This window comes from Pteronotus mesoamericanus, unplaced genomic scaffold (assembly GCF_021234165.1).
Source record: "Pteronotus mesoamericanus isolate MK-2021 breed Mesoamerican mustached bat unplaced genomic scaffold, CSHL_Meso_final contig_24, whole genome shotgun sequence".
NCBI classification, from domain to species: domain Eukaryota; kingdom Metazoa; phylum Chordata; class Mammalia; order Chiroptera; family Mormoopidae; genus Pteronotus; species Pteronotus mesoamericanus.
This window is the reverse complement of record NW_026555100.1, coordinates 23,788,808-23,910,703: the sequence shown is the minus strand read 5'-3', so window position 1 is coordinate 23,910,703 and position 121,896 is coordinate 23,788,808. Positions and strand designations below refer to the sequence as shown.

Here is a 121,896-nt window from a genome sequence, read left to right as displayed (position 1 = left end):
TTTAATCTTTTTGTTTTTGCATTTTTTATATATATATTATTGATTATGCTATTACAGTTGTCCCATTTTATTCTCCTCTTTATTTTCCTCCTCCCTGCACACCCCTCGCACCAGCATTCCCTCCCCCACCCCTTAGTTCATGTCCATGGGTCGTACATATAAGTTCCTTGGCTTCTCCATTTCCTATACTGTTCTTAACCTCCCTCTGTCTATTTTGTACCTACTAGTTATGCTTCTTATTCCCTGTACCTTTTCCCCCATTCTCCCCTCTCTCCCTCACCTCTGATCTCCATTTCTGTGATTCTGTTCCTGTTTTATTTGTTTGCTTAGTTTGTTTGTTTGTTTGTTTGTTTTTTTAGGTTCAGTTGTTGACAGTTGTGAGTTTGTTGTCATTTTACTGTTCATAGTTTTGATCTTCTTTTTCTTAGATAAGTCCCTGTAACATTTCATCTAATAAGGGATTGGTGATGATGAACTCCTTTAACTTGATCTTATCTGGGAAGCACTTTATCTGCTCTTCCGTTCTAAATGAGAGCTTTGCGGGATAGAGTGATCTTGGTTGTAGGTCCTTGCCTTTCATGACTTTGAATACTTCTTGCCAGCACCTTCTTGCCTGAAATGTTTCTTTTGAGAAAACAGCTGATGGTCTTAGGGGAACTCCTTTGTAGGTAACTGTTTCCTTTTCCCTTGCTGCTTTTAGGATTCTCTCCTTATCTTTAATCATGGGTAATGTAATTATGATGTGCCTTGGTGTGTGCTTCCTTGGGTCCAACTTCTTTGGGGCTCTCTGAGAGTCTTCCTGGATCTTCTGGGTGTCTATTTCCTTTGCCAGACTGGGGAAGTTTGCCTTCATGATTTTTTCTAATAAGTTTTCAACTTCTTGCTCTTCCTCTTCTCCTTCTGGCTACCCTATGATTCGGATGTTGGAACGTCTAAAGTTGTCTCAGAGGTTCCTAAGCCTCTCCTAATTTTTTTTTTTAATTCTTGTTTCTTCATTCTGTTCTGATTGAAGGTTTATTTCTTCCTTCTGCTCCAAATCGTTGATTTGAGTCCCAGTTTCCTTCCCTTTACTGTTGGTTCCCTGTCTATTTTTCTTTATTTCACTTTGCATAGCCTTCACTTTTCCCTCCATTTTGTGATCATACTCAACTATTTCTTCTAGCATCCAGATTACCAGTGTTTTGAACTGTGCATCTGATAGGTTGGCTATTTGTTCATCGTTCAGTTCTATTTTTGGAGCTTTGATCTGTTGTTTCATTTGGGTCATATTTCTTTGTCTCACGGGGCTGTTATGTTGAAAGGGGCGGAACCTTAGGTATTCACCAGGGCAGGGCTCAGGTTGCTACGTTGTGATGCTGTGTGTGGGGGAGGGTTACGAGAGGGAACAATGCTGCTTATTCAGGTCTCTGCTGGCTTTTAGTCACTTCCCTAACTACCCACAAGCAAATTGGGCCCTTTTAGTGCTAATTCTAGGTAGGTGGGCTCGTATATGTTCTAGGGCCCTTTGTGTCTCTCCAACGAACTCTCCTGTGAGGCTGGTAGTTTCTCCCACTGCTGCAACCCCCACAGATTTTTACAACCAGAGGTTTTGAGGCTTCCTTTTCCCTGCACTGGAACCCTGCATTGCACGTTCTGTCTGGCTCCTCAGTTGTTCCTCCCAGTTTATCTGCACATAAATGTGGGTCTGCCTGGTCTGCCAGTCGCCTCCTTGCCCACCTGGTCCTCTCTGCCCTGGCTGCATGTCTCCATCCCTCCTACCAGTCTGGATGAATGTTTCTTCTTTAACTCCTTGGTTGTTGGACTTCCATACACTTTGATTTTCTAGCAGTTCTGGTTATTTTTTGTTCTTAAATTTGTTGTCATTTTTTAGTTGTGTGAGGGGGCAAAGTGTATCTACCTACACCTCTTTCTTGGCCAGAAGTCTAAAAAAAGTGGGTGCTTAATCTCATCAATGTTTTATCACATGAATTTGGTCAGGGGGATGAGACTATGGTTGAACACTGGAACCTGTTTCCCAAGGCACTTAGCAGAGACACGTTTGACTAACTATCAAGTCCGCAACCTTTAACAGGAGATCAGTGAAACGAACCAAAGGTCATGGCTTATTCCAGCTTTTATCGGAAGAAGCAAGCCAAGAGAGCTCACTCTGAATACTAATAAGTTATAATGTAACCATGGGGGCGCGCGCGCACACACACACACACACACACACACACAGAGGAGTTTAAATTTTCATAGATGCCAGATGGAGGATGTAGGCTATTATTGCTCACAGTCTACATACTGCCTTTGGAAGGAACAGGTCAAGGAGGGTAATTAGCTCTCATATTTAGGTTCCCCTGGTTGTGTTCTCGTTAGAACAGCAGAAGGTTATTTTCTGGGATTGTGTTGGCAGATTTGCAGGCCTGTAGTACCTACCAAGATAAGAGTAAATCAGGTTTCCCTTAAAATATTTTACTGCCTAGGACACTTATTCTGAGATCCTGCACATTTTGGGGAGGACATAGTCCCTTCTAGGGGACCAAAAATGTGGAGAATGAGCTGTGCTTACCTCTTTAGTTGATATAAATTTTGAAAGTTCTTAAGGAAGCTTACTGGAAGTCTCTTTCAAGTCTATTTAAACTCTTTTAAAAAATTGTTCAGTTGGCATTCAACATTAGTTTCAGGTGTATACCATAGTGGTTATACATTTATATAACATATGAAGTGACTGCCCTGGTAAGTCTAGGACCCCGTGACACTATACTTAGTTGTTACAATATTATTGGCTTTTTCCTTGTGCTGTACTTTACATCCCGATGACTGTTTTGTAACTGCCAAGTTATACTTCTTAATCCCTTCACTTTTTTTTTCTTGTCCCCCGACCACCTACCCTCCTGGCAACCATTAAAATGTTCTCTGTATCTAGGAGTTTGTTTTTGCTTTGTTTGTTTATTTATTTTGTTTTCTTTTAGATTTAACATATAATTGAAATCATATGGTATTTGTCTTTGTCTGACTTATTTCACTTAGCATCATACCCTCTAGATCTACCCACATTGTTGCAAATGGTAAGATTTCATTTTTATAAAGTCTATTTTGAAGAACCCTGGTAACAACGATTAAATAATTGTAGCATAGCCTGTTAGACATGGAACAAATATTAAAGAGTATTAAGTCCAACTACTTGAAATCACAGAACCAGAAACGGGGCTTCAGACAGAGAGCTTGCTGATAGTTACATACTAACTTACCTGAGCCAATAGTCTGTTTTTTTGTTTTTCTTTTTGCCAATAGCTTCTCATCTCCAGGTCACCAGAATTCTTATCCCTTGATTTCTCTAATTACTCTGCTGCTTTTACTATTTTACACCTACTTTTTGTTTTTGTTTTTATATTGAGATCCTGTTCACATAAACTACATACATCCTAAAATTATACAATTTGGTAAGTTTTGACATATGTATACACTCACAAAAGCATCATTGCAGTCAAGGTGGTGAACATATCCATCATCCTCACGGTTTCCTACTGCTGCTGGGTAATCCATCCTGCCTGCTCCTCCCCTCTGGGCAACCACCCGTCTACTTTCTTTTACTCTACATGAGTTTGCATACTCTAGGTTTTTATATAAATGAAATCATACAGTATGTACTCTCTTTTGTCTGGCTTCTTTCATTTAACATACTTATTTTGAGATTCATCCATGCTGTAACATATATCAATAGTTCATTCTGTTTATTGGTAAACAACATTCCTTGTATAAACACACTAAGGTTTGTTTATCCATTCATTCATCTGTTGGTGGATGATTGGGCTTTTTCTAGTTATTGACTATTAAAAATAAAGCTGCTGTGAACGTTCATGTACAGGTCTTTGTATGGATGTATGCTTTTATTTATCTTGGGTCAGTACGTAGAAATAGAATGACTAGATCATGCAATAGGCATATGTTTAACTTTTTAAAAAACAGCTTGGTTGAACTTTATATATTTAAATTATACTATTTGATTACTGTTGACATATTTACTCAACTGTGAAAAAATAACCACATTCAAGAATGTGAATGTATCCATCACTCCCAGATATTTCCTGGTGTTCCTTTGTATTCCACCTGTTCCTCCCAATCCCAAACTCAAGCAAGCTCTGATCTGTTTTCTGTCTCTATAAGTTTTTGTTTTCTAGAATTTTAGAAAATGGAATAATAAAGCATAAGCTATTTTGTAGTATATTTTATGTTTGTCTTCTTTCACCTAGCATAAATATTTTAAAATTCAATTCAGGGGTGTCCAATCTTCAGCCTGAGTGCTACATGCAGCTCTGGATGGCTGTGAATGAGGCCCAACATAAAATCCTAAAGTTACTTAAAACATGATGAGATTTTTTTTGTGATTACATGTTTCAATGTATTTAATGTATGGCCCAGACAACTCTTCTTCTTCCAGTGTGGCCCAGAGATGCCAAAAAGTTGGACATCCCTGGTAGCATATTCATAGTTTATTCCTATTTCTTGATGGATATTTTATGGTATTCCATTTTATGGATAGATCTTTGTTTATTACAGATAAAGCTGATAGAAACATTTCTGTACAAGTTTTATATGTAAATATGCTTTCATTTATCTTGGATGAGTGTATAAAAAAGGAATGGCTGAATCATACATTGAGAGTACATTTACCTTTCTCAGACACTACCAAGTTGTTCTCCAGAGTGACACTATCATTTTACATTCCCAAAAGCAATATGAGTTTCAACGCCTCCACATCCTTTCCAACAGTTGGATTGGTCTTTCTATTTAGTATTAGTTATTCTAATACAGGTACAAAAGTAGCTCATTGTGCTCTTAATCTGCATTTCCATAATTATTAATGATATTGAGCATTTTTTTAATGTGCTCATTTGCCATTTGTGTATCAAGTTTGGTAAAATGTTCATTCAGACCTTTTTGCCTATTTTTTACTGAGTTGTTTTCTTAGTGTTAAGTGTTGAGCCTTCTTTTCATATTCTGGATATATATCTTCATGGGATATATACTTTGCAAAGATGTTCTTCAAGTTTGTGGCTTATTTTATTCTCTTTCAAAGCTGAAGAGTTTTTAATTTTGATGCAGTTGAGTTTACCAATTTGTTCTTTTATAGATTCTTCTTTTGGTGTTGTATCTAAGAAAATCTTTGCCTGTCCTAGGGTCACAAAATTTTTATTTTTGGCAGTTTAATTGTTTTAGATTTTAAATTTTATTCTATGATCCAGTTTGAGTTAGTTATTCTATAAGGTGTGAGATATGGATCAAAGTTTATTGTTTAACATATAAATATCCAAATTTGTTCCACCACCAATTGTTGAAAAAGACTATCCTTTTTCCACTGAATTGAATTTTAACTGCTGTCAAAACTCAGTTTTATATATATGTGTCAGTATATTTTTGCACTCTATTTTGTTGCATTGCTCTATTTTATTATCTTGACACCAATGCCACAATGTCATGGTTATATTAGCTTTATAATAAGTCTAAAAGTCAGGTAGAGTAAGACCTCAGACTTGGTTCTTTTGAAAATTGTGTTAGCATAGTCTATATACATTTCCGTTTAAATTTTAAAATCATTTTGTCAACATCTAAGTAGAACTTCTGGGATTTTGGTTGGGAATGCATTGAAATGATAGATTAATTCAGGGAGAATTGACAGTTTAATAACATTAAGTCTTCTGATCCAATAACATGGTACTTCTCTCCATTTACTTAGGTTTTATTTAATTTTCTTTAATTACTTTCTCTAATTACTCTCATAAATATTTTATAGTTTTTAATTTAATTTTTATTGTATTTTTTCCCATTACCATTTAGACCCCTTATACCCTTCCCCCAGCAATCACCACACTGTTGTCCATGTCCATGAGCCCTTTTTCCTTTTTGCTCAATCCCTTAAAGATGTGTAGGCCTATCACATCTTTTGTCAGATTTATCTTTAAGTATTTTATATTTTTTCATGGTATTGCAAATTAGATTGCTTTTTCAGTATCAACTTTGGATTATTTGTAGTTGCTATATAGAAATAGAATTTATTTTTGAATATTGATCTTATAGTCTGCAACCCTGCTAAACTCACTTACTAGTTCTTGCAGTCTTTTTTGTAGAGTCCTTTGAATAAAGGTGATGTTATTTCTTGTTAAATCTGGATTCTTTTTATGTCTTTTTCTTGTTTTGTTGCACTGGCAAGAATCTATATACATTTATATATATACTCACTACTCAAAAGATGTGGTAGACTTGGACATCTTGGTCTTGTTCCTGATCTCAGGAGGAAAGACTAGAGTTTTTCACCTTTAGCATAATATTAGCTGTAGGTTTTTTGTAGAAGCCTGTTATCTTTGTGAGAAATTCCCTTTAGTTCCTAGTGGGCTGAGAATTGTTATGGTCATTCTTTTTTTTTTTTTAAGATTTTTTGTCTGATTTTGACATTGGCGTAAATCTGGCCTCATATAATAGGCAGGAAAATATTGCTCCTTTTCAATGTTCTGTAAATGCTTATTTAGAATTTGTGTTACTTCTTTAAATGTTTGGTAGAATTCATGAGTGAAACCATCTATATATAGAGTTTTCTTTGCGAGGAAGATTTTATCTGCACCTTCAATTTCTTTAATAGCTATTGACTGTTCAAGTTATTCATTTCTTCTTAAGCTTTGGTGGTTTGTGTCTTTCAAGGAATTTACTCATTTAATCTAAACTGCTAAAATTATTTTAATAAATTTATAATATTCTCTTATATTTTTAATATCTATAGAATCTGTGTATAATAGTTTTTTGGCTTTTCTCCTTTTTTTTCTAGTCAGTTGTCTAGAGACTTCCTGATATTATTGATCTTATCAAAAAACTAACTTTTGTTTTCACTGATTTTCTTTATTGTTTCCCTGTTTTTCATTTTATTTTTATTCTCATCTTTTTTTCTGCATGTTTTAGTTTGCCTTTCTTCCATATTTAAAAAAAATAATTTGATACCTTGTTTTTAATATTTTTTTTAGCACTGTAAATTTCCTTCTAGGTATTTTTTTGTAGTATCCTATATATTTTATGTTGAGTTTTCCTTAAAAATATGTCCTAATTTTCTTTGACTCATTATTTTGGGAAGCATATTATTTCATATCAATCTTTCTGTTCTTGATTTTCAATTTGATACCACTTTTGTCAGAGAATATGCTCTGTATGACTTTATTTTTTAAAAATATTTATTGAGATTTGTTTAATGGGATAGAATGTGGTCCCTATTGGTAAATATCATATTTTCACTTGAAAAGAATATATATTCTGCTGTGGTTGGTTGGTGTAGTCTATAGATGTTTATTTAGTCATATTGACAGCATTTTTCAAATCTTTCATAATTTCATTGATTTTCTATCTATTTGTTCTATAAATTATTGAGTGATATTTCACTCTCCAACCATAATTATGTACTTCTCTAGTTTCCCTTTCCATATCATTAATTTGTACTTCATTCATGTATGTTGAAGTTCTGTGATTGGGCACATAAACATTTAGAATTGTTATGTCTTCTTAGAGTTAATTTCTTTATCATTATGAAATAGACTTTCATCTTACTGGCAATAATTCTGTCATGCTTCTTTGACTTTTTATGTAGCCTGGTATGATCCTGAAATTTATGTCCATTATTATACAGATTTAGGAATTTCCCCTCCCCAGTTCTCTTCTTTCTGGGATTTCTTTTACATTCTGGCTACAGGGGCTTATTTCTCTAGTTCCTCTGGCTAAAAAGGTTTTTGCTTCCTGTGTTCTCATGTAGTTCTATTCTAGTGGGTCACTTCCTCCTACTCTTTCATTTCCTCCAAAAATCTTATAAATTAAAAAAAATTTATTTATTGAGTTTTTTAGAGAGAGAAGGAGGAAGAAAGGGAGGGGGGAGGGAGAGAGAGAGGGAGAGAGAAACAGAAACATAGATTTGTTGTTCCACCTGTTTATGCATTCATTGGTTGATTCTTGTATATGCCCTGATTGGGGATGAAACCTGCAACCTTGGTGTATTGGGATGATGCTCTAACCAACTGTGTTACCTGGCCAGGGCCTCTATAAATTCTTTAAGTTACTAAAGCTTTTGGAAAACCACAGCCAGAAAGGCTTGCATTAAATCTCTTTTTGACGTTTCGCCAGATACATTTACTGAAGAATGATCGAGAGATGGACCTGCTGAAAAAGGGGGAAATACAGTGAGAATAGAAGCTGAGTTAATATCTTCCCTTCTGTTCCCTCCTTTTTTCCCTTTTCTACTCTGACTTTTCTCACTCTCTTCTTGCTTCTCTTCATCTTTCACTCCATCCCTTCATCTGTCCCTCTCTTCCTTTCTTCTTTCCATTCAATCAGCATTTTTGAGCAATTTCCATACGGATATTTAACTTCCTTAGTTTTTATCCTCCCTAGTATTGGACATGTGATCTTGAATACGGACAACAGCAAGTTATTTATAAACTCAAAAACTGGACTTGGTTTTTCTGATTTTGCATACAGCTTCAGTACCTTTGAGATGATAAGCACATTTGCATTCACTGTAACTTTATAACTTTTCACTGTTCTATTAGTTATCTATTGTTTCATGACAAATTATCCTGAAACACAGCAAATGAAAATAACACTTATTGTCTCATAGTCTCAGTGGGGCAGGAATCCAGGCACAACTTCGCTGGGTCTTCCGCTGTGGAATCTCCCGTAATCTGCGATCATGTGTTAGCCCAGGCTGCAGTCTGTTAAGGCTCTACTGAGGAGGATTCTGCCTCCAAGCCCAACCATGCATTGTTGGCAGGACTCAGGCCTTCACACGCTGTTGGCTGGCAGCTGCCTTCAGTTCCTTGCCATATGGCTCTTTCCATAGCACAGCTCACAGCCTGGCAGCTGGCTTCATCAGAGTGAGCAAGCGAGAAGACCCAACAGGATGGAAATAATAACCTCTTATAACTTAATCTCAGATGTGATATCCCATATTTTATTCATTAGAAGTGAGCCACGAGGTCCAGCCTGCACTCAAGGAGAGGGGATTTTACAATACAATGGTATGAATACCAGGAAGTGGGATGAGTGGAGCAGAGGCTACCACCCCAATACTTTCAATGGGTGACAGTACTTCCAGAAATTCTACGGTAGATCGACAGTTTCCTTTTAATTGGTAAAGGGGAAGCAAGATTCATAGGCATCTCCATGGGTCAAGCGCAGTGCCAGATGAGCTCACGTGCTTTGCTTCATTTAACCCTCACATCTTTCCAGCAATGCAGGCATTTGTGCCAGTTTGCTGGTTTTCCTCAACAGTCATCCTTCCCTTCTTTCGTAGTAAAATAATTTTTTAGGGTTGCCCACATAAAGACTACATTTCCCATTCTTTCTTGCATCTAGGTGTATATCTAAGCTCTGATCATTGGGATATAAAACCTAGTGTTGTAAGGCAGCTTCCAAGAAATCTCCTTTGTGGAAAGTTAGTTGGTTTTTTTGGTTTTCTTCTTTGTCCTTCCTCTATCCTTCACTTTGGAATGTAAATGCCATCATCTTACTTTATGATTGAGATCATGCTAGTAAAGTGACAAGGAGACAGCCCTGTACATTGACACTGTGAAGCACAGTATTGGCACTGTTCTGCCTTTTGGGACTTTTGGGTAAGGGACAATACAATGCTATCTTTTTTAATTTTTTATTGTTATTCAATTATAGTTGTCCCCATTCCCCTTCCCATTACTCTCCCTCTGCCCTACCCACCCTCACCTGCCACATTCAATCCTCCCCCCACCTGTTGTCTTTGTCCATGGGTCCTTTGTACATGTTCCTTGATGACCCTTCCCCTTCTCACCCCATTTTCCCTCTCCCCTCTCCCCTCTGGTTACTGTCAGTTTGTTCTTTATTTCATGTCTCTGGTTCTATTTTGCTTGCTTGTTTGCTTTGTTGATTAGGTTACACTTATAGGTGAGGTCACATGGTATTTGTCTTTTGCTGACTGGCTTATTTCACTTAGCATGATGCTCTCCAGTTCCGTTCATGCTGTCGAGAAGGGTAGGGTTTCCTTCTTTCTGCTGCATAGTATTTCATTGCGTAAATGCACCACAGTTTTTTGACCCACTCATTTCCTGACAATGGTATCTTATTTAAACCACTGCTATTTTGGGTACTGTCACTGGCAGCTAAATCTAATCCTAGCTAATTCAGAATCTGGCACTTAGCAGTGCGGTGCTTCCTGTAACAGAAGTCAAAATATGTGGTGTTGGCTTAGTGCAAGGTTGGGAAACTTTTGGTAAAGACTCAGATGGCAAATGTTTAGGCTTTTGGGACATCTATGGTCTTTGTCACAAATTCTTCCTTTTATTTTTTTTATAACTTTTAAAAATGTAAAATAATCTTAGCTCAGTCCTTCAAAAATATAACAGCCATCCTTCACTCAAGGGCCAACAGGACACGTGTGGCTGAATTTGGTGCTTAAGGGATAGTTTGCTAACCTCCATCAGGGGTCAACCGATGTCCCCTACCTGCCACCCCTCAGAGCACGTGTTCACTTCAGAGCCCACCTACCTTTCTGGAGTCATGTTTTCTCATTATTTTTGGTTTCTGAGTGTTTCTCTTGTTTTCTTTATTGATTACAAAAAAAGGGCAGTTAATTATCATTACATTTTCCTCTCAGATGGTACACCAGAGTGGACTTCTATAAAAGATGCAAATGTAAAGAAATCACCAAAAGGACATCACGATAATGGGTCATTAATATGTAGTGTTTATTCAAAAAAGAGTAAAATCATAGTTTTTCGGAAAGAAAAAATAAGTCAGTAACTCACGTTGTCAGTTTTTAAAACTTTATAATGGTACTTAAAAATTCAGTTAAAATCATTTTGCCATCCTGGAATTACACTGGTCATTACAATAGTGCATTATTTCCCATCTCATGTGATTTATGATTCCATGGTACCCATTATGTTTATATCTTCCAAACTAATTATTATTTTCCCAGTGAACGGATCTTGTAATTTTGTAGATAGCACGCAGAGCCCACCTACCTATAAAAAATTGTACTCAAAGTACAAAAATAAGTGCTTTATGCACATTCTTTAATACTGTTTTTGTCCCTTTCTTTTTGTAGCTCAGCTAACTTTACATAAATAAAGACAATAATAACAAAGAGGAAAACAAACAATAAATTAACATCTAGAAACTAGAAAGGCATTTTGCTGACCATTTGCTTTTCATTAAAAGTTAAGGGATAAGACTATCTGGCTATCTTGCAGTCAAAAAAGCAGAAAAGAATTCATAAAGGAACAACAATAAAAATACTAATAATTACAATAAATATTTAAACCAGTCATAATGATGGACTGATTTAAATAGACTTATCTGCAGCCTGTGAGCCCAAAGATCTCTTAAGAATTATAGTAGCAAATGTCAAGTTTCAATATAAAATTAACATTTGAAAAAAGTGTGTATACTTCACTGCAAATCATTTATTGCCAAACATATAGATATAGATAAAGCTTGTGAAGTGGATTTTTGAATTTTCTAAACACAAGTATATTTAGAAACCAGAAATAGTTAATGACCAAAATGTTTTCAAGTAAATAAAAAGCATGGGCACCTGCTCATCCACATAATATCAGTATGTGAAAATGACAAATCCAGGTTTCAAAGCTCCTCTGGATCTTTAAATTTTTTCTTCTTTTTGTTTTTGCATAATCTTTTATATTTCTTTCTCATGTGAAGGTTTTCACAGGCAAGGCTTTCTGGTTTGGGGTATAGGAGGCTTGGCTCAAGGAAGAAGGGCATCAGCAAGTGCTTTATGAACTTACTGATGCCCCATAGATCTTAAGAGGGCAAGGCCATTTCCCGGAGAGCTGTCTTTCTTCTTGTCTCCTGCCTAACCTGGCTTAGTGGCTGCTAGCTCTGTCACTGAAGGCAGAACTCAGGACCCTCAGCCCAGGGGCAGTGGGAGGGGAAGTTGTACCAGCAAAAGGCAGGATCAAGGTGCAGCTAGACGGGGGAGTGGATGAGGGTAACCATGGGGGCGAAGATGACGTTTCTTTCCGTTCATTATGCTCCTGCTCTGGCCTGAAAGAAGTAGCTGGGCCCTTTAGTTGAAGCTCTATCTGCTCTGGGGAGAATAAAGCCAATTCTGCTATAACAAATTAAAAAAAAAAAGAAGGGTCATAAAGAAGGGGTCACTGTATGATTTCTTGTCTAAATTGGGACATATTTGATAGTAAGGGGAGCTATTGTAATTATTTTTAAAATAGGACAACAGAAGTGAGCCAGCACTGTCCTGGCGCGCCAGCCAGCTGTATTGGCACACCAGAGCGATGTCGCTAAACCCTGGGGGTGGGGGTGTTGACATTCTTCAGCTTCGAAGAAGTTCCTGTGAGCACCTTACTTTCTTTTAAGTGCTACTTCTTGGTATCTCCCCTCCCCTTAAACAAAATAATATATGTGAAGTGCAAAAGAGAAAAGTTTGCCAGGAAGAGGTAGGTGCAGAGCATTCTATATTTTATTCCAGGCACTTTTGAATGAATGAGGGCTCTCGTTTCCAAATTACTTTTCACTTCTAGATTGATTAGAAATAGCTAAAGTATAAGGGTTTCTTCTATCTTTCCTGCAAAACTGAGTACTGGGAATGTATGAAGTTTCCCTCATAAATGAGTCTCTCATAAATGAGTCTATGCTGTCCTTATTTAACCTATGTATTCCATATAAATATTGTATGGAAAAGCTAGCTTTTAAAATGTGGGACATTTCTATGAGCAATGTCCAAGAATTTGCTGCCTATGTTTTCTTCTAGGATTTTTATGGTTTGGGGGCCTAAGACTTGTCTTTAATCCATTTTGAATTTATTCTCATGTGTGCTGTAAGAAGGTGGTTTATTTTCATATTTCTGCATATATCTGTCCAATTTTCCCAACACCATTTATTGAATAAACTATCTTTAGCCCATTGTATGTGCTTGCTTCCTCTGTCAAATATTAATTGACTGTAAAGGCAGCTAAGGTGGAGGGGGTAAGGTTAGGGGGTGGAGGGATTAAGCAAAAAGGAAAAAGGACTCATGGACATGAACAACAGGGTGGCGGTCACAGAGGAGGAGTATAAGGGACTAAATGGCAATGGAAAATATGCAATAAAAAAAGCGGGACATTTTGGGAGCAGTAGAATATTTTTTGAGTAATACATATAATAATATTTTTTATTGAATAATACATATAAAAATGTTTTACTCTATAAGTAAACAGATGGGCTATAGGTTCAGAAAAATATCCTATTCCTAATAGTTATATTCATTATAGTAGGACTTGCTGTTCTTTGTTCTAACATTGATAAATGCAAAGTTATAACCTGGTGGGTGCATTATATTTTCTATGGACATGTTCTCATAATACTCAGAGCATTTTCAAGATGTCACTAGCGTAAAGTAAAATTTCAATATGAAATTGGACCATCAGTATAATAAAGCCCAATAGTTAACTGTTGCATGTCAAATAGCAATGCTTGTGGTCTAAAATTTCTCTATGTCTTCTAATAAGTATGTTAAAATTCCTAAATTATGATCTTAATGTTTTCTTTTTTTATTGTTGTTCAGTTACAGTTGTCCCCCTGTTGTAATATTTTCTTTTAAAAGTATTTACCACAAAGTTCACTTATGGTATCATATTTGAAACTTAGGTTTGTCTTTAATAAATGTATCTACAAAATATAAAAATTACCAAGTCTCTGGGTTTCGTTGCAGGTACGTTTTCACCTATGGGGAACTTTTACAAGAGTCCAAGGAGGGGATACATGACCATGACCTTATGTGAATACTGGGATATATTTTCACTTTTAGTTGTAAGTTACTGCTGGAAAATCTTGGATGGGACTGGAGTTGCACAACAGTAATAAACTTTTCCCAGCTTTGTAGCTTTGAATGTAAATGCAGTTCAAAATACTAGCTTTCTTTATTGACCCTTATGCTGCAAAAGGCACCCTGAAGAATGTTCCTGTCCCCATGGATTTAAATTGTGACCCAGTGGTCCAAGACAGAAGAATAAAACAGTCATTTGAAAATAAAATTGAAATGTACATAAATTGAAAATTATATTGAAACAATATTTATAAAAAGCTAATCTACATAATTGAAAGAATATATTTTTTTTAAAAAAATTGAAGTCAAATTAACACTAATTTCCTGCACAGCAATGATCAATACATAACTATAATTAATCTCCATCCATTATTAGAAAATTAAGGAACCATGATTTGGAAGTAAGCCCTCTTTTGTTAAATATTTTTGAATTCCATGTTTTCTTATCATGAGGTAGCTTTCTAGCAGCATTGTCGTGCTGCTAGAAGTAGTTTGGTGCTGTCGCCCAAACAGTGTGGTTTGGCATGATGCCAGGTTTGGGGAGGGGTGGGAGGGCAAACCTAGTCATCCAGGAGAATTACATTTTGTTGCAGTTAAAGGTGGTCTTCAAGTTATACTAATGGGGTGGTGGGTAAGTACAACAATTCGGGAAGAGGCAGCATTTTTACAGGTAGGAAAATAGATATCTGCTCTCACTGCTGTTGTTCCATTTCCTCCTAAGTAGCATCGGCTGATTTTAATCCTCGGTAAGCTGTTAAGTACCAAAATTTAGAAATCCAATGCTAATTTACTAGCTGTTTTTAAGTTATTAGTTAAATATTTTGTTATTATTGCTTGGTTGGCTGACTCATTTTAACTTTTTTCTGTGATGAATTTTTTCTAGGAAGCAAGAATGTAAGAAATAACTAAACAAAATATATAGCACACATACATTTGGCATGATACACAAGCTATGATAGGTACTAAATAAGTACAAATTTCTGAAGTCCAAAAATATATAGTCATCATGCAAAGTAAAATATGGTTCTACAGTTGATTTTCAAAATCCCATTTTTTTAAAGTTTCAAACTCATAGGAGGACTTGTTCTACATTGGTTACCTAGGGCAGCGTAATGCAAACACATGACATGTGAGACACTTTGACACTTTCTATTAATATGCTCTAATAGAATTTGAAATATGCTCTAAATTTTACTAGAGTGAAGTAACATTTCAACAAAAAGTAAAACCACATCTACTCACTTGAATAAAATCAGTCCTCAGGATGCAAATGTAATAAATACTTGTGTTCCTCCTGAAGCAAGTAATGAGATGGTGTTCCAATGGCCATTTTCTTGATACTTTTGTATTATTGTATGCTTAAGTTTTTACTCTCAATATTTTCAAGAAGTGATTATGATTTAATCTGGAATAATGATTTTTAGAATGAAGAGATTCGTATATTTACTAATTGTTCATTTCAATTAAATTGAATCTTCACTGGGGTGTAACCTTCCATTTTGCACTTGTTAGACATACAGACTGCCTTTTCCATTTACTTTTAAAGATTTTAAAGAGCATTAAAACTTATGCTCTTGGAATTTGGAATTTTTTTTAGGGACTGAGTAGGAATTCATGGGCCCCCTAATATAATTATTCTTGCTGAGTAAAAGCTGGTCTGTGGGGAAGTATAAATTTGGACCTATGAATTGCTTAAGGAGGAATTTTTCACTTTCTTATTTTTAGAATTAGTTTGGCTCAAGAGTTAGTTTGTAGCCAATATGGTTTATATTCAACTTCACACCTTGATAAGATGAGTATGTGTAAGAATTTGATTTGGCTATTTGTTTTAACTTAGACAATTTTTTTTTCATTCTATTTTAAAGAAGTCAAATAGAAAGAAAAAAAATTAAGGGCCAGAGTGAAAATATGAAGAATATAGCATTTCCCAACCTTAGCTGCACATTGAAATCACCTAAGGGTCTTTAAAAAATATGCCCCCAATACTGACCCCAAGACACCCCAATGTAATTGGTATGAGGCGTGACCTTGGGAGTGCCAGCTCTCCAGGTGTTTCTAATGTGCGGGCAAGTTTGGGAAACACTGTCCTCAGGAATCTGGGAAGGAAAATGTGGAGCTAAACACACAAGGCCTGTCAGAGTTTCAACTCTAGCATTGAGGCCTTTCACATCTGATTGGAGCTCATAGAACTGAAAGGTGACAAGGACTTTTGTGATTGGAATTTGTCTGCTTTTGATTGGAATCTGGCTTGATTTTGGTTCATGGAATTACATTGAAGAGTTGACAGTTTTTTAATGCCTTTCTATTTAAGTTGTCCCTTGAGTCCAGTAGAATTTTACAAGGACCAAGGGGTTTTTTAAAATGGAAATTGTAGCACTGTTATGTCGTAAACCACTAATGAGACTTGAGAAGTAGTAATAGATATTTGGCTGTTGCAATTCGATTATTTCTGTTTTGAACAAAAAGCTGTCATGTACAAGTATGGTGAGCAGTGTCCTCTACTCCCCTCCACTCCAGTTTTTGTAGCACCCTTACCCCTATCGGATGTTCCTGGAGGAGAGGACCCCAGCTCCGGGGGCTTTGCTAAATGCCACCCTTGCTGAGTGTCTGAAGGATCAGCTTCTAATCAGCAGCAATGGTGGAAGGATTTCCTGTGATGTCTCTAAGACCAAAGCACTCAGGTATGGCAAAGCTGTCTGATCCTTATTGGAAGTAAAACAAAAAGAGGGTAGAGGGTTTCTTGGCAGATTTTATATAAGCAGGTTAAACAGTCCAAGTCTGAACCAAGTTAATATGACTTTCTCTGAATGCTGGATGGTGGTCTGGGCATGGCAAAAAGATCGAAGAAGTGAGAGTAAATCTTCACTTCTCTCTTTGTTTGAAATAGCATGTCAGCCAATTTGCCGAATAGCCAAAAGTATCATAGGTGATAGTCTATAGATGTCATTTACTTTTTTAAAGATATTAGAGAAGAGCAAAATGAGACTGAAATAAAAATAAATGTATATGGATATGTCAAATGCTTAAAATGGAAAACATCATTTCAAGTCGGAATGGTCGTGTTGTGGGGATCCTTGGGGAGGGCAGGACATCTGGGAAAAAAGAGGTGGGCTAGTGAGTTTAATAAACAATAGGCCTAGATTGCTTTAATCATGTCTGCAAGACACCACATCAATTTCCAGGAAGTCCCCTGGGACTGCAGGGAACAGGAAGATCCTGACCTATGACAAAATAGCTGGATGGAATTTTTAGACTACAGTAATGCTGACTTCATCAAACCTCAGACAATCTCTCCCAAGCTCTAGCCTGTGAACATGCCCCACGTAGTGGGTAATGGGGAACATGTTTTGAAAAGCACCCTTTCACCTTCCTCTGCCTTTTGTGCTTTGGGTATCACAAAGCAGGCTGCAAGCAGAGTTAACATTCTCGAGTTGACTCTCTTTGTTGTTACTGACTGCCCTTGAACTCCTGCAGGCTAAAAGGTCTTCCTCCGCTCTGTCAGGGCGTGCAAACATACTCCAGAGACACTCAGGAACCTTGGAAGAACAACTTTTGGGGGCAGTGGCTCTTTTCTGTTAGAGAAAAGGCTCCTTAACATTTGATTGCACTAGGAGTACTGTTCTCCTATCACGATTCTACAGTTAGTATAAGCCACACAGTCTCAGGAAAGGCATCACGTGAGGAAAAGTATAACGTGTGGTCATTAGGGGACTGAGTTAGAGGTTTATTTTTTCTACATAGAGTTTTGTGTCTTATTTTTAAAATTAAAAAAAAGAGATATCTTCAGAAGGCTCCATATCCATCCCCTCGGGCAGTCACTGCGAAAGTAGGGTAGACCTCGTAGGCTGTGTACGCCGCTAAGTCTTGTCCGAGGGTCACGGCTTGCTTGAGCTGGGCTGCGGACACAGGTGCGGCAGCGTTAGGGACAGCATATCCTGGAGGGGAGGCAGAGAAAACTTCATGAAAGGGATTCCAACTCGCTTCCTTTTGACTTCTTGTCTTCTTTTTGGAACAGGTACCTATTCTCATCTGTCCATTTTCAAGGGGGCTCTCAGGGTACTCATTCATTAGGGGGCCGAGCTCCTGCCTGGGAGGCTGAGCACCTCACTCTTAGAGAATTAGAAACACTGGGAAAAGATTCCAAGACATAGAAACTGAACAGGGTGCTGAGTTGATTCACGCATGGGGTTCAGAGCTTTTTCAGAGGTTCTCAGAACTCCTACAAGAGGCAGGGGCGGGGGATGGGGCGCGGGGCTCTGCGGGTCTGCTTTTGCTGCATCCCCGCCCCCGCCTGAATGAAATGTTAAAAGGCATTGCCTTTACCCAAGAAGTACGTGTAGGGACTGGGCAGACCAGTAGAAGAAATATTTAAAGTTTTAGCATGTTTTTACAGTAAAGCACCATGAAAGCAAACACCTAGGCTGACCACGTTTAGACCTAACCTTGAAGGGCAAATAACATCCATCATTGGTGTGTTTGGATGCTAGTCCTCAACCTCAGGGCACCAAGGGATGTGACTGATAAGGAATCATCATGTGCTCTTACCTTAGTATTATGTTTAGTTGATTAATATTCCCTTTTGAAGAAGAGAGCATATCAGACCTTATCTAAAAGCAATATTACCTGGTCATTTTAGACTGAAACCTGGGTACTGCTGAGGTGTTCCAAGCATTGTGAAAGATGACAACAAAAAGGGAAAAGTATACTTGAGCAATGAACAGGAATCTGATTAAAACACACACACACACACACACAAACCCATTTGGTTTACGTGCTGTGGAAGTCTGCCCAACCCCAGACACATTGATTTCTTTCTGGTGGCTTCTCAGGAGGTGGTGGCAGGAAGCTGGCTGGACTGTTTTTTAAAAAATTGAATCCACTCCTTGGCTCATGCACTTGGGGAAGTTAATGCTGAGTAATGCACTAGTGGAGTTTGGTACACTTCCCAAGGATATGAGAAATGTGTTAACAATTACTTTCACGATTTTGGAAACAGTATATCTAAAGTAAGTACATGAGTAAGTAATGTGTGCGTAGCATAGATCTTATCTTTAGGGATTTTGAATTTTCTTTTACAATTTGGCTAATTTCTTAGGTGCAAGAGCATTTGTGTTTCAAAAATATTCTTCCTTGAAGCTTATTATTCTTTGCTTGATTCCACAGTCAAATTATGAGAGGTTCTTAAATTCTTAGGCATTCCCAAGACAACTGTCATGCCCTATTTTTTTTTACTTTTTGTAGGAGCAAATAGAAGTGAGGGCAAGATACAACATTCTTGGGAAAAAGCAAATCCTTTCCAATGTGAAAGCAAACTTTAAAATTCTCCTGACAGTGGGTCATTTATTTTTATAGTGCATTCGTTAGGGGTCTTCGGGGTACAGCTTTCTGCAAGACAGGGGTCTAACTTTCGGCAAGAACTGAGAAGTCCTGAGACGTGTCCTCAGTGGACAGACAAGTCAACACCCTATTTTATGGGATGCAAATACAGGGCCCCAGGACAGCCCAGGGGAGCCCTTCTCCTCTGCCTGGCAGCTGTTGCCTTGGTAACCCCTCAGGGGCACTGCACACATCTTCTCTTTCTTCAGAACAAAGCTGGAATTGAGGTCACATTTACATGTGAAGCATTAGTTTCATCCTCACCTGCCAGAGTGGAGGATACATTCACAAATTTTGAGAAATAAAGAAAATGAGAGTGAACCATAGTTCTCACCTTAATATAATCATTATATGAATTAATCAATCAATTGGGATGTCACATTTCTAGGTCGAGTCAGAACTCTCTGATCTGAGCTTATGGGGATATATGAACGCAATGAGTCAGAATGACAAATTTCTTTAGAAGAAATAAACTTTTATTACTAAAAAAGGAATGGAGTTACTCAAATTAAATAGTGAGGAAAATTTCCAAGAGGTCCTCTCTAGAGAATTCATTTCTTTTTAGAATTATCGGCATTTGTTACAGGTACATAATAAGTAGGGAAAAGATTTTTAAATGTGACCCTGAAAACTTGTTGATTTAGAGCTAGACATTATTTTAAGCAATCAGCACATGCCCCACACCAAAATTATAGAACAGATAAAATGAAGCCTGATACTGCACATACTGAATCTCTCTTTCTCTCTCTCTCTCTCACACACACACACACACACACACACACACACACACACAGCTTTCGCCTTAAAATAATTTAAGAAAAGTGTGCTCTACACATCTCTTTAAAAAAAATCAAAGCAATAAAAGTAAACTTGAAGATTGGATTTGGGGAGGGAGTGCAAGGATTTCTTAAAAGCTGATTGGCCATGGCTAAATGACTTAATCTTTCCAGTACATGTCTTCTTCATCTGTACAATGGCCATTATGACAGAACCTATCCCTTGTGGCATCATGAGCATTACTGAGATAACATAAAGCATGCTGGGGATTTAGGTGAGTGCCTGGCACATAGTAAGAGCTCAAATATACATTGTCTATTAATAGGTAGTTTCAAACTCTCTTACTGAAAGTAAAAACCAAACCAAACCAAAACAAATCAATTGCAGGGACACTGACTCATTCAATATCACATAGGTGTTGAAGCTGAGCTGAGACCAGACCCCACTTCTGCTGCCCAGTTCTATTCTCTTGCCTCATACTTTAATGATTCACTCATCTGGCAAATTCTTTTTGGCCACAGATGGCATAGGTGGAGCTTACAAACAACTCCACGAGTCCATGGTACTGAGAAGGGTTTCCTGAACACTCTCTGCGGGGTGCCATTTCTGGCCCAACATTTTCTTTTCTTTTCTTTCTTTTTTTTTTTTTTAGGAATTTTGTATTTTTTTCATTTGAAGGTAAATCTTAATGGTATTAAAGTAACATATATGCTCATTTAAATACCCAATTCTATTTATCTAAAACACACAATGCAAACATATATCTATTCTCTTTACATGTCAGAATCCAAATCCATTCATTTCATGGTTTGGAAATGAGGAGAATAGATTCCCCTTAAACTGCAAGTCAGCAAGTGTTTCTTTACAGTTAACTTTAGAAAAATTCATACAAAATAGTGATTATTAACAATGATCTTCTTTACTTGTTAACTCACAAGGAAACACCAAAACTGCATTTTGTTAAAGTTTCTGCACTAAAATGTAGAAAAACAACTACACAAACATTGAAAAGTTAAAAATTCCTTAAATTTTCATTCCCGGTACCACTACCACAGTTTACAGGGCAATAGAGCTGATGTAATGAAAAGAAAAAGAAACTGAAAAAGCGACAACAGATAAAAGCCCTCAGGAATGTACATGTAATGGACACTGCATTGCATGAATCAAGAGCTGCCCTCTTTGCACACTGTGGCTATGGCAGCCTGAGCAGGAAGGGTTTCCTGTTGAAGCTGCAGGAGCCTTCCTGACTATGGATCATCGTTCCTTCTGTGGCAGATTTTTACAGTTCCTCTCATGCCCTTGGGACAACCTGTCTCAAAGTAACTCCTCGCTCTCTCTCCTGCTAAGACCTGTAGCCCTTTTCTGCAGAGTTTTTAGAAGCTTCTGCTACCATTTCTGCCGCTTCCACCACCAGGTCCGTTACCACCACCACAGGGGCTGCCCGAGCTTCTTCCACCGAAACTGCTCCCCTTCATGGGTCCATAATTTGATCGCTGTTGTCCACTATAATTTCCAAAATCATCATCGTCCCCTCCACCACCATAGTTACCACTGACATTTCTCCCTTCATTGTAACCATCCTATCTCTACCACCGCCACTATGCCCACCGCCGTGGTCTCCATATCCCGGTCCTCCACCGCCACCGTAGCCTCCTCCACTGCTATAACCAGGGCCACTGCCACAGTTGCCACCATCACTTCCAAATCCATCATACCCACCATCCCCTCCTCATAACTACCTCTGCTCTCACCACCGCCAGAGCCTCCCCTTCCACCGAAGCTTCCACCATGGCCAAAGTTACCTCCACCACCTCCAAAGTGTCCTCCATGACCCATTTAGTTGCCAGAGCCACTTCCATGACCTCTCTGCAACCCAGCAGATTTCATTTCTTTTTTAGCAGTGTCCTTTTTCACTTTACAGTTGTGCCCATTAATAGTGTGGTACTCCCGAACAACAATTTTGTCAACTCTATCATGATTATCAAAAGTTACAAAAGCAAATCCTCTTTTTTCCCCACTCTGTCTATCTTCCATGACTTCTATTGCTTCAACTGTGCCATACTTTTCAATGTAGTCTCTCAAATTATATTCTTCTGTATCTTCTTTCATACCATCAACAAAAGTTTCCTTCACTGTTAGATGGGCACCAGGCTTTACAGAATCCTCTCTAGAAACAGCTGTCTTTGGTTTCACTCCACGCCCGTCAACCCTGTGTGGTCAAGTGCACGCTGCTGCATCCATCTCTTCTACATATGGGTAAGTCACACAACCAAAGCCCTGGGAACATTTTGTTTGGGGGCCTCTCATCAGCACGCAATCCATGAGCATGCTCTCTTTCTCAGAATGTTCTCTTAAACTATCATTTGTAGTTTCAAAGCTCGAACCACCAATAAAGTTTTTCAACTGCTCTGGTTCCTTGGGATCATGGCCCCCTTCCCCCTGGGGGTGACAGCCAGAGGCAGGCTGGGGGGTGACCTGGTGGCGGTTTTGCCTCCATTTTGAGACCGGACTTGCTTCCTCCAACCTGGCCCGGTATTTTCATACCTGGAAAAGCAGTAGCAGAAGCAGCAGTAGCCACCGCAGTCGGAGCAACAGCTCCATCAGTAGGAATGCCCAGGGTCTGCAGGGTGTACTCGGCTGCGTATGTCTTTGCTTCATCCACATAGGCACTTAGCTTCGGAGGTGTGAAGGGGTGGCTGGAAAGCAGTCAGGGTAGGCATTTTGAACTTGTGCTACTAAGATGGGTAAAAATCTAAGGTGTTATTAGCTTTTGAAGATGATAGGATAATAGAATTTTGTGTGCCTATTTTTATTCTCTTTGCTATTCAAATCTTCTAAATACATATGCACGTAGAACTATCTGTGAATTGACCTAGAACATTGGTGCTGATGTCATTCCTGGAGGATACTTGCAACTCCTTATGTGGATTTTCTAAGGTACATGTGAAACACTATGGTTCCCAGATCAAAGTAGGAATTTAGACTCAAGGTAAAATTCAGAAGGTAATATGCATTAAGAGAGAGGTTGTATCTCTGGTCCAAAATTTAAATGATAGGGCATGATGTTATTTTGTATAAAATGGCTATTTTATATGGTTCAACAGAAATCCTAACAGATGAATGAACGGGCTATAATTTTCATTTCTATTAAATGTTAACCTGCAGTTTCCCATTGGCTGATTATACTATGAGGTCTTCATTGTGTATACAAAATTCAGGGGCTTTGAGATTCAGTCTCAGAGCTGGCACATCCATCCCCACTCTACGTCTCAATGTTTGCGTGTAATGAAAAATAAGTGGGTGGTAGACTTGAATATTTCTCTTATGTAGACAGTGATAAAATACACTTAATTTATAAGAGTCTCTTACTCTAAAATGTACATGATTAAGAATTTGGAGAAGTTACCCACATTGCAGGGTTCTGACTGGCCAGCGCAGGAATGGTTATTTTGTATAAGAATAGTTGTCTTTGATCTTGTCCAATGGCAGAGTGCAGTTGATATACTGGCTGTCCCCAGTTATTTTTCTGACAGATTTCTTCTAATATCTACAAGAGTAAAAGAAATGATTTCCCTTTCAAATGTCACATTTGCATTATTTGCCCAGCTTTCAGGTTTTTAAACTCTGTCCTTTAGAGTTTCAGCTAATATAAGAAGATATAAAATGCCAGATGGTTTAATGACCCTTAAAATTTAAGATGAGCTCCATTTGAACTCCATTTAAAATGTTAAGTTTATTAATTTATAAAAACCATCTTCATATCATTTATTTTAATATGCTTATAGTTTAGTCCATTAGCTGTAACTTTTACCAAGAGTTTAATTTTGTGATTTAAAAAAACTGATATTCCAGCACTGTGTGGCTGGATTTACTCATAATTATCCTCAATCCTTCTGTTTATAATGGTTTAGAGAAAATAACCCAAGAATACAGTATGTTCTTATTTCATGTTACCTATCATAGCTTTAACTTCACATTTTCATAAAAAATAGTTTTAAAGTTTAATGAGTTAAGTATTTATTTTTTTAAAGATTTTATTTATTTATTTTTAGAGAGAGGGGAAGAGAAGGAGGAAGAGGAGAGAAACATCAATGTGTGCTTGCCTCTTGCACGCTTCCCCTACTGGGGACCTGACAGAGTATTGAACCAGTGACTCTTTGGTTTGTAAGCTGGGGCTCAATATACTGAGCCACACCAGCCAAGGCAAGTTAGTCTTTATTGATGAGCATTAATAGATGTTGATAGTTGCAAATGCTTTTGGCAAAACTCTTCTGGTTATTTTTACAACAATCTGATTTATAGCATCTTTCTGCATGTTTTTTTCCCCTATCATTACTCCAAACTGAATCATGTCTAAAGGCACAAATTTTCTTTATGTGCCATAAAGCCATTTTTGGTGGCCCATAAGCTAATGCTCCCATTTGTCAGCAGATTCAGTAAAGTGTGCAAAATAGGGCATACATCTGACAAAGAGAAAAATCTCTTTGGGACAGAACAATGTCCCAGGATGACTCTAGGGAGCTTATCTCATTTAATCTAACACCAACACAGCTACAATAGCATAACATTTTCCAGTTGATTAAATTTATAGATTGCTTGTGTCATCTTTATTACATTTTTCTCTTAATATTTTCAGTTTTGTGGCAACTCTTGTCATCTACAAAATATTCTCTAAAGTTCCTGGGCAATAGTAAATTGCTTTAACTGGCAGATATTCTGCTTACGCCCTTTGGGTAAATAAATGCATGCTAACTGAAAGCATCTGTAACTACTGACACTGCAGGACAGTACCTGACCTTCTGCTTTTCTTGTTGGAATTTTGCAACTCCACTATGGAGCTGTTAAGGCTCCATCCATGTTGGTTGGTGGGGGTGATGTGATCTTCAGTTTCTAAGCCATAGTTGAAGAAATTCAAGGACAAATTAATTAAAGAGTTTTCATTGGTTGATAAGGATGATTATTCATATCTTAAAAAGTTTGACCAACTTTTAACCTGGGTTTTATATCAAAAGCAGAGGTCATTACTCATGCTATAACAGCTCTTAGAACTGTTATACAGAATGTATGATGATGATCATTTCTTATTTTCTTAGAAGATTTCTAGTTTTTCCAGTATTTTTGTTAGGTTCCTTATTTTTGGTTTTAAGCCAAGGGAGATTGGATGACTAGCTTTGTGCTTTCTGAGCCAAGCTCTGAGTCCAAACTCATGGCACTTGCTAGATTTTATTATAATTACCTATGTACTTGTCAGTATCCTCTCACCGAATTGCATATATTTTTTTCCCAGTTTTATTGAGATATAATTGACATACATACTGTAGGAGTTTCAGTTGTACAGCATAATGGTTTGGCTTATATGTATTATAAAAGGATTACCATAAGTTTAGTTAGAATCCATCATCTCATTAAGATACAGTAACAAGAAAAAGAAGAAAAAAGAAAAAATATATTTTCCTTGTGGTAACTCTTAGAATTTACTCTCTCAACAACTTGCATATATATCATACAGTGGTATTAATTATAGTCATCATTTTGTACATTACATATCCCTAGTACTTGTTTGTCATATAATGAAAAGTTTGTATCTTTTGACCACTTTCCTCCAATTCCTCCATCCCCACCATCCATCTACCTCTGGTAACCACAAATTTGCTCTTTTTTTTTTGGGTTTGGATATTTTATTTTTTATGATTCCATGTATAAATGAGATCATACAGTATTTTCTTCCTCTGTCTCACTTAGCATACTCAAGGTCTACCCATGTTGCAAATGGCAGGATTTCTTTATTTTTAAAGCCTGTTAACCATTTATATATGTCCTTTGGAAAAATGTCTGTTCAGGTCTTTTGCCATTTTTTAATTGGATTATTTTTTGTGCCATATAATTTTTAATCGCAATGATTGTATTATATTCAATTTTCTGTCCCCACAACCTAGTAAAATACTTGGCACATAAAGGATACCTAATAAATGGTTTTGAACAAACAAATGATTGTTGTTTACCATTTTGATAGGCATTTTTTTTTGAATTGTCTGGATAGAGTTAACAGAAACCTTAGATGTACTAATTGTGTGTGTAAGAAAGCTAGTAATTCTACACACAAAACATTCAAAATGAGCTTTTAGAAAATGAAGTTTTTATTTGATTGCCATCATGGGCTACTTCCATAAATTTTGGGTTTATGCCTTTGGGGTAAGAGTAGGAAAACTTCCTTTAGAACTTACAAACTGTAACTCTTTACAACTGGATTGGTTATTTAGCATAAGTGTCTCTGCAGATAGATCAGCAGGTACTGCACAGGAAAGAGTCTAAGGGTTAACACGGAACGAGTTTTGTGTTATTTTTAACCATGTTTGTTTTTCAGTTCTCATACTAAAACAACTTTTATCACTTTTAATTTTCCCACGAAGAAAAAACACAGCCTCATGCAGGAACCTGGAAAATTGGAACCGTGAAATGAAAGCAATAAAAACTCACCATAATGCTGCTGCGCAAATGTAATCACAGTAGAAAACTTAATTTGATATGACTGATGGAACCTTATAGTTAATATGAGTAATAATGTCATCATAGATAGCATGATATTTTCTCTTAAACACGTTTCCAAGAAAAGGTGTTCTAAATGGTCTATTCATTCACTGTCACAAGTATCCTTCACTTGCTAACTTACCTGGCTCACACACAACTGGCATTTATTTTGAACTAAGGTCTTTGCTTCATATTATCTTATTTAAGGTATTGGTTGATAATTCTCAATAGCTCTCAGGACCTTTGCATTTCAGTGTAAGATTATTTAAGGTACCATACTTTATAGTTAAAAAAAAAAAAAGACAGTCTATAATGGAACAATGGCCCTCAGCACTCAGCATTCTCTGACAGCACATTACGGTGATTGGTCACTTTATCTATGTAAAAGAAAAAACAAGACAAAACAAAACAACACCATAACCAAAGTAGGGATCAAGTCAAATCTTTTGATTAAAGGTGAACAGTGAACTTTGGCTCAACTTAAAGAAACTATCTCTGGAAAAACATCACCTACCTGGGGAGCAAGTTTAATTCCTTGGGGTTTTAAGGTAACAGGATTCATGGGGGTGAGTTCCATCCCAGGTAAAAGATCATAGAGTTTGTCTTCTTTCTTGTCTCCTTTGACCTGATATCCACGACCCAGGCCTGTGTATGCCAAATAGCCACGGCCGCCCAGTCCTCTCACTCCCGCAGCCCCTACAGGTACATTCATGTAAATTTCTAGGAATGTAAGAAGGCATTAAACTGAATCAAACCACCAGAAAATCACCCTGAATCTTACTGTAATGGAAAAGTTAGCCCAAGTCACATTGATTATTGCCCTGAAGATGGGTAGAAAACTCTAGGACTCTATGTAATGAAACTCAACATAGAGTTCAGAGATGTCTTTTTTTTTTTTTAAACTATCTGTGGAAGAAAGTAATACTATCAAAGTTATTGATAAGTACATGAGCAACTTAAAATCTTTGGAACAGAGAAAAATTTTGCAGTTTCTGTCTTCAGTTAACCTTTTGTTGACATTTTTCTGTAGAATAATACATGCTGGGAAGGTGTTTTTTAGAAACATCCCAACATGAAATGACCAAATGCATTGAAATCAGTCTTGCGTTTTATCATTGATCAGTAAATCAGAAATGAATTCTAGCTTTTGCAATAATTTCATTCCCAAGGATCTGTTGGAAAGCCAACACTTAGGAAGTATTTTAAATTCACCATTTTCTACCTTATGTTCTGTCAATGTGAGGCTTAAATTTCCATTGAGTTTCATTAATAGATTCCTTTTGATTTTTTTGTTTTTCACATTGCTACTTTGATTTCCTATTGGTGGCATAAAGATAAAAATGTTAAACGATTACCCTTCATCCATGAATATCATTCACTGATTTTTTTTCTTGTTATCAGACAGGTATTTTTTTCCCCCTTGGAGCAGAGTTTGTTTTTATCTTACATTACAACTGGTTGACAACTTATATTTAATATATAAATTGTTTAATGATGTGATTTTGATTATAAATGCATAATGTTTTAATGACATAATTTATCGTCATATAGACCAATTATCCTGAAGGAAATCCTAATGACTTCTCTTGCATTACAATTTTGGGGGAAGTGATTGTACTAGGAATAGGGAACTTTAAGGCTGTTGAAGACTAGAGCTCCTTGGATGGTCAATTCAGCTCTCCTGAAAAATAGTAAAACACAGTAAAATAAATGTTTCCACAGTAATCTGGACATGCCTGTTTGTTTCTAAGTTAAACCCAAGAATAGATTTAAATACATAGTTTGTTGTTGAATTGCCTAGTTGGGTGTCATATTTAGATGATAGGACTGGGATTCTGTTGACATTAGCCACATTCTAGCACAACTACACTGAAGGATCTCATTAGGCAGAGATCAACTAATTTCTTAGAAATAAAAAAGATTGCTTTCCATTATTTTCAATATTGCTGGAGCTGACTCAACTCAGAAAGCTGCTTGAACATTTGGAATTTTTATAAGATTCAAAAGGAAAAGTTTATGGTTTAGCAGTCAGATTGAGTTTTTGTTTTTTTCTCTTCTATTCATGCTTTACTCTATAGGTACCCACATTATAGAGAAATAAGTTGATTTCCTGAATAGTGTAACCATTTAGAAGGCATAACACACATTTCCTGCACACGTAGATGAGGGCATCTTACATATGTTAGAATATATTTAATGTAATTTGTGATTTCCATATGAAGATGATGCCACTGAGTAACTATCAAATAAACAAGTGCCTTGACATGTTTTTGCTATTAGAGGTAATTGGTTTCTACTGGGCCATACTGCTCTCACCTGGAAGTTTTGTAACAAGCTACACATGACTGCAATGTGGTGCCTCAATCATAAGAGAGACGTGAACAGTTGTGGGCCTGAGGTTTAGTTTGTGCAAATTTTGTGGGTCCATGCAAAGATCAAATGTGTGCAAAGACTCATTTGTACTACATGGTGACCAAGTCTTCTCAATAACCAGTTGTAATGTGAAAAAAAGATTCCTATGGAAGGAAAACTATTGATATAATATTTGATTTTTAACAAACAATTTTGAGACTTTTTCTCCCAGTGGACCCATCCAATTTGTCTAAGACTTTTGCAATACAAATCATTTGAAATCATGGAGTTATTCTAAGGCAAGAGATGATTAGTATTACCTCTTACAGAAGGGGCTCGGATAATGGCCCTGTTGCCAAGATGTCCTTTGGTGGCTGGGAAATGAAGGCTAGGAATTGTATAGGCCTGGGGAGCATAGAAGATAGGAGCTCCAAGGTAGGCTGTGGTAGGATCATAAACATGGCCCAAAGAGTAGGTGTACTCTCCTTGCAGCATGGTGCCCCTTCCACCTGTGCCTCGGGTGTACCTAACATAACTGTCCTTGTCCACTGGTTTGGCTAGGGTCACTTCAATGGGGGAACCATCCAGCACCTGCGGTAGAGAGCAAGAAAAAAGCAACACAAGAAGATATGAAGACAAACAGGTCTCGCTGAGCCCCTGTAATACGTCTCCTTCTGTGTTAGCCTATTGGCTTCTGAGTGTACTGACTGTTTCAGTTATATGTATCTTGTCTCTTTATAGGTTGGTGCTGGCATGTAAGTTAAATTTTCTTTAAATAGTTTTGTTGATAAGTTGCATACAAACTGCTCACAGGTTTTTACAGTGAAAAATTTACTGCTGTCCATTAACATATTGGTTATAATTATCTGAATACAATCACTGAGACAGAGAATTATGTAATACTTTTAATGTGATATATGTTTTGAATGACATATTTACATAATTATATAATTCTAAGACATTTTGGGTTATATGGGTGGAACATAATCTCCACTACCTAGAAGAGTACAATGAAGGTGAAAGGAAACCAATAAAGAGATCTTATCATTCATTAACATTTGGTATAAGCAGCCCAGTTAGGCCTTTGGGCTGCCAGCCAGTTAAATATCCCACCCCTGAGAATAGTTACTCAATAAAGTAAGTTTTCACTGGGAAGGAGGAGAAGCTTAAAAGTGGGTCCCGACTCAAGGCAGAAGAATCTACTGCGAGGCTATTACATTGACTCTCATTTTTACTTCACCAAACCATTTGATCTGCTGAACAGTTGGGAATTAACAAATGGAGATGGTGGGACAGTACTGAGGTTTCTCAAGTCAGGCCCTCCTTAACACTTGTCCTCAAGAATTGCAAACAGCTCCAGATAATAGCTAAAGATGAGAGTTAAAAAGAATAGCTGTGTGTAGATCTACATGGCTGACTCACGTCTATGAACCACTGACATACACAAGAGAAAAGGATGGCTCTCAGCAAATACTTGATAGATTAATGTATTTCTTATCAAAGAGACAAGGTGTTGTGAGAAAGCTCTTGTGGCTTTTTTCTAATAAGACTATGATGGGCTACTATTTTATATAAAGAAAAGAAATGATATATAAAGTGTTTCTGCAAAAATTCCCTCTTATAGTAGCTGAGTGTGCAACCTTATTATCTGATGTCATAAGCAATTCAGTGGTTCCTGGATCATTGAAGTCTGCTGGATAAAGCTTGTGTTCTGTAGTGATTCTGAGCATTTTGTTCAGCCTCTGGGGCAACTTAGCCTTGGTTCTATATATCTGCCCTACTTGTTAGTCACAGGAACCAACATCAAATATGTTACATGAAACACATTGAGAGAGAGAATCCAACTGATATTCAACTATGTTATATTACCATTGATGTAATTAGAAGAAATGGAGTATTGAAGGAATGAGGTAAATGTGGATATATGATTCTTTATATCATCAGTCCTTTCCTGAAGAAGATGAGAAACCAAAATAGGTCTCTGCCTTTAGGCACTTTCATATCAAGAGATGTTTGTAATAAAATAATTGCATACTGCAAAGTCAGATTTCTCACTGTAATAGATTTTATTTTGCATTCCTCTGCCACCCCAACAGTGTTTTAAACTCAGCATTGTATTTTAGTTAGTTTGTTTAGACATTTCAAGAGCTAAGCCGATATCTCATTAATCTGTATAGTCCACCCCCAGAAAAATTTCTCGCACATTCTAGACATCCACAAATATTTATAGAGTAAATGGAGAATTACATCCAAAGCTCAATTTGTCACTTTTCTCTCCACATAGGCTTTCTTTCCTGGTTTCCCTGAAAGTATTACCCTGGTTTCTCATATTGAAAACCTATAATGACTCATACTTCTTTCTCATCCCTATATCCAATTAGTTCCTGGGTCCTTTGAATTCGTCCCCCAACCCCACCCCACAGTCCTTTGTAGAACTTTCTTCCACATTCCATTCCCACACTAGTTCAAGCCCTATTTCTTCCCATTTGGGTGACCGTAGTAACTTTTTAACTAGTTCCAATTACATCCCTCTTACTACTTTGTAAAATTTCAACCCTCAGTCAGTTCATTTCCCTAAACTGTAAATATGATCATTATTCTACTGCACAAAAACTTCAGTCTCACATTGTTTAACAAATTAAATATAAATATCCATATGCATACTCAAAAGCCTTCACAGTTCTGAGGCAAATTTACTTTTGCTTTTCCCATAACACATTCATGTGAAAAATATTTATAATATTTAGTTTATAACTAATAATATTGAATATATATTTAACTGCATAATATATGTATCCATTGTTATAAAAATATCTAGCTATAAAAAAAGTATATAGCTTTAAAAATTGGGAAAATTTGAATAGTTTTTCACTGTAATTATTCCAATGTTTTCTGTTATTTATAATTAATCATAAATTAACAGTTAATTTAATAATCGTATAATAAATGATTGTGAATTAGCATTTAATTTAGATTATCCCTTTTCAGCAATCATTATGAATACCTAAAAATGTTTGCAAATTGAATAAGTCTAATCTGCATGTTGTTTTCAAAGTGATAACATTTTTCTGGTATTATTAAATGTAATAATGATGATAAAACAATATTTTGCTTCATAGACATGTATTAAATATGCATTAATTTTTGCTTTGCAGTTTTATTTTTGTATTCTGAAGTTAGCAATTTCCCCTCAGGACTCAAACATTTCTGTAGGTGCTGGAGAAGTGTTTACACCCAGGCCCCGCTGTAGCTGAAGGGCCTGTTCTGGGAGAACCTGTGCTTGCCCTCCAGATCTGCTCGCCCCTGGTCTCCAGCCTCTCTGCCCTGGGCTGGGTGCTCTATATGGAGTCCTCTTCAGGGCTCCTGCACCTTCTGGATTATGATTGGATTTGGCCCATGGGGAGTCCTGGCAGGAGAGAGAATGGTGAGTTTGGGCTATTTCTTCTTCTGGCTCCCACTCTGAGAGGTTATCTTAGCCTGGATGTGTTTCTTGACCAAAGATCACTAGTTCTCTCAAAGAGCCTGTTCTATACAATCCTCTCTCCTTTAGGTTTTCTGTTACTTCCCTAGTCCCTTGTCCCTTCGACTCTGAGGATGCCATGAGCCCCTGGGTTGGACAAACAAGCGACACGTCCATCGTTACTTCTCATCACTTTTTTTTTGTTCATCTTAAATGGACTGAGGCCCCCATGTCAGTGATGGAGAAAGCCAGAATGAGGTAGGCTTGCAGGATTGTTCTTTTGAACAAGATTCCCACACCAAACTTTGGTGGAACCTGTAAATATATTTTCATTGTCCTACATTACCTTCCCATTTAAAGCTTTCATAGCCTCAATTGCATCTTCTCGGTTACTGAAGTGCACAAAAGCATAGTCTCGGATTTTCTTTACCCTCTCCACAGCACCTGGAAATAGAGTGAGAGCACTATTATTAAAATGTGGTTAAAGTGTCTTGCTGCTTGCTCAATTTTAAAAATAAATTTTGCCTAGAGTGAAGTTAAGATGGAAACTTGCTTCACATGAATCTGTTAGCGGTTTAGCATGCCCATTATCCTCTGTAGGTTGACTCACTTGAGGTATCTTGACAGAGCAGGTTTTCTTTTCCTATGCTTAGTTGCTTGAGACAATATAGGATGGGACCCTTTGTGAAAGAGAATTGGAAGAAAAGATAGGTTCTCCTTTCTTCCTCCCCTGTCGAAGTTCAGTTATCCTCTTAAATCCAAGGCCGCAGAGCAATTAGAGTTTCTACTCTACCACATTGTTCAGTAGTTATAAACTGTCTTCCTTTGGCATAATGATAGTGCTGTGAGAGTGTAGTGTAAGGATAATTTTAAAACATTGCAGTCCTCTTCTATCCCCCCTTGGCATTCAACCCTTGACTTCTACGGCAATGTTTGTATGGAGCATAATGGTCTCACCAAGCTGAGAAAATAAATAATATCAGAGACCATGGGACATGTAATTAACTGAATTCCAATACGGTCTCTTTATTCCTTCAGTGTCAGGTGGGCTAATTCTTGTGACTCTACCCATGGCTTGTTTTGGTAATTGAGAAGTAAGAGGTGGGCCATGAGGACTTTTACCCTTCTTGTCTTTGCTGCCTTTATTCTTTGGTGCCATGTCTGTCTAGGCTCTCCTGGACTGTTAGCACCCTGAGAACGGGATCTGCTCCAGAGGCACCTTGGTCTAGTCTTCACCCGGTTCCTAACTAGTGCCCTGTGCACAGGGGCTGCTCAGTAAATGGGCATGGAATGGGCAAATATTATAAGTCAATTCACACCACAGCTTCTATCATCCACATTAGTTCGGTGGCATTTCAGATGATAATGATTTACATATTCTAAAATTCATTTTGAAGATGTTGAAATTACCTTGCATTTTTGACAATGTCCACCCACAACTGGTTTTGGAAATTTTGATAAATGAAAATTTTGCTTCATAAAACAGGCAAATGAGGCAAAAGGATTGAGGGAGGGATGGGGGAGGGGGCAAGAGAAAGTGGTGGGGGGAAGGCAGAAACAAATGTGTTTGAAAAAATAAATTAATTAAAAAAATTAAAAAAAAAACAAAACAGGCAAATGAGAAAGTGAGAGTTTGTATCATAAGAGCTGTTTTTCTCTATGATAGTATTTACCATGTGGCTTCATTTAATGTGTTCCTTCTTTAGTGTATAGAAATTTTTTGATTGATAATGATTAGGCAGAAAGGGAGGCAATAAAATATCCGTGGTAATCCATCAGCAATAGTGAAAAAGAATCTCTGAAATCATAACTTGAAAAATATTACATTGTTCATTATCAGCTTTCCAGCAGATATGTTACCTGAAGGGAAACACACCTGCAGTCCAAAGGCAAGATTATCAGAGGACCTTGGTTCTCGAAGGGTGGTTCTCAGACCAGCAGTTAAGAGCTTCAGCCTTGGACTTCATGGAAATGCAAATATTGGGCTTGCCCCCAGAGCTACCGAATCTACAACTTGGGGGGCGGGGCTAGCAGTCTGTTTTAACACGCCCTCCAGGTGATTCTGATGCTAAACTATTTTAGGAAAATCAGATTCCATAGAATAACTATATTTAGAATTTCAGCAGATACCCTTAGGCTACAATGGGGAAGAAAATACATTTTTTGGCCCTAGTTTCTGTTCCGATCGTCATTTATTTTTCTGAGTGGCATTGTACTATTTTCAGGTTAATCAGGGTTAAAATAATATAGGTCAAATATTTTCCAGGAATGCTCTGACTCCTCTGAGGGATTAAAACACATCTTTTCCACTGGAAGAGAAACTAGTTGGCTCTTTTTCTTTCCAATACAGCAGGTGTCTGCTATTTATCCACTCTCTTTAATTCAGTTATTATTTTCATATAATGAATAGGGCCTGGGCATGTGTTTTTCTTCAACGGGCAGATGGGAAAGCTGATAATCAGTAACTGAAAGGAAGCAGCCTTTTAGTAGTTTCTCACTCCAGCCCATTCCAAGAAAAAAAAATAATGTTATAAGTAGATAAAAGTAAGAAGTATTATTAACTCTGGGAAGGTAGAAAAGTCAACACAGAGTAGGGGAGAGGCGGTGAGAAAGCATTATTTATACACACATGTCAGTTTCTATGCCTATAGCTGCACCCACTCTCAGAAGTCTCCTAAACAAGAGTCTTCGCTGCACCCCAAAGGTAGACTGTCGTTTCTGTTATTCTTCTGGAACATCTTAAACTCCTTTCACATGCATGTCATACTTGTTAGCTCCTCCCACCATGCCTGGCATATAGGAGCTATTCAAGTAAAGACAAATGAATGAGGGAATGGAGGAAGGATGGGGTATGGGGGTCATAGGGTTGTTTAGAACAAACTTTTAACCAGACCTAGATTCAAATTTCATATTTACCCCTTGTTAGCTGTATGATCCTGGGCAAGTTAATTAATTGCTCTGGGTCCTAGTTTCCTAATCTAGAAAATAATTTAAGTAATAAAGTAACCTACGTCATGGCTTGTTGTGATGCATAAATGACACGGGCCGTGAAAGTGCCCCCTGCGATGCCTGGCACACGGCGAGGCGGTCAATCGTAGTCTCTGCCTTCGTTACGGATTTAGAGCTGGTGGCACGGAACCGCACCATATACTAACACAGCAGGGGAGGCAGAGTTCCTGAAGGCTAGAAAGAGGCAAATCTACAGAGATTCTTTAAAAAGGGAGAAATGACACTCTCACTAATTACATTTAGAACAAAGTAGCTTATTCCATGAGGCCTGATGCAGCACCAGCTTCGGAAACAGTCAACAGGATGATGTGAAGTGAACATTCTCAGGCCTTTAATTGGTCACATCTGCTAGCAGTTTATGGCAATAATGTTCCACGGAATTGGCTTTGGGAAGTGGTTGTTTAGACCTTGTACCTTGAAGTGCTTTACCTGCCTTAGTGTTGCAGTCCCTATATGAGAATAAAGAGATGGGGTGTCCATCTCGTGACTTCAGGTTGATACTGAAAAGTATGGATGCGATGAGCAGCAACTAATTATCCCCTTCCAACTTCCCTCTGCTCCTTTCCCTTCCTCTGCACCCAAATGAGTTTACTAGAATTAATTGTCACCTACTTACTTACATACCTAATGTCACAATCATATTCCATGAGACCAGTGGTTCCCAACTGGGGGCACTTTTGCCTTCTATGGTAAAGTTGGCAATGTCTGGAGACAGTTTTGGTTATTACATCTTGGGAGTTGCTACTGGTGTCTAGTAGGTAAAGGCCTAGGTGCTGTTAAATGTCCTATAATGCATAGGACAGATCTCCCCAAATGTCAGAAATACTGAGGTTTAGATCCCTTGCATTAGTCAGTAGATGTGGCCACATATCCCTTAAAACAGTAAATATTTACTGAGCGTCTACTATGTCCCAGGCACAGAGACAGGGACTGAAGACACAATCAGAACAAAAAGAATTCATGGAATTTATAGTTTAGTGAAGGAAATAGGTATTCATTAAGTAATCACACAGGTACACATAAAATTATAATAGATAAATGTTGTAAGATCACGTGTTCCTATTTTCTAAACAATAAGTAGAAATATAGTTTTTGCAGTTTGCATGCAATTATGAGAATAAATGAAAGCTATCCTATTTAAAGTTATGCAAGTCATCATAAGTATAAGTGTTTTTAAAGTACATTTTGAAAAAGTAATCTTCTATCGTGTATCTTACCTGGTTTGATATTGTTGAATTCTTTTTCAATCATTTCTTCGGAGGTAGACAGCATTAAGTTTCTTACATACAGGATTTTCACTGAAGACATTGTGTCTTCATCAACTTCTACTTCTGGTTCTGCCCAGTCTACTGCAATTGGGTGTCCCCATAATTGAATTCTTCCTGTTGAAAAGAACCACAAGTATGATTAATTAAATAGAAGTCAGGACAAGATTATCTCAGTTCTGACTGATGGCCTTTTAAATTAAACTGACCTTTGAGGTCTTGATCGAACAAGAAGAGCAATGTTAAAAGAGGTGACTGTTGACTTTAAGAGCGATCTCAAGTAAATGTAGGACCTGGCTAGAAGGGAGTTCTGTATGATAAGTGGCTAATTATAATGACTGAGTTATAAAGGGAGCTAGGATGTGGTTTGAAACCGAACAGAAATGAGGTGGCAATGGGCATGTTTGAGTCTTAGAACAGCTCCTACGGGGTTAGGGTAGTCATTGGAGGTGAGAGGGCAAAAGGGGAGAAAGGACAAGAATGGATTTAGGGCCCACGCATCAAATCTGACTTCACAAAACATTAGAAGGGTCACTAGGAAGTATTTCTGCTGCTGTTGGAATCTGTGTGGTCAGGTGCCCCCACTGAGCTGTCCAAAACATGGTGCATGGACACAGTGGGTGGGGTTCAGGCTCCCCTAGGTTGTTCTCTATTTCACTTGGTCAGGGCTCCGATCCACTGTCTTCCCTCCTAGTTCTCTCCTTCAGAACATGCATAACTTGGGAATCTGGAGAAAAACAATTTTTAAATCCAAATTAAGAAGCCAAAGTGCAATGGAAGAGTCTATAATGAGAAACTGAACTCTTCTCAAAAGATTAGTTGTCATCCATGACCACACATATTTTTGTATTCCTGTCCATTGCAGTTTACCGAGTGTCTTGCACTATACTATGTGTTTCCCATCCACTATCTCAGTCCTTTCCCATGGCCACTCTGTGGGGAGGGGAATGCCTTTCTCAATTTTATAGAAGAGGAAATGAGCTTTCAAGAACAGAGCTTGCCCAGACCTGTTTCACTTCCTCACCACTTCTGTTATTTATTACTCAGCCCCTGCCCCCACACACAGCAAGATCCACGTTGAAACGATGAGGGGGGCGTAAGGGTCAGCTCAATTTCAAATCTGATAAAAAATCTCGTTTGTTTTATATTAGTTGTTACGGAACAAGCTATATCCTGGAAATAATAAAAGGCTTCAGGGGACAAAATCAGAAATTCTCTGTATTGGTAAAAGTTTAGTTGTTTAAGTATTACATATGGGAGGCAGTTATTTTCAATCAAAATGCATCTTTTCATTCTTTGGAAAGTAGTCAGTGAAATCAGCTGTGGCATTGACTTCCTAAAACCCCCAAGATAGACTCATCCTAATAAATTAGCTGATCCTAGAGACCATGGCTCTTGTTACCCCAGCCCCAGCTGGCTAGGTACCTTGTTCTTCATTGTTTCCCATAGAATAGCTTTTTTTTTTTTTTTTAGACTTTCATCCTTCATTTCCCCCCTCTTCCCTTTCACTCCTTCCCTTCCTTTGCCTTCCATTCCATGTGCTTTTCTTCTCATCCTATTCCATGCTTTACATAGACTTTGCTGTTTATATTATCCCAGAATCTCTAGGGCTCCCAGGTGACTCTGGTTTCTGTAGCCCAGTGGTTCTCAGCCTTGGCCCCACACGGGAAGAGCTTTAAAAAAATCCTGAAACATGGATTCCACTCAGTGGTATGCTAGGTCCAGTTCCTATCTACTTGCAAGAATAGATGCTATATTTTCAGAATTGTGTGAGCCACTTGATATCACCTTGGTAGTTTGAAATCAGCCATAGTGCAAGTGTCAATACCATGGAAATTGGCAGATCAGGCCTTTTAATTTTCTCCTGGGAGTTGGTTGTTAAAGATTTACCAGCTCATCATTGACCCTTGGGCTCTCCTGCCCACATCTGATATAAGTGGTCTGGGCCTCAGGACTCTTATAAGCACCTCAGTTCATTCTGACATGCAGCCAAAGTTGAGAACCACTGCTTTGCACACTGGCTTTTGCCTTCCCAGACTGGGACCATGGTTAAGTTGCCCATGAGCCTGAAGATTTGCAAAAGGCCAAAATGGACAGATGGGAAAGTATGTATGAGAAGCAGTGACGTCCACAAACATCCCTGTGGAAGTCAGTCCTGCAGAGCAATTTGGGAACATAGGCTTTGAAATCAGACAAGTTCAAATCAGTGATCCTGGCTAGGAAACGTAACCTCTCTAAGTATCAGTTTCCTCATTTGTAAAACTGGAATAATGGAAGTGCTTCCTTATTAGGGTTATTGTGAAGACAACAAAAGAAGCTAATGCATATAAGGGACTTAATTTATCACTTTTAAATGATAATTCAATAATGCATATATATACACATTATATGTATGTGTGTATGTACATATATATTCATGTATGTATAGTTGCCTCAGAATATGTACTCTGAGTGCAATGGTTGGGTATTTTTTTAGAATCTCCCATGTTATTTAGAAGAGAGCAAGGTATGTTGTAGATGCTTAATAAATGTTCCCGTACTGGGTGGTCCCAAATTTGTCCTATTTACCTCCCATGCAGGTGAATGTCCAGTACTGAGAGATTTAGCAGTGGATCAACAAATCTGGCTGCATGACAGAATCATGTGGAAAACTTAAAATATCAGTGCCCCATTCTATAACCCAGAGAAGCAGATTCCATTGATTAGAGGTTGATTTGGGTACTGATCTTGTTTAAAAACCTCCTTGGTATTTCAAATTTGCCGCCCGTGATGGACAATCACTGCTTTAGACTTGTAGTCTCAGGAGCAGTATAATCCTAGGAACTTGCTATACACGCACATAAGCAGTCCCCACACCAGAGCTGCTGAGTCAGGAATGCTGGCGGTGGGCTCAGCCATCTGCCACAGCAGGCCCTCCACATGATTCTGGTGCAGGCTCACCCCGTGAGAACTTTTTCATGAGCATCCTTAGTATTCTTTGATAATCTGAGTAGAATGCAATGATTTTGCTCTGTACATATCTCAGCAAAGATGCATCTTGTCAAACGAGAGCTGCCACTGTTAGCAGGAGATAGGTGGTTGGGGAGCCAAGACATCAGTTTAGACTGCAATTTCCTATGTCTCCGTGGCTGGATCAATTCAGAACGAAAAGCGTCTTGTAGGCCTTGCTTATCATGTTTCTTAAGGACTTCTTTATTCTTTAAACCAGGCTGTCCAGAAATCCTTTGTTGTTGTTGAATGTACAGTGGGGTAATAGGTAGAGTGTCCGAATGGATAATAAGTGTTACTGTCAGGCCTCAGTAGAAAGGAAACCATTTGCTGAGGCCGGCTTACTCACCACTGGATCTCATCTTGTTAATCTGCTGATGAGGCGGCCTGACTAAGATCTAGCTGAATGGAACTCAACACATCTGAGGCCAATGTAAAGGGCCACGGCAAGGGGAGCTGCATGGGTCGCGGTGAATGGCTAGTGGATGGGGTGAGGCAGTGTCCATGCTCCTGGATTCTGGACAGAGACTGCAGAGGGAAAAGTCAGGACCTTGGGTGGAAGCAAAACAAAGTCCTTGAGAATCTCTGAAGCCCGGCTGCTCAGCCCTGCCCAGCCTTGTTCTCTCAATCCAGGTAAAGACAGAAGCTCTTTCTTGGGGGTCAATATGTTGTATTTTTTTTGAAGAGAGGGGAAGCTGAGAAGCTCTGATTCTCTAGGAACACTGGTTTTCTGCCCCCTGAAAACGTTCTCCCATTCTGGACTCTCTTTCACTCTCTTCCTCCTCAACCCCAGAATCATTGTACGTATCTCCCTTTAGAGGCACCAAAGGAAGAGAGCGATTAATGGGGTCTGGAACAGTGGCAGCTGGTTTCTCAAGGACGTGGTGGCTGAGCTGGGGCTTTGAGCATCATTCACCATTTGGGCATCATTAGAGGAGAAGGGGATACAACCTTTAGGAATAAAGGAGACAAAAAATAACATGGTGTTGTCTAGAGCATTGAGGGGTTTGCCGTGATAGAAAGGAGAGTTTTTACTGGGAAAGAGAAGGTAGAAAATGTGGTTGTAAAGGATTAGGGCAGTGAATGGAAGGCCTTGAATGGCAGACTCAGAGGTTTACTCCTTATTTCATATGCAGCAAGGAGTCAGTGAATACTTTTGAACTGATGAGAGAGTGATCTCAACAGATAGAGATCAAATTCCTACTATTTGTAAGAACTTGTTGAAAGGATGACCTGATATTTTGGGAACACTAGTCTCATAGTGATGTTGAGGATGGAGTAGGCAGAGGTTGGGGTGCATCGCAGGGAGAGCAAAACTGCGAGAATAATTAGGCGACTTTGAAAAAAATAATTTCAAGATGTGGTGGTGTATCTGTGTTAGATTATAATAATGTCCTTAGAGCAGGACGGATATGAGGGACTTTTCGATGGCAGAATTGCTAGTGTTGAAGAAGAGAGGAGTTGAAGAGGATAGTAAAATATTAAGCTCAGGTCGCTGAAAGGTGAGAGAGCCATGCAGAGGGTTATTCTATGTAACTGTGAGTCAGCTGACCTGATCGAACAGTAAATGGAAACTTCAACATAAAATTTATGCACCTCTCTAACAGATTTAGCAATTTGGGGGCTATTTATAGAAATATATATATATATATATATATTTTTTTTTTTTTTACTTTAAGCAGCCTTTATGAAAATACAGGGTCTGGCAAGAGTAACGCCTGCTTGAATGTAGTTGGTAGGGTAATAATACATGTGTAATAATTTATAGTTTTAATTTAAACATTTCACCTAAAATTGTCATATGGTGTGCTTGAGTGTGATATTGTTATGTTATAGAATCACATGCTTAAGATTTTGTAATAAAAGCTTTTGTAATAAAAAGGGGAGTTATTGTGCCAGATCCTGTATTATTAAAAAAATCTTTTCCAAGCTCAGAAGCTATTTTCCAATTTTGAAAATATCTAGTGGGCTAATCCTACTATTGGTTTGTTTTGTTGTTAAGAATGTATACAAGGGCAACATAAATATGGGTGTTTTTGTTGTTTTGTTTTCAATTCTGGTGGCTCTCCCATACTGTTTATGAGAAGAGTTGATTCCACTGTGTCCAGTGCATTTTTATGGAAGTCCTCTAACTTTGATATTAATTCATTTTAATACCTTACTTTGTGTAGTTTTAGGAAATATTTTAGAATAAGGACTTTCAACAATTCTTCCTAAGTTGATCTGACTGAGGCAATGTTGATGTGGAGTGTTTTAAATTTAGGAATTGATGATTATTGCCCAAATGGGAACTTCCTTGTGGTTGCAGCACCTAACAAAGGCGCCTTTCAGAGAGTTATTATTTCTGTTCCCTCCAGTTATGCAGAAATTTTTAGACACTGGGGAGTCATGATACAAATATCTCATTTAGTTGTCTTTGGGATAACATATCTTTGGAAGATTTATTATTTCTACAGTATAATAGATAACATACCTTCTTTCTAAGAAATCTGATAAAAAATCTCTATATAAAAATAACTTGATTTATATATGTTTAATTTTAAGGAAACTCTTGAAGTATCCATGATAGGATTGCTGGAGCTTGAAGTTCTAAACTTCTCCAGTGCATGCAAATTAGACTTAGTGCATAGAATGAATATTTTTCAGAGCCTTGTCTGTGAAAACTTTAGGAAACTTAATTTATTCTGAGAGAGATAAGAAGGATAAAGAGTTTAACACAAACATAAGCAAAGACACAATACAACAACAACAACAACAACAAAAACCCAAACAGGACAACAGCAAGCGCTTGTTCCCTTGGCGAATGAGCGTCGCAGCCCGAGGCGGGCAGGGTGGAGTGGGGGAGATTCGGTTTTGAGCCGGGGGTTGCTGACCTGGTAGAAGTTTCCTCCGGGCCATGGCAGCTGCCCGATGACTCTGGTATTCCACGAAGGCAAAGCCTCGGTTTTTGGTTTTATCTGCAGCACTTGGGTAGACAATGACGTCGACAACTCCTTCGGTTACCTTCTTCATCTCTGACAAGATCTCTTCTCTCTTTTTGGTTTTTGGAATTCCCCCAACAAACAATCGGCAGTTATCCACACTGGCACACACCCCTAGGAGACGCCCATTTCTGCAAAAAGAGCCGAGCTTTGATTGGTGAGAATCCACATGTGATGAAGATTTAAAACAGAAGCTGAAGCATAGCATGGCCCTGCACATGAAATGGCCTGTAGACGTGGGGTGTTTGGTCTTTATAGTGGTTAAACTATTTTTGGAAAGCAGTGGCTACTTTTGAGAAACTGGAAAATGTCAACATTTGCTCTATATTTTTAAAGGAAAAAAAAGGTATTTGAAGCTGAGTAGCATCTGCTGTCTTTAGAGTAGATGTAGATTCATCAGCTGTCAATTCTCACCCCTCCCTAAAATAGCCCCAGGGCTAATGCCGTTATACTGGCTATACCAGCCCACGTTACTAGGTATTTGAGTTTATGATCACTGGTGCTCCTTTTCTTTTCCGTCCACTTTGGGAAGCTATTCAGACATAATTGCTATTAAAAATAGTCTCTTATACTTGAACAGATTTTTATGTATTATCTTATTTGGCCACCATAGGGTGCCTGTAGATAGGAGGAGGTATTAATTTCTATTATACCCATGAAGAACTTGGGACTCCAAGAAATTAAATGTTTTGCTGGATTCTCAGTTCAGTTTCTGTTTCTTCCACTGAACAGTGAAATAGTGTTGCTTAATAGTGAGTCGAAGTACACCTTCCTTGGCAGAGTGTAGATTGATTAAACTTTTCTGGGAAACATTTGACAGAATATATCAGAAGTCCCAAGTGTGCATAACCTTTGACCAAATAATGCCCTTTAATGAAAGTGACCTTAAGAAAGAGGAGCACCAAGTATTATGTACAAGGATATTCACTGTTGTTATTTAAAATAGCCTGCCTCCAAATAGGAAGTAAGCAAAATATTCCAACATATGGGGCTAGTTTAATGCACCTCAGCTGAAATGTTACTGACTTGGGGCTGGATGTTTCCTCACTGTGTTTAGTATATTTGTCACCCTCGTTCTTGCCCACTAAATGCCCATAGCTACTCATTAGGTCATTGAAAAATAACTCCTCACTTTTCTAAATGTTCCCTATGGTGGGCACTATGCTGCTGGCTGAGAATCACTAGTTAACAAAAGACAGGCATTCATAGTATAGTATGTCTCACAGTCATTGAACGTAGTAACATAGAAGCATATTTACTGGTTTAAGAAAGAACAATTCGCTATATGCTGCTGTGTTAAAGAAAGAAAAAGAAAGGCCCCCAAATAAGTATGCGAGGAGGCCATTTTGATTAAAAGTATATAGAAAATCTAGAAAGAAAAACAATGACAGTTAACATAGTGACTATCTTTGGCCAATGGGGTTATGGAGGAATGGTTTAACTTTTATTACTTAATAGTTTTGGGTTTTGTGTATGTGTGTGTGTGAATTAGGCTGTGTGATTTTTATAATAACATGAAGTTATTAAAAATGGCTAAAGTCCCCTTAATGGAAACCACATGTTTGCCATGATTGAAAATGCTCATCCAGGTAAGTGGGAGACTGCTGAGTGGCTTTCAGATGTGTGGCAGGGATTCTGACCAGGGCTGGGCCACTGTCCTAGCTGCCTTCTATGCTTTCCGGGAGAACCAAGGACCATATCAGATCTGTGACAGGTCCATCTTCGTCACTCTAGGAATGTGGGGTTTTTTTGTTTTTTTTTTTGAGAGGGAAAGGAAAGGTTGATAAAGTACTCTTTTTTTTTTTTTAAACTTCACTTAATAAACACTCTATTCCTAGATATTATTTATTGAGACATTATTATTTTTGATAGTTAGGAGATGGCCAGGTATCAGTTACCAGTAGGGGGAGCCTAGAGGCTCTACACTGTTTTTATATTTGTGTGGTTTGTTAGGCACCTTTCCCAGAAGTGCTTGGAGAAGAAAGGCCATCTCTGAAAAGCTGAGGGCACGACTTTAATGTCTTCTGAAGCCAGGCATTTAGATGATGCTCAGTGAATATTTTATGATGAGGAGGATGCTCGGACAATTGTGGGTCTTTTCTGGATAAGAACCTTATCTATCCTCTGGTAAAAGCAAATCAAAAGTTATCTTCTCTACAAGAAAGGTTGTCTCTCCTGCAGCTTCCACTGACCTAAGGCAGAGTGGAAGTTGGTGAGGTTGGCACTGGGGTGTCTATTCTGCTATTTCACATTCCATTTATCCTATTCTGTCACCTTGCAACTGACATCCAACCTGAACTTTGACTGGAGCTTTTGCCATCAATTTCATCTAAATGCTATGTCATATTTCTCCTCTTCCTTCTCTCCCTCCTCCTTCATTACCATTACCATCGCTATCAGCAAACATTTATGGAGCATCTGATATCAGCTTTACATGTATTATCTAGTTCATTTTTTATAACACTCTATGACATAGGTATACTTTTAATTTCTGTTTTACAGATAAAGATGCTAAAATTCACAGAGAATACTGTTCCTTATCAGTGACCATAGTGGATTGATTATATAGTAGTCCTTCCTTATCTGTGGTTTTACTTTGCATAATTTCAGTTACCTGCAGTTAATGACAGTCTGAAAATATTAATGGAAAATTTCAGAAATCAACAATTAATGAATTTTAGGTTGCATACCATTCTGAATAGGGTGGTGAAATCTCACGATGATCGCCTGAATGCGGTCACCCCTTTGTCCAGCATACCCACACTGTATGTGCAACTTGCCCGTTGGTAAATTAATAGCAGTCTGAGTCAGAAAAACTGTCCTGTTAGCGATTTGTGTTCAAGTAACCCATGTTTTACTTAATGAACCCAAAGCCATTCACATAAATATTATTATAGTATATTGTTATAATTGTTTGACTTTATTATTATTGTTATTACTCTCTTATTGTGCTTAATTTGTAAATTTAGTTATGTATGTGTAGGAAAAAATAGTGTGTATAGGGTTTAGTACTATCCATGATTTCTGGCATCCATTAGGGCCTTGGACTGTATCCTCCACAAATAAGCATGGGGTTTATTGTGTTCATTACTTATACCTTGTCTATTGACAGACCCCAGTGGGTAACTGTGTGTTAAGTAGATACAGCTTAACTTGCTGATTCCCTACATAGCCAAGTCTATATCCACTCAGCTTAAAAACCATTTTGAGAATAACCCTTACTGTTAGGATGTCCAGGTTCCATGAAATGCCAACAAATGGAGTATCTTCCCAATCCCTGGAACCATATAACAGTAATATTTAATTTCTGTAACCCTTTGCAAAACACTTTACTATCCAGATGGTCCCGACTTATGATGCTTCAACTTACAATATTTTGACTTTACAATGGTGGACAAACCATATTCATTCAGTAGAAAGTGGCTGGGCTAAACTATGGTGTTCAGTAGATTAAATGCTTTTTCAACAAGGTATGATGGGTTTATTGGGACATAACCCCATCGTAAGTTGAAGAGCATCTATATATTTCACATGGATGCTCAGAAAACATAGGTACTAAAACATAGGTGCTAAAACTGATGCTAAAAGAAGTCCAAGGATTTGTCTATAGGAACCCACACTAGACTGCGGAGCTCTTGATTCCTACTCCAAACCATCCTCCATGTACCAGGCAGAGCTCTTTTGGATCCATGGAGACATGTGTTAGAGGAGAGCTTCCTTTATATTTTCTCCAAGACTCGGTTCCAGAATCCAACCTTGGGACTGAATGGCTAGGCTACTAGTGGTTGCCAAATTGAATCAATCTTTTGGTGGCCAAGGGGTTTAAGAAAAAATGACCTAGCAGCTGATTGGATAACAAAATTATAAGGATAATCGTGATGTATTTTGGGCCTCTGGAAGGTGAGACAAAAATAATGGTAGGAAACCCACTCTCTCTGATTCAGCAATTTTAAGATTCCATCAACATTAAGGTATCTCTCTATTTCAGAAAGGAAAATATATGTGGAAAGCTGTGTCTTAGAATTGATGATATATACTAATATATGAAAGTACTATTGATAATTTATTGACCTAGTAGCCCAGTGTTAGAAACACTTAAAAAATCTCTATGGTATCCCCACAATAAAATTTATGAAATAAGTATTAATATCTCCACTTTATAGGTGAGCAACCTGAGGCTCAGCGAGGGTAAGTTACTGGGCACTCCAGGGAAGCCTGTCTGAGGCCAAAGCTGTGGCCTTCCAGCTGCTGCCCTAAGCTTCCTTCCTGCTCGCCCAGGGCTTCCTTTGAGAAAGGATTTATGTCAGCGCCCTCTCCCAGTGAAGGTTTTTGAACTCAAAGAGTTCATGAGGTTAGCCCTGTGACGAGTTTATGGAAACCAGGTATTGATTGTACAGGGTCGATTATGGCCTGGCACCCTCCCCTAGTCCCATGGTTTGAAATGTTATCTGTATTTGGCTGACCTCCAAATTTATATTCCAGCCATGGCCTCTCTTCTGGCTCTGATATCACACAATCGCGTCTTCACCATCTCCACCAGGATGTGTAATGCGCATTGCAAATGTAAGTCATCCCAGAGAGAGCTCTTCCTGTTTCCTGCTTTTCTCCCCGTTTCTTGTCAATGACACTGTCACATCCACAGATACATGGACCAACATCCTAGGCTTCCTCCTTGAACTCTAAGTCACTCACACTCTCAACCCAGTGTTTAGTCAGTCTAATCTAGTCAATGTATCCCAGACCGGACCCTTTTCACCACCTCCATTACTGACCCGCTTGTGCAACCACCGCCATGTCTTGTTTAGATCAACACCACTGCAGTGGCCTTCTCACTGGCTTCCCAATTTGAGTCCTTACCCTGCTGTGCTCCATCCTTCATCAACAGCCAGAGTAATATTTTAAAAAGCATAAATCTCATTAAAAGCCTTCCATGATTTCCTCTTTTCATTAGAATAAAAATCAAATTCTTAAACATGGCGTAGAAGGCTCTCCAGCCGTATTGACTTCCGCCCTTCTCTCTTCACTCGGTTCTCCCATGCTGGCTTTCCTTCTGTCCTTCTATCGCTTCGCCCTTGTTCTCATTTTGGAATCTCTGTACTTGCTGTTCTTTCTCTAGACTAATCTGTCTTCAGGTATGATTGTCATGGATGATTCTTTTCATTGAAGTCTCAGGTGACATTTTACTTTCCCAGAGAATATTTTCTCATATACATCAGTGTGACTATCCCCCTCCTCCCACAACTTTATCCTATTTCCTGGTGTTATTTTTTCATACTCTTATAAATAGTCTCATACATTTGTTTTCTCACTATGAGTATAGGGAATTACACCTTGATATATTTCCAGTATTTTAAGCTATACCCAGCATATATTTGTGAAATGAATAAATTAATAAATGTTTCTTTAAACATTTCACAGAACTTAGTTTAGCACCTAACATAGTGTTGGTATTAAACAAATATTTCATTAAACTGGTTTTTCCCAAATATTTTATTAAACTGGTTCTTTTCCCAAGGGAAAGAACTAACCTTTTTTATTTCTGGTTTTGCTATCTTTGCATATACTATATTAGACAAACGATATAGAAACAGAGACAGGTGCATTGTCTGATTCACTTTTTATCTAGAAGAGGTGGATCTTACCTAATTTCATAATTATTAAGTTGCTTGATTGCATTCTTGGCTTCCTGTTTATTTGAGAATGTTACAAAGGCATATCCTCTATTGTTTCCATTAAAATCCATCATCATTCTCATTTCATAAATTTTACCAATCTGTAAGTAATAGAAAAAGAGAAATTCATATTTCTGCCTTTGTACTTCCAAATCAACACACACATGCACACATGCACATAGAATGTTTTCTGAAGTCTGTCACTGCCATATTTGGCATTTGCATCCCAGGTGGAATGGTTTGCATAGTTTCATGCTGGGTTCAGACCCATTGTCTGACTCTTGCGCAAAGTCAAGTTAAAAAAAATTTGTACAAATGACATTTCAGCCTGAGTTAACAGAACATGTTTTTGACAGAGTAAGGCTAATGACCTTTCACCACACAACTATCTGGGGATTTATATAATGTCTTAGGGACATGAAAACACATTTATCATCAGAAGTACAATTTCCTGATAGATTTGTCCTTTTCCTTTCCACGGGCCTCTGGAGTCTCCTTAGCTATATCTTTATTTGGTAATTCTCTACCACTGATATTTAAAAGAAAAACCAGGAACACTAATTTGGAACCTTGCTAAACCTTCTTAGCTGTCTTTTTTCCTACCATAATATCAAAAGGAATACAGAAGATGCGTCTCAGAGGAGGATCTGGGAGCCTGTTATTTTCACAATCTGTGGGCTGAAAGTAAATGCTGGTCTTAATAGGACTGACCCAGGGCCAGGACCTCTGCCACAGAAGGGTTCTACTCACTAACCTCTAGCTGTAGCTACTCTGCTTTACCCATATACTACTCCATCCTGATACTCCAAATGTTCTCCAGAAATACCGGCTCAGCCATTCTTCATTACTGGCTGCTCTAACAAGGATGACCCAAATAGATATGAGGGGCGTATGCAGTGAGAAGAGGCACCAGTAAGCCTATGCTATTACCACACTGGGTGGTTACCCTTCATCTCAGTCTCATCCCAACACACCCCACTCAAATGTACACTGTGAAGGACACCAATTTTTTCTAGCCTCATTAGGAGCGAGTTCAAGAATATTACACATCTGTGTTTCAGGTGTTTCTTGGTGCACATTTTCAGATTCACTCGAAGATTCTTACAGGATTAAGTCCTCATAATTTTCCCACATGCCAAGTGGGATTGTATGTATAAAATTAGGAGCAGTTCTGAATCTGAATTGAGTTACACACACACACACACACACACACACACACAAATGATTTTGGCATTTAGAAAAAGAAATATCTAAACTCTCATTTTTGCTAAATTTTTGAAGAATGTGGTTGTATAAACACCACTTGGTAGATTATTGAAAACAACTGTTGATTTCGTATTCTGCCTTTAATTTGGGGTTTAGTAACAAAATAGCATTTGGAATTAAAACTGAGGGAGTTTCTAACTTAGTGATTATATAATTACTTTGAGAATCTTCATAATTATATAATTACTTTTGTTGATACATTAGGGCAGAAAAGAAATTCAAACTTGTGGAAAAAAATTTCACTCTGAATGAATATATATAGACACATGTTTGAGCTATGACAAATCTACATATTCTTATTAGGTAACAATGTTGCACACACATTAGAATGCCGAGTTGGAGCCATATCTCTTTTTAGATAGGTGGTTGTTGTGTATATTGATAGACACATTCAGTTTGTGGTGAGATGGGATGCCAGTGGGGACCGGGATTGAGATACAGATTTGAAAGTCGTCAGCAATGATGTCAGCAACAGGCTGCAGAGCTGAGACCATCTCACTAACGGGAAGGAAGGTTTTCACTGCTGGAGGAATAGCAAGCGGAAGAGAAGCCATCAAGTGACAAGGAAAAATGAGCACGTAAGCAAAGCGAAGAGAATACTATTTTTACCTTGAAAGATAAGAAACTTTAAATTTGGACTCACTTTTTCACATAATGGTATAAGTTCATCCTCAAAAAGGTCTCGGGGAAGTTTTCCAATAAAAATTTCACAGCCCCTTTCTGGGGGTGCAGCATCCCAGCCAGGGGGAGGACCACCGTATTTTCTTTGCCCATTTTCCTGCAAATCCAGGGTAGGTTTTATGAGGGGGAAAAGAAAACAAGAGATCTTTAGCTCCAGTTTCTCAATTATTTTTCAGAATTATTTCACAGTCAGAAACATATTTGTCATTGGCAAATAACCGTTTTTTATTTGTTATACTTTTGTATGGTCTGAGGATAAAAAACATAAAAGTCTCTTTTGTATGGATTTTAATATCACGTTCTATGCTTCAGTGACTTGCTTGAGATGAGCATGTGAAAACTTATAAAATACTGAAAAAATATAAGGGGTGATTATTATTTTTCTGGTTGTCATTCACACTCACTGAAGCCTGATCATCGAAGGATCTGCCTATAATTTGGATGCACTCTGAAGGCTGTGTGGTGTGGTGGTTACTGTCCTGGAGCTGGACTCCTTGGCTCTGTGACTCTCTAGCTGTGGGACCTTGGACAAATGACTGCTCAGAACCTTAGTTTTCTCATATGCATAGTGAGGACAATATCAGCTTTTGATTAAAGGAGATCATGTATCAGATATGCATGGCACACAGTTCTTGACATGTGATATATATTTATTGGTGATTAATTCTCTTCTTGCCCTCCTGAATTTAGGTTGTTTCATATGTCAAGTAAGGCAACACAAGACTCAATAGAAACATTGTGAAGACTTCCATTGGAAGGAGTGGCTGGTTAATTTGAGGGGTAGCTAGTCAGGGACTTAAATCTATTTTCAAAGCTGACAAAAAGGTGAGAGGTGTTTACTAATGTTGGATGTCTTGGCACGTAAGAATGATGTTCTCTGTCTAAAGAAAATTAGCTTCTCTTTTTTCCCTTTGTCCTAACAAATTCTTGGTTAATTTAGTGTCCTCTTTTTTGAGGAGAACATTAGTGTTGGTGCTTGTCTGCAATGCCAAGTATATTTTCTAGATGTTAAAGAACTTGTGGTAACTCAGGGACCCCAAAGTGAAATGTAGGCCTAATCCACCACTGTTAATCTGCTGGGGAATTGTAAATTTACGTTCCACTAGGCATAACCAGGGCTCTTTGTCATTGTACCTTTGTGATTTTTGGAGAAAGGAAACTATAAGGGACCAAATATCAATATGCATTGCTAATTTCTACAATTAACACTTTAAAAAGTTTTATACTATAAAATGACACATGCTGAAAAAAACATAGTAATATATGAGGTAAAAAGAAAATTTCCCAAATTTACCGCACTAACCATCTGTAGAAGTAGATACTGTTAAAAATTTCACTGTCTTTTCAAATACATTTTTATGTTTTTATGTGTATTTTAAAAAGACATTTAGTTGTTTAAAACATTGTTTTGTACAATTGTTGTTGGTTAAAATAAAAGTAAATCAGCTTCTAGTTGCACTGATAAATCTTTATATATACCAACTTGAGTCTTTTTTAATTATTTTATATGTTAGTACAAAGGCTTTTTGGATTACAGTGTTCAAACAATGTCTGTGGTTGTGATCACTTTTTTAATCCTGATGATTGATATTATGTTGCTTTAAATTAAATAAAAAGTTAGATGAGTCTTTTGCCTTGCCTTGATTACTTTTTGCTTTAAGTGACTGCATGTTTTTCATTTTTACTAAATATTTATATATTTGCCTCAAGACTTTCTGAATTTTTTTCTTCCCCTATATTCTTGCAAGGATTATCTAGTAGCAAAAAATTGTTATTATGGAGAAATCTGAGAAATAAAATGTTTCATATTTTTACTTTAAAAAGTTAGGAACCCAGTGAGCTATATCTCAACTAAGAATTCCCTGAAAAGTATAAGTCACATACTTTCAGAGATGTATTAAAGACTTTACTTACTTACCTTCTAACAATTGCCTACATATCCCTTACTGCCACACATTACCTAATCCTCAGACATCAACCTGAGTTATAGACTGTTGCCATCCCCATTTTCCATAAGACAGAAGCCCAGAGAGACTGAAATATATAATTTGCTGAGTCACCTGGTTGGGACCTGGAGCCAGGCAGTCTGGTGTCAGCGTCCCTCAGCTACGTTTTGTTGCCTTGTTATATGGAAGCCTAATCCTTGTAACGGATCTACACACTAAATACTTATGAAAAAAGTTTATCATGCCATTTAATTGCCAACTCTCTGTTGCATTTAAAGTCCTGTTTTAATTTCCAGTCATTTTATTACACAATTTTTTGGGGGGAGGAGGAGAACATCTCATATCTGTTCCTTACAGAGAGCCATACATCTGTTGCCAAATTAAAGCCTGCCTCCTTGGGTCAACTCAAACCATTTGGTCGATTGTGATCCCTCTGAAGCCATTTGTGTATATTTTAAATGTCTAGGCACATACTATTCCGTAGATTATTGGAAAAAAAGCTTAGTATGAATATGGTAGTATTTTTACTCTTCAGATTGAAGAAAGCAAATTTATATCCCATAGTAGTAAAGTGGCTATTCTAGAATTTCTGATTCAACAAACTTCATCTGTTAGTTTGAAAATAAGTAGGCAATGAGCATATTGACTTTTGAAAATTTTTCCTTCAACTTTCTTTCTTGCGTAATTGCTAAAAATGTCACCAAACTATTTTGTGCAAACCATTCATATGTACAGGAGAATTCTCCTGCTTATGAGCCAAAATGATTGGTCAGGAAATCATATTCATGGTCTTTTCGTGGTTTCTAGAAACACTTAAAATAAATTCTCCAAGAATATCTTCTGGGATCACAAAGAGTCTGACTGGTTCAGAGATGCCACAGAGTTCATCCACCAGGCCGGGAATGCACCAGCGGTGGAGCCGTAAGGCAGGCACGGGGCATTACTCATGGGGTCAGAATAGCTGTCCATTACTGGGAAAGGACAGTTGGGAGCTAGATTGCTGGTATTTTAGGCACTATTTTTTATAGTTGAGTTTAAAATAAAGCCCAGTTATAACTGCCCTTTCCCCTCCTGGCTGATGTCCTTCCCATGGAATGCAATCCCCCCAGTAGCACAAATATAGTAATAGTTCAGAGAGAAAGAATATAGGACTTTTTTTTTCCATGAGAGAATGTTCATTCAACTCTGGGAATTTTTATTTTCCCCATGAAATCTTGGAAACCATTCACTCTCTCTTGTCACATAGGAAGAGGTGACAATTTTCAACTATATAAATTAAAAATTGAAGATCTAATTGTAACTATAAATCCAGTGGCTTTAACTTAAATTTTGGCTACCAAGCCTATTCAGTAACTCTGGTTATACGTAAAGAGCATTTGGAAGTTCCTTCTGTCATGGATATTTTAAACCTTTCATGATGAAAACATAGAGTCTTTAGGGGATTATGTATACCATCTTCTTGACCTTGAATAAAACCACACAACATTTAACAAATGATTCTAGGCAATAAATCTTAGCTTGAAAGTCATACAGACTGAGTTCATTTTAGCCACCTGGCATCTGAACTTTTTATACATCTGGGGAATCTGTGCAAAGCAGCCTTCTCCTACAGGATTTTAAAAGGTTAGATACTTGCTTTTCCAGCTTCCCTTGCAGCTGGGACAATCATAGTTATAATAAACAGCAATTGAGTTTGGGTGCAGAATTGTAACTGGGCAAACTTTAGATCTGAGCATTGGATAATGGTTGATGCATTTTCATATCGTTCCAGATTTGTGAAATGGCTTTGGAGTTCATTTCTAAAAGCTTACCCTTGAGTCTGGTCCTCCAAATCAAAAGTTTCTGTGACCCACTATTCTTGTAATAAACTTTTTTTCTTTTTAATCAACAAAAATTAGCTTCTACTACACACACATAATAGTAACAGCAGCTGCAAGAAAAAAAAATCCTGCTAAAACAAGAGCTAACCTTGACAAAGATGGGCACTGTGCTAAGTGCTTTACCTGTATTAACTCATTTAATCTTCTCAATAAAACTGTGTGAATGATACTACTTACTTTTGATTTATAGAGGACTCCAAGACACAGAAATGTGTCCAGATTTGTATAAGCAGTAAGTGACAAAAACAGTTTTTTTGCATCCTAACTCCATGTTTGCAGTCATGACATTATTCTTCTCTTGTTTTTAGTGGGTTGTCCAAAAACTTTGTTTAGTTTTTTCCATACCATAGCTCCAGTAGTGCTTAGCTGTCTTTAACTTCATTCGAAACAATTTTGTTAGATTGTATTGTGACAGCTGTCATATCAGTGTGCATTTAAAAAACACTTATCAAAATTAGTGAATTTTTGCACAGCCATTTTAATATTGAAGATGGAAGAATATGCAACATCTTTGGTGTATAGTTTTATTATTTCATGAAAGGTAACAATGCAACTGGAATGCAAAAAAAGATTTGTGCAGTGTATGGAGAAGGTGCCGTGACTGATGGAATGTGTCAAAAGTGGTTTGCGAAGTTTCTTGGTAATATTGATATTTTGGCCAAATAATTCTTTACTGTGGGGCTGTTGTATGCACTGGAAGATGTTACGCAGCACCCCTGGCCTCTACCCACTAGAAGCCAATACTGAGAGAGAGCTGACGTACTCCAAATATCTAAATCAATAAAGTTATTGGTGAAAATGAAAAATGTGTCTTTTATTTTTGGGAAAACAATGTAACGGACTTTTTGGCCAACCCAAATATTGACCCAATATGCTTATTGTACAGATGAAGAAATTGAGTCCTGAGAAATTAATGTGAGTTGTCTGAAGTCGCACTGGTTTAATTTATTGCAGACAACGCTAGAACAAAAGTGCTGTGATTCTTGATCTGGTAAACTGCATGCTCTACATACTGTTCAAAGGTCAGAGCGACTTTTCTTCTCACGCTTACCGGTCTTGCAATTCTGCCTGGTATGTGTTACACTCACTTTCTTGTTCTACTTCACCTCGTGTGGAGGCCACATGGTTTGTTGTTGTTTCCCATAACTGAGCCCATTCATAAACTGGAAGGATAGTCATCCTGGGTTTCTCTTTTTGTTTTTTGCCGTAATTAGTAATTTCAATTCCTTTATTGGTTCTTTGGAAATCTTGTATTCTAAATCTGTAATCATCTTTGTGGTTCTCTTTGGTTCTTTGTTTTTTTGTTTTTGTTTTCCCTTGCCAAGAGGGAAGAAACTGTGTATATTCCCTTCCTAAAGTGCTTTCGGGTGCTCTCCTATCCATTTTCCAGTGGCCATGTGCTTATTTCTGCTCCTGATCACTCAGGTGCTGGACAGTATACCCAGACTAGTGGCATTTCTAGTCTTCATGAGCAGGCCGGTCACAGGGCCCTACCCAGAAAGGTGGTTCTGCAGCAAAGCCCAGCGGGCTCTTGTCACAGTTGATACTGATGCATTGAGAATGTCTCTCTGGACTGTGTCTATTGCAGTTCGTGAATCGGCAGTGTGTTTTCCCAGTTGTGGATTTGTAAGAGTGAATAAAAATCTTTATTAGACACTATTTTTATGACTTTCCTCCTGCACACCACCTACATATCTCATGATGGAATTCAAGGCAAATCTAAAGGACCTTAAATAAGATGTCCTAAAAAGATTCTTGGATGTGATTTTTAGCTGGGCTCTGCTTATGATATTTTTGTTGTCTTGAGTACAATGGATAGGGCTCTGGGGAATATTCATTTTGTTAATTTTCTATAAAAGATAATTATCCATTCTGTGTATTTAGTATGTTCATCTTCTTATCCTTTTAAGATTACTGACTTCATCAATTTTAGACTGGGAATTTTTAGAAAGCAGAATTTATTTAATTTATATATTTTGGAAGTTGGCATTAGCCTTATTAACATTTTAAAAATAATATTTGCAAGGCATATGCAATATGGATGCTGGATACTATGTTCTAAAAATAAAAAGAGCAATAGTAATGGTGATAGAATAGAATGTTGCAAATTGTAGAAATGTGGAACCACAGATAGAAAAAAGGTTGGGCATAAACATGATCCACACTGAAACTTTGTCATCATACTGCTTAGCATTTCTCAAAATACGGTATGTGAGATGACATTAGGTTTTTTATAGGCCAATTTTTTATTTTAGTTGTTATGCATTTATTTTATTGTATGTCAGAAAATTATAATTATCACATAAAACCTGTGGCTTTTCCATTTACATAAGTGAGAAAAAGTTTACTTTTAAAATCAACTTGAATGGGAATAGTGAATTGATTTAATGAATTCTAAATAAATGACATTATTGGAGGTATTTATGGCAAAATGCTCAATGAAAACTGCAAATGGCTTTTGGTCCTCAGAAATTTGTCTATTTGTTTCATTTTTTCCAAAGCCCTTGCACTTGATCTTTGAAAATGTATGATGTGGTTCGTCCATGAAAACAATTAGCAAATTTTGAATCATGTTCTTCTATCATTTTGGAAGGCCGACAAAGGGCTATTACCTAGAAAAATAGTCCTAATTTGATTTCAAATTATTAGATGCCTTATGAAGGCAGAAATAATTTATCAAATGAAGCATTTAAAAATATCATCTTAAATATTTTCCCTTTACCTTTGAGGATTATGTGTGGCAAACCACACTTTAGAAATTCAATCTCTCAGTATTTCATAAGCAAACAGGCTTTTAAAAATAAGTTCTATTTTGTAAAGTTTTTTATAATGTAAGTTTTTGGACAGTTCATAGGAATATTAAATTCAAGAATAGCCTTATACAAAATTAAAAATCAGAAAACTTTGTGTGTGGTTGTTTCTACAGAAGAAAACAAGTAAAATGCCAATTCACTTCTAGGACCCTCTGTCCACATAGTGATGGACTGCAAAGCATGTGTTTATTTTTCTGAAACTAGGATTTGCTGTGTTCAGGCTCACTTCTGGCTCTGCGTCTGCATCTTGACACACTGCTCCAACCTACAGGGACCTTGAAATTCCACCCAAGAAATAACTAGGGAAAAGCTTTGGTGACTGCTTTATATGTTTTGGGCTTTTATCTTTTTGAAATACATAATTTATTCAATAGACCCATCCAAGTTTTTATTTGTTTGCTTAAATTACTTTCTGTTTGGCTTTTGAATTGACTAATATAGCAGTCGAATATCTGGTTAAATTATATAAAGCTGCCCGATGCAGATAGACATTTTGCCCCTGTGCAGATAAAGAATATGCAGTTTGGGTAACTGCGCTCCTGTCCTTTCCAGGTTCAGCATGTGCCAAGGAGAATTCCATCTAATGTACCCATTTTTCATGTGAGAAACATAAATAATATACAGTGAGAGATTTTATACAGTCGTTATTGTTTTTACCGCACTCCCATGAATTTAAATTTCTGAGAAACTGAGAGACTTGGCAAGACACTACATCGTCCCTGACTTTAATTCTTCATTTATAAAGAAATAGGGTGGACTAGGTGATTGTGAAGGTCTGGTGAGGGTGTTAGGATGCTTGTGAAAGGAAGGCAGACTTTGATACCATATTGAGTTGTGGGACAATACTCATGTGAATATTTTGTGAGTTAGTCTGTAGGACCTTTAATACTATACAGAGTTTAAACATCAGTGTTTCTTCAATTGCATGTCCAATTAACATCTATTTCATTACCTACTTAATGGCTATCTCTGTATTGATTTACTTAAAGAAACTTATGCAGAAAATATATATCATTCTTATAATAGAATATCAATATCATTTCTCACAAATGGAAGGTAATTATAAAGGCCATTACAAAGGAAGGAAATCATGATTAAATTCTATCAGGACACTGTTGTCTGCTCTAAGCTGAGCCCTGGTCCTGCTCTTTGCGTTTAAGAGCTTGGCAAACTCATGGACATGGACAAGCGTGGCAATTGCTGGGGAAGTGGAGGTATGAGGGCACTAAATGGTGATGGGAAAAAAATATAGTAAAGATTTTTTAAAAACTTAGCAGGGGCTGGAGAGGTGTTTAAAGTATACCTTCAACCACTAGCTTTTCTCATCTGAGTATATGAAAGAGAATTGAAAGTGGAATAATTTTCTCAGTATGGACTTTAAAGTTATTTAGTGCTGTATCAATGTACCATTTAACCGCCATCTCAGCTCTCTCCAGGCACTTCTGAAACTGTTAACAAAGGTCAGAGTTGAAGTCCTTGCAAATTCTGAATTGTATGGCTCCACAATCTCACTTTTTTTCTTTAGTCTGTGTTAGAAAACTATCTTTGCATTTCATAATGGTTACCTTTTAGGTTCTGAAGATGACGAGTCACTTTATTTTGGTTGTTGATCTATATTAAGCAAACAGGTAACAATTTAAAAAATCCTGCAAGCAAAGTGTAAAGTCCAAAAGAGCTGTCTGTGCCTCTGTGTTTTTGAGTCACGAAGTTCACACTGATTTTGAAGATGATAAAATGGAAAACCTCGTGGGCTTCTCGTTTTTAGAGATTTGCAAAGATTTTGAACTTTGCATTGAAGACCTCATATAAAACCAACTTTATTAAGCTATTTGAGGAGAAATTCATTGCGTTGGAAGGTGGCTTCTGGAATGTGTTTCTATTTCTTGGGATGCCTCAGTTCCCATGGCATGGCAGACACACACATTTTCCACAAAAGCAGTCACAGGGCTATTCCTTCATTTAGAGTCTCGCACCCTGTGCTGCGGCATTTCTGGCTAGTAGAAGCAAGGCCTCTTAAGAGTTTTAAAACAAAATTGGCCTGTGGGTGGCTGGGGTGATAAGCTAAAGGAAACACGTGCCTGCAATGATTTGCTGATCCCATCCTGTTCTCATGCTTAGTCTACCTATTTAAAGAATTCGTATTCATGCACTTGGTGAATGACCTAAGTCCTTGGATAGCGGGGACATGAGCAGGTGGTGAGAACAGGCAATAGAAGAAAACATAGGTCCCAGGAGCTATATTTTACCATGAAGTCAAATTCCTATTTCTGTCCCTAGGATTTTTGTGTGGTGGTTGGAAAAGAGCGTCAATGCCACAGTGTTTTCCCTCCTGCCTCTTGCTGAGCTAACCTAGGTGAAGCCGACTGTAAACACTTAAGGTCTTCAGTTACTTATTTTTATTGCATCATTTGTAGAAAAAGAATTGCAATTTGTGAAATGCCTACATAAAATTACTGAAGTACCAAACCAGAGAGATGGGGTATTTAACTTAATTTGGGGCCTTCTTAGAAGAGGAGAGTGTATCCATATCAGGTTTGTGTTGATCCACCACCATCCTTTGTACTCATGGCTTGTATGTAGTCATAGAGGAATTGAACACATTGGAATAGAATAATGTGGTTGCATTGAAACTCCATTTTAAGAGAATATGCATAGAAAGCAAAATTTGAGGGGTGGGAATTAAAGACATATTTTGTTCTTCGTTTAAGAGAATTGAGGCTGACGGCCAATTATAAGAGGAAGAGAAGGATCTAGCCCACTTATTTTTCTTATTTATCTGCTGTAATTTTACTGGATTTTTGAAATTAAGGCACAGTGTCTTTACTGCTCAAAGGTACTGTGCATCTTACAAATATTTTGGTTAAGCAGTAATAAGGAATTTTCTTTTAAAACTGTGGGTTAACTTCTAACATAGAGTAACAGATTAAAGATTAGAACTGGATCAGCAAATTTTTTCTGTAAAAGGCCAGATTATTGATATTTTAGGCTTAAAAAAACCCCTTTAACACTGTGAAAACCACTTATAGCCTGCAATCACTACAAAAAAAGGCCGCAGCCACGTTTGAGTCAGGGGTCATAGTTTGCAGACCTCTGATTATGTCTCTGTTGAATTGTATAACTCTGGGGCTTTTCTAATTCTGAAGTATTGAATAAAATAACTGGACTATATTCATATTAAATTAAAACACATAAAGAATTAGAAAAAAATAGCCTAACGAACACAGGTACCTATTATCCAACTATAATAATAAATTTTTCTCCATAAAAAATTCCCAATTTTTCTCCTAATTGAATGCTCCTTAGGTATTTTTTAACTTTATGAGATTTTTCCTTATAAAAAATAATCCACATTACTATAGGAAGTTTGGAAAATAAAGAGCATCCAACAAAAAAAAATTCCCCCAAACAGAGATTTATACTTTGTTATTTTCCAGTATTTTTTATTGTGTGAATAATTTATTAAAATATTATTTGGAAGCATATGTAACTTTTACATTCTGATTTTTAAGTAAACATTAAAATTTAGACATTTCTCCCTGTCTTTGTTTGAAATCAATGTTATACATGGTTGTATAATTTGGAAATATAAGGATGATCATATTTTATGTAACCAGTAATATTTTCTTGGACATTTAGAATATGTTTAGACTTTAAATATTATAAATTTCACTATTATGAACATCCTTATATCTAAATATTTATCCTTATGCCTTAGGTCAAAGGTAATGGTCAGTTTTAATCCTCTGACAGATAGCACGCACATCTGTTTCATGTAGCCTTATGTTGTCATTTTAAATTTTGAATAAAGTCATTCTCATTGCAACTACCTTGTATGCATTTTAGGTCAGGCTATACAAGGGGGACCCCAAAAAACCAGAATTATCTTTGGAAGGGTAGGCCTCTTTTAGTACAGGTTTTGCCTGCTAGATGAGTGTTCTAGGAACCCATCTGTATCAGTGAACCAGCTGGCACTGTTTTGAGCAGCTGTGTTTGGCTTCAGTGAGTTTTTTTTTTTTTTTTTGAAGACTTTCAATGCATTTGCCCATTTCATGATGGGTGGTTTACAAGCTCACCGGCCCACACTGGGCTGAATGTTCAGTTGTTTTTGACCAAAAATGCAAAGTCCTCAAAGTGAAACCTTTTCCTGATGTGGAAGAGGTGAAACTAAAAAAGGCAGAAGTACCATAAGGCATCAAAATGGATGAATTAAAAAACTGCCTTGAGCAGTGGAAAATACATCTCAATAGGTGTATTGCATGAAATGAAGAGTACCTTGAAGGTGACTGAAGTTTAAACATGTAAGAATAAATACAATTTTTATAATAAATTTAGGGTTTTGGGGTTCCCCCTTGTATATCTTTTACATCTATAATGTCAAGTCCTAACATCATCAGTGCATTGTGTTCAATAATAAGGCCTAAGGAAACAAAACAGAAAAACAAAAACAACCCTTTTAATTTACCAAGGACAACCATTGAATTAAGAAAGCAGTATTACTATCATACCTCACAAAAATTTATTGTGCTCTAATGATTTTTAGGAACTAGATTATCAATAGGGTAATTGGGCAAACAGTGCTAATATACAACTTACTTTAAATAATTTGAAATTATATATAAGTATCCTGCATCTACTTTTAAAAAGTATTTGAACTACTTCAGGGTGATCTTTATTAAATATATATTTATCTTCAGTTTTAGTAGATTTAAAGTTAATGTAAACTAATCCCACACTGGGTAGAAAGTTTTCTGAAAATACTAATCTGTAAAAAATCTATCTGCCTTTTTAAAAATTAAATTTGAGGTGACACTGGTTTGCAAATCCACATAGGTTTCAAGTGTACAACTCAATAAAACATCATCTGTACATTGTGTCACGTGCCCATTGGCCCAGGCAAAGTCTCTTTGCGTTCCAATTTTTCTCCTCTTTACCTACCTCCACTTAGCCCCCACCCCCTTGCCCTTTGCTTAGTTGTAAGGAGAAGATTTCAGATGGAAGGAGCATCACATGTCACAGAGTTTATGACCCATATCATTGATGAATTTTTGAGGAAAGAATCATCACAGTGTGATTTTTTTTCTTTGACTCAAAGAAATATATGCTAGTTTTAGAAAATCTGGGAAGTATAGTTAAGAGTATAAAAGTAGGGAAAGGGCGCACCACACAAAATTCCATTGTCCGGACACAAAAACTTTTTACAAGTTAACATGACAGCGTACTTCCAAAACACTTCTCTGTGGCATATGGCAGTTATGAAATTGAAAGTTTAACCCATCAACATCACGCAATTTTAATCAATAATGTTTATTAAGTGTCTGCTATTTGCAAGGAATTGCGTTCTTTTATTCTCTGAAGTAATTTGATAAAAAAAACTTTCAGCTATCAATATCCAAAAATATCCAATTATTTAAAAATGATATCACAAAGTATATTTTCAAACAAGCAAGTATTGTTGCATCAGTTGCCATATGATAGGCTGGCTCACGTTATTAAGTAACCTGCAAAATTCTATTTTTGACGGCTGTATTTGTCCTGAGAGTGATAAGAGAGCACAAATTAGTTACCCTCTGTTTTTTCAATTCTTGCTTTGCAGGTATTCATCATTCAATATCAGACTGCAAAGTTATAGCAGAGTAAGGCTTTCAAACTCATACTTCATAAATATAAAATTTGAAATGATCATTTTGTGGGTATGCTCCCTGAATTGTATTAAGATGTCTATTTTCACTTTTGTACAGATTTTTTAAAAAGTAAACTGATGCTGTCCTGTTTTTTTTTAAAATAATAATATTAACCTTTCCTCTAATCCAGGGTAGGAAGACAAGTATTAAAAAGGCGGAAGGATTTTCCCTAAGTTACAGAGTTGGAGGCTGCATTTCACTCTACGCTGGTCTTCTCTTCCAACTAATCACTGTGGTTTGCTGACCAATGATTAGACTCAGCAGATACTAGGATCACAAAATGATGACTGATAGACTAGGGGAATGTTCTAGTCAATCCTGTGGGAAATTAGGCCCTTGAGTGGATGACAGACGTGTTCAAAATTACATAACTTGTATGTGGTAGAGACCAGTCTCTACCAACTCTAGTATGAAGTCTTGAGTGATTTTCAATACTTTGCAGCCAGAATCAGTTGGGAGTTTCCAATTAATCCAAAACGATTGAACTGAGTCATGTATATATTTAAATCTTGGGTAGGGGTTTTGGATCTAGATAACTAGGTTGGAGAGTTTTAGCTTTCTACATTATTGGATAATTTCTGAACTAATAGTCATTCTGCTAACAAATATTATTTAAAGTGAATTATGCTACAAAGTTCAGGCTCAGGAAAGTATTTTTAGAATGCCCTAACAGGCTTACCTCTAAAATTGTGATCTTAAAGATAACATTATAGTAGCTCTTAGTTTTGTAAATCTTATCAGAAATTTTGGCCAATAGTGCTGGAATTATAGCCTTTTTATCTTGAGCAAGTGACCTAACCTCTTTATGTCTTGTTTTCCTTTTCTGGAAATTGAATAGTATCATAGTAGTTGCCTCATAGATTTAATGATTGAATGAATTGATATACATAAAGCAGTTAGAATATAAGTGCCCAATAAATGTTGACTATTATTTTGTTATTGTTATTAATGTGTGGTCTAAATCCTTATGACGTTTTTTTCAATGTAATTGAATATAGAAGATCAAAGTAACATACAGATTTGCCACGTATTTTTAGGGGTATTTTATTTGAAAGTACTTTGTTATGAAGTTACATAGCCCTATTGGTTTTTTCCTTTATAATGCAAATGTTCTTAAATCATAGATTAGGTTTGTAACATGATCTCCATCGTTGCTTGAACCTCTTTTCAAAAATATTGTTATTTCCAAGTTTTTTACATAGCTGTAATAATAATGTTACAATTTTCTGTCCTGCAGAATGTTTTAAATGATCGCTTAATGACTGAATGCATTTTCATTTGTAACAGTATTTTAAGATAGAATGGATCTCCTCTGGCGTCTGGTTTAAATAGGAAGCCAAGTCACTGGGTCACCAAGTAGGACACAGAGGTAGGGAAAACTGTTTTAACTGTTTTACATTCTTAAGTGAATAATATTCCCTCCTCTCTTCTACACTGCAGTTTAGAAATGAGATTGAAAAGTTTGAGAGGAGCTTTTGGAGTTTATTCAAAGATATGTGGAGACCACTGCCTGATGTGTTGTGAATCCTAGTTACCCCTTAATGGAAGGAATTGCAAGTTGCTTCTCAGTTTACCTAAAGCAGGGGAGAGGGGTAGTAGGACAACGCTCAGAGAGCTTCATAGGCGTCCTCTGCATTTGGGAACACTCTGGGCTGGTGAGTCTAATTCATTGCGGAGATGCCTACTGGAGAGCACTGGGTTGGCCTGCTGCTTTGAGTTTGGTGAGAAGGAGAGCTCGTTCCTTTGTGTCACCTGCACTTCTAGAGTTTGCTGGATCAGAGAGCATGTGAGTGTCTCCAGGGGACTAGAGTTTGACCATATGTTGGAATTTGGGGTTATATTTCATCTTTTCCAGGAGAGCTACTTAGAGTTTAAAAAGCTCTGCAGAAGGAGGCCCAGGCTCAGGACAGTGGCCAGGCAGAGGGGAGTATAGCCAGGGGCGAGATCCCCAACCATGGACTTAAGGATGGCTCTGATGATCCTACAAAGTATCCGATGATCTTTACATACCTGCCAGGCCAAAAGAGCCTAATACCAATATCAGTCAAGTAAGAGCTTCCCTGTCCCCTTTCCTTTGCTCTTATCCCTCTCCTGCTTCAGCTCTGAGTGAGGAATTACAGTTAGCGAACTGACATAGAAACTATGCTTCTGAAAGTGTAAAGGAGTAAACAGAAAAGAAATCGCACTCCACTTTGACATAGCTGGAAAAGGGAAATAGCTATAATTTCGAATGAAGTTGTTTTTAGTATGCTGGACTAGACCTAATTATTTAGTGGAGATTTTTTTATTACCTGAAAGTAATCAGAACAGTCATTAGCCTTTCCCTGAGTTTTATCTGGGGGTAAAGGAAGCACCAGAGCCCAGAATAAAGTTAAATGGACACTTTATATTGTTTTAGGATTATTTCTTATAAAATTATGCTTCTTGGGTGTATTGATCATATATTCATACCTTAATAATTTCCTTCCTTTTATATATTTAGGTTTGATATGTTGAAGTATTATAAATAATGTCAGACTAGACAGATTTATATGTATTTCTGTCATACTTTGGATCATCAGAGATTAGTTTACAGAAGGAATATTCTTATAAATAAATATTGACAAATTAATTTTAAAAAGGTTTTAAACACTTTCCACTACCACTGTCTTTGCATGAATGTTTCAAATACAAAGAATTTTTAAAAAATACTGACTTAATAACAATATTTGATTTTATAACATCTATGGAAGTACTGATTATAAAAGGAAAAATCCCTACTATCCTCAACTGTACCTGATCAGATCTCTATGAATTATAAAATACCACTTTATGTGGTAGAAGCCTGCACAACATTTTTCACTCAGTCATTAATTTTGAAGTACATTAAATTTGGAGATAAAAACATCTAGAATATTTTAACTTTTATTAAATATTAAAAAGAACTAATAATATATTGGTATTTCCCTTGCCCTTGACATAAATGAAACTTTGAAAACTCTACCAGAAATTCTGAAATCTTTAAAAAGTATAACTGAAAACTCCTCATTAGGGTGAAGAATTAGGAACAATGTTGAGCATTATACAGTATTATCTCTAACAAGGCATGCCATGACTTGTAAGATTAGTTGAAAACTAAATGTAGTACATTTTGCAACAGTCTGTCAGAAGACCTTGTAATAAGAGACACTGCTGCCTATTTTATTGTTATCCACGTATGACATTGGTATTCCTAACAACACAGAGATTTGGTTGAATTGGAAAATTGTGTGGGGGCAGGACAAACAAATTGCTGCAAAGTACAATACTTAGCCTTACTCTAAAAAGAATAACATTATTTTTTTCCAAATAAGATCCATTATATGTCTGATACTAATTTGCTTTTAAATATATGAAAAGCTTTTTAAAGGAAGTTATTATAAAGATAATAATATACAGATAATTCTTACAATCACATCTATGAATAGACAATTTAGGGTTATTTTAAAAAATGATGAACATTAAATAAAAAAATTATCATATTATCCAAAACTATTGAGCAGATGTTATGAGAAATAACTGGAATAGCTAGGCTGACCAAGTGGTCGGTCCTTGGATCCCATATCTAGCAGTCCTTCTGCATCTGCAACGATCTGTTTGGAGACCAAATCTGCTGCCTGGATAGTTTGTTCTCTGATGATTTGTGAAACACTGGCTTGGTTCTACTTCATTGACATCTTTGGGTCACAAATTCCAACTGTCTTTTCATATACTAATATTGCCTTTAAAAGCTGTGATAGTCTTTATAACTCTGGACACTGATTTCATTTTCAAATGAGAAATTAAGTTTGAGTTGACAGCCCAGAATAGGCAGAACATCACCTGCAGGGTCATGTGCAAAACTGAAATGATGCAACTTCCTCCCCCACTGGAAAGGCACATCCACCTGAAGAGTTGCATGACTGACCATTCCCATTGTGCACCTTAAGACCACTGATAGTCTCACTATGAATTCAGTGTCTCAGCACTGAATTCTGTGGGTCTCAGCACATGTCATAAGAAGTGCCTACCTGGACCAAGCTATATCCTGTGCGCTGGACCAGTGCGCGAAGGGCTGCTTCCTTCTGGGTGCCGCTCAATCCATCCCCGGATTTGTGATTTGATTCCATTGAGAGTGATTATCAGCAAAAAATCAGGTTAATTAGGGTTGCTCACTGAAATCAAATTTAAGATAAATTAAGTAAATTGCTGTTGCCAAGTCCAAACTTGTCCTTTTCATGAGGGACATCTTTAGGAACATTCTCTGCAAATGAGTCATCAAGGTTAGAGCAACTAACAGCCACACACAAACTAGGCCAGTTAAATATCCTTATTAAGGAAGAGTTTTTTTTTTTAAACATTTGATTTCAGTTGAAATTTAGAAGTAAAAAAATGAGTAATATCCCTTCTCCAGTTAGAATGCAGATCAGTAATTTTCAATCCAGTGATCTCAGGATGTCACCAAATGCTTAAACACAAATTAGCTCTCGTCAATTAAAAGAATACGCAGAATGGTCCTTGCGGATGTGGGAAGAGGGCACTGTTGCTAAATCAATCAACTGGTATAAGCTATCAAAATCTTGAGTTTTAGCTTCAATTACCTGTTCTGTGTTAACTAAGACATTTACCTACTTATTCTCCAAAGATAAATTTCTAGAACAGAATGTACTGGTGGCAGTTCTACGGAGGCCATTATGCAGACTACTTTATGTAATAACAATGGTATCTAGGCTTTAACAAAACAAGAGCAAGTGGGTCCTTTTGAGTGGTATTGGAAGGGCCTAGTAACATCTGGATCATATACCACACAGAACACTCAGTAAAGGACATGAAGCCCTTTGTAAAAATCTAAGATATTATGAGAGTTTACACATGTCCATGTTTGTTTATGTAGATATGAATATTCGATTTCAGCATTTTCTTGCCTATGCTTTCTATTTGGGTAAGAGATTTGAGGCCCATTCCAAATATGATGGTTATTCAAATGCACAGGTTCCCAGGGCAAGGCTATGGCCATGCTGAATGTCCCAGGCTATAGTGGTGCGAAGCTCTGAAGTCTCCCATGTTTCCCATGTGCATGTAGGAACATACCTGCTGGGTCAGAGTGTGAATGGGACAGTGAAGGTTCTGTGCTGGGTTTTCACTGTGCTCAATGTGCTCTGCCAGCCCAGGTAGAGGAGACGTGTTTTATGAATCAAAGGCAAATCTAATGTATTTTATGATAAGCCCTTTAAAAACTTTTCTGTCCTGTGTATTGAGATTTCCTGTACTGGTTTTTGTTGTCATTTAAAGATTCAGAATGAATTAATCGTTAATGATATAGGACACTGGACAAAAATTTGGGTGACCAAATTAAGGGAAGAAGCTGAGGCAATTATTTCAGTAAAATGTGGCTTTAAAGTATGATTAAAATAATAGAATTAAAAAGTACCCAAACTAATAGGCAAATATCATTTACAAAGTAATATTTGCAATATAATTTAAAGAACTAAAGGAAAGAAATAAAGAGATTCCAGACAGATAATACCTATTAGCTGTTACAGGGACAGAACAGTTTTATGCTCTTCAAGTAAACATGGTCATTCTTCCCCTGACCTTTCTAATAATTCTTGCTTGCTTCTGACCCAGGTCAATTCCGTTTTCACTCACTCATTCTCTCTAGGAGTATTTAGTGCTGTCTGTATGTCAGCTCCGCCCCCTGCCCAGCTGCAAGGCAGTAGCTTTATGGGCAGTAAACAAACCCAGTTAGTTAACATACTAGTTTCTGTGTCTGCACTTTGCAAAAGGCAGTGGTTTAAAAAGAAAAAGAAAAAAACAAACAAACCCTAACTTCACATTTTGGCTAAGACAAATTAGAAAATATCTTTATGATAGTGGTGATGTGGAATATGTGTCACAATCCAGGGTGGAACTTGTAGCTTTACTGACACATTTATAGTATAAATGCTCTTTCTCTCAACACTACAAGGTAGGGGGGAAAACAAGACCTGTTTTCACTTTATAACCCCAACCCGCTGGTGAATACAGTCATAGAAACATCTACAAAAAAAAACTCTCTTAAAAACATAAAACTACAAAAGGCATTTTGAAGCTTTACAAAGAAAGTTAGACTTTCAGACAAAACCTGACTCTTGCTCTGTTCCCAAATGTTACTAAAATTATCTTTTCATCAGGACATTCTTAAACTCTCCCACAGTGCTGAATTTAACCTGCATGAGCTAGGAGGCCATAAATGGACTTGGGGTCTGATGAGGTTAGCCATGGGTGTCTTACAGATGTTTGCAGGCAAAGTCTGTTGTCTTTGGCCAACCTGTAGATTTGCTCTTTGCTGAACTTCATCTTTTCTATCAAAAGATAACAGTTCATGGTGAAACAAGTTTTATTTACAAAACCTATCTTTAGTTTTGGTTAATAATTAATAAAGGGAATCAAAGATATTTTACAAGAGGAAGATCTTTTGATTACACACAGTTTCACTATGAAATTAAGAAAATCTGGATAACATCTAAATATATGTTGTCATTTGAAATCAGAATATGAAAATAAAATTCAGGATTTGCCATAAGAGAAACTTGATCTTCAATGTTTATTTCTCCAAAATAACTCTGTCTCCCAACATTGATAATTTAAGGCATGAACTTGAATCCCAGATAAATATTTTTTAAGCAAGTGAGACTTTTGTTTCAAAAATTGGTCAATTTGAAACAAAGGTTTTGCAATACGTTATCTAATTTAGCACCCTGTGAATTCTTCAGATTTTATGCAACTGCATTCTGAAAGTGTAGTTCCTGATGTAATCTATTGAGGTAATAGAATTCAAAACCTATACATCGCAGACATTAAGACTATTGGAGCTAAAGAAATGCACTCACGAGTGTTTATCAGTCTTCATTCAAACACTATAGTATTTACTGAGTACTTACTATCATCTGTGAATTTTTTGAAACAGGGATATAAAGAGAACAAAACAAGCCCTTCTCTTCCCAAAATCTCAGCTTTGTATTATTTTATGGAGTTGTATAGTGGATAAAACAATAAATAAAAATAGAGTGTTTATGGTAATTTCTAGGGAGAAAAAAATAAAGAATGGAAGAAGAATATGAAGCGAAGTAGGTTGTGTGGAGGGATGAAATTTTACATGGTGTGGTCTACATAGAGTGAATTTGGGCAGAAAGCTGGGTGAAATGAGGAATGTACTTGGGGGAGAGAATTCCAGGCAGAGGGCATGGCAGGGGCTGGGACCCTAAGGTGGGAGCTTGTTGAGGGGATAGTGAGGTGGCCCATGTGAAGCTGATGAAGCTGAGTGAAGGAGAGAGAAGTGGCAGTTGGAGTTAGGGAGATAATGGTCGACCAGGTCATGTAGGATCTTGTAGATCATGAAAAGAGCTTTGGCTGTTGCTCGGAGATGTGAAGCCAGAGGATTGCCAAGATTTTACTTAAGTTTTAACAGGATAGCTGTAAATGTTGAACACATTGAAGAGAGTTGAGTGGGATGGAATTGGGACTAAGGTGAGGAAAAGGAGGTGAGTAATGCAAAGACAGGGTCTAGTCCAGTTTTTATTTAAAATTTTGCTATTTTAAATTATGGATTTTTAAAAAAGATTACATTAAAATATTATTTGTCATGATTATTGAGTTTTGATGTTTCTTAAATTTTGTATTTAAGGTGATGCCTTATTCCCCTCAAGTTGGCAGGAGAGTCAAGGTGAGTCAAGGGGAGACCCATGAAAAACCATTGCAATATCTAGGCATATGATGATAGTGGCGTGGACTAGGGTGGTGATCATGAGGGGGTGATGAAAAGCTGCCAAATCTTGTATATATTTTACAGATGAATTGAATGCACTGTGAGAGAAGAAAATGAGGAGTCAAGAATGACATCCAGGGCTCTGGCCTGGGCAACTGGAAGAATCGACTTGTCATTAACTGAGGGAGTAGCAAGTTTGTGGCAGAAGAGCAGGAGCTCAGCCATAGGCATGTTGATTTTGAGATGCCACAGATAGTCAATAGTAGAGAGGTTGAGTGGGCAGGTAGATATATGAGTCTGAATTTTACGAGAGAGTTCCAGACAGGACATATTGATTTGTAAGCTATTTACATAGAGCTATTTAAGCTGTAAAATTGGATGAGGTCATCTAGGGACTGAGTGTAGAAAACAGGTCCAAAGATTGATCTCTGGGGCACTCCAACTTTTGGATGTCAGGGAAACAAGGAGAAACTAGCAAAGGAGAGTGGGATGGGACAGTCAAAAGTAGGACAAGAACCAGGTAAGATGGATTGGGAGCCAAGTGAAGAAAGGATTTTGAGAACAATTGAGTGATCAATTGTGCTAATCCTGCTAAGTCAAGTAAGATGAAGCCAGAATAGGAATGCAGGTCCCAGAGCTGGACATTCTGGGTTCAAATTCTCATTCTGACTCTTACTCTGCGTTTTGGGAAAGTTCCTTTGCTTCTTGGTGTCTAGTATCCTCAGCTGAGGAGGTAATAGTATTCCTCTCAGGGTCATTGTATTACATGAGTGAAACTGTTGGATGGGCTTTGGAGGATTTCCTGGTGTATAGGGAGAGGCAGTACAACCACCAAGCACCTCAATTTCTCAATTCAGAGTTTCTGCAGTAAAAAATATCACAGTTGCTGGAACAGTACAGTTATCTAAACGAGAGTGACTGAGAGAAGAAAAGGGCTAAGGAAAGAGAATTGGATTAATAAAAGTTACAGGCAGTATTACAGAAAAGAATCATGAGTACCATCCCCACCCCCACACAAGCACCCGCTTCCTTATTTGTGAATTGGGGTAACAAGCAGGCTGTGAACGATGCTGTTGTGAAGATCAAATGAGAAAGCACCCATGAAGTGTTTGGTGCAGGGCTAGCATACAGCAAGCATGTCAGTGTGACAACTACTGTTACGGCCAAAATTCATGTTGGAGGAGAAAAGCAGAGAGGGGGAACAGCAAAGTGACTCCAGAAAGGGCCTGCCAGAGATGACAGCACTTCCTTGTATAGACAGCTTCCTTCCCTCTCCTTCCTTATGTTCATTCTGAAAACAGGATGAGGGCAGGGCTAATGATATGGAAAACCAGGGGTCTCCTCTTGCTCTGCTAATTTTCGTTAATTTGTGATCGGTGCTTCCCCATCCTCTAAGAAAGTGGTTTTTTTCTTAGCAAGGAATGCTTTGTTGAAATGTGTGCTCACCACCAAGGATGCTACATAAAAACATTCCCCTTTTTTGTTCCTTTCCCTCCATGCCCAGGAAAACTCTCTGAGCTTCAGTTTCCTTAACATATAAATTGAGATGATAATGCCTACTTCATAGGGTTGTTTTAAGGCTTAAATATGAATATATCTAAAATTCCTAAATTGGTTCCTGGTATTAATCATTGCCCAATAAGTGCTGGCTATTATATTATTTTAATTATGCTGGATGGGTTCTAGACCCCATGACCCTGAGCTGGAATAGTGGTTTAGAAAAGAATTTTCTTACTTTGTATTTACCTTTCTTAAATGTATGTTATGTAAAACTTACATTTAGTTTTACAAGGGTTTGGGGTATTTATTTAGAAGTTTGTTGGTATTTTTGTGACCAGAAATATGCTGTAGGAACTTAACTCTTGTTTATAACAATTAACCCATGGTGAAATTGATTCCATTATATGTCATTTTGCCTAAAGTCAGTTTCCAAGAACCTATGCACAATGTTAAGTGAGGACTTACTATACTGATCTTTGCGCAAAAGGCTTAGTCTGACATATGTCAAGTGCTCAATAAGTATTTGTGGAAGAAATGAAAGACTTTGGATCAGCATTTTAGAAATTACAGTACAATGAATCTGCATCCAATCTCCTAATTCTTAATATTCTTGTTTCAGTCATTTCTTGAAAGTTCTATCCTGAAATGAACTTATTTTATGTGAGAAAGTGACTTGAGTTGTTTCTCTGTGCTTATGAATATGTTTATCACATTTGTGTGAGAGACAGAAGAGTAAAATTTTTCAAATGCAAAGAGATTGAAAAATAGAGTTGACATTTGCATTTATTTTTCTTCTTAATGTCTTTTTGGTTTTATAGTTGCAACTTTAGTGCTTATTTGGTCAAGAGAAAGAAAGACCTAGAAATTATTGGGAGTTAATGATTTCTGCCTTCCCGCAATCACAGGTGAAGTGGAATGAACAGCTCACCTCATGACTTGGTTGAGACTGCTCAATAGAAATTTCTAGTTCACTGTTGGGCAAGGTCAGAGCTGTGTTCCTGACCTTTGACCCTGATGGCCCTTAGGTATTAGTGAGTCCTGGATCAGGGCAGGTGTCAGGGAAACAGATAAGAAGAAAGCTGGAAGAGAGAAGCAGGTGGGAGGCTTTTTAAAATCTGACATTTCCAAATTTAGACCCGTCAGGGTGGATACTATGTGCTGCTCCTTAATTATAACCCTGGTCTCTAAAGAGGAAAAGCATTTATATTGTCCATAAAAATTGGTGCCACATAGAGAACCAAGTTGTGGGAGAGAACAAGGAGAGGATTTTAAGTGATTATTTCTTATTTAGATTTACCTGAAGGTATGACAATACTGGCAGATTTTTATGTCTTAGTGTGACCTAAGTTGGCAGCTAGGGAAACAGAAAAGTAAGTGGCAAAACAAGTTTGTTTTTTTAACATCTCAACATAATAATTAATTGGGCAACACTTGAGACAAAGGTAAAAGAAGTACATGATACAAAAGCACAGTTAAAGAGTGAAGAAAGAACAGGTTGGAAAAACTGAAGCAGAAATGGTAGGCGTGAATGATAGGCAGAAGAGAACACAAAGAATCTGAAAGATAAAGGCAGAGAATTAAAGTTAGGAGTTTTAGTGGTTAAAAATTAAATGAAGTAATTATTCTTAACTTTTACTAAAATTTCAACAAATATGAATTTATTATCCACTACCTACCAGGCACTACACTAGATAATTTGGAGTTAGGATCTGAAGTTTTGTTAATATTATAGTTTCTATCTTATTTATTTCATTTGATCTTTTATTTTTTTCCTGAAGAGGGTAGGTAGGGAAACTGAATGAGAAGAAAGACTGTTTCTGACTCTGTAAGCAGAAGACAGGTGTTCTATGTGATTGAGCAGGGAGGCTTTGGGACTTGTACTAGAAAAGTGTCATATATACACTGTGAATTGATGATTTTCCCCTGCCATTGGGACCTCTCCAAACCAAACTCAGTCTTTCCCAATGTGTTATTGTGCACTGACGTTGCATGATGTCGCATAACTGTTATGCAACATGCATAAAACCAACAAGTGGTTTTATTATCAATTTCAGCCTTCTAGAACCTCCTGGGAATTTTACATGAAAGGAGTTCCAGATTGTATTGAAATGGTTTATGAAGGATTTATAACTAAAGTTATGCATTTGCCTAATGGTGCTAAGTAAATATTACTTTGCATTCCTTAATAAAGAAATATGTTAGTTTGATTATTCTCCTTGGAAAAATGTTTATAATTGGTCTTAGGCTTTTTTGGGAAGTGAATTATTCTGATAGCTTTTTATTTGACCATGCATCATGAACCATAGCAAAATTAATAAAATACATGCATACATAAAATTCCAAAGAGTAGCCATAAAAAATCATACAAAGTTCCAATATGTGGATTCTTATTTTTCAAAGCAATATATAAGCAAAAAAAAATTAACCAGAATTCTTTTCATGTTACTAAAACATTAATAATGAATCAGGCAAGAATTTGGTTCTGGCCAATTTGGGCCTAATTAAGGCCCAAGATAAAGAAATTAAAATCGTTCACAATAGATATATTTATCTTACTTTAGAAGGTTACACAGTTTTAGGGAAGGACATGCTTACATTTAAATTTTAGTTCTGCCACTAGGATTTGAACTTTTGTGAGACCCTATTTCCTAGTCTAAGAAAAGAATAGCAACACTAATACCTAATTTGAATTTTTTAAACAAATGACTTAATAAGTAAGATAATGGATACTGGATATAAGAGCACCTAATGTATTGCTTGGCATACAGAAAGTGCTCAATAAATATTCCTTTTTTGTTGCTTATCTGTTTCTGTGGTTGACTCACATTAGCCATCACCTGGGTTCTCTGAATGACTATTCTCACTTCTAGCCAATTGTCTGAGATGAAGAGAAATGTAGTTTTGAATGCATTATCTTAACATCTTTCATATGGCTTTAATAATTGATCTAGTTATTTATGTTTTCGTTTTTCTACCAGAAAAATCCTTAAGATCCTCAGTCTGTGTGGTTTGTCTCTCATGGGGCATCTTAGTGTTATAACAAAAAGTAAACACTACATAAATATTCAATGCTGAAGAAATATCTGAATAAGAAGTGGTAGTGCAGCTAAAAAATGGATGTTATAGTAGAATATATAATGATTTAGATAGCTTGTGAAATAAAATCAAGTAGAAAAGAAGGCAACAGAACAGAATGTTTGGTCTGACTTTGTGTTAATCTTTATATTCATGAAGATATATATATATATATATAAAGATTATAATTATAAAAGGCTAACTAGTTATATCTGGGTGATGGATTAACAAGTTATATTTCTCATTCTTGCTTATTTGCCTACTTTCAGGTTTCCAGAATATACAACTCTTACTCTAATAGTTAAAAAAAAATTAAATTACATTAACAAATGAATAGCAATGAAAACAAGTCATACTAAAAATGATAAGAAATGGCCAAGATTCTTTTATGAGAAAACTGTATTATTAGAAAACCAAAAAATGCTGAAAATAATGTAATTAAGCATTAAATTAAAGAAGCTAAGGAAAGGAACAAAAGAAACTAAAGAAATTAGAATAAATCAAAGATAAAACTAATAAAATATAAAAATCTGTAGACTTCATAAATAAGTGTAAGATAATTGAAAAGATTGGCAACTTAATACACCTCTGGTAATCTCGACAAGGTGTAAAGGAGTAAACCTATTTTGAAAATGAGGGGAAAATGAATATAAGCACAGACCGAGAAACTTTGAAAGAAAGGGATGTTTTTATAAATAAATTGAAAAATATAGATGCAGTACACAATTATCTAAAAAAGTGTGAATTCTCAAAATTACTTTAAAGGTAAGTTAAAAATTTGAATAATAAACTATATTGAAAAAATTCAATATTCTTCTCTTGACTAACATAAGCTCCAGATGGTTTTTATTAGTCAAGCTGTATAAATCATGTAAGAAACAAATAATTCTTTTGTTATACAAAGCTTTTCCAAGTATAGAATAAATGGAAAACTTCTGAAATTATCTAAAGCTTATTTATCATATGTCTGATACAAAGTTAGATAAACATATCACAAACATAAATCTATTGGACATTATTACATAACTATAGATATGACCTACATATAGCAAAGCAACAAAATACTAATATACAATAAACATGTTACTATAAGAATACAAAGAGTATTCAACATTAGTGATTCTATTAGTTTAGTTTAATTTATTCATTGATATGGAAGAAAATATATATGATCATCTCAGTAAAAGTAAAAGGGGCACTTCACAAGATTCAACAACCACTATTGGTTAAAAAAACAAAACAAAACAAAAACCTTAGTAAGTTAGAAATAAGACAAAATATTCCAGTGTTGATAAAGAACATCTGTCAGAAAAAGAAGCAAATAACCCTGGCTGTTGTGGCTCAGTGGACTGAGTGCTGGCCTGAGAACCAAAAGGTCACTGGTTTGATTCCCAGTCAGGGCACATGCCTGGGTCATTGGCCAGGTCCACAGTTGGGGGCATGTGAGAGGCTACCGATTGATCTCTCTCTCACACATGGATGTTTCTCTTCCTGTCTTTCTCCCTCCCTTCAGCTCTTTCTAAACATAAATAAATAAAATCTTTAAAAAATAGCATCTTTAAAAAGAAGGAAATATGAAGTAAATATTATGCGTAATTGTCAAATATAGCAATCACACATTTTTATTAAAAACAAGTAAATCAACTATACAAAACTATTAGAATTAATAAAAGAATACTGCAAAAGAATACAAAAGAATAATTACAAAGTAAATGTTTCTTATTTAAATGGAAGCAACAGAAATGCAATAAGATCTGAACAGTATAAAAGAACTTATAAAATCAAATCTAATGTAAAATATCCCAAATGTATATGAAGAAAATGATAAAATTCAACTAAAGGATCTAAAAGCCTGGATAATGGAAGTCTAATTATAAATTTATTAGTTCTTCCCAAATTATTAATCTAAAACAATACTAATTTAAATTCTAATAAAATTATTTTGAAATTTGAAAAGTTGATCCTGAAGTTTATCTGGGAGGAAAAATGTATAATAGATGCCATAACATATTGAAAGTACAGATTTATTTGAAACCAGCCAAATCAAAAACTAAAATTAAAATGGTCACAGAAATGGACAAATAGGTGAATAGAATAGAAAAGTCTAGACCCATAGTTTTAATCATATTGGAATTTGCCAATAGGTGCTATTTCAAATCATAGAAATATCTTAGGCAATTTGACAAAAAGATAAAGTTGGCATATCATCTTACAACATACACCAAAATTCTAAGTGGATTAAAGAAATAAGCTTTAAAAACATTATATAACTACTAGAAGAAAATATGGGAGAATATTTTTATAATATTTTGATGCAGGAGGTCTTCCTAACCAAGCATACTAAGGGCCATAAATTTATTAAAAAAAAAAAAGACTACCAGTTTTTACTACATAAAAGTTACAAACATCTGTAGTGGCAAAATAAAGTTGAAAAGAAGCCACAGACTGGAAGAAAGTGATTGCTATTTATATAAATACAGAGAATTACTACCTGTAATGCACAAAGAGTACTTTCAAATCAATAACAAAGAGCCTCACAAATCATTGAACAATAGAGCAATGAACAGTAGCAGTCAATTCACAGAAAAAATAATATTGTTTGTAAATGTATCATTTAAATTATGTATGGTTATCATCTTTAGTGATCAGAAAAGGCAAATTAAAACAAAAAAACAAAGCATTTGATTTTTGTCTATTAAGTGGCAAAATTTGAAAAGGGTTCAAATAAGAATAAAATGTACTGAAATTTACTGAACACTTGGCATATACACTATGTTCTAGAAACTTTAAATATAATTTCAACTTTAAACATTTAATTGTTATTATAATTCAATAGGGTAGGTATTATCATTCCTGTGATAAGCCAAGTTGGGGCGGTTAATGTGCCTAAGGTTATTCAGACAGTAAGTGGCAGACCCATGATTTGAATCTAGGTAGTTTGGGGCTAATGTCTGTGCTCTAAGTTACTAAACTTGACCTCTCAGTTTTCTCTCCTTAACAAAAAAGACAAGTGGCAGCAGGGCAGGATGAGGAGGGAGATGATATCTACTTAGCTTCCCATAAAGTGCTCCTGTGAGGAACACATACCTCGGAATGAAACTCATGAGGGTGATGCTGTGAGTCTATGTTTTCTTCATAGGCAGTTGGTGTTGGTCATTTAAAACACTCTGGTAAGATAGCTTATTTGCTGGAACGTAAGGGGATTATTTTAACAGCTCTTTGGAGTGGTGCTGTGGTTAGACTGTCTGATGGTTCACTCAGACACATTTAGGGTCTGACCCCCTTTGGACATGGTCCAGGCTAGACACATGGTTCAAACTAGGCCCATGGCCATTGAAAGCCTCTGTTATGTACTTAGTCGTACCTCACTGAAACATTACTCCTTGGCAGAGTGTAGAGTCTTCATAGATGACTAAGCAATGTATCACTTGGCAGGATCTGCACTTGGATTTCATGTGAATTTTTATTATTGTATTTAAATTTAAATGGTTCCTTCTTTCCATTGATCTCTAGCTCTTCTGGATTGTAGAGAGCCAAAGAGGAGGAGTCCAACTATGGACCAAACATCTGAAGGAATAGTCCAGTGTTGGGTAACCAGGGCCACAAGTCCTTCTCCTGAGCACCAAACACAGCTGTTTTGAGAATAGGGTCTTCTCTACTTCTCTTTACCTCTACCTTCAAATATCTGTATAATTTCCTTTTTTCTTCTCCTGTTTCTTACTCTCTTCTATTCTTTAATCCTGTACTTTCTTCTCTCTCTGGCTCCTTTGGTGACACCCTGGCTAAAGAAGCTGCAGTTTCCATCTAGAAGGTATATTATAATTTTAAGACAAGTTATTACTGTTGTAGAGAAGCAATGTGCGTTAGGAATGCTGACAGACTTTCTAAAGAAATAGTTATTTTTGCAAAGATATGTAGGGCCAGCCAATAATTTGATTATTGCTTGTTGATCTTTAAGTCCATATACTATCCTATTTGGTTCACCCCAAGTCCTAAGTAAAGTAACTTAAAGCAGCAAAACCTAAGGTACTAAGGAAATTGCACCAAAGTAAAAATATCTTCAGAGAACAAGTACTATTAGAGCTACTTAGAATTTATTAGGGAAAAAGGATAAGCAGATATATAACAGACAAACGATTGTATTGCATTTTTTGTGTATGTGGTTGTAATATATATACATATGAGCATGCACCTGGATTAAATAAGAACGTTATAAATGTGCAGGGGAGCCATGTTTTCCCAACCTTTTTTTCTAATTTACTATCAGGAATCATATACAACTTCACTTTAAAAGGGAGATATACAAACTCTTGGGAAAGTCTGGCTCACAGTTCATTATTTTTGCAAAATAATCCTGACAGCTAGAAATCCTTTTTGTTTTGTTTGAGAAATAAGTAATTTTAAATAGAATAAGAAATATAAATTTATTATAATTTAAAAAGTCTTTAAAATTGCCGAATTTATGGTCTAGTAGAAATACTTCCAGATGTTTAGCATATTCTCATTAAGTGAATATTATAGAGGTACATTTTATCTGCCTCAAAAGACATTATACCATTTATTTGCTTAAACCACCCTTTAAATATCAACAAAGAGCCTTTAAATCCCTGGAATTTAGCTTGAAATGGTAAATCACACAAGAAAAGATAGCAGAGAAGCATTAACCTATGCACGTCTTGTCAAAATAGGACTGTGAGATTTAACTGCAAGTGTTCCTAAATTTTAGCAAGTAGTATTCACTCCATGAAATCTATCCTTCTCCTATTTTTATCATGCTCTATAAAAAAAGTTCACTGTAATCTTCTGCTCACAATGTTTCTACTTTGATTGAATTCCTTAACTGTGACTTGTAACATCTTGCTAAGCTTGCTACCCTTAAAATATTGGACCACTGTTGAAACGCTTCAAACTGGCACCAAAAGATTTAAAAACAGCCTTTGTCAAAGCCAGCTGATAGCAGATTTGAGATGCAGGAGCTGTGGAGAAAGAACAGGCTCCCTACCTGGCCTCACATTATAATCATCTGTACTTGGGCATCTTTCCCCTCCCTCCCCCTGCCAGAGAGATTCTGGTTCAACTAGTCTGGAGTGGGGCCCAGGACATTGTATGTTATCACCTCCTCAGGTAATAGTATGCAGCTGAGTTTAGAACTGCTGAATTAAGCTCATCTGTACATGTTAAATATCAAACAAAATGAAACAATGGAAAGTAATGAAAGTTACTGTATCTGCCGAAAGGACAGGATGGATACACAAAAAACTTTTAGTAAAAAGAAGAAAAAGTCTATGAAAGAAAGGTAGAGACCAAGATTACAGGAGAAAAGGGGGAATAATAAAATGATTATGTAATAATTGTCTTATCTAGATTTTCAACATTTCTAATGTATAACTGTTTTCCTAATTGCTAGTATTTAGAAATACTGACCTTGAAATGTATTTTTTTTAAAGTTATACTTCCTTCCTAGATTCTGGCTGAAGTAATTTGTTTTCAATTCAGTTTCCATGAGGACCAACCAATAAGATATTCACATTACTACTGTATACATAAAACTATGATTCATTGTTGTTTTGCATATAAAGAGGAAGCAAAAGCTGTGATGTAGAGAAAGGATAGAGAGAAAGGATAGAGTAGAGAGGAACAGATGTAGGAAGGATGTAGTTGAGCCAAGACAACAAAGAAGTGCGTTAGCAAATCTATGAATCCCTGCTGCTGAAGGCCTTACAGCGTCTGTTTCCAAAACAAACTCCAATGTAGGCTCCTCATGAAGTCTGGATCTTGACTTTTTTCCTGCTTTCTGCACATGTGTACTCTTACTTGCTCCATCAGGTTGTGTGGTTTTGTGGACATGTGTGCATGAACTCACAGGCATACATAGAGTGAATGAACTCCTGGTAGCCAGTGTTGTGAGCGTGTCACACAAGAGACCTCTCGACACTCCCTTCTGTAACTAGCTCTGACACCACTGCTCCTTCATAAATCCTCCTGCCTCTGCTCTCGACTTGGATAAGAATATCAGAAACTCTGAAACAGGGATTCTCATAAGTGACCTGTTCTTTGGTGACATTGAATATTGAGAGATGGATACTGGTAGTTTTTTAATCCAAAGATATTTTGGAAAATTTTAGTAGCAGATGGAGACGCATAGGAGGAGGGACAGGGTGATGGGGAGGAGATGGAAAGGCTTACAATTAGACAATCTGAGGAGCTTTCTACTCCCTTAGGGTTATACTGTGATGGGTAATTTTAGATGTCAGCTTGACTGGGGCCCAGAGGGCCCAGAGATTTGGCCAAACCTTATTCTGAACGCATCTGTGAGGGTGTTTTGGAATGAGATTAATATTTCAGTTAATAGACTGAATGAAGCAGACTGCCTTCCACAATGTGGATAGGCCTCATTCAATCAATTAAAGATCCAAATAGAACAAAAATGTTGAATAAGAGGGAACTCCACCTCTTTTATGGCTTTCAGACCTGAACTGAAGTATGGGCTTGTCTTGGGTCTCAAGCCTACTGGCTTTCAGTCAGGAACTGCACATTGGCTCTCCTGAGTCTCCAGCTTGTTGACTGAAGACTTTGGTGCTTCTCAGTCTCTAGAATCACATAAGCCAACTTCTTATTATAAATCCCGTTTGATATCTAAATAGATAGATGTCGATATGTATCCTAGAGATACTAGTAAATAGCACTAGTATCTTAAGGGTGTTAGAATAATGACAACACTAAAAAAAAATTTATCCACATTATGCCACGTATAATGTGCACCCACATTTTTGGCCCAAAGTTTCAGGGAACAAAATCTTTAATTTTTTTAATTCAATTATTTATTTATTTATATTTTGATACTTGTTTTTTATATTATAAAGGGTATTATTTTGTATAAGGAAATCATTGCTTTCTAGAGTTATACTTTTAATGCATAAGCATAAATAAAAGAAATATAAAAACATTTATATTGATATAGAATTAGTACTACCCATGTATAATGTGCCTCCTTATTTTTCCCTCAGAAACTTGAGCAAAAAAAATGCCTCTTATACATGGCAAAGTACAGTCTGTATATGCATTAGCCAATTGGAATTCTTAGTTCTGTCTGTCTGGAGCACCCTGGCTAATGCAGACACATAAATGGTTTTGGTGTTGTCACTGTTCTAGCACCTGTATGAGCAGGCTACAGGTGACTGTTGTGTTATCTTCAATCAGCTCTGATACCCAGCTCTTCCCACTATGCCTGCCTGCCTTAAAGATACCTGGGAAAGAGAACTGGCAGAGTTTAGATATTCTAGAATTGCATAGTCTCACAGGAGGAAAATTTCTTTGCATAATATGTTTAACTTCTAGGGTGACTTACAAATTGGTAAAGTGGTAATGGCAACATGCAACTTAGCTATCCTTCAGCTCAAATGCAGATGTTTATGCAATAGTTCCAGGATCAATTATTTGTGTGACAGGTTACAGAAACTTGATGAGCTGTATTTCAGTCATTCTTGGTCTCGTGTTATTATGTCTTTTTTTTTTCTGTTGAGATTTTCCTTTTGGACTTGGTTGCTGGATCTGTTTTCTACAGACCAAGTTGGAAAAATTAAGTTGAAAATTCCACTCTTACCAAGACTGCCAATCACTAATTAATGGAATATATTTGATCATTGAGTAACGTTTACTAAATCCAACTATCTAAAGTTCTGTATGACAGTGGCTCTGAGGCAATCTGACACTTGTAATAAAAGCCTGATGTTTCCTTTAAAAACATCAGCTTATATACATCCTGATTTTATGCTAATTTACATGCATTGGCATAAACTGTCCTTACTAAATTCTTGCTTCTTATATCTAGTCAGCCGCTGAGTCCTGACACATTGTCTTTCTTTGAATTTCCACTGCTAGTAATTATGGTCTATGCAACCATCATTTAATACTAGATTTTATCTTAATTCAACCTTTAGTCTTTTTCTATATACCATGTGTATAATACTGGTTATTTTTCTTTAATCCTCACCAGAGAATGTTTTTTATTGTTTTTAGAGAAATAAAAGGGGCAGGGAAAGAAAGAAAAATATTGATATGTGAGAGAAACATTGATTAGTTGCTTCCCATATGTGCCTTAACCAGGGATCGAACCTGCAACCTAGGTATGTGCCTTGACAGGGGATCGAACTGCAATGTGTTGGTCTATCAGACAATACTCCAACCAACTGAGCCACCCAGCCATGGCTAACACTGGTTAATTTCTTTAAATATCCATTTCATATTATTTTTCTAGTAATAGAATTTCAGTGGCTCCATATTCTATGACTATTAATTAATGTCAACTTTCTATTTCATCACCTATCAATATTACCCAACTTTGTACTCCATATTAATTTTCAGTGTATCCTTTATCTCAGGTCAGTTTGAAAGATGGTGAGGAGTTAAGAAAAGAAGGGAGAAGGAAGGGACTCAGGAGGGAGGTAAAGTGAAAATAGCATGGATGGTTGACAAGTTGAGTATGGTTAGAATGTTGAATGAAAGTTGGGAAGGGACATCAGGAGGAAGTGGTAACAGATAAGGCATATTAGGTAGGCAAGAATTAAATCAGTATTGGCCTGATAGAATATTCTCATTTTATCATGAAGCCACTGGAATGAGCATGGAAAAATTCTAACAGAACCTGGTGTACTTTAGAAAGATGACTCTGTGAGTTTTACTGAGAGTAGATTAGAGGAAGAAATTGTAGTTTAGGGACAGGTCAGGGAGTAAAAAAGAGCAGAACTATGACTTTAGCAATGAAGATGAAGCGGGGGGGCCATAACCTACCCAAAGACATGTGCTTCTCTTTCAGCTCCAGCTGATCCTCGTGTGTGGTAGACGCTTCATACGGAATGGAAATTTCATACAGCCACTCTGAGTACTACAGATTTTTTTTTTTTTTGGTCCTAATTACCAGTTGCACCAAATGATATTAAAATACACAATATTTTGCTCTGTGTTTTTCATTAGTGATGCGCAAGTGGGAGGAAAACCATGGGATCATGGATTCAAACTGACATAGGTTTGAATGTCCGGGTTCTACCCTCTATGGACTTTGCAAACTTGGGTCATTATTTAATCATGTCCAGTTTCTTCATTTTGAGATTGGGACAATAATGCCTACCCCATTAGTGTTGGTATAGTCATCCAAAAAGAGAGAATAACTGCACAGCTCAGAGTTTGGTACATGGTACTTAATAATGTTTTCTTTTACCTTTCTCCTTCTTTCTCCAGTTAGGTAGTTCTTTTATTTAACAAATAGTATTGTGCATCTGTTATATGCGTGACACTGTTAGGTCTGGGAATTGAAAAATAAACAGAATAATTTTCTTGCCCTTCAGGAACTCTTAATTTAGTATTGTAAATAATATTCATTTTCTAGCAAAGTAAGAGTCCTTGGAGAAGAGAGTGGTCAGTTATTCTGGGTCTGTGTGGACAACTCTGGGGAATCTCATGAGTTTCTTGATTTTAGAGACAAATGTACAATATATCTTTGTATCCAGCACAGCAACTAGAACAATGCTGAACTTAAACAAGGAATAAATAAATCAATTTTTAATGAGTATGTTAATAATTCTAAGGGATCTTCTGGGTGCCCTTTCATCTAGTCACTTCCCTTAAAAATGAACCCAACACTGGTCCCCTCCAAGGCAGTGCTGCTACCTTGTTAGCCTCCTCGCCACATTCTCCCTGAAGGGGCCTGTTGCGATGCCTGTGTATGGGACTGCGCAGGGGCAGGGCAAGTAATAGTGAGCATTACTTCCTGCTCGCTATTATTCAACAGTCTACATCTTTTTAAGTGGCTTTGTGTACTTTGATGGGTTTTTCTTAAAACAATGAAAATAACAGAGCCTGAGAGGTTTGCACTTTGGTATGAGGATTCCAATGTCTATTCTGTCTCTCTTGCAAATTGCCCAGGTTCCTTTAAATCATTCCAGACCAACTTAATTAGGAGGCCCTGCCTGTGATAGAGAGCATCTCTGCCTTGGAAAGGCAGCTGCACAGTCAAGAAGTTGCTCCACATTTTCACCACAGCCAAGTGGTAGAAATAGTGAATATCTAAGCCACCTGACGTCCAGTCTAAAAAACACTGTCTACGTGTAGACCTCAGAACTTGCCTTTCTTCTATTGACAGTAAGCATTGTATAATCGACACAGAAATAACATGAGAATTATAGATGCAGTAGCTAAGGTTTATGCACACTTACTTACTTGGTGTTGTAAGCGCTTAATGTGTGGTTTGTGATCTGATTCTCACAGTAACTTTGATTTTACAGAAGAGGAAACAGACACAGAGAAGTTAAATTGTTTGATAAAGGTCACATAGCTGGTCAGCGGTGGAGCCAGGGTTTTCAGCCAGCTATTCTGGGCCTGGAGCCTCCTGCTTGGACATTCTAATCACCTCCCTCTTTGCCATGCCAAAACCATGAATCAGCTTTGGTTCATTGGGCTTTAGGAAATCCTTTGAAATATTGAGATACAGAATTAGTATTATAAGCCCTAAAGCCAAATATTTCTCATTTGAAAGGCCACTTGAAATAAAGGTTTCTAGACATTATAGGATTTTCCTCTTACCTTAAAATATCCTAAGGAGCCGCACAATGGCATTCCCTGGATGATTCCAACTTAAGTCAATGCACCTATACTGAGTAATTTATATGATGTGTCAGAGATGTGGAGGAATTAATATCTGCTAAGTGTGGTGTTCAAATGACTTTAATAATAAATCAAAATTATTTACTAAGCTAAATAAATTCTTTCTCAAGGATCAGAAAAGTACCTGCCATTCAAATACCTTATTTTATCTGCTGGTTACCCATGACACTTGCACACAAGGCCGCATCTTTTCTACATCTTCCCTTCACCACCATGAAAATTTTCTTGTCCTAAGTACCATTCCCACAAGGCTTTACCAGGCTATTCTGCTAAGTGATTTTAGGCTGAAGTGTTCCTGAGTGCCCCTATCACTCAAAATCTGCATCCTAACTAATTTGTATTTTAACAAGGAACTTCTGAAAAATACTCTTCTTATCTCAAATGAATAACTCTACTGAGGCTGGCAGAACTTCTATTTAGGAGCATTCGGGTCTCAATTTAAAGCTATGAATTAGGTCAGTTTAAATATGGGACGCCCTCAGCATTCGGAGACCTAGCAGCCCCATTATTCTTTCCCTGGGGAGGAGGGTGTGTCCTCTTCAGACACTAGCAGGACTTTGGTGTAAGGCAACGATGTCATTCAGGACAATCACTTTGTATTTTCAGAGATGCCTCTACTATGTTCACAGCACCTGTGCCTACACATATTTCCTCTGTGATCTGGGCCTAGGAGGTTCTCAGAGTAACCAAACGGTGGGCCTCCTTTAACTGAGTCTCTGGCTTGGTCTGTCTGTGAGCCTGGGCATAGCAAAAAGGGTGGGACTCAGAGTGAAGGGACTCTTACCCATGGAGGCCCTGTTAATCTGCCTCCCCGAATTGTGTAATTCAGGCTGAGTTAGAAATGCTGTGCCGTGGGAGGTGACATCATGCAAAGGGCCTGCCCGAGGGTTGCCGTCCTGCACTCAAACTCTTACCCCTGACAAAGTGTCTTTCATCCTTGGAAAAGTCATTTAGCTTTTCTCTGTCAAATAAAAAAAAAACTTAACATTTCTCTCTAGTTCTAAAATTCAGTGCTTCTCAGTGATCCATTTATACTCTGTTTACAGAGTGGTATGTGCCAGGCTGCTGGAGTTCACTCCTGTTTCTTCCACTTCTTAGCTGTGCCCCTAAGACTTAACCTCTTTATTGGAAAAATAGCATAGCACTAGTTCTGTCCTATTTCATAGGATTAAACAAGTTAATCTATGTGCCTGGCACATGGCAGGAGCTATATAAGGATACAAGAGCTGTTATTAATATTATTGATAACATCATCATAGGATGTCAGTTCTAATTGGTTGGTAATAAATGGCTGAATTGTTAGTCACTGGAATCCTGAGGTAAGCATTTATATGTGCCAACACAATTTCCCCTCCATGGTCTCAGATTCTGATTTCTGACTTCCGCTGCAAGAAATCATAGGCATTAAGGTTTAAGAATATCTAACAAGCCAATTTACTTCAGGCAGAAGGCTCCAGAAGCCTCCAGCTAAAAAGATATGTATTAAACATAATTCTAATAGAAGAGCTGGGTGGAATACTAAAGGCAAATTAATAGAAATGAACAATTGCATATGTACTTAATATTCTGCCAGTCTTTTAGGAGGTACTATAGAATCTTTACTTCTTTCTCTGTTCGTTATAGCATCTGCACTGATTTAAACCTTTTTAGGTTATTTTCTTCTGGGACCTGCATGGGACTGGTTTTCTGCTTACCTTCCACATGGATCCTTAAGACCTCCCTTCATAGTTTCATCTAACCTCTTAATTTATCAACAACTTGATTAATGTCTAGAACAGTAGTCGAAGGCTCCCTATGTAATCAGCACTTTGCTACATAAAGAAAGCTAGGCCGATACACGTTAGGTGAGAGCATCTTTCAATTAACTAGCTTGGTACAATTGGATTGATGAATAGTGACTCAATTCCCTTGAAGAAATTAGGCATACTAAATTGACCATGAAGAAATTTGGCATTAAAAAATCAAACAAATTCTTCTGCATAAATGCTTTGTAAACTAGAATATTCTATAGAAATAAGGTATTATGGTAGTTAATTCTGCTATATAAATCTGGTGTTTTTAAGCCAATTTGGCATCCCAAAACAATGATCATTTTTGAACTTTCAGAGGAAGAGAAGAGAAGACATTAATACATCATTGAAGGTGCTACTTTATAGAATTGCAAACCAATTTGTTCATTTAGTCTTTTCATCTGACCAAATTATACTAATTCTTTCTAACTATATTATTGTCCAGTGCAGAATACTGTTTATAACCTTGAAAACTAGAGGGAGTTATTTTAATTTTTGTTATTATTTCCCTCTTAATATTATCAGGGACCAAACCCTACTGAAATAAGCAAAACCTGAAAAATGTTTTCCATATGATTGGTAACACCTATATATAAAAAAATTACACATACATATCTGTATGAAGAAACAAAACAGTTTATATATCTTTAAAACATCAAATTAGAGAACTTAAGACACTAGCATATTTTAGTCAAGACAACCATTTTTATAAAATAAAATATTTTAATTTTTGGTTTGGGTCAATCAAAAATATTCAAACATGTGGTATTTGTCTCTCACTAACTGGTTTATTTCATTTAGCATAATATTCTCCGGGCTCATCCATCCTGTCACAAAAGGTAACAGTTTCTTCTTTTTCACTGCTGTGTAGTATTCCATTGTTTAAATGTACCACAGCTTCATTATTCATTCATCTACTAATGGACACTTAGGCTATTTCCAGATCTTGGCTTTTATACATAAGGCTACTATGAACACAGGGGTGGATATATTTTTTGTGGTGTTCTGGGGTTCTTAGCTTATACTCCCAGGAGTGGACTTGCTGGATCAAAAGGGAGTTACATTTTTAATTTTTTGAGGATACTCCATATTGTTTTCCACAGTGGCTGCACCGGACTACATTCTTAACAACAGTGAACTAGGGTTCCCTTTTCTCTACATCTTTACCAACACTTGTTGGTTGGTTTATTGATGGTAGTCATTCTGAAAGGTATAAGGTGACATCTCATTGTGGTTTTAATCTGTATTTCTCTGATGATCAGTGATATTGAGCATTTAAAAAATTTGTCTACAGGCTATTGTATGTCCTCTTTGTGTAAGTGTCTATTCAGGTCGGTTGCTCCTTTCTTAATTGGGCTGTTTGTCTTCCTAGTGTTGCATTGTATTAGTTCTTTGTATATTTTGGAGATTAAACCTTTATCAGATATATGCTTGGCAAAAATGTTCTTCCATTTTGCCCCTATTTGTCTTGCTGATGGTTCAGTCAGTGAATGACAAATACCACATGATCTTGCTTATATGTGGAATCTAATGAACATAATAAACCAACAAACAGAATAGAAACAGAAGCACAAATACATAGAACAGACTGACAGTATCCAGAGGGGAAGTAGGGGGAGACCAGATGAAAGATGACAAAGAGATTAACCAAAGAACATTTATGCACAGCCTATGGATAGAGACATGATATGGGGATTGACTGAGAGAGGGGAGAGGGTGGGGCTGGATGGAGGTGGGGAAGGAGAGGAAAAAGCAGGAATAACTGTAATTGCATAAACAATAAAAAAGATTAACAAAAAATATTAAACACAAAATTTTCATTACAAATTCTAAATAGGTTTTAAATGCTGATAACCTAGTTGGACTAGGTTTGATGGACTAAAATGATAAACCAGCTTTCCTGGTCCAATCAGCAGTAAACATTTGTTAATGATGGACTGGACCATACAGCACGCACTGGGCTCAGGAGCAGATGGAACTGAGATTTCTAATATAGAATGTCGTGCAGTAGTGTTGGTCCTTGTCCAGATGCTTTTCCTGGGGTGGGGGAGGGGGTTGGGCTTCTAGAGCTGCACTTTAGAGGAGCCTGGTTACTGTTTCTATGAGTAAGATAAAATGGTGTTTATCCTCTGTTGATCAATATCATCTTGTTTGAACTTATTGAGTCATTTAGAGACACATACGGTAATGAGAGCATTGTGTAATAGTACCCAACGTACTACTCAGCTTTCTGAGAGATGACAATATTTTAAATGTTATTGAAACATTTTTAATATCAACTGTGTGACAAAATGAACACACATTATGGCAGGTATCCTGTGTGTTTCAGTGGAAAGAGAGTTGGGCTTTTAACTAAGAGTTTTCTCGAGCAACATTCTATAAAATATACTGTTTTTTGTTGTTGTTGTTGTTGTTGTTGTTTAGAATAAAAGTGGTAAAGGTTGTCTCTTTCTCTGAATAAATGGAATAAGGTTATTATTTGTGGCTAATGAAAATTTCATTATTTATGTATAATTTTTAACTTAAACTCTATTGATAATGTTTTAACAAAGAGGTGCTAATGGATAGGTCCAGAAAGCTTTGGAAATTTTTCTGGAGGTTGTTACACATAAGAGAATGAAAAGGGAAGATGATTTTGCTTAATTCCTTGTGTGCTCATAACTATGTTTAACTTTTGCTACATCATCTCATTCAATCTCACTAAATTCTATGGGGCAGATTTTGCCCCTGTTTTGTATTGGAGGAATCTGAGATTCAGAGAAGTTAAATATTATGCCCAAGGTCATAAGGAGTTTTGGTGCAGGTATTCCAAATCAGCTCTGTCAGGAAGAAAGTCCAATGTTCAATCTATAATTAATCTGGAGCACACAGGATTGTGTGATTGTGTGATTGGGGGATGGCTAGATTGTAAGATCCCTTTTTAATTGTGATGATTTCAATAGTGGTGATTTCAATCAATTGTTACGAATGTTGGATATGGGCTATAAAAATGATTTGTTCTTTCTTAATCTGTGTTTTGAGGAATACCGTTTCTGAGATGTTTATAGGTATTCCTGGAAGATGTTATGTTGTAAATTAAGCTTAGAAAACAAAGCATTGCCTACTGTCCTAGTCATTTACAATGAATGAACACATTTACACACAGAGTAAATCTTCAGTTACTGTGAGTACAGTATAATAGTGACATGCTTGGGCTCTGGAATCAGACCACCTGGCTGAGAAACCTGGTTCTGCCACTTTCCAGGTGGGTGATGTTAAGTCTGTTAAGTAGGTTACTTATTCGAGCCTCAGTGTTCTCACTTGTAAAATGTTATAATAGTATCTACTTTATATATCTGTTCTAAGAATAACATGAAATAAATGCATGGCAGTGCTGAGAAATGCACCTGACAATATATTGCTTGTATTTCCAATACATGCCTGTTACTATTATTATTACTCAAAACATTCATGTAGTAACAAGACCTGTATAGCCACCATTTCCTCAATTTAGATGACAATGGAGTCACTTTTTTGGAACCACATTTATTAATCTCCACTGAATACAATATAAGAAACGTACCTGAAATGACACAAAACCAATGTGGTATTAGCCCAGTTGGAAATAACTGAATATTCCATGTTTTTATGTCTATTGTGTCATTTTATATTTGTGTATAACAACTAATATTTTTCTTGCCAATTATCTTCCCCCTGCACTTACACTTGATAAATAATAAATTGGAATAGTAACATTGAGAATTGTCTCAAATGGGCAGAATCAACATGATTCCAGATAATATGGCTCTTACAAATGAACCTATACATCATTTGTCTATTACTCTGTATTTAGCAGGGGAGAGCCTCAGTGCTTTGGCAAACAAGTGATTTCACTTTTATTTTCAGACCTACTGTATGCATCTCAGCACATAGTATGAAGAATGTTTCAGACCAGACCAGCACATCTTTGCTCCTAAATTACAATATAATTAGAGTTGAATTTGCCAATGTATACTTTGCAAAACACTAATCCTGCATAATATGTTTTTCATCTTCTTGGAGTATACATAATACACATCTGAGAAGTTCTATGATAAATAAACTTATTTCGCTGAAACCCATTCTCTTTGGAACTTTGATAATCATGGAGCAAAAGTCTTTCAGGGATTTCTGGTAGTAATGGGATATTACTGACATGTGCCCTGATTGATTTATTTCTTTAAATAAAATACCATCATATTCTGGTTGCAAATCATCTTTTTGGAGTGAACAAAAAGATTACGTGAAAATGTATCCACTGCAGCACAATTGCCTAACCATCCTGAAAGGAAAAGATCTAATAATTAGCAGTCACAATTAACACACTCAGAGCCAACCATTTTCTATGACTGGTTTTGTTTTCCTTTTTGCTAGAATGAAAAGTGAATAGCTTAGGGCATTCCTTTGGTTAGTACAATAATGGCAGAGGAAATAGCAAGAATTCACCAAGGTGGTATTTTTGTTATGTATTTTGGGGGTTATTTTTGGTGGTGGTACAGGCTGAAGAAGAGAAAAAGAGATCATTGAATATATGAACTTTAAATATGATAGGAATTATGACCCATACAGAGAACTCAGGCTGCCAGTGATGGTAATACTATTTCCTTTGTTAATACATTTTTTTTGTTTCCCAGTGTCCCAGGACCAAGAGAGGTAGTGAACCAGAACTCTCCCTGCTGTCTGGTTATTGCTAAATAAACATTTCAGAAGCATTAGCCCCACTCTTGAACCCAAAGTGGTAAATCTGCATTTTTTTAAACCTCAGAAAATGATTAAATCAAGGAACAAAAGATGGCTGCCTTCTCATTTTGAGATGATATGATTATCCTAATGTTTTCTTTGGTTTTCGGATTGCTTCACAGTATAAAAACAAACTAGAAAAATCCCTGAATTAGGCTCTATAATAGAAGAGGGTAGACGCGGTTTTCACTGCATTTCCACTGATCCACACTGCACAGTTTGACAGATATGAAATAGAAAAAGCAAAACACATGGACCATACCTGAGTGATTTCAGAGATTCCCACCCGGAAAAGGTTTCCTTGATTATGGCGAATTCAACGTGTCACTCTGGTTATGCGCTAATCATCATATCAAACTCCAAAGGTCCAGTGGCTTTAGGTTTGGTTTACAATTCCTGGGAGTTAAACTTTAACTCACCCTGTCTCTTGCATCCATGCAGCCCTTTGACCAGATAATTGGGTCACTACAGCCCAAACAGAATCTACAAAACTACTGTTGTCATTTGTTTACAAAATGAAAATGAAGTTTTGCATTAAAAACATTGATGTGAATATTATTTTGAAACTGTTGCGCTGCATACATTTCAAAGTAGAACTCATGGGCATTTGGGTAAACTAAGCTTTTTTTTTTTTTTTTTTACATTAGCTCCCTGTTTTGTACTTATGCCAAAATGATATTAAGCCTAAGGTAACTTAGGAGAATATTTGTTTACTCTTTTTATATCACTGTATTACAAGGAGTAAAGTGTAGAGTTTTAGGTCAAGTATGTAGCTAAATGCTAGCTTACAAAATTAAAATACACAAAGCATTTATATAAGAAAGTAAATAGGGTCAGATCTCGTTGGGGTGAGCATGCGTTTTATACAAGCTGCTCATTCAGATTTTAAGAGAAGACCATCACTGTGAAAGCATAATAATCAACTATGTAGCAGGCTATATGAGAGGCAAGGCTGTTGCTGATTGCTTGAAATCCCAGTGGTAACTGTGTTTCTTAAAGAATCGAGAAACAGTATTTTTAATATTATAAACCCTACATTCTAAATTCAGTGGGAAGAGCTCTAGTCTATAGAGGAAATTCCTAAGGGTAATAAAGCCCACTTAAACAAATAAACAAACAGACAAACTAAAACCCTTCTAATTTTGAGTAAATTTTAAGGGTTTATAAAACCACAAGCCCCAAAACTAGAATTAGAGGACACTCTCAGTTGGCCTCAGCGCTGGTTAGGGGAGTCTAATTTTCTAGGACCGAACTCTTCACAGGAGTACACTGTCTACAGAAAAGCACAGAATGAGCAGCCATAATATAGGCATATAGGAAGATAAGTCAATAAAACACACCTCAGAATATAACACAGGCAAAACAAAAACAACCAACTAGACAAACAAACATAAAAACACAACACCATTGGATTTCTAGTCCTGCCTACAGTTTTAAGTTCTCAAATACGGGAAGCCGTGATTTACCTCAACTTCCCCCAAAGCACTGCTCAGCAAGGTTTAACAAAGCACCCCAGGAACCATTGTTTTGCCCTGGAATTGTACCCCTGGAGTGAGATCTAAGGGAAACCTTTATGTCGCACTCAGCCAAACAGCTGTAGGAAGGACAAGGGCTTCTACAACCTCTGTGGGAATAGACCTCCCATCAAGCAGGGCTATCAGATTCTTTCATGAAAGCTCAGTCTGGGTTTACCGTTCCGACATAAGTGAGGAATTCTTACCTTGAGTCTGCCTGGTCCTACAAAGGATTGTTGATGTAAGATAGTCTGAAAAGTGTTTCCTTTATTATTTTGTGTGGTAGGTGCCTGGATGGGAAGAAGTGGAGATGAGGAAAGGAAAGCCAGTGTTTTTTAGGTATCTTGGAACAACAACAATAAAAAAATAACAGGCCTAAGAATGAATTATATTTATTAGTTTATTTAAAAAAATAATTTTTTTATGGGGCCCAGCATTCAACAAAGCAGGGCAACAATTATGTTAAACCAAAGTGTCTGGAAATCAATTAAAGCAGTCCTGAAATTGAAGTCTGGCAATTCAAGCAGGAAAATTCATATATTACTCATAAAAGCCAATGGTAGAGGTGGCATTATTAGGATATTGCTGAAAAGCTTTGTTCCTTTTTATTTTCTCAGCCATATTTTGTTGGAACAATAGGGATATGTTGATCAACAATAAAAAAGAAAAAATACCAGATCAGCCTCTTGCTTTCTGAGGGTTAATTAGGAAACAGCCTGTGACCCTAGAACAAAGAGAAACCAACTGATAATGAGATCTAATTCATGACCTTGATCTCATCATTCTAATCAAGGGAAATAGCTGTGCCTAGAATGGCAAGGCTTGCTTTTATTTTGTAAAAACACACCCGGTTTAGCTCTCTTGGGGCCTCGTTCCCCTGGAAGGGACAAAGCAATAAACAAATAAACCTGGTTTAAACAGTGACTGGTAAATATTTGTTCATTTGTTTATTCCACAAACAATTACTGAGGACTTACTCTCTGCTAAGCATTGTATTAGTTGGGTGATGATTTAAAATGAAAGTAGATTCTATTAGCAGGCTGTAAAAATCAATAAACTGGGTTGAATACAACAGAATAGAAAATATCCAGTGAACTGCATTTATGAAGGGTATGAAATGTTCATGAAACTTCTGTTTCAGTTAACCTGTTTATGTGTACTGGTTATGGTGTAATTTTTATTTATTTGTTATTGGGGAGCACAATTTAAAAAGAATGCAAAAATCCTGTGTTAGTCTTTAGGGATTTAGTGGTTAACAAACCAGACACAGGGTATATGCATTAACCAACTACTCCCTCCAATGATTGTCTTAGTTGTAACAAATACTACAAAGAAGTACAAGATGCTAAACAACATGGACCTAATCTAGTGTATGACTGGGGCGAGTTGAGGAAAGTCTTCTAGAACATCAGATATTTAAACTGAAGACTGAGGGATGCATAGGGTAGTAAGGTGGGCATAGTAGGTGGAAATAGCACATGTGGATGTCCTGAGTTTGAATGAGTTAGGCACATTCAAATAACTGGTAGTGAAGTCTAGTTGAGGGACAAAAGGGAGATGAGGGGAAAGTGGTGGAGGTCTGCTCATACAGGTTTTCAGTGTTATCCTGGGGCAATGGGAAGGCACTGCAGGGTCTTAAGAAGGTGAGCAACATGATTTACATACATATATATGTATATATGTGTGTGTGTGTGTGTGTGTGTATATATATATATATATATATATATATATATATATATTCTGGGTGTAGAGTTGAGATTAAATTGTCATAGAAGACATTGTCCCTCTCCTTTTTTATTGAATTATAATTTACATGTAACATTATATTAGTTACTTTTTTTAAATCAAAATATGCTTGTGTTAGAATTATTTCATTCGTGTATGTATTCAAGTCAGAGTTAGTGATTTGTATTTCAGGGAAGCTTTGCCTCCCTGAAATATAGAGGGAGCAGTTAGAAAGGAGGTGGTAGGTGCTGGTGGTTAGGATTAGGGTGTTGGCATTAGAGCCAGAAAAAAATGGACAAAAGAAGAGGTTTGCAAAGTGGACTGTACTCAGGTTCACAGTAGGTGTTCATTAAATTGTAGTTATGATAAATCATTCGCATGTGAATTACTTGGCTGGTGGATTTTAATCTTGTTTTTAATATCAGACTGATGTTGCCACCCAGCAGAGCTGGCATATTTAGGTAAAAACCATTGGTTATTGCTGGCTTAGGTAAACATAAAACTTAAACTAAAATATAATTCAAAGCTAGAAATTACCAAGTGTAAGAAGCTTCCCTCCCAGCCATCATCCTCCCTCTTCTACCTCAAGGAAACATTTATTTACTATTTTCAATGTCCTAGGAACTTAAAATTCATTTTAGATGTTGGGTGGTTGAGTAGAGGCATTTAATTAACTTGAAGGGAATACTCTAAAGAATGAAAGGACCATGTCAGACGCACGATATAGGACAAGAGCCTAGTTCTCTATTTTTGCCGATTGTGTAGAAAGAGCTTTGACTCTGAGTCTGGCACCTCAGGAATCTAGCCTTAACGGCTTCACTTATGAGCTACGTAAGCTTGAGCAAGCTTTGGTCTCTTGTCTGAGTCTCGGTGTCTTTGCCTTTAATGAGAAAAACATCTTCCTCCCTTATCTACCTCATTGACTATTGAGAGGGTCAAATGAATTGGCATATGTGAAAGTAATTTGAAAGTAATCGAGTACCATAAGAGTACCGAGTGGGATAATTACAGAGCAAATTAAATCTACGTGCTTCAGCCTATGGCAGTGCTGCTTCTTGTTATAATCTGTGAGACAAAGACTTCTAGGATTTATGCCTGCTCTTTTAGAGATTCACAGCATTTCAAACCTAAAAGCCGGATGCTATTCTTAATGCCTACAAGACTCTGAAAGACAGCAGAATTTGATTCAGTGGGTTAGAATCCATCTGTTCTCGAACTGTCATATCCCAGGATTTTAGACTTTTAAAAAGTATTGGTTTTGTAACTAGGGCCATCTAGTGTTGAACTGATCAACACACACACACACAGACACACACACACACACCTTTGCTTAATGCTCTCGGAAATTGTGTTTGGGTCTCCTGAATGACATTTTCAATATCACACAATTGCAGGATTAAATGCATACTTGAGAATTTATCTAAAGTCTAGACTAAAAACCTGGGCAGTAAGTGGATGCCGCTCTGGGCCTGCCCTTTAAAGGTGAGTCGAGTGTCTCCCAGTTCTCCTTCCCGTTTCTTTTTCAGCCATGCCTGTGTTTCATGAAGCTTTCTGAAATCAGAGTTATTAAATGTTTCCTTGTACTTTAAAAGCAATATTATTTAGCTCAACCAACATAAAAGCAAATATTGATTTTTGAAAAAGAACAATTTTAGAAAAATCTACTTATCTAATCTAGTTTTTTCCTTTATAAATATTAGAAAATACATACCATTAGATCTTTAATCTCTACTGTGCTCTATTTTGTGAAGAATTCCCACAGAAAAATTTCCATTAACTTTCAGATAACTTCTTGAGATTGTTATTATGTAATCTCTCTTTTCATGATCATGTCATTACCATTTCCTTGAGGTAATTTTACTAAGTTTTGACAAAAGTAGATATATTCTTTTCAGAAGATAGCAGGCATTTGGAATCAACGTTAAAACACATATGCCCATATGCACATGTGTGTACCACACCACACACGCCTGCACAACAGACAAGGCTATGGTATTACCATAATCTTTTTTCCTCTTTCACACACTTGTACCATTCCTCATGTTCAACCCATGTTTTAAATTCTTCAGGTTAATGAAGAATCTGAGAAGTTAGCAATTTCTAGCACTTTAGGCAGCATCTTAACTTTTTCCAATAAAACTGGATCTGACCATTACTGTAACCTGAAATCAAATCAGTTCTAATTTAGCAAATCTAGACTTTCTACATCCAACTAAGAAACCATTTATCAATGAACTAAAAAGGGCACTTTTAAACATTTTCTTAATAAGTGCTAAAATAACTTGGGGGTTAAGAATAACAGAAATAGAATAATAAATTGCTAATTGTATGCATAAATACATTTTAAAAGGAAAACAAGAAAGCTGAAACTAATGGCAAGGTTGTTTTGAAGAGAACGTTAACTCTTGGTACAAAACGGAGGCTCCTGCTTGATGGGCCTAATTCCTAATCTGTGTTCATTGTGACTTAGACAAAAGGGAAACTTACCTTTCAAATGTGCTTTGCAGTTCTGAAAACACTTTTGTTGGGTCTTCACAATAACCATATTGGCATCAGTAGTTGGTAGAGTATAATGTTAAAAGCATGGGTTTTGCAGTTCAGTTGCTTGGATTGAAATCTCTACTAACCACTCACTAGCTATCTAACCTCAGACAAGTCTTTTAACCTCTCTAACCACATCTGGAAATGAAGACAATGAAAACACCTACCCCACACTGTTCCAGGGAGACTCAAAGGAGAGAAGGCATAGAAAGAGGTTAGCCCGATTCTTAGTAAATATTTGCCTATATTAGTTTAACATTAATCAGGTTTAAATGGAGTCCTGAGGGTTAATTCTCCTTCTTCCAATATCTCAGCAAACAGAAAACTCATTCCATGTGGTCTAAAATATACTGCTCTGAAAATTAGTGTGTCCTGTCAGGAGGTTCGACCAAGATCATCCACATGGTTTTCTTAACAACACGGTGCATTTACATTGGCGGGGGCAGGGTGGGGGGGTGTGGGCAGGTAAACAAGGTGAATGTGCCTTGAGGATTATAGATCACTGCAGAATTAACAAACTGAAGAGAAGATGAGATAATACAAGATAAAATGTTCGTGCAAGTGGTTTTATAATTTCTAAAGTATTATACTTTGTTAGGATTAAATGAACTATGTGTTTTTACTGTGCTTATCACACCATGAACTTCTGTCTCTTCTCTAGGTCTCTTTCTATTACACTCACGATCCATCCAGAGTAAACAGACCAGGGTTCTTATCCTGGTTCTTCCACTAACAAATCTGCCTTTTAATTTAGACTTAATAAGCCTTCTGCTTCTGGAATCTAAGGACATGAGTCTTTCATCAGTTCTATAAAATGTTTTGTCATCATTTCTTCAAATGTTGCCCCTGACCCATTCTCTTTAATCTCTTTACCTTTCTGCTTACATCTGATTGCATTGTGGTAATTTCTTCAGATACACCTTCCAGTTCACTAATTTCCTTCTCAATAGTATGTAAGCTGCTGGTTAATCCATTTAACCCATCTATTAAGCTTTTAAATTTCACCAAATATATATCTTTATATGCATTTGCATACACATATGTATGTGTGCGTGTATATATTAGAAGTTCTATTTTTTTAACAGACCTGTACATTCTTGTTTATTTTTTTTGTTTTCAGTTCCATCTTTTATTTCATGAATCATAATAAACATTTTTATAGTATGTGTAATCACTGTATATAAAATAATTAATGGTCAAATTCTTCTTTTTGTTTTTTTGTCAACTCTCTTTTAAGATGTTTTATGTCCTTGCAGCTTTGTCATTTTAGGCTGCGAGGTTATATTTAATAATGTTTTTGTATATGGGAATCCTGGATCGCCTGAGTTTGCGAACTGGGTTGAAGGAGTATACCTCCAGAGAGGTTTTAAATTTGCTTTCTCTGGACACTTTTCTATACAATTTTGTTTGTTGGGATTTATAAGACTATGCAGGATATATATATGCGTGTGTGTGTGTGTGTGTGTGTGTGTGTGTACACACGTGTAGTCCAAAAGGTATCCAGCCATGTCATGTATATGAAAAATAGAGACACTTATTGAAGAAGGTACAGGATACAAGAAACATTGTACATAGGACAGTGATGCTCAGTCCCCTTCAAAGTATGCAACTTGGGACCCCACCCAATTCCCCCATTTGCCATCAGCTGCCCCGTCATATTTTCCAGAAGCTCACTGATGATCTGAAACTCTTCCCTTTCAAAGGTGATTTTAGTCTCTAGAAAATCTGGGAGTCACAGGGTGCCAAATTTGGGCTATACGGGGCTTGTGTCACCTGGGTGATTTAACGTTTTGCCAAAAGACTCTGCACAAGATGTGATGCGTGAGCAGGCAGGCACATTGTAATGATGAAGCTTCCAGTCACCAGTTGCCCATAGCTGTGGCCTTCTGAATCATCCAAATAGTTTCCACAGATGAATGCTCAAGCTTAACATAAAATCTGATGCAAATTTGTTGCTCTACTTGCTCAGTCATTTTGAATGTGATGGCAACACAATACACATGCTCACTCAACATTGTCTATTGCTCCTTCTGACTAGTACAGTGAAGTCATCATTGTTCTTGCATGTGAATTCCAGTCCACTTTCCTTGGCTGTCAGTTTACATGGATGTCACACAAACTGTTCTCATTGTGTTAAAAATGACCGAACTATTTTTGGACAGACTTCACACACACACACACACACACACACACATCCATATATACACACATATCATATAAGCTCTGTCAGTGGTCATAAATATCAGGAGAAATTTTGTCTCATCTATGTCTAAGATTATGACAATTTTCACTGTCATTTCTGTTTTCCAGCAGGCAAATATTTTCTAGTCTATGTTTCATTTCAGGTGGTGCAGTTCCATTTAAGAGACCCGACTCTATGAAGGGGCTCAATACCAATGCTGATATCAATACCAATACCATGTTTCTTTCAGGTGCAAGGTCCCCATATGGTTTCTAAGGTCCATTTTACTTGATTACTAATATCAGCTTCCTTATTATTTTTACCCTCTTTGGATTTCCATTCTTTTTTTGTGAAATCAGCTATGCCTTTATATGAATATGCTATGTGCTGTGCACAATTCTAGGTCTTTTTGTGGACATTATATATGTTTGAATTAGTTTTGCATTCATACAATATGAAACCCAAAATAGTAGTGATTTAAACAAGACAAAAGTTTATTCTTTGTTATATAAAATAAGTCCAAAAGAAGCAGTAAGAATTGGCTGGCAAGCTATAGGATTTTATTTAGTTGGCCCAAAAGTCTGTTACAATTTTTTCTTTAAAATAAAAGACACATTTTTCATTTTCATCAATAACTTTATTGATTTGGATATTTTGAGTATGTCAGCTATCTCCTGCTATTGGCTTCTAGTAGGTAAAGGCCAGAGGTGCTGCTTAACATCTTCCAGTGCATAAGACAGCCCCATAGCAAAGAATTATTTGGCCAAAATGTCAATATTACCAAGAAACTTTGCCAACCACTTTTGACACATTTGATTAGTCACAGTACCTTGTCCATATACTGTACAAATCTTTTTTTTACATTTTAGTTGCTTTTTTACCTTTCTTGAAATAATAAAGCATAATATGCTAAAAATGTTGCATATCTCTTCCCTCTTCAATATTAAAATGGCTGCACAACAATTCACTGATTTTGATAAATTTTTAAAAATGTGCAGCTGATATGACAGCTGTCACAATAAAATGTAACAAAATTGTTTCAAATGAAGTTAAAGACAATTAAGCACCACTAGCACCATCATATGGAAAAAACTGTATGAACATTTTGGCCAACCTATTATCTGAGGCCTCAGCTCCTTCCTGCTCTCAGCTAAGATGTTAGCCTCCTCTTTGTATACCTGGAACCTGGTTGAACTCAACATCATACATGAAATCCAGGCTGCATGATACAGAAGTGGGTTTAAAATTGTGCCCCTGTTTTTATTGAAACTCTCTCCCAAATCTGACTCAACACCTCTACTTACAATTCATTGGCCAAAATTCGGCCATATGGCCTTGCCTAGCTCTCTATAATGGAATATTTTAAAAGTGCTTACTTAGCCCGCTGTCTGGCACACACTATGTATTCAATAAATGTTAGCTATAGACTTCTGAAGTATTCATGAGGTCCAATGATATGATAAGTTCTATATCCAGAAGATTTACTAATAAATGGGGAGAAAAGGATTTCTTTATATTGCCATTTGACAGAAATATAAAGGAGAGAGTGTAAGCTCTTACAGTATATTCAGTTTGTGTCATAACACAAATTGAAACACGTACTTGGCACTCAGGGTTTGAACTATTATGCCTGAATCCAGGGGTGAGAGAATTGGAGAGGAAAGCTGCTTGATATAAAATGCATCCCAGGTTGTGTTTGCTTTGGCCAACTAAAATATTTCTGGATTTTGTTGCTGGAAATAGCCTGGCCTGTCCACACAAATTACTTTTAACTCAATACCTTCACACAACAGAACACCACTGAAATTTTTTTTTTTTTTTAAAAACCCCAGACTTTACAACCTCACCCAATTCTGTTCACTCAGTTGGAAAATGAGCTCCATGTTAATGGCAGTTATTGCGGATTTGTTTATTGCAAAAGGGACATTCAACCAAAACACCAATTAAAGATGCATTTAATTCAACAAGACCTACTTTGCTAAGTTCCTTTGAGTTCAAACATCTGACTACTGACTTTATGCCAGAGGAGTGGTTTTTCTTTTGAAAAAATGTTTAGCAGGAAAGTAGACTGACATTTTTACCATTCTGTGAACTTTATACCTATTCATATAACTGTGGCTAGGACAGACCTTCTGAATGACTTCATCTCATCACAGCTATCATACAAGGTAAGCAATTATTCCAGGGGAGATGGAAAAAGCGGGGAGTCAGAAACCTCTCAGTCTAAATCTGAGCTCTGGTAGGTCTGCCACATTAACTTCTGAACCTTAGTTTCATCATCTGCAAAATGCGAGGTTCATAACTTTTCTTCAGAAATGCTATGAAGAATGAGATGGATTCTCTGTTTAAAGGGCTTGTACTGTGCTGACCACACAAGCATTTAATACTTGTTAATGTCCTTCTTAGACTGAAGGGCTAGTGGCCCTTGGCCAGCCTAACTCAGATTAGTTAATACAGTAGTATAGGCTTCTGGCTAAGGATCGTGATTCTTTCGGTTTTCCCTTTCCTAAAACAAGCACAGTTTATCAGAATAGAAACATTAGCTACTATTTAATGAGTCTAAACTTAGTGCCTCTAGCCCTTCCTCAAGAAAACCATTTACATACATAGGAAGTTCAAGTCAAATCTAGCGATTGCCTGTTCTACTCATTCCATATACCGCTCTTTAGAATCATTTTTTAAAAAGCTTTTGAAAGACTATTTATCAGAGTTCACAACAAATTTATTCTACATTTTTAATAAATGTTCCTTTAAAATAAACTTAATTTTAAAACAGTTTTAAACTTACAGAAAAATTGTGAAGACAAGTACATAGAGTTCCCACATAAACAGCGCCAGGTTTTCCTTGTTATTAATATCTCATATCAGTATGGTACATTAGTTGCAATTAATGAACCAAAATCTCTATGTTACTTCTAACTTACGTATTTCATTCAGATTTCCTTAAGTTTTACCTAGTATTCGCTATCTCAGGGTCTTACCTAGGATACCATATCATATTACTCATTATGTCTCCATAGTTACTCTTGGCTGTGAGAGTTTCTCAGAGTTTGTTTGTTTTGATGACCTTAATAGTCTTGAGGAGTACTGATCAAATATTTTGTAGAATGTCCCTTAATTGTGATTTATCTGATGTGTTTCTCATGATTTGATTGGGGTTATGGGTTTTTAGGAAGATGACAGAGATAAAGTGCTATTTTGATCCTGTAATATCAAGGGCTCATACCATCAATCTGATTTATGACTGTTGATGTTGACCTTGACCGTCTGGCTGAGGGAATGTTTATAAGGTCTCTCCACTATACAAGTTACTCTTTATTTTCCTCTTACCATATTGTGTTTTTTGGAAGGAAGTTACTATGCACAACACGCACAATAGTTAATGTGGAATTCTTCACATGGGAGATTTGTCTTTTCTCCTCTAGTTAATTATTATTTAAACTTCTATTTGAATCACTATGGATTCATGGATATTTATTTTTATATTAGGTTACAATGTGATTAGGTTACAATGTGATCACATTAGGTACAATGTGATTTCTTTCCCTCAACTTGTTCTAGCTTGGGCTGCTGGGAATTCTGTCAGTTAGTTGCTCTGTCCAAGCACACTTTCAGTTGTAAGTTTACAGATATTTGTATGATTTTTTGATTTTATGTGGTTTCCTTCATAAGATTATAAACTTTGTGGGAGCAGGGTATGTGTCTTATATTGTTTGATTGTTTACTACTGTATCCTTTGCTTAGAAGTGTGACTGAAATACAAGGGGGGACAAAAACAATTTGAATTTATTTATAAAAAATTGTGTATTTATTCTTACAGGTTTAAACTTCATTTACCTTCAAAGTACTCTCCATATGATGCAATACACATATCGAGACTTTTTTTCACCACTTAAAACAGTTTTTGAAGTCATCAATTTTGAAGCCTTTTAGTGCTTCTGCCATTTTTGTTTCACCTCTTTCTCATACGCAAAACATTTCCAGTTGAGGACTTTTCTAATCCAGGGAAACAAACCAATAAAAAGTTGCTCAGGGAGAGATATGGTGAATAGGGACAGAGGAGCATGGGGGTCATGCTGTTTTGGGTCAAAAGCTGCTGAACACTCAGGATGGTGTGGGCAGGTGCACTTGCAAAGCACCCATCATGAAATGGGCAAACATGTAGAAAGTGTCTTCAAAAAAAAATTCACTGAAGTCAAGCACAGCCTCACAACAAATGCCAGCTAGTTTGCCGATACAGATGGGTTCCTATAACACTCACCTGGGGGGAAGCCTGTATTATAGGAGGCCTGCCCTCCAGAAAGTAATTCCTGTCCAGTTTTTGGAGTTCCCCCCTCATATAGTAGGTGCTCAATGAATATTGAATGAATAAAATATGTGAATAAATAACAGAATGGTTTAGATACTGTGTAAGGTGCAGCACACATACCATTTCCAAACTTCAAAACAATACCGAAGGGAAGGCATTATTATTATTCTACTTTACAGATGGAGGAGTTAAACTCAGAGAAGTTAAGTCATGTGACCAAGGTCACATAGTCAGTGAGAACTTGAACCCAAAATTGCCTGACTTTATGTACATAGGCAGCTCTGAATATTGCTATTGAGAGATATGTTAAAGTGCCTCAAAAGTCTAATTATAAAGTTATATCCATGTGTCTGTAATTACCAGCATTACTCTTCCTCTGTTTCTTTTTCTTTATTCTTGCTTATATACAATCAGATATTTTTGAAAATTAAATATAGTTTTGAAAATTAAACAAAAAAATCAGTATTAATTTGAACAATGTACTTAAAATTTTTCAATTCTTTACTCAATGTTTAAATTATATATCATCTAACCATTTCTCACATATCCCAGTTGGCAAGAATAATTCCAAAATTTGAGTAAGCCATACATTTAAATCAATGTAGGTTAATCCTACACACTGATGAAAATTGAATAAAAAACCATTCTGATCTGTGTGGAAATTCTCAGAAGAAACTCCTGGTTTTATTTTATCACCCTAGAAATTAGTGAGGGGGGAAAGTGAGGTATAATGGAAAGCAATAGGTTCAGAGGAGCAATCAAAAGACCAGGTTTGACTCATGGCTCTGGCATTTCACAGCTGGAGACCTCAGTCAAGTTTCCTAGCACATCCAAGACTCAGTTTTCTCCTATGAAAAATGATGATAATAAAAGTGTCCACTCCATAAGTGAAGATTAAGTAGGGCATTGTGTACTAAGTGCATAATATTGTGCCTGTCACATACAATGAACTCAACACATAATAGGTATTGTTTTACTTTCGTTATTGTTGTTACTGTTCTGTTTCGTTTCTGCAAATCAAAATATATTTGGGTTTTTTAAAAAGTGTTTCAGTTCAATGCAGGGCTGAAGTGGAATAGGTGAAGACTCAGGCTGGGAACGCATTAACCGCATGTGATTGATTTTGGAGAATGCAGTATATAGTGTCAACATGAAGGCTCTATTGTTCTTACAAAAATATTATTAACTTGAATATATCTACTCTTGCATTGTATTCTAATTTATAAAGATATCTCCCAGGCCCTGCTCAAGTGCTGTGCCTCTTACTCTCAGGAAAAAACATGTCCCCTCCCTTTCCAATGACCTGAGCGCAGACCATTACTTATTGAATTTGCTTAGAACATAGTCTTTTTCTAAACCAATGCTACTAAATTCCTCTTTGTAATATGATAAACAATGTCAAACCCCACTCAGGTGGGATGTGTTGGACAAGGAATTCTAATGGGGCTGTAATACTTACCGCCCGGCAGTCTCCATGCCCTTTAAGAATTGCTTTCTTAAGAAGAGCTGAGCTGAGGGAGGGAAGGTGGGAGGGGGCAAGGGAAAGGGGGGGGGGAAGGCAGAGACAAATGTATTTAAAAAGTAAATAAATTAATAAAAAAAAAAATTAAAAAAAAAAAAAAAAAAAGAATTGCTTTCTAATACTGTGCAGGATTTCACCAATGATTCATCATTCTTCCAATAAATCACTTGTTGCCTTACAGAATCTTTCGACTCAGACCCTCTTCTTGGCTGCATCTCTTCAGTTGTTTGACCTGATTCTAACGATGACTTAAACAGGTAGGATGGCCCTCAGGGGACATGCTCGCATGTCAACGATTAGGGGGCCCTGTAGCAGTAAGGACATTAGTTGGCACACATACTATATTTTAGCAATTCCAAGGTACACATTGTCCATGCTTTAATGACTCACTGTGTCTTACAATCACCGTTGGCCAGACAATGGGTGTGATGTTGTCATTGCCTCCACATGCATATCAATATTTGAAGAATGGGTGTCATCGGTTTGGAAGGAAGTCCTAAAGATAGTGATTGATCATTCTTTTTTAAAAAATGTATTGTTGGTGGTCTTAATTGCAAAGAGAAAGATAGTGTATGGAGACACCTAGACCTGCCTATTGAGTGTGATTCAGCGAGACTGAGCGTGAAGAAGTTTTGAGATGAACTTAAATTTGTTTTCCATGAATTCCTTATTATTATCTATAAAGAGGAGATATAATAAAAACTCCATGTGTAAGTGAATCTAAAAGTGCTATTTCAATTAAAAGTTTTTTGAAGAAAATCCAAGTGATAAGAATGCATTATGTCAGGGACTGTATTTTTTTTTCTGAGTGGTACCTAAAATAATGCCGTGTGTTACACTGGATGCCATATTAAATTTGATACAATATGGCAACTGGGTGTCTTCAGGTAATACTGGGTTTAGGTTTGAATCTAGAGCTTCTGGCTTTCTTATCCAGATAACACCCTTGGTTTAATATATCAGCCTCATGCTTAGGTTGGCTCAGGCTCCACATCCTCACACAGAAAAATTCAGAGATAGAAAAAAATCTTCACGAGCCCATTTTCCAATTAACCTCTGTCTGTAGGAAAAAACTTTATGTATTTCTTGGTTTTTCCTAAGCCATGTATTGGCAAAGGAGAGTAACATTCTCATGATTAAGATTAATCAGGGTCAAATATGAAAACCACATGGGCTGGCACATAATAGGAAAAGGTGGGAAGACCGTTGAAAGGCAACCACACAGTATCCACTACAGAGCTTTTTTTTTTTTTTGCTTAAACTAATGGTGTCAAGAAATTAACCCCCTACCCCCTGCCAAGGCACACTTCTATAGCTTGAAAAGAGATTTGTGTTGAAACATAGATCTCTTCCCATTACCTGATTCAATAAGCATCAAATTTTCTGGTACATATTTGCTCAAATTGTAATATATTTGCAGTTGTCATATTTAAATATGTTCAGAGGTATAAAATACTTTCTTAGAACAAACGTATATTATTTCAGAATAGTTGTCAGAATATTCTTATACTTGACTATTTCTACTGTATCATAAATGGTTTCAATATGTAAGAAAAAGTTGAATGAGGATATTTTAGCATAGTACACGTGAACATTAAACACTTCTCTTTGGAGGGTATTTGTCTAAAGCTGACTGGTATATCAGCCGAGTGTCCAAAACCTGGGGCCTGGGAGAAGGAATGATTGCCATTATCTGGATTTGAAAGAAGAGATGAGGTCTCTTTTGTACTGTAGATTTGTGTCTTAACTTACCTGCTTTACTTTGGGAAAAGAATCAAGAAGACGCTAAATACTGGCAATTTGTAGATATAGAGAAGCAGGCTATTTAAAAAGAGATAAGGTGATAGAATTCTTAAATTATGGGAAAAAATACCCAGCAGTGTCCAATTTCCTTAGCAAGGGAGGGGATGTTGGACCTCCTAGGCCTGGGGTAAAAGGTTGGATTGTTGTTCTCCACATTGTGGCATTAGAATTGAGAGGATGGATTGTCAGGATTAGAACTTGAAAAATGTGTCCAAATATATTAGAGCAACAGAGTCTGGAATTGGGTACAGAGGGGCTGGAAACCCTGGGAAAATAAGAGCACAGTTCTCATAGGTGACCAGGAAGGGGGTGTGGATAAATCCCATCTGATCTTTCAATGGTGGAATGTTAGCAGAATGGGCAAGACAGTAGGCTCTGCCCCTGGCTAGCTTCATGACGCTCACCTAAGTGGACAACCTACAACCTCGGTTTCCTCATCTGTAAAATAAGGATAATAGTACCTACCTCATTCTCCTCCCTCTGTGTTTATTTCTTTCTTAACTTATCTCAGGCATTACCTATTTTATTTCATTTGTTGGTTTATTTATTGTTTGTCCTCTAGATGATAACATCAACCCCAAAGTGTTCAGAACTTTGACTCATTCACTGCTATATGTCTTTGAATAGACAAGAAAGGATGGAGTCAAGGAGATAAACTGAATGTGTCTATGAACATCCTAGGGATCTTGTTAAAAGTGCAGATTTAAATTTAATAGGATTAGGCTGGGGCCTGAGATTCTGAATTTCTAGGAGCTCACAGAGATATTTTTGATTCAGACACTATGGAGATGTAACTAAAGAACTCTGCTTTTCATAAACTCTCCAGTGGTTATCATGCATATCAAAGTTGGAGGACTACTATGGTTAATGAAAGAAGAAAAACAGATTTTCGGAAGCATGGACGGACTAGCTAAGTTGGGATCAAGTGAATATTTAATCACAGTCCAAGAGGCTAAGATTAATGTATGCTAATGCTTAAATGGAGTTCTGGGATCCTCCATGGTAAGTTTTCGTTAGATGAAGAAAAAAAAAATGATGCCTTTAGCACTGATTCCAACATTGTCAAACTTCATATTGCTTAAAATGAGAAATTTCAGACCCCATCCAAATTAATGCCTACATATTCTCGGTCCACCTTATCTTGAATGCCTCAGAACTGTTTGTCAAGCACTGTGAAAAAATAGAAAACTTTTCCAGTACTTGGTGCTGTTTTGTGAAGGACCAATAATGTCTAACAAGTGTCATTTGCCTCTGTGGCAAAGTAATAGAACCCTTATTGAAAATAGTAAGAGAGCAGTATCCAATATGTGTTTCGACTTTAACAAGCTTTTGGTTTCTTTCATATTTGTGAGTTAAGTTTGTTTGCAAGGTTTTATTTAGTCTGTTACATCAGTAGCTTTATATTAATATTAAAAAGGGGGTGAGAATGTATTAAGTAATATGGTATAGGTCTGTAGCCTTAGGCTACCTCCCTATACTATTTTTTTTTTACCTGACTTTAATCATGGAAAGGGGAGCATAGTCATGAAATCTACAAAGTTGGCAGAGCTGATATCTCATGAATGGAATCTAAAATCAAATTGTATTTAAGGTGCTACAGAAGTGTTTTATTTTTCACTCAATAAGTATTTTATTGACTGACTGATTATATGTACATCACATCCAAAAGAGACTTCAAGTAGAATCAACACATTTTTGAGTGTCTGTTGTATGGTGGCCCTGTGCTAGGTGCTGGGCAGAACAGAGAAAGACGACTTTTAAGTTCTGACCTAGGTGCTTACACCTTTAGGAAGGAGATAAGACAATTATCTGAGTAACTAAAGCGAAGTACAAAGGGATATATCTCACCAGAAGTGCCAATGGGAGCTCATGGGAATAGTAAGGAGGTAGTAAGAATTACCAGCAGCGTGGATTACAGATTCGATTTGGGAATTCAGCCACGATATTCAAAATACAAAGTACATACACAATTTGTGCTGTCATAGAAAATATATGCTACTTCCAACTGATGCAGGTTCTGTGGCTCTTAAAGCATATGTAATTTTTTGGTTTCCTTTCTTTTTCCTTTTTTTTGTTCAAGTACATTTGTCTCCATTTTCCCACCACCACTGTCCGCTGCCCCACCTTCCCCCACCTCCCACCCTCAATCCTTCCCCACTTTGGCTTTGTCCTTGGGTCCTTTATACACATTCCTTGAGTTGACCCTTCCCCTTCTTTTCCCTGTTACCCTTCTCCTTCCCCTCTCGTTACTTTTGGTTTGTTTTTTTATTTCATTGTTGCTGGTTATATCTTTCTTGCTTGTTTGTTTTGTTGATTAGGTTCCACTTATAGGTGAGATCACATGGTACTTGTCTTTCACTGCCTGGCTTATTTCGCTTGCCATAATGCATTCCAGTTCCATCCATGCTGTTGCAAAGAGTAGTAGCTCTTTCTTTCTTTCTGCTGCGTAGTATTCCATTGTGTAAATGTACCACAGTTTTTTGATCCACTCATCTACTGATGGGCACTTAGGTTGTTTCCAGCACTTGGCTATTGTACATTGTGCTGCTATAAACATTGAGGTGCATAGATTATTTTGAATTGGTATTTTAGGATTCTGAAGGTATAATCCCAGCAGTGGAATCACTGAGTCAAAAGACAGTTCCATTTTCAGTTTTTTGAGGAAATTCCAAACTGTTTTCTGGCTGCACCAGTCTGCATTCCCACCAACAGTGGACTAGGGTTCCCTTTTCTCCACAACCTTGCCAGCACTTGTTTGTTGATTTGTTTATCATGGCCATTCGGACTGGTGTGCAGTGGTTTCTCATTGTGGTTTTAATTTGCATTTCTCTGATGGTTAGTGATTTCCTTTTTTTTTAATGGGAAAAAAATATACCAAAGGACCCATACAAATAAGGAACACTGAAATTTGAGCTTTATTAGGTTCATTGAAAATCTGTCTCTGACTAGAGCTAGAATATATAATCTAGCCTCATTTTAGTAGCAAAAGTCTTGAATAATCCAATTGTTTGTTAGTAGAGTACTTGTTAAATAAATTGATATAGTTTATAATGGAACATTATACAGCTGCTAAAAAGGATGAAACAGACCTATCTATATGTACTGATATAGAACGACTTTGGAGGTATTATTAGTTGATAAAAGCCATGTGCAGAATGCTATAGTATATTGCTATTTATTTTAAAAAGGGGGATACTTATACCCAGAGACATGCTTATAGATGCAGTGAATTCTGAGAGAGGCTATGAGATGGGAAGTCAGTGGTAAAAGAAAATATACTTTTCATCCTGTGCTTTTTTGTACTGTTTGAATATTTACCATGTGCACTTAATAACATTTTGAAAATAATGTCAAAAGCAGCAACAACCAATCAAAGAAGAACATTTGAGTCAGGCCTTGAAAGAAAACAGAGCGGAGATTTGTTTGGCTGTTGCAGGCAGTGAAGTTGGGTCCCAGTGGTGAAGAAGTTTTTTGGGCAGGTTTTGGGGAGCAACGGAGCAGAGGACTCACCTGATTGTGTGGTGTTTTGCAGAAATCACTGCTGGGTTGGATTGGAGTCACTTTGGACGACAAGGAGAGCTAGCACAAGGATCTGGGTGGTGTTAATGCAAGAAAGGGTAGAAGGAAAAAGATGGGAGTAGGAGAGACTGGAAAGATGAACACATAGGAGGCAGGGAACTCCTCAGGGTATGGAGGGAAGCAAGACAGGAAAAGGCCCCTGGAGGCTCTAAAGAAAGAGGATTAATCAATTAGGAAGAGTAGTGCCCAGTGGTGTGTTTCAAGTTGTTTTGCCTTTGGTATTTGGTGAGAAGTATAAACTGTCTTGCAAAACTGTATTCCTTTGGGGAAGCCCCTGTTGCCATCACCTCTTTTAAACTCTGGTTTCCCCTCTTGTTGCCTTAGGGTGGACTAGGCCTTCTTGAGGACTCTGGATTTGATGAGAAACCTGGGGCGTTATCAGAGGCTATTCTCAGACCTTGTCATCTGAAAATACAGAATAAAGGATAAAACTCATCTGACCACAGAAAACAAAGACTCTCTCATTGTGCATCTCATGGAAGAGACAGGATGTGTGGCTAGAATGGGCAGTCCAACGGATAAGTCTGTCCTGAGCTCTGGGTTTCCCCTTCCCTTGAGCTGAATGAATGGCCACCTTCAAGGCGGTCACTAGGAAAGGTCCCCTGGCACTTCCACAGATAATTCTGCCTCCCCGAAGATGCCTCACTTTCCTTCAATTAAAGACAAAGCTTTTTGTTTTTAGAGGTCAGGATAAAAAGCAAATTCATCTTGGTCATGGTAACTCAAGACTCCCACTTCACATGGGGAGGCAAGGGGTACACTTTCCAGAGGACAGGTTTCTGTAGAGGAGGGTGTGTGAGCAGCTGGAAGAGGAGGAGTGTGATTTGACTTGACTGCAGCTGAAAGGGTGCAGAAAAGAGAGACGAAGTAATGATCATTTTTCTGACTTGGCAATGCTGCCTTCTTCAGGGCAGGAATAGCACACTTGAGAAAGTGAGGGAGATCTTGGGTTGACTTGGGTAAAATGGGGTTTGGGATCATTTGAAATAGAATAATTTGGGAATTCTTGTAAAAAAAATCAGATTCCTGGGTTCCACGTAGGCCCCAGTTACTAATAAACTCAGGTTGGGATGGGTAAAGAAGAGTCGCCTGCGCATGTGCATTGTAACAAAAGCTCTGTGGTCATTCTTTTGGTCACTAAAGTTTGGGAATCAGTACGTTAATAGTTTAGGATTTCTATCCTTTTTTTCTCCTCCCCTCCTTTTCCCTCTCCTGTCCATGTTTTCCAAATATTCTTCCATCCCTGACCTTCTCCCCAGCTCTCACAACATGCCATTCTAGGTTGGCTGCCTATCTTCTTTGCTCCTACAACACAGGAGTTTAGCTCCATCATAGCGCTTATCACACTGTCTTGTAAATCTCTTTACTTGTCTTTCCTCCATGAGACTGTGCATTCTTTGGGGCCGAGTGCTCTGTATTTTATTTTTGTATATCCTGTTCTAGAATTCTAGGCATTGAACACCTCACTGAAGAGCTGCTCAATCACAGGGTCGGGGCAGGATGATGTTTTTTCTTACTATCAGTACAGAGCTATGGCTTTCAGAAGCGTTGATTGAAATAAGGTCATTTCAATAATTTCTGACTTCCCCTTTCTTGTGTGCCTTCAGCAGGAATCTGGTAGTAGCATGTGCATAAGCTCATTCATGGAGGTGCATTTGGTCTGATTGGATTTCTCCCAGGGTTCTCTTGCCCCTACGCTATTACCCACTTCTGACAGTACCAAAGAACACAGGCTAATTTTTATGAAATTCAGATATGAAAAACAGAATAGGCTAAAGCCAAGTTTCACACTAAACTTCTGAATGCTGGGCTTACAGTCACTGCCTATACCAGAGATTCAAAAACGGGTCACTGACAAATTTAGGTCCTGATCTAATCAGGTAGCCTGGAAGGCGGCCAGCATGTCAGGACAGCTCAGATAGCGGATAGAGCATGTTTCTCCCTTCCTAGCAATCTGGTGTAGGCTTTTAGCCTCCATTTCTCAGCAAGAGCTGCTAAGTACTTGAGTGCTTTACAAAGCACTTTAAAATTAATTCCAGTCAGGATGTAGGTGGTTATGATAGAAGTTGTTGAACCAGAGTCAATGAAAGCCCAGAGCCATATCTCAGATTTATTTCCCTCACCTTTGTCCTTTCAAAAATTAATTGGCTGGAAAAATGTGGATCTGAAATAAGCAAGCCTTGTAGGATCCCTAGCACTTGGAAGTGCTTGGAGCAAGAGGCAGGCCAGCTTCACACAGAATACAAAGTGCCAACTTCTGGTATCTGAAGCAAGGATGGCCTGGCACTGAGGTCCACGTGGTGGGTTTGAGCTCATCAGCTGTTAGGCGTAAGTGAAGGTGATTTTCTCCTCCCATTAAACCTCCCTCATGGCTTCAACCCCGCTCCCTTATTCACTCACAGTTCTACCTTTGCCTGTGGATAAAATGAGGGTTCAGCTCATTATTAGACATCCTTACTAACAGCTGGTCATGCACACACAGGTGCAGAAGAACATAAACCTAGGTTTGATCTGTATTTTATAACTTACATGGGATCTACAGGTGGGGTAGAGTGTGTACGTGGCTCTGCTGTTCTTGTCCACTTGTCCTCCCCAGCAAGGGATGGCCACTCATGACCCCCACTCCATAGGCCCTCTCTGTTAACTACTCATTTTAAGGCCGCTGGGGGAAAATTCTTTCTTCTGGGGGGATGTTTTAAAATTTCTGCCTCCTTTGCTTGCTCTCAAGACCCCGACTCTTTTCTGGTATGAGTGTCAATCATGCCGTTGCATATCTTCCACTCAGCATGGACCATGGTAGAGGGTGGTACTGAGGGAGATGCTTGGACCCTGCAGGTGTGACATCTACATGACAGTCAGGTGCTGCTGTGATGGTCAGCCTCTTAGAGGGCTTGTGTGTTTGTGTGTGGGGGGCGGGGCGGTGCATATTCTTCCTTTGCTTTAAGTTGCATTACCAATTGCCCCTTTGTTCTCTAGGTCTTTGAATGTCCTGGAGGGTTCATTCAAGAAGCTGGTGGTATGTTTAGATTTTCAATCTAAATCTCAGCACATATGTGACACTGCCTCCTTGGCTGTTGCCTCCATAAGTAAGATGATCATACTTCCTGGGTCTCATTATTGGGAAGTATTTCTGGGAAGCATGTGCTCTTAGAGATAAGAGAATTCAAGGGAGGTCTATTTGGATTGGAATTTTTGAAATATATGGTGGGTAAATAGATCCAAATGCTATGATAGCAGCTTTTCTTTGACCATCAAGCTGACTATTCCCTCATTCCTTCAAGTCCCTGATAGTAACGGTCTACCTCTGACACATTCATGTTGAATGAGTAAATTTAATTTGCCCAGCTTAATGATTTATCCATGTTGAATACTATATTTTCATTTTGGGAAAGACTTTAGTGCCATAAACTTAAAGGTGAAATATCAGAATGAAATGACAACTCAGTGAAGATCTCAACAGAATATGGAATTTTGTTCCAGTTTTGCTGCTAGTATCTATCTGACTTTGAGATTCTCATTTAACTGACCCTTAGTTATCTCAGGCTGGAAGTAACTAGAGATAATATAGTTACATCCTATGGTTTTGAAGTATGCAATCCAGTGCTTATCAAAATACATGGTGCTAAAGAATCAACCCAAGAATTTATTAAAACACAAGATTCCTAGGCCTCATGCCTGGAGATGTTCTGATAGTAGGCCTAAGAACTGACATTTCTGAAAGATTTCAGGTGATGTGGCTGATAGTGGAATACTTTTCCACTTTGAGAAGTTAGCATTTCTCAAAACTGCCTGTAAAACAGGAACCACTACCTTTAGAGAATATGATTCTACAATCCTGGGAGGGACCTGGGAATCTCTGTTTTTAATAAAACCCCCAGAAAATTCTTTGTTGTTTGCATTTATATCTTAATGGATATTGTTTAGTTTTTCACTAATTTTAAACTTACAGAAATGTTGCCAAAATTGTGGAGCTCACATATACCCCTCATGTAACTTCTCCTGATGTTAACAGTTTATAGAATCTTAATATAATCATAAAACTGGGGAATTAACACTGACATAATATTATTAATTAAACTACCCATACTTCAGAAAGTTTGATACAATCATTCTGCAGCAGACAGAATACTAATACCCAACGATATCTCCATGCTAATGTCCAGAACTTGTGAATGTTACCTTATATGGCAAACTGGACTTTCTAGATCAGATTAATATAGTTATCTCAAGATGGTGAGATTGTCTTAGATTATCTGGGTGGACCTGATGTAATCGTAAGAGTCCTCACAGTTCTAAGGGGCACAGGATAAAATCATAATTAGAGAAGAAAGTAATGTGTTGATGGAAGGAAAGGGAGAAAAAGCATTTTGATGCAGGGCCCTGAGCCAAGTAATGATGACAATTCCTAGACTCTGTAATGGCAAGGAAATGGGTTCTCCCCTGGAGCCATTGGGAAGAAGCAACCTGCCTCAACACCTTGATTTTATCTCTGTAAGACTCATTTTGGATTTCTGGTCTCCAAAACTATAAGAATAAATTTGTATTATTTTAAGTACTAAGTTTGTGATAATTGATTACAGAAGCCATAGGGAAGTAACACAGTGTGTGGATAGTGTTTGAGAATCACTGAACCTCACCAGAGTTATTGAGAGAATTAAATAACTAATATGAAAGTGACAGGACTCATAGTGACATACACAGAGTAGGGGCTCACTAAAGGGTGTTCTGGTCACCAAAGGCAACAAAAGCAAACGTTAGGACAGTTATATACTTGATAAATTGCTGAGTCTGTGGTTTCTGAGACCGTATATCATTTTAATTGGATAAGATTGAAAAAGGTAATTATGATGGGAGGTTATATATGGTCTTTGTTTTGCTCTCTGTCCCTTTGTCCTCTGTTTATGACTGGTTTGATTTTTGCTGTCTGCTTCAGTTGTTCATGTTTTCCTTGTCTTTACTGAGAACGGGTTTTTATTTAAAACACATGCACAGACATAAACACACCATGTGGAGCTTTGAAATAGTGAGTAGACTTCCTTATTTTTTTTATTAGTATTTATTATTACTCTTGGAATATAGAAGGATAGAACGCTTTAATTCTAGTTATAACCTTCTGTCTTATATCCAAATTTTGTTAGGTGTTTTAATTCTATAGACTTTCTTATTTTGAATTAGTTTTTCAAAATAGTGTTTCCTTTTCGATTCATACTATCTTTTTTATTTTTATTCATGATTTTCTTTTTATTTTCATTATTCATTTAAATTTGATCTTTTGATTTTTTTATCCTTTATCTCTTTGAATCTTGTATTTTCTTTCAGTATATTATAAATTAACTGTCCTGATTCCCATTTTCTTTTTACAAATATTTTTCCCCTTATTTTGTTCATTTTGTGTGTTTTTCCCAACATTAGCCTACAATGAACACATTATCTTTGTTTTGATATTCCTCTTATTTATGTTGTCCTTTGATTTTATTTATTTTAATTTTGTTACTGGTTTTTATAACTGTGACAGGAAGTCTGGTCTTTGGAGGATAGGAAACAACTACACTATAAATGGAAAATTTGTAGGTCTCTTTCTTTCGAGCCAATTTTGCAAGTGTTACTTTTAATCAAAGTCATATTCTACTCAATGTTGTTTCTCAAACACACACCTCTCTAAGTGTATGTCAGAAACACTTCTGAAGGACCATCACAGCTCTCTCTGAGAGACGGAAGTGGGCAAGGAGGGTGTTTGTGATGCCCTGAAGGACAGTTTGTCTGAAAGCCTTCGGAGGAAGCTGTTCTCAGAAGGGTGAACAGTGGAGACACTTGGGGTTACTATTCTTCTAAATTTTATTTTTACAATTTTGTCTGAAATCTAGACTTTTGAGGGTTCATTTATTCACATTAATGACTTTCAATCTGTGCCAGTCAGGTTTTGTGGCTGTGATAAACAAAAACAGGCTCTGATTAAGTGAAATCAGAAAACAGTTTATTTGAAATATGTTGGGGACAGCTCCCAAAAGCTTTTGGAAGGTGGGAGAACCAGGCTCGAAACATAGGCAGTGCCAAGATAGAGCAGGCACCAGGAATTATTATGCAAGTTCACACCTTGGAAGCAGTTTGAAAGGGAGCGACCACTGGTGATATCTTCAGTGCCCTGTCAAGACCGAGGATGCTGCCACCAATAACTTCAGAGTTGCCTTAGCATCTCTCATCTCCACTCCCCAGGATTTAAAATCCTGTGGAGGAGCATTCAGCTGGTCAGGACTTAACTCTGGCTGCCAGGGATAGGAAGAAGGCATATCTCCCTTTGACTTCTAAAGTGGAAGCAGATTCCTAAAATAGGGAGGGTGCTCAAATGATGGGAAGTCAACATATTACAGATACGTACTATAGACACACCTTTTTCTCTTCAGGCACAAAGGCAGAAGGAGATGTTTGGAGTAGGTTGTCTGTACTTTTCAAGTCATATTGTATCAAAAACTCCCTCCTATCACTAATTATAAGTCTGACTTACTGGAGCATCTCTTCTTTAAAGTCTCTTAACTGCTGATCCTTCAAATCAAGATTTGCAATTTATTTATTATGGGGATAATTTTCTTCTTTTTTTCCTTCTTATTGGATCATATATTCTTAAAGCTGGAAGAAATCTTAGAGATAATGGCATTCTTTCAATAAGGATGTTTTTGACTACGAATGATGGTATACTCAAATAAAAATGGATCATAGCCCTGGCTGGTGTGGCTCAGTAGATGTAGTGCTGGCCTGCAAACCAAAGGGTCACTGGTTTGATTCCCTGAGAGAGCACATGCCTGGGTTGTGGGCCAGGTTCCCCAATATGGGGGATGTGAGAGGCAACCACACATTGATGTTTCCCTCTCTTCCCCAATCAATCAATCAATCAACCAATATATTTCAAAAAATGGATTATAGAATGAGAAATTATTTAATGACTTCTGAGGTTGGTAATTCAACAGCTTAAAAGTGGCAGGGCTCTGGGTCAGAGTCTATAGAATCTTCTTAGCTTCCATGTCATGGTTACATGATGGCTACCACAGCTTCAAAGGTACTGGGAAGGAAATTTATTTTCAATATTATAGAGAACATCTCCCTAAGGCTCGAGACTGTTTCCATCAGTCAAGACTGGCAGGGGCCCATGTGCTAGCTGCATAGGCGGCTAGAGAAGTGAGAATGGTCAATTTTAGCTTCTATACTAGGAAATAAGCTCTATAAGCAAGAAGGGAGGGAAGAGAATGACTCCTGGCAACCAAGAGGGCTTGCTTAGGCATCTAACTCAGCACTTAACTTTTGAGGAAATGGAGTCCCAGCAGGGTTAAACAGTTTCTCCAAAGTTACAAAATCAATCGCAAAACCAATAATAGAGCCAGCAGATTTAGTTCAATACTCCTACTCTTATTTACTATTTCTCTAATGTGCAATAGGTTCCTATTCGTCAAAAAGTTGCATAGGATAATTGAATTTGTGGGATAGTGGAGTGCTTTATAAGGGATTTTATGGTAAGGAAGATTTTCATTTCTATCTTTTGTAGCACAGTTTCTTGAAACATTATTGTGTAAAAGTTGGCAAACTTTTTTTTGTTGTTTTTGTTTTGTCAATAGCTAAGATTAGGGCTAACATACTGGGAGGAGGGAGAGGGAGAGAAAGACAAAGGGAGGTAGAGATTTTAAAGAGACCATGTAGGTGTAGAAAAGAAACCAAATTATATTTTTATGAGTTGAGGCCAGTCCAATCTGATGAGTTGAAAAGAGGACAGTGTAGAGGTCCCTTGGCTCCTCGCTGAATCTGTTGTGAAGGATGTTTATGAACATTCCCTCCTCTTTGCCCACTTGTCTCTATGGTACTCAGCGTCATGGCCACAGTGTGCCATGGCAGATGGAAATTGTCTGAGCACCCTCTTATCATGATTGCTATAGAAGTGGGCAATCATAGTCACTGGAGGATCCACACAGATTGTATTTTGTTTCAATACTAAGTAGGTCCTGAATATGGAGGGTTTAAAGTGAAAGAGAATAAACAAGATGTGGGAGGCAAGCAGAAAGTGAAATGGATTTGAACTAAGAGGACGAAAAGAGAAAGGGTTGATCATAAAATTTGCAGATATTTCTTCTTTTTTTTATTATTTGCCATTTCATTGCTCATAGTTTTTACCTTCTTTTTCTTTTTTTTAATTTAATTTTAATTTATTTTTTCAAATACATTTGTCTCTGCCTAACCCCCACCACTTTCCCTTGCCCCCTTCTCCCTTCCCTCCCTCAGCTCTTCCCCTTTGGTTTTGTCCATGAGTCCTTGCTATATGTTCCCTGACGTTCCCCTTCCCTTCCTTTTCCCCGCCCACCCTCCCTCCTTCCCTCTTGTCTCTGTTGGTTTCTTTTCCTTTCAGTGTTGTTGGTCTTATTGTCCTTGCATCTTTGTATCGTTGGTTAGGTTCCACTTATAGGTGAGATCATATGATATTTGTCTTTCGCCCCCTGGCTTATTTCGCTTAGCATAATGCTCTCCAGTTCCATCCATGCTGTCACGAAGTTTAGTAGTTCTTTTTTTCTTTCTGCTGTATAGTATTCCATTGTGTATATGTACCATAACTTTTTGATCCAATCATCTACTGATGGGCATGTAGGTTGCTTCCAACACTTGGCTATTGTAAATTGTGCTGCTATGAACATTGGGATGCATAAGTTCTTTTGTATTGGCGTTTTGGTGTTCTTAGGGTATATTTCATTGTAAGAATACAGAGGCCAGGTCCACTAAAAGTATTTCATTGCTTCTCCTACCTACAGTCTTTTTGAACATTCTGCCTTATCCAGATCCCTTGTTGATAGCCCTACATACTCTGGAATTTTGACACTCTCTGGACCCAAATAATTGGGCCAGGAGTGAATACCTTACCCAGTACCTGTCTTTGTACTGATTTGTCAGCGCATTTTAAGGTTTAGCTTAAAAAGATGAACTGGACCAATCAGACTCTGACTCATATTCTCTCTCTTGATTTCCCTTCCTCATATTTGAAATAGGAACTAAGACTGATACTATTTGGTAGAAGGCTGAAACTATGATATAGAGTTGGGACTGCTGGCCACACTGAGCCATGTGCAAGGTTAAGTAGGAGAAGACACAGGTTGAGAAAGGGGGACCCTGGTTCAGAGGGGAAGATGGACCAAACTCAGAGAAAGGAGCAGAAGTTAGAAATCTTATAGTCCCTGAAGAGAAAAGAAAGCATGCAGAATAGTAAGTCTCTTTGATCATTCTGTTTTTCAGTTAAAATGCTCCTGAACACTTTCTATTGTCAATTTCTGTCCTGGTCCAGGAAATACCTGTACTTTTATTATTAATCCTTCTTTGTATTGATGGTGATAGTGTATTTCTGCTTCTGTAACCAAAAGAAATATAAGACACTATGTGGCTAATAGGCCTGATAACGTGATACTTCATGGCTGGAAGCTTCATATATTGAGACAAACATTATCCTTTCCCATCCTCTTTAAAAACTATTCTATCTTGAAGGACAATACTTACATATATAATTGTGTATCTTCTATAATTGTACATTCTTAAAGTATTGGGGAAGACAGTTTGCAGGTAAAGATAAAGAGAAGGAAAGAGAGAATAGTCATTATTTACTCACATTGATGTGAATTATTTTTTGGTTCATAGGCCAACACTCAATCCACTGAGCCACACCAACCAGGGCTTCGATGTGAATTATTTTTCAAGTGACATTATAAAGTAGAACTTTGGGAGAGCAAAACACACTGAAAGAGAAAAAAGGTTCGAGGCTTTCAGAAACAAACAAGGATAACCTTATTATAATAAGTAAGGGTATTTACTGGGGACAAGTGAGCATTCAGACTGAGCTATTGTCTTGAAAATAAGAATGGAGTCAACTTTTTACTCTCAGATCCTAGAAAAGTGCTTGGCTTCTAACAAACACTCAATAGTTTTAAAAACATTAATGGGAACTGGAGAAGACAATGCAGGCAGCATAGTTAGTTGTCCCTGATGCATCATCATAAGAGTCCCCAGGAAGACCTTTAGATGAACAATATCCCCAGGAATTGTCTGATGTCTTTTTCCTCTTCTTCATCATCAGCAAAGTTTAAATAGCAAGGGCAATCTTTATAAAATGTTAAGCTACCAGTCAGGTACCTTCTACTTAAAAACCATTCTTTAAACCATTGAAGTAAGCTGATATTAAATAAGACTTTTTTGTGCATTGCCACCTCTACCTTTAGTATATAGAGAGGACAAGGTGACCCCTAAAAACAAAAGATTAATTTGGGTTGTCCTGCAAATGGCATAGTAATGATTAGTTTCTTCCTTCCTTCCTTCTTTCCTTCCTTCCTTCCTTCCTTCCTTCCTTCCTTCCTTCTTTTCTTTTCTTTCTTTCTTTCTTTCTTTCTTTCTTTCTTTCTTTCTTTCTTTCTTTCTTTCTTTCTTTCTTTCTTTCTCTCTTTCTTTCTCTCTTTCTTTCTCTCTTTCTCTCTTTTTTAGAGCTCTGATGTTCTTTGCTTATAAAACCTTTGATCTAGGCTTAGAAAAGATAGCAACAAGTTTTAGTAGTATTATTAGCTCCTCAGTGCAATCTCATATTCTAAAATTATGGTTCTAAAATTACTAGTACAGAATTTAGGACACTGATGCGATTTTAGGTCATTCCTTCCTCCCTGATTGAGAATTCTTTCTGTAAGAAGT

The 121,896-nt window shown here is 37.1% G+C and overlaps 1 protein-coding gene and 1 pseudogene across 3 annotated transcripts; both read right to left on the bottom strand.

Moving 5' to 3' along the window:
• Positions 1-14,325: 14,325 nt before the first annotated feature.
• Positions 14,326-92,376, bottom strand: A1CF (APOBEC1 complementation factor). 3 transcript variants are annotated; one of them, XM_054572790.1, is made up of 12 exons: positions 92,289-92,376; positions 66,529-66,761; positions 50,143-50,277; positions 48,204-48,334; positions 42,454-42,692; positions 36,545-36,709; positions 32,665-32,762; positions 29,179-29,449; positions 27,021-27,226; positions 23,389-23,525; positions 22,523-22,674; positions 14,326-17,760 (listed from the first exon to the last, which is right to left on the bottom strand). In XM_054572790.1, the coding sequence occupies exons 2-12, from the start codon at positions 66,625-66,627 to the stop codon at positions 17,609-17,611; spliced, it is 1,785 nt and encodes a 594-aa protein (XP_054428765.1). In that variant the 5' UTR covers positions 66,628-66,761; positions 92,289-92,376; the 3' UTR covers positions 14,326-17,608. The 3 variants fall into 3 exon arrangements, with proteins under 3 accessions (XP_054428765.1, XP_054428764.1, XP_054428766.1); XM_054572789.1 differs by having other exon boundaries at positions 66,529-66,672; XM_054572791.1 differs by having other exon boundaries at positions 27,021-27,202; positions 66,529-66,672.
• On the bottom strand, positions 21,255-22,475 carry LOC129069984 (heterogeneous nuclear ribonucleoprotein A3-like; annotated as a pseudogene).
• Positions 92,377-121,896: the final 29,520 nt, after the last annotated feature.

Coding starts and splice junctions, on each gene's coding strand:
- A1CF (XM_054572790.1), bottom strand. CDS start 66,627: ATGGAATCAAATCACAAATCCGGGGATGGATTGAGCGGCACCCAGAAG. Junction 48,335..50,142: donor TTATACCATTATGTGAAAAA/GTGAGTCCAAAT, acceptor TATTACTTACAG/ATTGGTAAAATTTATGAAAT. Junction 42,693..48,203: donor CTTAATAATTATGAAATTAG/GTAAGATCCACC, acceptor CTCTTTTTGCAG/AAATGGGCGTCTCCTAGGGG.